The sequence below is a fragment of the Lupinus angustifolius genome, chromosome LG06, assembly GCF_001865875.1.
Source record: "Lupinus angustifolius cultivar Tanjil chromosome LG06, LupAngTanjil_v1.0, whole genome shotgun sequence".
Taxonomy (NCBI): domain Eukaryota; kingdom Viridiplantae; phylum Streptophyta; class Magnoliopsida; order Fabales; family Fabaceae; genus Lupinus; species Lupinus angustifolius.
In genome coordinates, this window is record NC_032014.1 from 28666485 (window position 1) to 28808700 (window position 142216).

The 142216-nt window shown below is 33.5% G+C and overlaps 16 protein-coding genes and 1 long non-coding RNA gene across 20 annotated transcripts in view; 8 read left to right on the plus strand and 9 right to left on the minus strand.

Moving 5' to 3' along the window:
* On the plus strand, positions 9065-20453 carry LOC109350695 (sialyltransferase-like protein 1). Its single transcript, XM_019591957.1, has 11 exons — positions 9065-9297; positions 9391-9467; positions 10569-10655; positions 10745-10822; positions 10910-11001; positions 11123-11324; positions 11629-11719; positions 18572-18630; positions 18766-18914; positions 19341-19422; positions 19505-20453. Exons 1-11 carry the CDS (start codon positions 9168-9170, stop codon positions 19889-19891), a joined length of 1434 nt encoding a protein of 477 aa, XP_019447502.1. The 5' UTR covers positions 9065-9167; the 3' UTR covers positions 19892-20453.
* Positions 23966-25921, plus strand: LOC109350696 (sialyltransferase-like protein 1). The gene is made up of 4 exons (XM_019591958.1): positions 23966-24098; positions 24234-24382; positions 24809-24890; positions 24973-25921. Exons 2-4 carry the CDS (start codon positions 24300-24302, stop codon positions 25357-25359), a joined length of 552 nt encoding a protein of 183 aa, XP_019447503.1. The 5' UTR covers positions 23966-24098; positions 24234-24299; the 3' UTR covers positions 25360-25921.
* On the minus strand, positions 27597-32548 carry LOC109350697 (uncharacterized protein At2g24330). The gene is made up of 5 exons (XM_019591959.1): positions 32126-32548; positions 31190-31334; positions 30293-30402; positions 28397-28814; positions 27597-28066 (listed from the first exon to the last, which is right to left on the minus strand). The coding sequence occupies exons 1-5, from the start codon at positions 32378-32380 to the stop codon at positions 27813-27815; spliced, it is 1182 nt and encodes a 393-aa protein (XP_019447504.1). The 5' UTR covers positions 32381-32548; the 3' UTR covers positions 27597-27812.
* LOC109350698 (putative RNA methyltransferase At5g10620) lies at positions 36012-38936 on the minus strand. Its single transcript, XM_019591960.1, has 7 exons — positions 38856-38936; positions 38724-38755; positions 38250-38392; positions 37786-37852; positions 37248-37325; positions 36773-36918; positions 36012-36184 (listed from the first exon to the last, which is right to left on the minus strand). The coding sequence occupies exons 1-7, from the start codon at positions 38908-38910 to the stop codon at positions 36145-36147; spliced, it is 561 nt and encodes a 186-aa protein (XP_019447505.1). The 5' UTR covers positions 38911-38936; the 3' UTR covers positions 36012-36144.
* On the plus strand, positions 41135-47259 carry LOC109350699. The gene is made up of 11 exons (XM_019591961.1): positions 41135-41247; positions 41453-41924; positions 43447-43545; positions 44069-44169; positions 44273-44344; positions 44480-44570; positions 45383-45463; positions 46443-46505; positions 46597-46719; positions 46824-46862; positions 46953-47259. Exons 2-11 carry the CDS (start codon positions 41523-41525, stop codon positions 47079-47081), a joined length of 1200 nt encoding a protein of 399 aa, XP_019447506.1. The 5' UTR covers positions 41135-41247; positions 41453-41522; the 3' UTR covers positions 47082-47259.
* On the minus strand, positions 45565-46403 carry LOC109350701. Its single transcript, XR_002108122.1, has 2 exons — positions 46157-46403; positions 45565-46078 (listed from the first exon to the last, which is right to left on the minus strand). It is a non-coding gene; the product is annotated as an uncharacterized LOC109350701 (long non-coding RNA).
* On the minus strand, positions 51148-53398 carry LOC109350582. Its single transcript, XM_019591805.1, has 5 exons — positions 53087-53398; positions 52655-52912; positions 51926-52498; positions 51520-51811; positions 51148-51272 (listed from the first exon to the last, which is right to left on the minus strand). The coding sequence occupies exons 1-5, from the start codon at positions 53396-53398 to the stop codon at positions 51148-51150; spliced, it is 1560 nt and encodes a 519-aa protein (XP_019447350.1).
* LOC109350702 lies at positions 60957-63433 on the plus strand. The gene is made up of 4 exons (XM_019591962.1): positions 60957-61228; positions 61945-62041; positions 62486-62551; positions 63015-63433. Exons 1-4 carry the CDS (start codon positions 61011-61013, stop codon positions 63102-63104), a joined length of 471 nt encoding a protein of 156 aa, XP_019447507.1. The 5' UTR covers positions 60957-61010; the 3' UTR covers positions 63105-63433.
* LOC109350703 (replication protein A 32 kDa subunit A-like) lies at positions 68346-72393 on the minus strand. The gene is made up of 10 exons (XM_019591963.1): positions 72225-72393; positions 72023-72133; positions 70882-70979; positions 70701-70742; positions 70526-70603; positions 69311-69386; positions 68993-69085; positions 68839-68918; positions 68679-68747; positions 68346-68590 (listed from the first exon to the last, which is right to left on the minus strand). The coding sequence occupies exons 1-10, from the start codon at positions 72327-72329 to the stop codon at positions 68515-68517; spliced, it is 828 nt and encodes a 275-aa protein (XP_019447508.1). The 5' UTR covers positions 72330-72393; the 3' UTR covers positions 68346-68514.
* Positions 78413-86056, plus strand: LOC109350704 (uncharacterized aarF domain-containing protein kinase At4g31390, chloroplastic). The gene is made up of 14 exons (XM_019591965.1): positions 78413-78812; positions 79799-80005; positions 80092-80181; positions 80283-80429; positions 81048-81212; positions 81335-81475; positions 81580-81759; positions 83403-83598; positions 84327-84454; positions 84551-84622; positions 85165-85277; positions 85352-85499; positions 85583-85652; positions 85752-86056. The coding sequence occupies exons 1-14, from the start codon at positions 78516-78518 to the stop codon at positions 85814-85816; spliced, it is 2019 nt and encodes a 672-aa protein (XP_019447510.1). The 5' UTR covers positions 78413-78515; the 3' UTR covers positions 85817-86056.
* On the minus strand, positions 87726-91227 carry LOC109350705 (cytoplasmic 60S subunit biogenesis factor REI1 homolog 2-like). 3 transcript variants are annotated; one of them, XM_019591966.1, is made up of 5 exons: positions 91072-91227; positions 89439-90020; positions 89180-89349; positions 88828-89060; positions 87726-88157 (listed from the first exon to the last, which is right to left on the minus strand). In XM_019591966.1, exons 1-5 carry the CDS (start codon positions 91174-91176, stop codon positions 87931-87933), a joined length of 1317 nt encoding a protein of 438 aa, XP_019447511.1. In that variant the 5' UTR covers positions 91177-91227; the 3' UTR covers positions 87726-87930. The 3 variants fall into 3 exon arrangements, with proteins under 3 accessions (XP_019447511.1, XP_019447513.1, XP_019447512.1); XM_019591968.1 differs by having other exon boundaries at positions 87726-88084; positions 88842-89060; positions 91072-91226; XM_019591967.1 differs by having other exon boundaries at positions 87726-88090; positions 88842-89060; positions 91072-91224.
* Positions 105763-114337, plus strand: LOC109350706 (plasma membrane ATPase 4-like). The gene is made up of 16 exons (XM_019591969.1): positions 105763-105897; positions 108388-108507; positions 108856-109092; positions 109630-110391; positions 110687-110809; positions 110897-111001; positions 111092-111236; positions 111324-111488; positions 111698-111936; positions 112026-112058; positions 112162-112243; positions 112331-112491; positions 112578-112751; positions 112860-113042; positions 113193-113374; positions 113965-114337. The coding sequence occupies exons 1-16, from the start codon at positions 105850-105852 to the stop codon at positions 114059-114061; spliced, it is 2856 nt and encodes a 951-aa protein (XP_019447514.1). The 5' UTR covers positions 105763-105849; the 3' UTR covers positions 114062-114337.
* Positions 114968-119108, plus strand: LOC109350584 (plasma membrane ATPase 4-like). The gene is made up of 13 exons (XM_019591806.1): positions 114968-115162; positions 115458-115580; positions 115668-115772; positions 115863-116007; positions 116095-116259; positions 116469-116707; positions 116797-116829; positions 116933-117014; positions 117102-117262; positions 117349-117522; positions 117631-117813; positions 117964-118145; positions 118736-119108. Exons 1-13 carry the CDS (start codon positions 114968-114970, stop codon positions 118830-118832), a joined length of 1884 nt encoding a protein of 627 aa, XP_019447351.1. The 3' UTR covers positions 118833-119108.
* LOC109350711 (peroxidase 45-like) lies at positions 119451-121723 on the minus strand. The gene is made up of 5 exons (XM_019591974.1): positions 121444-121723; positions 121147-121344; positions 120361-120526; positions 119552-119984; positions 119451-119509 (listed from the first exon to the last, which is right to left on the minus strand). The coding sequence occupies exons 1-4, from the start codon at positions 121666-121668 to the stop codon at positions 119578-119580; spliced, it is 996 nt and encodes a 331-aa protein (XP_019447519.1). The 5' UTR covers positions 121669-121723; the 3' UTR covers positions 119451-119509; positions 119552-119577.
* LOC109350710 lies at positions 129020-131485 on the minus strand. The gene has a single exon (XM_019591973.1). The coding sequence runs from the start codon at positions 130785-130787 to the stop codon at positions 129525-129527; it is 1263 nt and encodes a 420-aa protein (XP_019447518.1). The 5' UTR covers positions 130788-131485; the 3' UTR covers positions 129020-129524.
* LOC109350707 (U-box domain-containing protein 35-like) overlaps positions 133189-142216 on the plus strand; it is a 17277-nt gene continuing 8249 nt past the window's right edge. The window contains exon 1 of the mRNA XM_019591970.1: positions 133189-133200. The gene's annotated coding sequence lies outside the window, so the exon portion shown is untranslated. The remainder of the gene's footprint in view (positions 133201-142216) is intronic.
* The window catches only part of LOC109350708 (pentatricopeptide repeat-containing protein At5g10690), an 8421-nt gene continuing 300 nt past the window's right edge, over positions 134096-142216 (minus strand). For both annotated transcript variants that reach the window (XM_019591972.1, XM_019591971.1), the window contains 12 exons: positions 142165-142216; positions 141133-141318; positions 140699-140831; positions 139189-139286; positions 138887-139048; positions 138723-138791; positions 138147-138282; positions 137375-137607; positions 136500-136577; positions 135956-136024; positions 135478-135654; positions 134096-134384 (listed from right to left, as the gene is read on the minus strand). The exon at positions 142165-142216 is cut by the window's right edge. In XM_019591972.1, coding sequence (XP_019447517.1) covers positions 134133-134384; positions 135478-135654; positions 135956-136024; positions 136500-136577; positions 137375-137607; positions 138147-138282; positions 138723-138791; positions 138887-139048; positions 139189-139286; positions 140699-140831; positions 141133-141318; positions 142165-142216 — 1645 coding nt within the window. In that variant the 3' untranslated portion in view covers positions 134096-134132. The remainder of the gene's footprint in view (positions 134385-135477; positions 135655-135955; positions 136025-136499; positions 136578-137374; positions 137608-138146; positions 138283-138722; positions 138792-138886; positions 139049-139188; positions 139287-140698; positions 140832-141132; positions 141319-142164) is intronic.

Sequence of the window (142216 nt, forward strand, 5' to 3'; positions counted from 1 at the left end):
CACTACATCTGGTACAAGGCACATCTCAAATGCATTTTTTACATCAGGGAAGCTTGTGCCATCAATGGCCCTTAGTCTCTCTTTTATAAGTTTCAGATCTGCCTTCTCTTGGCTTGAGGATTCGTTTGGGGTACCCCCGTTTATCTTAGCTTCAGCTTGGTGGCTTGTGGTCTTGTTTTTATGAGGAAGATCATGAGTAGGATCTTCGTCTTCCTCATCGTCGTCTTCCTCATCTGATTGTTGTTCCTCTTGACCATCAGTTTTTGACCATCAGTTGTGTCTTCATACCTTATCATAACACCCTTATGACGGTTGGCCCCAGTAACTGTCTTGGGACCCACCTTTTGTGTGGATTGTGAAGGTTTAGCGCCTGACACAGTGGCATCTCCTTCTGAGCTTCGAGCATTTTGCATATCCTGGATGATTTTCATCATCTGACTTATTTGCGCTTTCATTTCGGCAAGCTCAGACCGGTTGTCAATGCTACTGGATTCTTGGTCTACCATCAGCTTGGACTGTAGTCTGGTGTGGTAAGGATGCTTATGAGCAATGTTTATATGATACCTGGGTGAGAAATTTTTTTATTTTATTTAAGTGAACAAAAATGATGCATGCAAGAACAAAAAATTTAAATTCCTTTTCGTATAGAGGATCGATATAGCAAGACATTTTAACCCGCATTCTATCGACCATGAGGCGTGCCCCTATTGTCTCATTTTTGTGTTGACGTCAATTTTAGAATGAAACTTCAAGTTTCTAACCTCGATTGCATCTTTGTTCATTCTCTTGTTAGAGGTTGTTAGCATTAAACGTTTTTCCCTACATTTGGTGATTTGAGGGCGTACCCAACAAAGTCGCATGCAGTTGATGACAACCATTAGAGAAAACATATAGTTTTAGACCAAGGTTGTATCTAAATAGAAGACGTTTTAAACATTTTTGGAGATAACATTTATTTGTAAATGAGAGTCAATTTTGCATTTGCACACATAGATATAAAGAATTGCGAAAACAAGATCTCTTATTAATACTTCAAGCAAATGATTACAATTCGTTTATTGTTTATTCTCCTATTCCTTATTTCTAAAATTCTTTTGTAGCCTTAACCCGCCATTTCTTAAGTTGTCGAGCTATTCCCCCACAAGCTTCAAAAAATGCCTTCATTTGTGGAAGAAGCTCTGTTTCCGGGTACATTGTCATCTCTTGTCTAGCTTCGTAGAACAACTTCAACCAATCATCAGAAAAATCACCGAGACCATCAACTAATTGTCTGCATCTCCCTTGCCATTTGTTTATCTCCCATTGACTTTCTTCGAGTACTCCATTCCAATTATATGACCAATTTTCCTGGTTGGCCACTAATTCATCATATGCAGTTCTGAGTTTTTGAAGTTGTTCTGATAGCTGACTTGCTTCTGTTAATGCATCATAGCAGGCTTTCTCTGAAGCTTCGAGGCTTGCTTTGAGGTTATCTTCTTTCTGTTATTCTTCACCCAATATCAACTGATAGTTTTTGACAATAGACCACACTTGCCTTTCACTATGTCTTATCTTCTCCATTTCAAGTTCTAGAGACTTTGCTTTGGCTTGAGCCTTGTGTGTGGCATGACTTTGTGCTTTCAACTGATCGATATGGTCAGCTATCTCTGCATCTTTCTCTTTTACTGTCCGAATTAGGCGAACCTTTCCTGACTGAGAGCACATTTCAGCATAGTCCATTTTAAGGCTTGTTTGATCCTTCTTCATATTGGTGATGATTTTATTGAGTTTTTCAAGACCCAGATTATCCTTGTCATGTGTGTCTCTAGCTTCTTCTAGCTTCGCCTCTAAGAGCTTGATCTGATCCTTCAACAACTCGTTCTCAGATGGACCAGAGGGTTTCTGTGGTTGGGCAATTGGTGGGACAGGCTGACCATTTCGCCTTCCACTACGCCATAACTTATATTCATCGGTGTAAAAGACCTGATGTTCTCCCAACTCATTTGGCCCACAAAGACGAATCCTTTTTAGAGCATTTCTGATTGAGTCCAATTTTTCTTTGGTGGCCTTCTCGCTTTTGTAGCATATGGAGAATCCCTGTAGTTGTTCGGGTCGTACCGGTGTCATTCCCCATTTGAGCTGACCAAGTATCAGAGTTGGGGTGAAGGAAATGCATCCTCGAGGTCCCATTAATATCATATTTGGGTACTCCCCACAAGAATACATGATTACTGAGTGTCTCTCATAGAAGCGAGTCTTTGTACCAAAGTTCCTAGAAGTAACCTCGTTAAACAACCTTTTCCAGTCCAACAACTGCATTGGTTTCACCATAATATTTCTGAACCTCAAGAGGGGATGTCTACTCCAATCCGGATACTGATGGTGTTTGAATCTGGTGATCATCCACACATACAATAATTGAGTACAACATCGGATCTTGAAATGACCTTTTTCATGACACCTTTGGAACGATAGCAGGGTCTCTGCCACGATTGCTGGGACTGGGTTGGCTCCAAACGACCTGAACTTCGTGAACACATCAATGGCCGCATGATCAATCATGTCATGGAAAAATGGGAACAAGATCATGTCATAGACTGCCAATGCGAATGCTGGTTTGAACAACTCCCATTTTCCTTGCTCCACTGTTTGACTGATATGTTTCTTCAAAAATTTCCATCTGAGCCCAAAGGACATCCCCTGTTTGATGATGTTAGTCGAACTCGGGCGTACCCCAATGAGCCTCTCTATCAAGTCTTCTGTAACATTCTGAGCCTCAGTGAATAAATAGACTTTCTCTCTATCTCGTACCTGAATGTCCAGCAGAACCTCATATTCTTCGATCGTAGGTGATGCATCTAAGTTAGGAAACTCAAATACTCTCAGAGTCGGACTCCAATACTGAACCATAGCACCCATAGCTTTCAGTGTATCTGCATCAACAGTGATAAGGAGTAGATCAATCAGCCTTCCATACTCTTTGTTGAACTGATTCTGAATTTCTTGAGGGATCTTGGGAATCAACTCTATCAAGAAGCTCACATATATTCCTTGTACCTCAGCTTTTACTCCCTTTTTCACCAATAAATTACTGCTTTGACCCATAATAAGAGAATCAGCCTCCATGTCTCACTATACTGCGGATATCTTTTCTGAAAAGGAATATGTTTATTAAGGATGATAAAACAATGTTACTTGAATGCATGAACATAATGATTTGTGATGTATGATATGTAATGAGATATAAAATGAAAATGTTTGATATAGAATAATGAAATATAAAAAAAGTACAATCCAATTTTGTTGATATAAAAATGTCCCGAGGGTATTTGGGTCCATAGGGGGTAAGTTATAAATCATGTTTAATAAAAAAAATCACTAACATATTTAAAATAATTTGGAATGATGGAAATCACGTTTCATAGTGTACATTGATGCAACTGGAAAGTGGATTAAGGTTTGCTTCTTGTGTCCTATGTAAGGTATACTTAGAAGGTTTTTTTTTCTTCTGAAAGTTGCAACCCTATGGTGGAATGCTAGGTCTTGACTAAAGTGGACTCGATAAAGCTCTAGATTTCTAAAGGTCACCAGACTGCATCCAATCTTAAAAAGAATGGAAACCATATATCATGAGCTAGTTACGAGAAGAGACTAGCTCCCCAAGCGGCCAACTCATGATATATGGGAACAATCTGGGTGGTTCATCATGCCAATACCCGATGTGACACAAGGTCACTTACTAGCAAAGCAGATGTTCCCCTATCTTAATCTTAATCTCTAACACCCGGTTGTAGGGCGTGTGCAACTCAAGTGTAAGTGTGTGAGGAAACACATAGACCATAAAATAAATCCACCCCCCAAAAACTGCAAAAGAAATAGATGAGTACGTTCAAGATAATTAATTGACTTGAAAAATAAATAAATAAAGATGCATACACAAGTTTGCACAAACAAAGAAGGCATAAGGCTATAAAACAAACATGCAAAAAGTGGTATTGGGCCTGACCCTCTTAAAAAAAAATAGTCCCCAGCAGAGTCGCCAGATGTCGCGCCCCGATTTTCAGTTACGCGACCTCTTAGAGTCGCCACTACATTTAATGGTTAAAAATGTAGAAAAATCTTTAAAGCCCAATCACATTGGGCTTTTGGATTTTTGATATCCAGGTTCGGGAGTCGATTACGAATTGGGGAAGGTATTAGCACCTCGTTCGCCCGTAATAAAACGGTACCCTAACTAATTGCATACATTGAATACCCTTAATTTATTTAAATTAAATTGTTTAAAGAAATTATTTTTTATTTGTGTCTGACAAGTTCGTATTGCTCCTACGTATCCCCGGTGCAATAGGGAAATCAAGACTACGTAATTCTTAAAAAATTTAATTTGGTTTGATTAAAAGATTTAGAAATTGGTTTGGATTTAATTGAAGTGGAAATAATAGACAAAGGTTCAACATTGATTGCTTACCCTCTTCCCATTTCAATAGATAGCAGACGCAGTACAAGTGACCGCGACCGGTTCTCGGCTCGAAGCGAAGAGAAAGATGCAATATGAGTTGTAACATCGCTATTGAATCCTAAAACAATTAAAACTTGTTATTATTTTTATAAAGTAAAGCTTAGAAATTTGTTTGAATTTAATTGAAATGGAATTATTAGATGAAGAATCAACATTGATTGTTTACCCTCTTTCCATTTCGATAGATAGCAGAAGCAGTACAAGTGACCGCTACTGATTCTCGACTCGAAGTGAGAAGAAAGATACAATACGAGTTTTAACCCCACTATTAAATCCCAAAAAATACTTAAAACCCCGTTGTTTTTTTACTTTTAAATGACTAACATATTTTTAAAGATAGAGAATTAATAAATGAAGAGTCGACATGGGTCATTAACCATCTTCTCACCTTGATAAATAACATGAGCAGTACAAATGACCACAACCGATACTTGGTTCAACGTAAGAAGTAAGATATGACACGAGCCGTAACCTCATTATTACCTTCTCATGAAAATACTTTTATTTATTAAAAAGGACAAAACTTTTAGTTTAAAATATATTGTTATTAAATTCATTGATACTACATTTATGTGATTAATAAGCAAACATTATCTTAAGTTGAGGTAATATCATTTTATAAATATAGCAAAACAAACAACAATCAAAATATAATAAATGAAAAGTAAATGAATATAAAGAATAAATAGAAATATTATTATTATTATTATTATTATTATTATTATTATTATTATTATTATTATTATTATTATTATTATTATTATTAGTATGGCACGTGAATAAAGGGGATTGGGTTTTTTTTTTTATCAGATTGGGGATTTTGGGGACATTAGGGTAGAGAGGTGGTTCTCTCCTCCATTTGAGCTGCCACCTCTCTTGTTGATGGAGGACGGTATTTCTGGCTAAGCATTGAAACGACTCTGGCGGCGCGAGTGGCAGAAGGAGTTGAACCGTTCACGGTATTAGCTAAGGGTTCGTGAACTCGGGTCCACCCGACTGTGAAGAGATGCGTCGCGCCTAGGTTGCGATTTGGCAGTGGCGGTGGTGCCGTTCATGACATCGGCGTTGATAGGAGCACGCGTTTCTGTTCCAACACGACTTGTCGGCGAAGATGGAGTTTCCGTAATTCCAGCGGCGACGGGAAGAGGGTGAATCTTTGAACCACCTCATCTCCTTCTTCTTCTCCGGCCAACTTACTGGTACGACATGATTTCCGACCTCACATGCTGATTTCGCAGTGGTTAGGGGTTCTGGAATAGGTTAACTCTTCTGTTTTCTTTTACATCTTCTCCGGTTGACACTCCGGCATGATTTCCGGCTTCACACCTTGATTTCGCGGTTGTGGGGTGTTGGGACAGGTTAACATTTTTATGTTTTCTTTTAGGTTCATGGTTTACCGAATAGGGACATTGATAGATGATTGATTGTGGTTTTAATTGATGAGTTAAGGAAATGAACTCTATTACCGAGTTAATCTACTGTTTGATGATTCAATATTACATATGTTTTGTTATTAGAAAGAAAGTGATTCTGGTTTAGGTGTTAGTATGATGTGAATGAATTCAATTTATGCGTTGTTTTCTGTTTGTTCAAGCGAGATAGCATAAATGTTCACGAGTTTCCAGTGTTATAACATATAAATCAATGACATAAGAATATGTATGAATGTGTTTTTGTTTAGTGCAAGTATTATCAATGTCACTGACATATACATTGTAATGTTGTATGAGAATTATTATGAATAGCAGAAACTAAACGAATTACTTTTGCTTGCAAACAGTGATGACCTTTAGTGTTTTAGATGAAAGTATATACATGTATATTTCAGTATTTAAACATGAAGAAAGTATGATGGTTGCACAATAAAAATATGTGTATGGATATTTGAATGCTAAAACAAAATAGAGAAAATAGATAGAAGGACGCTAACCTTTCAAAAAACTATTTAATTACTATCCCTTTTTCAGCTAGTGTACCTCTTTTCTATCCTGCCTTTTTTATCCTGTCTTTATCACTGTTATCTCTCTCTGGTTTTTTTTCTTGTTTCCTTCGTGAACCTCCCTCTTTTTTTAAGTGTTGTTAGTTTTTATCTGAACACCTTCTTTCTCTTTCACATTTGGGTTCATGGTTTACCAAAAAACTAGAAACCTCTCTTCCTAAAAACTGGGTAACCACCCCCACTTTCACAAAGTGGTTCCACCCCTTTAGGCATTATCCCCATTCAAAAATCCATTTATTGTTTTAATATAAATTTTTTATTTTTATTTTCGATTCAATATTTATATAAATAATTATAATAAAAATCAGTTTGTTATTTTATTTTTATTATATATTTCACATTTTCGAATTAAATATTAATATATATAATTAAAATTAAAATCAGTTTAAGGGTATTAATAAAAATGACTCTTATTGCAAAAAAACAAACCTATAATGTTAATATATGTATATGATTAGTGTGATGAGTTGATAATTAAACTTAAATGCCAAAATTCTTCACAAAATAACTCATAGATATACATTGGAGTTTATTTTAAATGTTGAACATTAGACCGGACAAAAGTGGGTATTCACAAGTTTATATACAATTTTTCTCTCCATATATGTTCCTTCCCCCAACACCCATTGGCAAAGCCACCTGTAATTGTATTTGTTTAGTTTTAAAAATATTTTTATAAAAAATAGTTAAATATGACACATGTGTAATTTTATTGGCTGGAGAAGACAATTTATCTCCTTGTACTAGGAGATACATTATTCTCAAAATTATATCTATGTAACTCAATTTATATACCTTTACAATAACTTAACCCTTATAAATTACACCACCAATTCTTTATTTGTTTATCAAAAAATAAAACTTATGTTTATGTTGGTGAGATGGAGAAGAAAACAAAGAAGATGAATTTGAGACAAAAAAATATAAGATCATTTGAGCCAAAGGAAATTAGAAAAAGTTTAATATTTATGCATGTAATTTTTTTTCCACAATCAATATATTCAATGTATTATTATCTATACTATTAATAAAGGGAAAACACAAAATAACCACCCATCATGGTGTAATTTGTGTTTTCCTATTTTGCCCTCAATATCTTTTTATTTTTACCAAAAAATCATATAATATTATTTTCTTATTTATCCTTATTATATTCTTATTTTAAAAGTGTATTTAAAAAATTGAATATTAGACCAATTAAATAAATTCAACCGTAAATTTAGCGCAAAAAATTATATTTAAATTTATAAAATACAAATTATACATTACAAACAATAGGAAAACGAGTTGACAGACACGACAGTGCATGTCAACACGCTAGTACTAATAATAACAAAATAGTATATATCATGATATCATGAAATAAGTTATTTGTTTTTGTTCTTTCACTAAAATGTAGCTAACTTATTAATATATTATTGATGAACACGACCCAACTTATCTCTTATGATCATATACTTAATTCTCAATAATAAGTAAGGGGACCATTAATTACTCATTAATGTATATTACATTATAATTATAATTTCTAATATCCTGTTTCTCGTGTTTATAATGGATATGATGTATTGATAATATAGAAAAGTATTGCACATATAATAAATAATAATTAACATTAAGTTCATAATAGTAATTATTATAATATTTCAATTACTTTTACTAGACATTTTAATGGTGTTAAATAAAAATGATCACGATAACCAATTATCTAAATTTTAGAAGTTATTTGGAGGAAAAGAAAACTTATATAAAAAGTTAAAATTTATAACTTACTTAATAATCAAAAGTAACTTATGTGAAATATAAAAAGTTAAATTTTATTTATCTTTGTCGATTACACAACTTATATTTTTCTCACCAACTTTCTAATTTCAAAAACTTCTTTGTCAATTTTTTTTATATTGATTCTGAGTGAAGAATGAAATTAAAAACGAAGTCCAAATCCTAATCTATTGTAATAGCTTGTCACTATTGAAAAAACTGAATCCAATTCATTTCAGTTTCCTTGTGATTCAAGTTTTGCATATTTTTTTCTTCCTTTCATCTCATTTCATTTACTTCTTCTTTTCTACTTTTCATTTGAACTCAAAGTTTTTACACAATCTTTTGATATAATAAATGGTATTTCCTTACATTAGGTTATGGAACTAAGAGTTTGTTTGATTTCTGCAAATGTTTTTTATTTCCATTTCATGTTTACATTTAAAAACAATTTTTTTCCTTTACATATTTTCGTTTCCTAAAAATATGGTTATTACTATTATTTTCAAAATCATACACTCTAAATTTTACAAACCATGAAAATTATGGTTGCAAATAATTCAATTATAAATTTTAATCACAAGTAAACAAGTCAATAATTTTATAAGATATATTCATATTTAATATTTGTGTTTTCTTTTCCAATAGATTTTAGGTCAATAATATATTGAATACTATTAATTATTGGACTTGAAATCCAGTAGGGTCTAAAATCACCGGCTAAACTGATTAAATCAATAATAAACCCGGTTCTGCTTTGATGCCCGGTCCAGCTTTAATAATATGACTCTGATTGGAACAAAAAAAGAAGTTTAAAAAACGACGTCGTTTTCGAGTTCCTGTCGTGAAGATTTTTCAGTGATGTTCTTCAAGCCTTGAGATCTTGTTGTGTGTAGAAACGACGTCGCAATGAGACAGCAGAAGAAGCAGTTACTATCATCTCTCAACAGTAATCGACGACCAACGATTCTTTATTTGGTTTTCGCCGTTTCGTTTTTCTCTCTCTTCCTTTTCGCAATCCAATCTTCTTTCTTCTCAGGTAATAATAATCATCATAATCATAATCACTCACTCTTCAATTCAATTTCAATTTCAATTTTCCCTCATTTTATATCATAATTTTCATTTCCAGGGTCATTTAATTCAAATCGCAACGCTGAATCAATTAGTATATTGTCTCATTTTCAATCCACTGTTCAGCAATGTGTGGTAACTTCCTTTTGTCCACATTCTAGTTTTTTTTTTAAATTCATTTTGCTATATATTATATTACTTGTTCATGTGGATTTAGTTATATTGGATATTTTGAGTTAGGGATTGTGGTAGTGGAGGATTTGAATTGTATTTGGATTTTAACTGTAGCCTGTATGTCTGATTTGAATCAGCTAACTTCAGAAATTGGTGGCTTTGCTAAATTAAGCAAATCTGAGCCGTTGGACGAAGATCGGGGGACTTACATTCCAAACCGTGTTTTGATTGTAATTTTCCTCCAAGTTGTTTGGTCTTCCTCCAATGGTTCAGATCTGCTAATGTTTGTGAAGTTGCCAATTTTTTAAGTCACATGATCCAAATCCATGTATGTCTAGGGTTTATGTTCATTTTCTTAAAATAAATTTAATTGAAGGATGATCTCGGCCCAATGGTAAGGTTGTTTGCCTTGTGAACGGGAACGACCTTTTTGCGTACGAGGGTAAGGATGCATATATCTACCCTCCCCATGCCCCACTAGGTGGGGAGCCTTTGTGCACTGAGTTGTCTGCCCTTTTTAGTGTTTAGATTGTTTACTGTTTTCATTTGTCTTTCTGCTTTATAATTAAAACAACGCCAAAATGTTTTCATTATTTGGTTTTGCTGTCCATTTGGTAATGGTTAAGGAATAAAGGAAAGTAAGTTTCATCGGGAAGTGGTGTATTCAATATATTAAGCAATATGTATATAGTTTCCCAAATAAAAGTTACTTTTTTTAGTTAACCATTTCCCTTGGGGTAATGGATAGGACAATCACATTTATTTTCATCTTTATAATAGATAAATGGTAGCAATGCCAGCCCACTCTTTTCATCACTCTATTATTGAAAGATTTTCATGTGAGAGATACTGAATCTTATGAGTTCATTTGTCTATTTAGTGGTTTTCACATGAAAGTAATAAAAGTTTGTTGAACAGTGCTCTGCTACTTGTTAGCATTTCTCATTATAATAAGGTGGATTTTTACAGTTATTACTTACTATATGAAAATAAGAGCAGAAAACAAACCTGAAATTGCTTTAGTATTCTGGAAAAATTTCCTGAACTTGGGATTGAAAACAGGCTAACAGGGGGCTTGGACTCACTGCACATATTATTGACCACTGCAAGTTGATCCTTAAATACCCTGAAGGCACCAACAGCACCTGGGTAAGTCGTTCTATCCTCTAACCCCTCTTCTTTAACTCAATTTCAACTAATAGCCAATGCTGACTTTTTTGCTTGTTCAACGGTTGCAGTATAATGCACAGTTTAAGAAGTTTGAGCCTTTGGAGTACAACTATGACATGTGTGAGACAATCCTATTGTGGGAACAGGTCGGTTGCCATCCTATTTAGCCCATATTTCAGTTATATTTTAAGGATGAATCTGTGCTGAATACTGACATGTTGGGTATGTTGCAGTACCGTAACATGACTACAGTGTTGACTCGAGAATATCTAGATGCTCGTACTGATGGTTGGGTAGATTATGCACCACAAAGGATAGCACAATTGTATGGATCTCAAAACCTTACTTCTGTTTGTTCATGTCATTATTGATATTATTGTGTTCTTATTGTTTAACATGAGTATCTTGTTATAAGACATGTCTAATTACACTTGCTCTTCTTTTAGGGGGACCAAAAAGTGCTATAATAAGACTCTTTGTGAAGAGCACCTCAATATATTATTACCAGCAAAACCCCCCTTTCGTCCACGGCAGTTTCGTACTTGTGCTGTTGTTGGAAATTCTGGAGATCTCCTGAAGACAGAATTTGGGAAAGAAATTGATAGTCATGATGCTGTTTTTCGAGACAATGAGGCCCCAGTTAATGAGGTAGTTACCTGTTGATCATAAATTATAAAACAGTTTCTCAATGACCATCTTTATTATTTTTTCGTACAAAAACTTGGCTTTCCACTCTTGGTATCCATTTATATCATACCAGTATAGATGAAACTGGTTACCCGGTACCCGCTACTGCAATGTACAATCACTATTCTTTTTATTAATGTACAAGACGCAATAGAGTGATCACGGGCATAAAGTTAGTTAGTTTTACTGCTTTTAATTGAGGAACTGATCTACTTATCAAAAATATATTTTCAAATACTTACTTTGTTTCTTTATGAATTTGTAGAAATATGTGAAGTATGTTGGTCTTAAGAGGGATTTCCGTCTAGTTGTAAGGGGCGCTGCTCGTAACATGGTCCCTATTCTAAATGGGTCTGGTAAGTTATGATTATTGAAAATGTTTCAATAGAAATAGCAACCTTAAATTGAAAATTTTGGGTCACATTAGTTAAATTGAGAATCTATTCACAATCACTTACATTTACATATAGCTAGGCTATTAAATATAACCCCTTTTTTCTGTGTCCTGAATTGTCTATCCTCATCTTTTGTTACTGAAACATTTATTGATAACTGTGTACCTTTGCATAGTTTTCTTGCAACATCCTTGATGCCTTTTTTATTTTGTTGACCTTTTTAGTTGTCCTATGTGAATGAAACAAAAAAAATGCATTATTACACAATGTCCATCTAGATTCTTTTAAACTTTGTATAGCCTCAATGTTATTGTATATGTAACTAATTTTTGTGAATGTTTGGAAATAAAACCAAGTTGATCAAAAATTCAAAATTGTCACTGGACTGAATATGTCAACATTGAAAATGTTGTATAGTCATTTTCAACAATTCCGAAAATGAAGCCCTTGTTTCCTGAAATATGAAATGGAAATAATCTTCCAAACATGTTTCCGTCCTTAATTTCTGTTTTTATTGAAAATGAAAACAGAAATTAGCCAAACCAAACAGGTCCTAAAAGAAATATGTGTATTCATTTACGGTTTATCCCAAAACCACATGGGTTACGTCCGGTCCTTAGCTCCTTATTGAGATTTTCCCAATGTCATACATAGTATAGCTTAAACGACCAATATGTCTGTTAACACTGGTTCAGATTAGGTAAGAAGAACAACAACAGAGATTTGAAAGATACCTCAAGGATCAGGAAACCCTAGATCCCAATTTTATTTGATTATGAGAGAAAGATTACAATGAGAGAGAAGAATGATTACAGAGAGAATTCCCCACCGATTTCCCTGAAATCAGTTACACAATTCACTAATTTCTCCAAAAGTGAGTCTAACAACTCCTAACTTTCTATTTATACTTTTCCTAACTAACTACCTTTTGGAAAGGTAGTTATTTTCTGTTATTGCCTTGCTGGCGTCTCACATAAACCTTCGTAATAGGAGGTTTATTCCCCATCCTTATTCTATCAATACTCCCCCCCCCCCCAAAAGTGCCACCTTGTCCTCAAGGGGAAAGTGTGAAAAAGTTTCTTTGAGCTGAGCAGCCTCTTCCCAAAAATTGTCACATGTAGGTAGCTTGACCCATTGCACCAAGACTTCCAATTTACCCCCAACTCCCTCTATGCCTTGCAAGATGGCAGCTGGATTAACCTGTAACTCATTCTTCAGAAAGCATAGGAGGAAGTGGCTGAGATTGTTGCACTGGTTTCAGTGATTTCTTCAATAATGACACATGGAACACAAGATGAATCCTAGCATGACTAGGAAGTTCCAACCTATAAGCCACTGAACCAATTTTTTCTAAAATCTGATAAGGGCTATAGAACTTTCTATTAGCCAAGGGTTTCAATTTGTAAGGTTGGAGTTTCAAAAACACCCATTCTCCTACCTCAAATTCAACCTTTCTTCTATGCTTATCAGCTTGAGCCTTCATTATGTCATGGGCCTTTAACAAGTTCTGTTGTAATTCCTGCAGTACTAAATCCCGGGATTGAAGCAATTGATTCACTTCCTCTACCTTAGAGGTAAAAGTACACCCCTTGATCAAGGTGGGTAGATCTCTTCCATACAATGCTTTGAGTGGAGTCATGCCAGCAGACCCATTATAAGTAGTGTTAAACCAAAATTCTGCCCATGAAAGCCACTCGACCCACTGCTTTGGTTTAGGCCCTACAAAACACCTCAGATAGGTTTCTAAACTTCTGTTCACTACCTCCATTTGACCATCTGTCTGAGGATGGTAAGTAGTGCTATACTTCAATATAGTCCCAGCCAACTTGAACAATTCCTGCCAAAATTTACTGAGAAAAATCTGGCCCTTGTCTGAAATTATAGTTGTTGGAAAGCCACGCAATCGAACCACCTCCTTCACAAACAGGGTTGCTACATCTTTAGCATTAAAAGGATGGCCAAGTGGATAGAAATGAGCATATTTAGTGAGCCTATCCACTACCACAAATATGGTATCCTTCCCCTTAGATTTAGGTAGACCAGAGATAAAATCCCTAGAAATATCTTGCCATACCTGAGTAGGAATTGACAAAGGTTGCAAGAGGCCACCAGGGGCCAAAGTGGAGTATTTCTGTCTCTGGCAAACATCACAAGCCTCCATTCACATAGCTTCTCATGCCCTCCCAATAGAAAAAACTAGAGACTCTCTTGTATGTTCTAAAAAAACCAGAGTGTCCCCCAACCATACTATCATGGCATTCAACAAGAATCAGGGGAATCCTATTGGAAGACTTGGGTAACACCAACTTTCCTTTATACAACAGCCTTCCTGCTTGAAACTGAAACTCAGGATGAGAAGTAGGCTCACAAATTAGATCTTGTATGATCTTTTGCCATTTAGGTTCCTGTTGAACCTCTTGAAACCAATCCTCTGCATCTTCCAGATTAATGACAGACACAACAACATACATAGCTTTCCTAGAAAGTGCATATGCAACTGTATTCTCTTTTCCAGGCTTGAATTGTATTTCAAAATCTAGTCCAATGAGCTTGACTGCCCACTTAAATTATTCCGCACTGAAAAGCCTTTGGTCTGTGAGGAATTTGAGGCTTCTTTGGTCTGTTCTGAGAACAAAATGCCTCCCCATCAAGTAATGCTTCCATTTATGTATAGCTTGTACAACTGCCATGAGTTCTCTCTCATAAACTGACTTTAATTGTACTCTGAGTGAGAGTCCCTTACTCCAAAAAGCCAAGGATCTACCCTCCTGCATCAATATTGCCCCCAATCCCTTACTGGAAGCATCTGTCTCAATCACAAAGGTCTTAGAGAAGTCAGGGACTGCCAATAGAGGCAGGTTGATCATGGTAGATTTCAAGGTCTGGAAAGCTATTGATGCTTCCTCTCCCCACACAAAGCTGTCCTTTTTTAGCAACTCAGTCAAAGGTTTGGCTATCCTACCATACCCTTGTACAAATCTCCTATAGTACCAGCGAGCCCTAGGAAACCTCTTAAACTTTTCAGATCTTTAGGAACTGGCCAAGTACTCATGGTAGCTATCTTGGATTGATCTGCTGCCACTCCTGAACCAGAGATGATGTGACCTAAGTACTCCAAACTAGGTCTAGCAAAACAACACTTCTTTTTGTTGACCTTTAAAGAATTTGAGCTCAACACTTCCAACACTTGTCTCAAATGCCTCTGATGTGCAGTATCACCATTGCTATAGACCAAGATGTCATCAAAGAAAACCAATGCAAATTGTCTCAGAAAAGGCCTCAATACCTCATTCATCAGAGGCTGAAAAGTAGAAGGGGCATTAGTCAACCCAAAGGGCATGATAACAAACTCATAGTGCCCCTCATGTGTCCTAAAAGCTGTCCTTTCAATGTCATTTTCCTTCATCCTTATTTGGTGGTAACCCGACTTCAAATCCAGTTTAGTGAACACAGTTGCCCCTCCAATCTCATCTAGGAGTTCTTCTATTATAGGAATGAGAAATTTGTTGGGAATTGTGACCTTGTTCAAGGCTCTATAGTCAACACAGAACCTCCAATCACCATCTTTCTTCTTGACCAATATAATTGGACTAGAATAGGGACTAATGCTATGCCTTATCACCCCTGACTCCAACATTTCTCCCACTAACCTCTCTATCTCTGTTTTCTGATAGTGAGGGTACTTATATGGCCTCAAATTTGGAATGATAGCTCCCTCTGTTAAGTGAATTGCATGGTCATGCCTTCTAATAGGGGGTAGTTCTTTAGGATCAACAAACAACTCCTCAAGTTTTGCCAACAAACTGATAATAGGGCCTGAATGAGCAGTGTGAGCAACCTCTTCTCCTTGAAAATGTTCACATTGAATCAGCAAGCCTTCTCCTTCTTCCTTCAAAACTTGCATTAGTGCCCCATAGGGAAGTTCTGTTCTTGCCAAGGCTGGATTCCCAAAAATTTTGATCAACTCATTTCCCTTCTTCACAGTGAGTTCCAGCCTCCCAAAATCATCCTTCACCTCCCCCAATCCTGCCAACCAATCCAACCCTAATACCATGTCAACCCCCTTGAGAGTAAATAGATAGAAATCCTGTACCTCATAGAACTGTTGTAACTGGAATTTCAATTGCTCACACTTCCCCTTACATTTCACCCTATGACCATCCCCTACTTCCACCCAATAAGGAGGGGTATCCAACACCTTTAACTGCAAACTTTCCACCATTTCAGTAGCAATGAAATTGTGGGAAGCTCCACAATCTATCAATATAATCACTGCCTTCCCAGCTACCCAGCCTTCCACCTTCTAAGATCTAGTAGTAGTAAAACCAGTGATGGAACATAAAGATAAATGCAAGGACTTAAAGGATGGCAATTGATCCTCCCCTTCTTCATTCTCCTCCTCCTCTTCTTCTAAGAGTATCATTCGAAAGTGCTTGTTTTTACATCTGTGTTCCTTGTTGTAGGGTTCATCACACCTAAAACATAAGCCTTTCTCCATTTTCTCCCTTATTTCTGCACTAGTCAAATGTTTGAACTCACCTGCTTTATTCTTTACACTCTCCTCAGTGTGACTTGGTCCAGAACTTCTCAGTGAGTTGCTACTATTGAAATTTTCCCATCTCCTATCATTATTAGGCCTGGATTCCACTGTAATAGTCTTAGTATAGGGGCTACTTCTGGACACTCCATTACCTTTAGTAGTGTAACTAGGATTAGCCTTTTTATTTATCAACATATTCTTTTGTTCAATTAACAACACCTTTTGTATAATATCTGACAAGGAATGCAATTCATATAACTTTACCTCTGCCTGCAGCTCCTCCTTTAGACCATTCAGAAAGATTCCTCTGACAAACTCTTGGTCTATGGACCTCAACGCTCCAACGTATTTTTCAAAGTCCTCCACATACTCCTCTACTACTCCTATCTGTTTAAGAGACAACAATTGCTCAAACGGATTCTGAACCATGGAAGGTTGGAACCTACGCACCACAACAATCTTGAATCCTTCCCAAGTCGGATTTGGATTACATTTTTCCCACCAATGGAACCAACTCAATGCTTTCCCTTCCAACGCCATGACTGTAGCTTGCATTTTCTCTTCTTCTGTCACCTCTTTCAACAAGAAATAGCGTTCTAAACGATGTGTCCAGCCAAACGCATCTTCTCTCATGAAGATTGGGATTTCTAATTTGCGTCATTTTTCTCTTCGATTCGTTTCTTCACTTCGTTCTCCCCAACTTCCCATGCCTTCTCGGAAAGGACTATTCTGATTACGATTTTGACCTAACTTCGCCATTAGTTCCGCAATTTGATCCCCATGTTTTTTCGCTAACGCTTCCGCAAACTCCAATCTAGCTCTCAGCTCTTCACGTCCTTGTTCCCAGTCTTCTTTGGATCTAGCCATGCTTCTCGTCTTCATACGCAGCACCGCGGATAGCGTGAATTTCAGGCACCAGAATTGGTGCTCTGATACCAGTGTTAACACTGGTTCAGATTAGGTAAGAAGAAGAAGAACAGAGATTTGAAAGATACCTCAAGGATCAGGAAACCCTAGATCCCAATTTTATTTGATTATGAGAGAAAGATTACAATGAGAGAGAAGAATGATTACAGAGAGAATTCCCCACTGATTTCCCTGAAATCAGTTACACAATTCACTAATTTCTCCAAAAGTGAGTCTAACAACTCCTAACTTTCTATTTATACTTTTCCTAACTAACTACCTTTTGGAAAGGTAGTTATTTTCTGTTATTGCCTTGTTGGCGCCTCACATAATCGTAATAGGAGGTTTATTCCTCATCCTTATTCTATCAATGTCTAATCTATTTTACAAATATTCTTTGGTATGGTTGTCATGCGCGTTAGTTTATGTAAACTTATGGTTTGTGGAGCCTTTCTGAATTTGACTTGTAAACTCAGCTCATATTCTGAGTTTATGTACTTGAACAATAATATTTTAAAAGAGTACCTTAATACCCAAACATAATTTATTACTGTATCTACACCATTCCAATTCCATGACAAATCAAATATAGGTTTTATAAGTATCACATTACAAACTAAAAACACATAAATGAGGAAATCATAATAGTGGAAAAAATAAATAATAAACCAAGCAAAAATTTGCTCAACATAGTAAAAACAACAAAATCTACTATCAGTGTACATTGTGTTTTTAAAGCAGTGCCTATTAAACCCAAAAACTATGCAGTCGTCCTACATAACACAGATCTCAAAATCAAAATATTTGATGCTACCATTGATTGGATTCAGACGGTTGGCAACTCATTAAAGATGAGCGCGTTGTCTCAATTGCAAAAGACAAGTTTTTGAAAATTATTTGCTGGGGGATACAATTTACCCAATAAATCAGTTTGGCCAGACATTATCAACCCTATCTACTTGAACTCGTGTTAGAAGTTAGATTTTTTCCAGATAAAGATATGATTTCTTGCTTTATGGTTGACTAAATTGGATTTGGAAGAATAGCATATAAATTGCAATGATTGTAAAATTTTATAATTATTCTATTAGCAAGTAATCAATAACTAAATTTAAGTAATAATGAAAATTGTTATTGTGATATAAGTTAGATTCTTTTAATTATATTGATGAATATATTAAAATTTTACCACAGTTGCGAGAATAACTGCCCAGCTTATATTTATTGGGATTGACTTGTAGGCAGTTATTCAAGACCTAGGAATTGGAAATTTAGAACTTCACTTCACATATTTTAATCCTGTTTTTTTCCTATGTGTAATTCAAGAAATGCGTAAGTTGAGAATTGAAGTGTTTGTTCTTTTGCAGATAATGAGGTGCTCATAATCAAAAGTGTAACTCATAGAGAAATCAATGCAGTTATAAAGGTGATAATGTGTTCTTTGTTAGCTACTTATTTGATGCTTTTTGGTATATAAAGTATAAACACATTATAGGTGGTAGCAAATAGATACTTACTTGAATCAATTTATACACACTCTTCTTGGCTACTTTTTATGCAGACTATTCCAAATCCAGTATATCTCTTCCAAGGTATAGTACTACGTCGAGGTGCCAAAGGAACTGGGATGAAATCTATTGAGTTAGCACTCTCCATGTGTGACATTGTTGATATGTATGGTTTCACAGTTGATCCAGGATACACTGAATGGTGAGTTTCTCTATTTCTATTTTTGTCTGATTAAATAAGGACAAACCATAAGTAAAGTTCTCGGATTTGACTCCTCTAGTGTAGAGGCACACTTTAAATTGCAATTGTAACCATTATTGAAAAATCAAATGTTGTGATTATGATAATCACATGCACGTATAATAAGTTATGGAGTTGTTATAATCTCAACCTTAGTTAGTGGGTACATGACTCATTCGGGTACACAGTTTGTCACTTTTTATGTATTTATTACAAGACTTTCTTTAATAGGAGCTCGGTATGTGAGATGTGGTATGTAGGGTAAATGAGAGAACCCGGTAGCTATGATCTGAATCATTGATTTTTGGATCAATTGTTATACTTTCTCACTTTATCCTCTAAAGTGCACACCTCACTTATCCTTTTATCATTGCTTTTTACTTGTAGGACAAGGTACTTCTCTGCTCCTAGGAAGGGACACAATCCACTTCAAGGAAGAGCATATTATCAACTTCTTGAATGCCTTGGGGTATTTATATTGATTATAAATTTCTACATAAAACATACTTTTGTGTTTTTTAAATGTTTTTTACATTAGGTTTGATTGTCAGGTAATCAGGATTCATTCGCCCATGAGATCTGCTAGGAAGCAAGACTGGTCAGATGTGCCAAGTAGAGAAATGATAAGCCAAGCACATGCAGCAGCTTTGCGGCTGAAGAAGAGTCAGTCGGCTAGTGATATAGGGCAGTTTGGCAATTGTAAGGTGTGGGGCAATGTGGAACCAGGCAAAAGTGGACCTGTCTCTGGATCGTCGGACATGAGTGATATCAGGAAGCTCTCAAATTATAGTAAATGGGAAGTCATGCCTTTTAATAGTTTGAGGAAAGAAGCACAGGATCACTATATGCAGATGCAAGGAGTCACTTTATATAAAATGGATGGCAATAAATTGGATGATCTAGTGTGTGTGAGGCATTCCTTAAAATCTGAGGTGTAATGATTTCCTGTCTATTGTTACTCTCTAATCATACCCAAGTGTATTCTAAATGGAATCTGGGATGAAGTTTGCTTCTAAGGGCTGCTGCCACAGCTCCTAAACAGTTCCTTTGTTTCAACAAATATTGCAAGCTACCCGAGCAAGCAAAGAATCTCAACTCTATCGACGAAAAGTGAGTCTATGCACAATTTCATTGAACCAGATAATTTATACTCCAAGGTTATTCATAGTAGGGATCAAGAAATCACAAGAGTTTCAACTAAAGAAATTTGCTGTGCCTCAATTTTCCAGGTTTGAAACCGACCGTGCTTAGTCAATAGTATGTAGATGTTTTTTATCTATTAGAATGTATTAATTAGTTGATGAAGTATCTTTAGAAAACACGTCTTTCATGGGATGAGAACAACACTAAAAACAGAAAAGTGATGATCAATTGTTTTGTAAACCAGTCTTCATATTGTATTTTTCGTTATTTTGTAGCTAAGCTTTTTTGCCTTTTGGAATTCTGTCATACTACTGCTTCATATCTGGGTTTCTTGCATGATACTTGTTGCTTTACTTATTTTGCTGAACTTACCTATTCATCTTATTCTGGACTAGTAATTGAGCTTTAAGGCCTTAAGCACACTAAAACTTTATCTAGGCTTAAATGCTCCTTGTTGAGTTTGGAGTATCCATTGCTATGGGGTAAAGTTGTAGTTTTTCTTGGGTAAAATGACAACTTTATCCTTTATCATTTGTCATCATCCTCAACCTTCAAAACGCCACGGAACACCACCATCAACTTTGTCGACTGCCGCTGCAGTCAACACATCCACCATCCATCCAGATTGAGAAAATCCATATGTCCCTCACACTCGCACTGCAATGCTCTGCCCCCGCCACTATGCCATGGCCATCCGGTGTAGAATGAAAAAACACGAGTGCATATAGAACCACCGGCAACTTAAATGATATTGGAAATTTGGAATAGCCTATGTCTTAGATTTTTTGCAAGTAAAAGAAAATCCCATGGAGATTGATACCGTGTTAGGATATTCATCTTAAACTTAAATGATATTGAATTCGGTTTAGTTTTATAAAGTCCAAAAAGTAATTAAAGAATAGATACATAATCACAGGATCTTACATACTAACTTACCAATTACTGTCGCCTGCAGTATTTCCCTGACCTTTTCTTTTGATTAACAAAGTTGGTAAAAATTAAGAAAGAAAAATATAAATGGTACTTGTAGTTATGAATTTCAACTTTTATTTCTCAATTTTATCAAGATTGAAGCACAAAATTAACTAGAACAAATGTTCAATGGACACAATTAATACTAGTAATTAGATTGTATTAAAGTAACTTTAGCAATTATTGTCTCTCTAAACCAATTTACCCTGGAATGAGGGTGCAATTACAATTATATTTGCTAAGTAAAGTTTAAAAACATTATAGACAACTCAGCAAAGCCTCTTACCTTTGTCATTTATTATTTTGATTAACAATAATTGTAGTATTGGTTGTACATTAGGATAGAGCATTTATTATTTTGCTATAAAACTTTCCACCATTTCAGTAGCAATGAAATTGTGGGAAGCTCCACAATCTATCAATATAATCACTGCCTTCCCAGCTACCCAGCCTTCCACCTTCTAAGATCTAGTAGTAGTAAAACCAGTGATGGAACATAAAGATAAATGCAAGGACTTAAAGGATGGCAATTGATCCTCCCCTTCTTCATTCTCCTCCTCCTCTTCTTCTAAGAGTATCATTCGAAAGTGCTTGTTTTTACATCTGTGTTCCTTGTTGTAGGGTTCATCACACCTAAAACATAAGCCTTTCTCCATTTTCTCCCTTATTTCTGCACTAGTCAAATGTTTGAACTCACCTGCTTTATTCTTTACACTCTCCTCAGTGTGACTTGGTCCAGAACTTCTCAGTGAGTTGCTACTATTGAAATTTTCCCATCTCCTATCATTATTAGGCCTGGATTCCACTGTAATAGTCTTAGTATAGGGGCTACTTCTGGACACTCCATTACCTTTAGTAGTGTAACTAGGATTAGCCTTTTTATTTATCAACATATTCTTTTGTTCAATTAACAACACCTTTTGTATAATATCTGACAAGGAATGCAATTCATATAACTTTACCTCTGCCTGCAGCTCCTCCTTTAGACCATTCAGAAAGATTCCTCTGACAAACTCTTGGTCTATGGACCTCAACGCTCCAACGTATTTTTCAAAGTCCTCCACATACTCCTCTACTACTCCTATCTGTTTAAGAGACAACAATTGCTCAAACGGATTCTGAACCATGGAAGGTTGGAACCTACGCACCACAACAATCTTGAATCCTTCCCAAGTCGGATTTGGATTACATTTTTCCCACCAATGGAACCAACTCAATGCTTTCCCTTCCAACGCCATGACTGTAGCTTGCATTTTCTCTTCTTCTGTCACCTCTTTCAACAAGAAATAGCGTTCTAAACGATGTGTCCAGCCAAACGCATCTTCTCTCATGAAGATTGGGATTTCTAATTTGCGTCATTTTTCTCTTCGATTCGTTTCTTCACTTCGTTCTCCCCAACTTCCCATGCCTTCTCGGAAAGGACTATTCTGATTACGATTTTGACCTAACTTCGCCATTAGTTCCGCAATTTGATCCCCATGTTTTTTCGCTAACGCTTCCGCAAACTCCAATCTAGCTCTCAGCTCTTCACGTCCTTGTTCCCAGTCTTCTTTGGATCTAGCCATGCTTCTCGTCTTCATACGCAGCACCGCGGATAGCGTGAATTTCAGGCACCAGAATTGGTGCTCTGATACCAGTGTTAACACTGGTTCAGATTAGGTAAGAAGAAGAAGAACAGAGATTTGAAAGATACCTCAAGGATCAGGAAACCCTAGATCCCAATTTTATTTGATTATGAGAGAAAGATTACAATGAGAGAGAAGAATGATTACAGAGAGAATTCCCCACTGATTTCCCTGAAATCAGTTACACAATTCACTAATTTCTCCAAAAGTGAGTCTAACAACTCCTAACTTTCTATTTATACTTTTCCTAACTAACTACCTTTTGGAAAGGTAGTTATTTTCTGTTATTGCCTTGTTGGCGCCTCACATAATCGTAATAGGAGGTTTATTCCTCATCCTTATTCTATCAATGTCTAATCTATTTTACAAATATTCTTTGGTATGGTTGTCATGCGCGTTAGTTTATGTAAACTTATGGTTTGTGGAGCCTTTCTGAATTTGACTTGTAAACTCAGCTCATATTCTGAGTTTATGTACTTGAACAATAATATTTTAAAAGAGTACCTTAATACCCAAACATAATTTATTACTGTATCTACACCATTCCAATTCCATGACAAATCAAATATAGGTTTTATAAGTATCACATTACAAACTAAAAACACATAAATGAGGAAATCATAATAGTGGAAAAAATAAATAATAAACCAAGCAAAAATTTGCTCAACATAGTAAAAACAACAAAATCTACTATCAGTGTACATTGTGTTTTTAAAGCAGTGCCTATTAAACCCAAAAACTATGCAGTCGTCCTACATAACACAGATCTCAAAATCAAAATATTTGATGCTACCATTGATTGGATTCAGACGGTTGGCAACTCATTAAAGATGAGCGCGTTGTCTCAATTGCAAAAGACAAGTTTTTGAAAATTATTTGCTGGGGGATACAATTTACCCAATAAATCAGTTTGGCCAGACATTATCAACCCTATCTACTTGAACTCGTGTTAGAAGTTAGATTTTTTCCAGATAAAGATATGATTTCTTGCTTTATGGTTGACTAAATTGGATTTGGAAGAATAGCATATAAATTGCAATGATTGTAAAATTTTATAATTATTCTATTAGCAAGTAATCAATAACTAAATTTAAGTAATAATGAAAATTGTTATTGTGATATAAGTTAGATTCTTTTAATTATATTGATGAATATATTAAAATTTTACCACAGTTGCGAGAATAACTGCCCAGCTTATATTTATTGGGATTGACTTGTAGGCAGTTATTCAAGACCTAGGAATTGGAAATTTAGAACTTCACTTCACATATTTTAATCCTGTTTTTTTCCTATGTGTAATTCAAGAAATGCGTAAGTTGAGAATTGAAGTGTTTGTTCTTTTGCAGATAATGAGGTGCTCATAATCAAAAGTGTAACTCATAGAGAAATCAATGCAGTTATAAAGGTGATAATGTGTTCTTTGTTAGCTACTTATTTGATGCTTTTTGGTATATAAAGTATAAACACATTATAGGTGGTAGCAAATAGATACTTACTTGAATCAATTTATACACACTCTTCTTGGCTACTTTTTATGCAGACTATTCCAAATCCAGTATATCTCTTCCAAGGTATAGTACTACGTCGAGGTGCCAAAGGAACTGGGATGAAATCTATTGAGTTAGCACTCTCCATGTGTGACATTGTTGATATGTATGGTTTCACAGTTGATCCAGGATACACTGAATGGTGAGTTTCTCTATTTCTATTTTTGTCTGATTAAATAAGGACAAACCATAAGTAAAGTTCTCGGATTTGACTCCTCTAGTGTAGAGGCACACTTTAAATTGCAATTGTAACCATTATTGAAAAATCAAATGTTGTGATTATGATAATCACATGCACGTATAATAAGTTATGGAGTTGTTATAATCTCAACCTTAGTTAGTGGGTACATGACTCATTCGGGTACACAGTTTGTCACTTTTTATGTATTTATTACAAGACTTTCTTTAATAGGAGCTCGGTATGTGAGATGTGGTATGTAGGGTAAATGAGAGAACCCGGTAGCTATGATCTGAATCATTGATTTTTGGATCAATTGTTATACTTTCTCACTTTATCCTCTAAAGTGCACACCTCACTTATCCTTTTATCATTGCTTTTTACTTGTAGGACAAGGTACTTCTCTGCTCCTAGGAAGGGACACAATCCACTTCAAGGAAGAGCATATTATCAACTTCTTGAATGCCTTGGGGTATTTATATTGATTATAAATTTCTACATAAAACATACTTTTGTGTTTTTTAAATGTTTTTTACATTAGGTTTGATTGTCAGGTAATCAGGATTCATTCGCCCATGAGATCTGCTAGGAAGCAAGACTGGTCAGATGTGCCAAGTAGAGAAATGATAAGCCAAGCACATGCAGCAGCTTTGCGGCTGAAGAAGAGTCAGTCGGCTAGTGATATAGGGCAGTTTGGCAATTGTAAGGTGTGGGGCAATGTGGAACCAGGCAAAAGTGGACCTGTCTCTGGATCGTCGGACATGAGTGATATCAGGAAGCTCTCAAATTATAGTAAATGGGAAGTCATGCCTTTTAATAGTTTGAGGAAAGAAGCACAGGATCACTATATGCAGATGCAAGGAGTCACTTTATATAAAATGGATGGCAATAAATTGGATGATCTAGTGTGTGTGAGGCATTCCTTAAAATCTGAGGTGTAATGATTTCCTGTCTATTGTTACTCTCTAATCATACCCAAGTGTATTCTAAATGGAATCTGGGATGAAGTTTGCTTCTAAGGGCTGCTGCCACAGCTCCTAAACAGTTCCTTTGTTTCAACAAATATTGCAAGCTACCCGAGCAAGCAAAGAATCTCAACTCTATCGACGAAAAGTGAGTCTATGCACAATTTCATTGAACCAGATAATTTATACTCCAAGGTTATTCATAGTAGGGATCAAGAAATCACAAGAGTTTCAACTAAAGAAATTTGCTGTGCCTCAATTTTCCAGGTTTGAAACCGACCGTGCTTAGTCAATAGTATGTAGATGTTTTTTATCTATTAGAATGTATTAATTAGTTGATGAAGTATCTTTAGAAAACACGTCTTTCATGGGATGAGAACAACACTAAAAACAGAAAAGTGATGATCAATTGTTTTGTAAACCAGTCTTCATATTGTATTTTTCGTTATTTTGTAGCTAAGCTTTTTTGCCTTTTGGAATTCTGTCATACTACTGCTTCATATCTGGGTTTCTTGCATGATACTTGTTGCTTTACTTATTTTGCTGAACTTACCTATTCATCTTATTCTGGACTAGTAATTGAGCTTTAAGGCCTTAAGCACACTAAAACTTTATCTAGGCTTAAATGCTCCTTGTTGAGTTTGGAGTATCCATTGCTATGGGGTAAAGTTGTAGTTTTTCTTGGGTAAAATGACAACTTTATCCTTTATCATTTGTCATCATCCTCAACCTTCAAAACGCCACGGAACACCACCATCAACTTTGTCGACTGCCGCTGCAGTCAACACATCCACCATCCATCCAGATTGAGAAAATCCATATGTCCCTCACACTCGCACTGCAATGCTCTGCCCCCGCCACTATGCCATGGCCATCCGGTGTAGAATGAAAAAACACGAGTGCATATAGAACCACCGGCAACTTAAATGATATTGGAAATTTGGAATAGCCTATGTCTTAGATTTTTTGCAAGTAAAAGAAAATCCCATGGAGATTGATACCGTGTTAGGATATTCATCTTAAACTTAAATGATATTGAATTCGGTTTAGTTTTATAAAGTCCAAAAAGTAATTAAAGAATAGATACATAATCACAGGATCTTACATACTAACTTACCAATTACTGTCGCCTGCAGTATTTCCCTGACCTTTTCTTTTGATTAACAAAGTTGGTAAAAATTAAGAAAGAAAAATATAAATGGTACTTGTAGTTATGAATTTCAACTTTTATTTCTCAATTTTATCAAGATTGAAGCACAAAATTAACTAGAACAAATGTTCAATGGACACAATTAATACTAGTAATTAGATTGTATTAAAGTAACTTTAGCAATTATTGTCTCTCTAAACCAATTTACCCTGGAATGAGGGTGCAATTACAATTATATTTGCTAAGTAAAGTTTAAAAACATTATAGACAACTCAGCAAAGCCTCTTACCTTTGTCATTTATTATTTTGATTAACAATAATTGTAGTATTGGTTGTACATTAGGATAGAGCATTTATTATTTTGCTATAAATGTAACAATAATACACAAAGGATTTGGAAACCTTGCTTATTTTTTATTGCATTTGGGCAGTGATGCAGAGGCGCTACTTCTTTGGAAACTATATTAGGGCAATACAAAACATTGCTTCTAAGCAACAACCTAACATTAACATTGTTGATCTATATCATAAAAAATTAACAAATTTTTATGTCGATTGACAATTGTCTAACATAACCTTCATTTTTATCCGATTTAGGATCAATTATGTATAACATCAAGCATATAAACAAGTTTTCAGTTAGCAGGGGATATTTTATCAATAACTTTACTTGAAAGGATCAAATTGATTTAAAGTAAAACCAAAATAAAAGATCAAAATGAACATTCGAAATAAGATAAAAAAGATGAGTCAATATATAATATCCAACCCAGTAAGTCTGTAGGATAGATGTAAGTAGTCTTGCCTTGACAAATGAAGGGATCGTTTTTAAAATTTAAACTCATGAACTTCATATTACAAAACAAACAACCTTACTGTTTTGTTAAGACTCGGCTTCGCAGCTGATATACATATATTTAACTAAGGCATTGTTGATAGCCTGCTACTGCTTGTATTTTGCCTCTCAACTTCTGAGAGCCCCTTGAAGTTGAAGTGAGTATCAGCCAATGCCTCTCAACATTCTGAAATAAGATATAGGACAAAAGGTCCTAAAACAAGACTGCCAAAATATTTAAAAGTGCCCTAACTCAAACAAGACAATGTAATCTATGTATGGAAATCACAAGATTCAAAGTAATATATCAACACTCTTCCTATTACAAATTCAACCAAGGAAACCAATTGAAAAGTGAGTCTCCTTATAATTGGGTCAGTGTCCTAAAACAAGGGACTAGACATGTATTCTAAACAGCCAATCCCAAGTGAGTCAGTTTGTCTTTTAACTAGCATTCTCCACCAAATTAGTGCTTTCAGATACTTCCTCAACCTCAGGGCTAGTATTTATGGAACTATTGCTTTTGATTATGCTGTCAACTGCAGAAGCAGTAGCATCTTTAACTACCTCGCCGACATCTTTATTTGGCAAATTAAGACCAGAGATACTTCGCTCGTCCGACTGCTTTGGTTTGTTCAGGGCGTGACAATGTGGGCAGTAGTAAGTCGTAAATGGGAAATCCTCCTTCCGGGATAGACCTGAAGAGAAGAAACAAGTAGATAAAAACACTCAGCCTGTCACTATATTCATCAATGAAAATTCGTCATTACATCATCTCACATACATATATTGTGGTCATCAAATATCAATCAATGACCGCAATTGCTACCACAATATTGTGTTTTAAAAGTCTAAAAAACCAAATCATTCTACAATAGCAGTAAACACAACATAGCGGCTGCATCGATCACATTTTCCTGCAACTAAGCTAAATACGGCATAATAGCAACTGCAATTTAAAACAATGATAAGCACTGCGGTATTTGCAAAAGGACAAGAGCCTAAAACATCAAACAGAATCCACTTACCATTATGCATGTGGCAGTTACCACAGATGAGCGCATATGATAGCGTTGGATCCTCACCCACAAGCAATGCAGCAATTCGAGCAATCCATCCTCCGCCATTTGCTGTTGAGCTTTGAGGTTGGTGATGTTCGACAGCTAGTCTATCAGAAGTCTGAGTTTGATCAATTCCCCTAGAACCAACTAATTGTTTATCAGAATGATTTGGGGTAGTCATCCCAGGACTAGTGGATCTAGACTGCACTTGTTTACGATTTCGAAGTCTGTTAGACTGCACAAGTTCGACATCATCGCTCTTCCCTGTTGGAGCACCAGGCTTTGATTCATCGCCAAGGTACACTTTCAAACCTGAATCAGCACCCAACTTGGATGCCAGAACAGATGCAGCAGCTGCCTTTGCTGTCGGGTCTGTGTCATATCTCTGTGTAGATCACAAGCTAAGTATTATAATACATAATAATATGAAAGCAGTTGCAAATATATACCACATGGGTTGTGTTTAGATAATACACTCCAAAGCACAGGACTATAGTAGGTACTAAAGAAACTTGCATTCAAGTTCTAGAAATGGTCATGGACTTGATCCATTTTCTCCCCTAAGGCAAAAGTTCTAAACATTGACTAACATAATGGACATCCTCGTATAATTCATTCTTCCAAAACAAAAGAATTGACTAAGAATGTCAAGCACAATAGGTTTCAGTTTATTTCGGTATGAGTCTGAATGTAAATAATGCAACGACTTGACAGAATATGAGGCAAAATAGAATTTGACAGTACAAAATAATATTTATTCAGACAAAATACCCTTCTTCACACTATTAAATAACATATATGATAATTACTTTAGTCTCAACCAAAAGTTACAGACATGAAAACCAAAAACTTATAAGTTGAATAAATATATGCTGAAAAAATAAAATGAAGATAACTTTTACTAACCGAACTGTAGAAAGAAAATAAACGAGGGAATTGGGCAAGTGACTTGAAGAATGTTATTCAGATGGCAAGAAAAACAATATGAAAATGAACAATTATAGAGAAAGTGGATGGTGTTTGTTATTCTAACTATAATTTTTATAATTGTGAGCTTCTGGATATATCTTATTTCAATTATTAAATTTTAGACACTTGTGTTTTATTACTCTAGTTTTAAATACCCCTTCAGGACCAACAAGATGTTGGTCTAGTGGTGTAAGGCCTTGCTAGATCCCAAGATAACCAAAAAGTCAAGAGTTTGATTCCTAGGAGGGACAGTCACGCAGGGATTAGTTCTTTATCCAAAAGGTGAGGGGATACCTTTGGTAGTACCAAAAAAAAACCCTTCGGGTGCTTGTTTTCTTTAATGCCCCTGCCTACTATTTTGAACTTGGTATCTATGGTAGTGGTGCCATTCGCGCATTGGTTGCCGAACCGCAGAAGTCATGGTGGCTGCCACAGAAGGCTTCATATTGGATCCAGTACGGAGGCCAATTCTTTTCCTTATCAGGTGTTTTCAAGTGCTGGGAAGCGATTATAATGGGATCAAATGTTTAACCGGATTTGACTACACTATTAGATTAAGTAGATGCACTAAACACCTACAAAATCATAACAGTTTTTACTTATACAAGACGCAAAACACAGACTTGAGATGCTGATACTAGGGAACATGAACAGACCAATACAACCCCAAATATATTTTGACAGCCCAAACAACATGGGACAAATGTGGTCCCCAAGAGGCAGCTCGGTTGGTAGAGCTACGGGGCATAAGTGTGAGCACTTGGGTTGATACCCGGATAACAGTACAATTTTCCCTCTCCCCTCTCCCTGTCAAATAACTTTGCCTATCAACAAGAAACATGGAACAAATGTGATATTGAAAGCCACATTACAAGCTTTGCTTCAAATAATCACCTGAATGAGTTGTTGAGTAGTGTAATAATTTGTCTTCTCTTTGAGCTCATTAATTTTTGCCTGCCTCTCAGCTCTAAGCTTTTCAAGAATTTTCTGGTCCCTTCGATCGCCTATAAAATCACACATAATATTTAAAAATCAATTAATATTTTGCATTTGCCATATCAAATTTTAAACACAAGCTTCTGGTCTAAAAACTGCATCATTAAGTTGGAATTCGTTTTTACAAACAGCAGAGTTCTGAAGATATCTTTTATAACTTATGATTGATGGTACCGAATTTCTTTAACTGAACTGAATCTCATATGCTTCTCCTTCAAGCACAATTTTCTCTATACAGAAGTTTCATTCATGGTATTTGTGCAAGATTGCTTCTAATAAATGTAAAGACCTTAAGATCAGGAATTTTTATCTGCATATACTGCAACTCCGCAAGACTAAACCGATGCTATCAATTTGATGCATATAGAAAATTCTTTCATAAAAAGCATTTATCTATAGCATACTAAACTACAGACTTTCCACAGCCACTATGTTATTGAAGGCATTTAATTGGTGTGAGAAGTTTGTTTGGATTTTTTTTGCAGAAAAACTCAGATATGATTTTTCCATGCTAACTCATCAGGGAAAAATCAAGAATAATGGCAGAAATTCTAATGAAAGTGATGAAATCAGGACCCATTCCAATTGTAAACTATATCATGAAAGGAGCACTTAAACTATCAATGATATCAAATTTAAGAACAATGGGAACACAAATACAATCTAAGGTTCTACTCGCCTACAAATGCAGATGTAAACAAGCTTAGTAACAGTATAACAGACATAATTAATATATGGTACTCTGATTTGTAAAACAAAAAACAAGTAATAAAATCATATCCCTATGACACTTACACATCCCTATGAAGCTGACAAATGTTGTATAAGCAGCAGTTGATAAGGCAGGCAAAAGAAACATCGGTAAAACCCGGATTGCCCTCATTTTCCAATTCATATCCATTGTTCTAGTCATCATAAAAGCATAACCTACAGCAATGACCTGAAAGTTGAAACCATCTTGAGCAAAAAGACCTTGTTCATTTTATAACAGAGACAGCAGCAAAAAATCTCACAGTAGGATACTAAGAATTTGTTAGTGAAGAATTTTAAAATTTAATTCCTCTGAGTATTTACCATTGCAAACGAACACTGAAAAGCTAAGAAGCCTGTATACTTGATACGACATGGATATGGGAAATTTTTTGAAATTTAAAATTCGATACGATTTAGATAGGTTAACACAAATAAAGTATATATAAAGATGCAAAATTTCAAGCCCATATTCTAAGAATCATACACATGTAGGTGCCAGATTCATGTATGACGCCAACATTTTCTTTATTTGGAGTGTCTCGCTCATAGTTACATAATTCTCTCATTTATCCTATGTATCACATACCGAATTCACGTATCGCGTACTAAGTATTGGGCTCGTCACACAAAAGGTTAAAAAGTGATTAAGTTCATACCCAAGTGAACCACATAGACATACCCATACCAAGCAACTATGGTATGACTCTATGCTTTAAATTGCAGTATGCAGCCGCAATTACAACAGCAATGTTGCAGTTTCGGAAGTCTCCGCAACATTATCACAATGGCAATTGCATCTGCATACCGCATTCACTTTCCGGAATCTAAAACACTGAATTACTTCATAGAAAGGAAATTATGTACAGTAAACAAAAAAAACAGCATGTTTAAAAGGATTCATAATTCAACAACATGAAATACAAATACAACATAGAATGAAAACCTAAAAAATGCATGAATTCATAATAATTCAAGTACCTCAAATAGAACAGAAAATGCAATAAGTTGCTTTGATGTTCTTCTCCAAGAAAACTCCCTCCTTTTGATTCTACCCATAACAACACCTTCTTCTTTTGAAATATATTCCAATCTCTTCTCAAAATCATTTCTTCTTGACCTAAATATTCCATTCCAAATTCTATAAATAATCCCTTTCTTTCCCTTATTCTCATTACTTGTTCTACTCAATTTCTCTTTGTTTTCACCATCCTCAACTACTTTCTCTTCACCCATATCCAATTCCTCTAATAACAACAATAATTTCAGTTCATAACAGAATCAGTAACTACACTATTACAAAAAATTAGGGCAATAAACAATTCTAAACTTCAATCATAAATTTTTACTCTAATAAAGGTTCAAAGTGTGTAATTAAAAATATTTCTACCTTACTATTCACAAAAACAAAAAAACTTATATATTTTGAAATTGATTCGAGTCATGTAAACAGAAAAAAAATGGAAAAAAATATAAGCACTAATATATATGAGTTTTATGCATGTTTTATCATCATTCACTTGTCAAAAAGTAATAGATATGAATGAATGATGAATAATATATTGACTATATATAAATATTTATATAAAAAATAAAATTGAAATAAAAAAGACACGAGTAAGGAACTAACTTTGTGAAAAAAATTATTTTCTCTTGATAAGTTTTTGTTGTTGAAATAAGCAGTGGGAAAGGGAAGTCATAATAAAGGGTTTCAAAAATCTCAAATATTTCCATATTATAGAATACTAATATTTTTATTACTTATTACTTTTCTTATTTCTTTATGTTGAATGTTTTTACTATATGTTTTTTTAGTTTCCAAAAAAATTATTAATTAGGAGCAATAATAAATGAGAGTAAGGTGATTACTTTTAGCAATATATCTATAATTAAGTTTAAAATATTTAATAAATAGAATACTTTGATGCCACTCTAAAAAAAATAAGAGAAAAATATGTATGTATTAATATTATAAATATTTTTACTATTTATTTACATAGTACACATCTTTATATTATTTAATAATAAATGATGTATTGATTTTACATAAATTATTAGAGAAAAGATGAATGTATTGATAATGTATGAATTTTACACAGTGTTACTATATCATTCACTATTTATCTTTAATTATTATTGACTCTTAAAAAATATAAATAAATAATAAATGATATAATAATTATACATAAATCTTTATTAAAAGTGTATAAATATTACAATATTATTATATTATGTTGCATAAATAAATTGTTTTTGGAATGGAAAACAAATATGTGAAACTTTCCTGTTATCATTAATGATGAGTATGGTAGTAACATGTCAAGAACATGAAGGTGGGTTAGACTTTAATGTTGCATAGTTGAAGAGAAGAAAATAAAATAAAATAAGAGGAGCCAAATAAGGGTGATAGAGAGTGAAAATATATGATAAATATAGTCGATTTTCATATTGTTTGATTGTATCAAAAAAGAAAATAAATATGTGATTTTTCTCCTCCACTTTTTCCTTCCTATTTTCTCCTCCACTTTTTCCTTCCTATTTTCTCCTCACATCGAAGGAGTAAGAAATTTTCACGGCCCCACTCCATTTTCATTACCTTTCTTTAAACTCTTCCCTAAAACAAAAGAGAGAAATATATTATTTATCTTCAACTTCTTTCATCTTATCTTTCAGGTTATATGTTAAAGTTTAAATATTAAAATAGGACGGAAAAAAATATATGTATCGACAATATATGAATTTTACACATTATTATTATGTTACACATCATTCATATTTAATCATTATTAATTATTCAAACAAGTAAACCAACCTGATAAATGATTTAATAATTGTGTATAAATTTTTATTTTAACAGTGTATAAATATTAAGGTCGTAAAATATTCTCATTAATTACTATGATATGATATCTTTTCCATTGGTCTTTTTTTAGCCTCACGGCTAAACAAAATTAGAAATAATATAAAGGAATCTTAATTTTCATTTTCTAACCCATTTTAATCTACCATTTTCCAATGATAGCTTTTTTGACCGGGAGAGTAAGAAATAAAAGTTCATGAGATTAGAACTTTTTAACTGAAATATTCACACTTTATTTCTAATAAGAAAATTATATCTTGAATTTCTTAAGTAATACTTTAGGACAACGATTACTAAAAATTATAGTAAAGCATCACTTTCATCCTTGATTTTGCATTTGTCCACCACTTGTAACAAATATTATTGAAACTATATGTTAATATGAACACAAATAAAAGCTATATATATATATATATATATATATAAAATATTATTGGAATATATAAAATTTATTGTTAATGATAATGATAAATTTAATTTTAAAAAATAATAAGAATATAATGTGATGTGAAAAGTATAAAATTCAAGTAAGAATAAATTATGATAAGATAAAATTACACCCTTTAGCTACCAAATCCTATCATATACCAAATTATTACATTATATAGAAAAATTGAGCCTAGTGATGGCAAATGAACAATGCTCGCAAGTCCATAATTTTAGTATTAGAGGTAAGATATTAAATTTTAAATTATTTGTTCGTTTTCCTGTCCTGTTTATTCACTATTCTCACAAGCATTCCTATTGATTTTTTACTTTTTTATTTTCTTTCTTTCAACTTCTTTATTTAATTTGTTTTTATAATTTCTTAATTTTTTATTATTTATTAATGCTCACAGACAGCTCTATAGTCCGTTTTAAAACCGACATAACATACGAATTTGTCCAAAACCCACAAATGGGCATGTCTACATCAACTTTTGATTTATGTACATTTTGTGTACACATACTAAACAAGTAGATAGTCCATTTTGCCATCACTATTCAGCATGATAATAATGCCACTATTCAAAACTTGGTACCAACAAAGAAATAAAGTAATAAGTAATTTTAAAAAGTTCACAAAAAATGGTTTTTGTTTAGCTTTGTCCACACACTTTCTTAGTTCACAAGTATTACACAAATCTAGGCACCAAAATAATATTGTGGACTTCCTTGCTAATGTAGATTTTGATGAACAAAGCTCTCACTTCAAGAGTATGTCAATTAAAACTCTCCCTTTTATGTTGAGTTACAATATTCCACACCTTTTATTTATATATATATATATATATATATATGAACTAATCTCTTTCATGATATATGATTGATTTAAAAAATAGACGTCTACAACATTACTCATGTAAGTAAAGAGACAGTTTTCAGGATTTGAACTCGTGACTTTATAGTCACTAAGCAACAACCTTAATGTTGTGGATGGTATGTGATTCACTCGGTCAACCAATGCGAATTTCAAAGGTTAAACTTTGGCCTTTGACCTTATGCATGTGAATCCAAACCAATTACTTGTAGGTCTATACCATGGAGACTAAGAACATTTAACATAACATGTTAATCTGATTGAAACCATTTAGGACTTGAACTCACTCAATGGAAAATGAATTGATGAATGTTTCTACATACAAGTCATAAGCACAATCCAATTTTTCCAATATGAGACAAATGGTTCCAGAAGCTTCAAATTTAATACTAAAAAATACAAATTACATGGATAATATTGTTAGCATTCTGCCAAATATGCTGTGCCAATTTGACACTAAACAAATGTTACTTCATATGTACAGTGAATTAATCTAGTTGAGATAATCATAACAACACATCTCAATCATTCATTCACTCCAAAATTGTTGGAAGGGTCATTTGGGGTGTGATATGAAAACAACCCAAGTCTCATATAGGAGGGTGGAAATTTGGCACGGCAGCCATATTGTGGTTGATAGTCTGTTTGTACATTTTTGGGCAATGTCACGAAAAGTCTTAAAGAGAACAATCTGATCGTGACTAAACTAGTAATACATCTTCGGTGTCATAATTAATTGTTGCAAGCCGTTTACAGCAAAAATTCAAAAGATGCAAGGGTCCAAAGGAAAATTGGATAGATAACATAATAATGAAAAATAAACAAAATGAGATAGGATATTTAGTGATGGTACTTTTGTCCCCTTAAAATTGTCCATGACCTACAAATTAGAGATTTAAGAGTGTGTTATGCCACTTACACTTAAATGATACTACCATATAAGAGAACCTGTTCAGCAGCAATTAAGAATGTATTTTGTTTTGTCCAGTCATTACATGGAAAATAACATCCAATGTAATTTCGGTTTTGAACATTTGTACAAGTGAAAAGTAAGTTTGATTGTATCAAATACTGGTTCGTCGTAGTAGAAGTCGACTGTGACCAGGGGTTCAAATCCTAAAGTCGTCACTATGGAGAGGGTTTTGCCTAATTCTCGGCCTAAAACCGTGTGATCAATGGTAAAAAGATCAGAATAAACAGGTTAAGTTCCATCATGGTTGGGTTTAGGGACCATTTGAAATTGTTTTTCATGCAAAAGGCCTAAATGGTTTGGATGTAAAGAATTTCTTTTAATTGAAAAGGTTAAAACTTCAGGTTAAGGGAAAACTGAAAAGCAGCTGGGATTTAAGCCTTTTCTTCGGAAGCCGGGAGTTAGTTTCTCTAAAGCTCCAAAGAAAGAAAGAAACTTTTTCAAATGTAAAGGCAAAGAGAAAGAAATCAGAACAATGGGAGATTAGAATATTGTTACCTGTAAAGCTGTTCCATGAGCACAAGTAATGCTATTTGATGATTTAAGACCAGTGAAGATAACTTGATTGATAAGTTAGCACGTTCCCTTAATTTTCTTCCATGACCATAGGGTCCACCGATACAGAAATATAATCTTGAAGCACCCTATGAGAAAGCAGAAATCAGTAAGATTGATTGTTTTTTAACAAAAAAACTTTATGACAGGTATCATGATTTGAAAAAAAAGACAATAGAGATGTAAAATATGAATGAACAGCACAAGAGAATGGAAATGGAAATTGATGTGATTTTTCCGATCTAAAGAAAACGTAAATACAAAGTAATTCTTAGGACAAAAATCGTATGACATGATAACGTTTGTGTGTGCCATCCCACAGAACAGCACATACCAATAAGCACTCTCAATACTCAAATGTATATGCATGAAGAATTTCCGTTGATCGAAAAGGAGATCATTTAGAAGATGTTCTTACAGTATTTCCAGCATCTCCAACCAACTCTGCCATTTGCTCAGATCCTATGTCTTGTCCATGTTCATCCAACATCACAACCTATAAATAAGTTCAAGTACTAAGTGAAACACTTAATTAGGTAGGAAAGAAAAAGAAAGGTCAACTCTTGCAGATAAAACAGAAAACTATAAATCTGTAACTATCACATTATATCTTGAAAAATATGAGTTCGAAATAGACAAGTAGTTACTGCTCCTAAGCAAGGACTTAAAGTGGATGCCGGAAAGGGAAAGGTATTACAATGTGTGCCAAATTCAAAACGATGACAACCAAAGTAATTAAAAGATATAACATGCAAGTGCAACAAGATCTTCATGGTTTAAATAGACTAATAGAACGAGTGTGTTGTGTGTTGAATTATAAGTGTGTAGTCCGTAAGTGCTGTGGTGTTCCTAAAAAGAATGTGCAAGACGAATTGAAGAGCTGTAAACAAGCAGTAGTATGAACAATGAAGCAAATCCTTTATTCTAACAAAGACAATAAAATTATTTGTTATTACCCAATCATCAGACCTGATAAGGTTCATCACAGCACTGTCTTCGTCATCAACCTGAGCCCTTTGGTCACTACATTGTAAACAAATGATCAACCATTTTTATCAGACAACGAAAAAATGCCATTTCTTGTGTACAGCTGTGCAGAGGGTGACCCTCGGCACAACAGTAAGGTTATTTGCCTTGTGACCTGGAGGTTATGGAGTACAAATCCTGAAAACACCCTCTTCACTTAGGATGTAAGGCTATATACGTCTACCCTCCTCAGACCTAATTCGGTGAGAGTCTCGTGCATTGGGCCACCCTTTTTTATGTATACACATGTGTGCCATTGGATAGATAACAATTGACAAGTTCCAGTGTGCATACAATACATATATCCGAATTGCATTACATGCAAAACAGAAATTCAAACTAGTTATTCAAAGTTCAACAAAATGGAAATTCTAAGAGAACATAGTGAATTCACCGCGCATTTCTAGGGTTGGACCGAATTTGAACATCCTCAACGGCACAATAATACTTGAGCTTTTCAACATAGTCATCAACAATGAGTTGCAATCCTTGTGATCGCTTCTTCCCCACCGATACAATACGTATCGGAACTGCTCTCTACACAAACTCAAATAATTAAAAATGTGTCACTATGGTGGCAATAACAAGGGCATGTTTGGTAAACAACTTAACCAAAAACTTACTCAAAAAGTGCTTTTTTACACATAAGCTAAAATTAACTTTTTTCAGAATGTCATACATACACTATATTTATGAGCCTATTTTCACAAGTTATTCTCCTAAACCCCCAATAAGCTATTCCAAACACTCTCTTACACAAGCATTTGATTTTTTTTATTAACTTTTCATAAATGGGTCATCTTGAAAAACAAAAAAGTTGATTTCTTTAGCTTGAAATGAAAAAAATTCTGAGGTGAGAAATGATTACCACTGATTGACCAACATACTTGCATTTTTTACCTGAAAAATTGAAACATAAGCAGATGAATTAAGAGAAACAGTGTGTGGAAATTTGAATAATGTAATGCAAATAATTAGTGGTTATGAATAGAATAATAACCTTGAGCAGAATTGGAATTAAAAGTAGCAGAAATATAGATTGATGTTGTGGCCATGAAGAAAGAAAGAGTGAAGCAATGAAAACAACAAAAGACAGAAGATGAAAACAGGATTATTGGACTGGACCAGAAACATAGGCCCATAAAAAAGTGACCCGTTAAAGGGTTCAAAGCAATCTCATGTCTAGGCAGAATAACCAATCATGACACATAGAGTAACATAAATATTACTACCTATTAGTAATTAGAGGATATATTTTGAAAGACTTTGGTTAGAGATCACTAATATAGTGATATAGTTATTGAATAACTAAATTGTGTACAAGTAGAAGGGAATAGAGTATCTCGTTATATAACGAGATAAATTATCTTCTCCGGCAATGAAAATTATATGTGTATGTATGTATTTTATTAATATTAGTGTTGAAAAATGAATAAATAATGTAATAAATATTTTTATTTACATATTAATAGAATGTGTTATTTGCTTGTAAATAATATTTTAGAAGTATAAATAAAGATGATAATTGTGTGTTTGACTTTACACAATAACTTTTTTCATAAAAAATAATTCATTTTCATAATAAAATTGTAACTTTAAATGAAAATGATTGATTTGACCAGTATAATTCCATATTTGGTATAAGTATTCTATCGTACTAGTGACACCGACTAATCAATTATTTAAGAAAAACATACTAAAATAACTTCGAGGTGAAAAAAATATGATACTTTTGACTTATTTATACTTATGTTTATCAATTATAAGTTTATGATGTCACAAAATCTTAATTATTTAGTTAAGTTTTAAACTTATTTGTGCGTTTTTGTTATATTAAAGTGTAAACCTGTATTGTTTGTTCATTTTTCAACTTATTTGTTACATTTTATGGTAGCAAAACCTATACCATGAACGATGATACCTTTTCATTTTAAATGAATAAATCTATTAAAATTTTATAGAGATCAAATGCATGTTCACATGTGGACATTTACTAATTTTTTCTTATTTTAAAAGATGTGAGTATTATTGATTTTATCTTGATATGTAAGACAAAATATTTAATCTTAGAGGCTAAATTATTGATTTGTTGTTGATCCTGATTTTACCATACCCTAACCTTACTATTAAGTGTAAAGTGTAAGAATAGAGAAAGATTTTTTTGGGTGTAATTCCCTTGAATTGGGAATGCTTATAAAAAATCAAGAAGAAATTATTGAAAAATCCATTATCTAGCTTGGGATAAAATTTTGGGAATGCAAAATGAATGTTTAAATTAAAAATCCTTCAATTTTTCATACAAATATTTTCTAACTATTTTTTTTTTCATTTCTCTATCCAATATCACACTTTAAAGCATTCAATAATTGTCATTAACATAGAAATATATTTGAGTAAAAACAAGTAGTTTATAAAGGAAATATAATGAAGTATACTCTTAATAAAAAAAACATACAAGGTCTCCACTCTCCAAGATGTAGAAGAGAATAGAAAATTGATAGTGTGTTGTGGGACATGACAAAACATGATATTGATGTGAATGACGTGGCATCAACTAAACCAAACCCATATATATTGTAAACAAATATATATTATTTCAAATTTTATCACGCACTAATAAAAATGAAAGAAAAAAATAGAAAGTTTAAGTTTTTTAATTAACATGATATATTTTTTATTTGTACGTTATAGATATCCGATCTCTATTCTTATAATGTCACCCTTCGCTGCTATTGTTAATCGAGTGGCCTTACATCTTTATAAAAAAACATTAATATAAATATTAGGCTAAATTACATTAACATTTATAAGATTCGGTTTAATTACATTCAGTATTATTAAAGGTATCCCTCCGAATAAGGAATGAAGATCTTCTGTCTCGATTGGTGTCCTCAACAACGTCCCAGACCGATCAAAATATACTATTTTATTGACAGGAAAAATTATAAAAATATAAAATAATATTTTTATATTACTTGGTGTTATTCCATTGGATATGGACATAGAGACAAAGTTTCTCTTGGGACATAGAACCATATTCTCAACGAGTGTCGCTCCTAGGAATCAAAATTTTAACCTCAATCCTAAGAATATAATGAGATCTTACACTACTAGATGAACACATTGTTGATGTTTAATTACATTTATCTCCTTACTATTTAAAACATTATATGGGAACCCTATATGTATGAATAAATTATGACTTATTTATATAGATTTAAAAAAAAAGATGAATACTATATATAGTTTTAATAAAATGATATGTGTAATTTACTTCCTAGATATTATGATATTAATAATCTTCCTCTTTTCATTGATCATTTTGGTATCATTATCTATTATTGTGGGGGCACACTAGATTAGATTAGATCCCCTACTGCACTGAATCACAGGTATTCAATTCACATTCATAATCACTATGATTTTCCTTCATTCATTCAATTACATTATGACACTATCAACCGTAGATCCAAAATCACTTTTTTTTTAATCTATGTTCATAGATCTTGCTGTTTTAGACAGAGGGTAATATCTGAATTATGTTATAATTAAGTACTTATTTTGGCTTTTGTTGTCTTTTTCTATGTACAATGACAGTGAAACATGATTTGCATATGAAGTGTTTGATAGATGAATGAAGAAGCTGGTTGAGTTATCTTGAACTCAAATGAAGAAAGAACTTGCATGGCCACAATTCATAACAAATTTTCTGATCATGGTTGTTGGATCAAGAAACAGATCACAATTAAAGAGACCAACTTGGATTATTCTTTTCATTTTTATAGTCTGCATTTTCCTCATTGCTGTTTATATCTATCCACCACAAAGCACTTCAATGTGTTCTTTATTTTCATCTCAAGGTTGTGGTAGTAGTAGTATTAGTACTACATTTGATCTCCTTACACCGGATTTTTCTCGGCCGTTAAATGAACAAGAGATTCAATCTCGGATTGTTATCAACGAAATTCTTAAGTTCTATCCTGTCCAGTCCAAGATCCCTAAAATTGCTTTTCTGTTTTTGACTCCGGGTTCGTTGCCTTTTGAGAAGCTCTGGCACATGTTCTTTCAGGTATGACATTCTGATACAAATAAGAGTGTCTGCTAAGTAATTACTTACATTGTCATTGTATAAATTGTAGAATAGTAGTGTGTAATATTCTGTGGTTGAATGTTGAATGAAATTGAGGCAAAAGAACATTTGATAGAAGTAGGATGCTCATTCCTTATAGTCAAGGAAAGAAAACCCCCCATATGAACCAATTTCAACAAGATAATACTATTTTTCCAGCCGAGTTACATTCGCCATCTAAGGCCTATTTATCAGCTTAAGTTCACTAAGGAACCACCGATTTAACAATTCTAACTAATTACATTTTGCATCACTTTCGTACTGCTTAAGCTTTGTTTTTGTATCTTCTTTTAGAAGTATAGATTCTTTTTTTCTTCATGTTTTCCTTTTTTCTTGTTCATAATTTTATTCCACAACTTGTATCTTTGGGTTCTTCACTGAAGAGTCTTCTTCAGATATGGCTAAAACATTTATCTCAAAGGCACTAGTTTGAGTCATTTCATTCTGTTTCAATTTTAGACTTATAGCTATTAGTTTGTTGCTTTCGGAATTGGACAAGTAGTGATCTATGAGACTGTGGAATATGTTATAGGACTCTTTCACTATATCTATTGTTATCTACAAAGCTATGAATATATAAGAAAGACAAGAACCTTCAACATATTAGAGTATGTGTTAGTGGGCAAGTCTCTATGTTTTTGAAATGGCTGATAGAATCTGACTGTACTTCGAGTCATCGACCGATGGAGATTCATTTGGATTCTAATTGAAAAGGCAATATAGGGGAATGACCAATTTCCACTATGAATAAGAAGCAAAAGTCGGTAGATAGCTTTCAAACCATTTATTTGATTAGCATTTGGAAAAGTAGGCAACATTTCATTATCAGGGAGTAAGAGTTTGTGACTTTTAATGTACCTCTATCTGCAAAGTCAATGATTTCTCATTTCATCGAGGAAGGTTGGTGATTCAAGTTTACACTCTATTCGCAACCGAGTTACTGTGTTGCAGTGTTTATCATCCTGAAGCATTGTGCTGTATTTGGTTTTAAGAGTGCCAGAAGGATGGGCAAAGATATATGGAAATATATGTCATTTTGTCACAATTATATTTGACGAAAATAGAAGTGTGTTGATATAACAATTTTGATGAATATACTTGTTTAGTTGACTTTAACATAAATAGAAGATTTAACTCTAATTTCAGTCTCTTTTTTAACTTAGTGAAGAATAAAGTCTAAATTTAATCTAGTCATGGTAGCATGAACTCAATTTTGATTTTTAAGATATGTGTCATGAGAATTTCGGTATAGGATGATGTGTCCCACCTCTGGAAAACTAGCTAATGGAATATATGTTTTCAATTTTCTAGCAAATGTATATTCTTTCTCAAAGTGAATTGTAAACATGAAAAATGAATCAAGGACATGGTCTGAATTTGAGTACGCCACAAGTGTCGTCATTTACAAAACTTTTGCTTTGGATCACCCTACATATTTGACTCTACTTATAACAAAATGCAGGGCCATGAGGGAAAATTCTCTGTTTATGTACATGCATCGAAGGAAAAACCAGTACATGTCAGCCACTATTTTGCTGGCAGAGACATTCACAGTGAACCGGTACGTGGTATAGCACATATTTCAATATATTTAAGTTCTATATATATGGTAGTTCCAAGTTCCACTATAATGTTCTGAACATATGGTCTCATTGCTTTATCTTGTAACTTCATATGATCAAATTTACTGTCAAAGCACTCTCATAGGTTAACAGTGTAGCTCTCAATTTTTTGGAGGTTGTATAGGGGGTAAATCATTTTGTGAATTTATCCCTACTGAAGTAACATGTGCGCATTAAACTTAAGCGTGAGCGGAAAAAATAATTGTGGCATGCTATAAGGTTCCCTGTATTGTCAAAGAATACGATTTATGATAAAACATTATGGCATTGTCCGATCCATGTAGCCGACTCAACCTAGTGGGATTAAGGCCTAGTCCTTGATGTTTAGATCTTGTTTAGGCAAGTGATAATATGTAAAACCCTTGGTCTAAAACTTAAGCAAGCCTTTCACAGAACATACTCTTGAACAGCCACGTCTCGCCTTGAGTTTCTTAGTACTAACTGGTTTTCAATTTGTTTCAGGTAGAATGGGGGAGAATTTCTATGGTTGAGGCAGAAAGAAGACTTTTGGCAAGTGCACTTTTAGACTCTGATAATGAACATTTTGTCTTGCTGTCTGAAAGGTATTTTTCTTCTCCGGTTCCTGTTTCTGCTGCTCAGTCATATGCTTGGATTATGCGATTCAATTGAGCAAATCAGTACATTATATCTTCAATTCTGTTTCAGTTGTATACCGGTGCGCCGCTTCGATTTTGTGTACAACTACCTGTTATTAACAAATGTCAGCTTTATTGACAGGTAAGAAATTACAACATAACCTTCTAGAGTTTTCCTTCATCGTAGATCCTTTGTTGCAGATTTGTTGGATGCAACTTTGGGCTAATATGTCTCTAATTTTTCATCTCACCTTAAACATTTTTCATAAAAAAACAGCTATGTGGATCCTGGTCCTCATGGAAATGGCAGGTATATAGAGCATATGTTACCTGAAGTGGAAAAGAAGGATTTCCGAAAGGGTTCACAGGTATAAAACTCTAGGGGTGTTGATATCTACCTATACCAGAAATTTTGAGTATCCACTAAATTTCAGTGTTTCATCAAGTTAACTCTTGATTTTTCCTATTTCTTTCACTTAAAGTAGCTTGGCTAATTTGGTTTAAAAGAAACTTTCCTCCTTTGTATTCTAGCAGCTTTGAAAACATCATTATGAATGGACAGAGATCACCTGTCCCAAATCGTGTCCCATTTCCTGTCCCGGACTAATCAAAATGTTACTTTTGTGTTTTTTAAAATTTTCTTATATTCATGTGACAATATTTGATTGGCCTAAGACATGGAATAGGACATGGTTTGGGACAAGTGATCTATGTCCATTATAAAGAGGGTCTTCTCATCTTTATAGCATAAAATATGTCCTTAGGAATCTAATTACATACCAATCATCCAACTTTGTTGTCCTTTCTATTATCAGCCAATCATTGTGAAAACAGGAAAATCACTAGCTCATTTCTTTGACCATGTCATCAATTCTTTTTGTGATACAGTGCCAATTTTTTTTGCATAATCTAATAGTTGTTATTGAACAATATAACTGTCATCCAGTTATTTCAAGTGGTTGAATTTCATTCTTAATTAGTGAGACTTTCAGTTGGCAGATTTTTTCAGCTGACTTTTAGAATGTTCTTTTTTTCTGGCATTCATCTCCTCTCTAAAATGCAGAACCACCATCACTATTACATTCAAGATTTGTATTAAACATGGCTTTTATATTACAAATGTAGAAACATAGGAAATCAATAGTACATGCAGCTGATATGGATCTTGTTTGTAATGCAGTGGTTAACAATGAAGAGACAACATGCAATTATAATCATGGCAGACAGTCTCTATTTTAGAAAATTCAAGTATTATTGCAGGGTACTATCTACTTCTGCTTTTTATTTGCTAAGTGGATATATTATTTGATCCAATCCAGATTTTTCCTACTATCTATGTGTATAATGTTAGTGTTTTTTTTTGTAGTACTAAGGGTATCCTCTCATCCTATGGGTAAGGAACTAATCCCTTTCGGGGTGTGTGGTTGTCTCTCCCAACAAGTGTCGTTCCTAGGAATCGAACCCTTGACCTTTTAGTCTTTATAGGAATCTAGCGGGGCCTTATACTACTAGACAAACACATTGTTGGTGGTGTAGGTAAATGTCTATATTGGTTAATGAAAATAGGAGGTGATTTATGGACTACTCTAATTCATTATTTAAATTCAATTTTTTTGACACCTTTCCTTCCTGAACTATATTTGTACTTATTGCTAAACTCTTCATTTAACATGTTAGAGCATGATATGACAAGTTCATTTTGAAGTTATTCTCATTCTTCTTTGGCTATGAAGAAATGAATATATTAAAATATGATAGATAGTAATCATTTGATATTCTGGTTCATTACCAGTATTGTACTTGCTGCAGCTTGTATTTGCTCAATAAATTTCTAATGGTAGCATTTCGGGTGTGTTTGGTTCAGATTGAAAAAAATCTGATTACCAGATTATAAGATAATCTTAATGTCCAAAAGTTCATCTTAAAAAATCCAGTGTTTTTTCCACTCAAAAACAGCTATAGCAATTAAACTTATGTTGTTGCCAAAACCTTCCTCCTATGCCGATTATCGTTTTGGAATAGCGAAAACTGTTTTTCGTCAAAAATAATCTGAACTAAGTATGACTGCCAGTTGATCTTGCACAAAAGCATCACTGGATGACTATGTTTCTTTCATTCTTTCCGAATTTGGCATTGATACTGTTCGTTGTTAATACTATTTTTAGTTGTTGTTGAAGAATGGAATCTGTTAAGGTATCTTGACTGACAACATTATACTGTTAATGTTTTAAACTTTCCAGCCAAATATGGAAGGCAACCGCAACTGCTATGCCGACGAGCATTACTTGCCAACCATTTTTACTGTCAGTACACCAATCCGGCCTCCTTTAAATTGCAATAATAGCCTTGTATCTCTCATTTTTTTCCCTACTAACTCACTTGATGTTTGTTTAGATGCTCGATCCAGGTGGAATCGCGAACTGGTCCGTAACATATGTCGATTGGTCTGAGAGAAAATGGCATCCGAAGTCATTCAGGGCTAGTGACATTACTTACCAACTCATAAAAAAGATAGCAGTATGTGACAAATTTTGCTCTCTTTTCCCTTGTGTTGTTTGTGTTCTTTATGTTGAATTCATCAAAGGGTTTTTCTTCCAATGACATGATTTCATTCACTGCAGTACATTGATGAAAGCCTACATTTTATTAGTGATGCAAAGGTATTAAATTTCATCCATCTAATTTACTTTCAAAGTTAGTCCATATTGTTTTGTATCTGTTAAAGGAATTCATTTTCATATGCCATGCAGAGATCACTGGAGATTACGCCGTGCGCGTTGAATGGTTTTAAACGATCTTGTTATCTATTCGCCAGAAAGTTTTACCCCGAAACTCAGGATAAGTTGATGAAACTTTTCTCTAATTCAACAATATTCTAAAGTATTTGTTTCATAACCATCATCATCATTCTTTGGTGAATCAAGAACACCATGTGATACCAAGAATCACTATCTTGCACATAATGTTTTGTTTAGAAATGCGATTCAATGAAAAACTATATAAAATTCCTAGGAAGACAAAGAAGCTGATACAGTCAAATACTGTATTCTTGGCAGGGGTTTCACCAAACTACTATGTTTATCTATAAAACAACTTAGATCTCTGTTATCAAATTCTTACTGCAGTGTAAGAGTTTGATTGGATAATTTGATGTTCCTATTTTACTTCTTTATCTCTTTTGTTTAAATATTTGAAACATCATACATTGTCATGAAAGATGACAAGTCTAGGTATCCTTGAGAGAGAAGAGATTTATTTCAAACATATATACCATAGAATCTATTCCATACATAATCTTTTTCTACTAGTTTTGATCCTCAAACTTTTTCGATTATACAGTTTTTTTGTATATCAAAGATATCCCTCATCTATGAGTAAAGAATTAATATTTTTTAAGGTGCATGTTGCTTCTCATGATAAGTGTTGTTCTCAGTAATCGAACATTTGACATCTTGATTCTTCTGAGAATCTAACTAGATCTTACGGTACAAGACCAAGGCCTTATGGATTTTTATTATACAATTTTAGTCTCTTAATCAATTTTTGTCTTGAAAACAAACTAAATAATGCAAGCAACCGATCTAGCCTTATCACTCACCTTTCACTACTTTTTTTTTGGGAAAAACTTAATGAAAAGACTCAAGTTGCATAATAGAAAAAAACTTTGAGAGCCAATATTGGAGAAGAAAGCTATCACATTTTACGTATTTTACACATTTAACACATGTTGAATTGTTTTTCAACATGTGATTATTAATTTGTTAGCTAGTTAGTTTACACTATAAATAAGTCTTTTCATGCCTTGATAATTAAATAAGAAAAATTCACAATATTCATTTTACGTTTTCGCAATATTTTCGCATTATGGTATCAGAGCATTCGTTCTGAAGGTTTTGGTTACCGTTGCGCATTCTCTAAAATTATTATCTTCCTCTTCCAAAATTAAACAAAGAATCATCGTCAATACAACCAAATTGGAGCAACCAAGCTGTGGAAGCTGGAAGAAAGGCAAGAAGGAGCAACCAAGCTATGGAAGCTAGAAAGGGCTCTGTTGAATTTTGCTGGAACAAAGATATACAATTGTTGAAGAAGCTTTCAAGAATTTAATACTGGAATAGTGACACAACCACCACTTTCAAGTACCATTCTCTCACTCAAAGACAAACCATTTTTTTATCTTGGAGGACAATCCAGGTGAATCTTGTTCCACTCCTATGTCCCAAGATTACCAACAATGAATCTTTACCTTCTCGAACGAGTTTGAAAGAACCATAATAACTCATCAAGATCAACAACAACAAGATCAACAACAACAACAACAAGATCAACAACAAAATCAACAAGATCCACAACAACAAGATCAAGTGATTGAGAAAATCCAATCACGTTAGGATCGAGATTCCGATCCATTACATTGTCATAATATCAAATCGAATTATCAAGTTGAAGTCAATTGACATTTAGCCTTCAGCTTGAGGGGACTATTGGAGAAGAAAGCTATCACATTTTATGCATTTTACACATTTAACACATGTTGAATTACACTATAAATAAAGTTTTTCATACCTTATAATTCAATAAGAAAATTTCACAATATTCATTTTACGCTTTCGCAATAGTCAAAATTGCTATTTCGTACAAATAAATTTAAAAAGGATGCCAAGGGATAATTTCCCATAACAATGACTAAAACTTGTTCCTATTCCGACAAGTGAACAAAAATTGGGTAAGTGGTAGAGAAAAAGGGAAAGCAAATGTTGTATTTATTAGGATTGTATTTTTTGCATCTCCGAAGTTAGTACAGGAACCGCATATTAGTTTGTTTGGAAGCGAATTGTTTTATAGTCGTTGGATGAAAAAAATTGGTTACCAATTATCATTTTGTGCATCTTTTAGAAGTCGTGGTAACATCATGCGACTTCAGTATAGAAGTCGTGATGGAGTAATTCAACTTCTGTAGTATAGAAGTCGTTATGACACATAAAGACTTTTGAATGGAAGTTGTGAAGGCACATAACGACTTCTAAATGGAAGTCGTTAGGGGTGTTCAAATCCAGACCGGTCCAAAACAAAAACCGCAAACCGATCCAAAGTAGACCGAAAACGCAAAAACCGAATCTATTTGGATCGTACTGGATTTATTTTTTAAGGACCGATCGGTCCGGTCCGGTCTTCGGTTTCACGTCTAGGATCCAGACTGATCCAGGCCAGACCGATATTGTTAAGTGTATCTCCTAATTTTTACAAAAGTATTCGAGATAGGCAGTGACACTACAGAATCCCTAATTCCTCATTCCTAAATCCCTAATTCCTCCATTGTGATGAGGAAAAGTAAGATGTCAGTGAAAATAATTTTTCCTCATTCCTCGAGAATCACTAGATAGATGTTGAATGTTCACTAAAGAATCCTTAATTTTGTTGTTTTTTTTTTGTTGTTGCGTTGTTTTTTTTATTGATTGGATCAGGAAATTGTTAAAAATGATTGGATCATTAGACTATATTGATGTTTCTAATCTTACTACTAAAAGAATCAAACTTTTCTTCATTATTCTGGTTGCTTCCTTGTTGGTGTTGTAGGCTGAAATAGAAGGGATTTGTATGTTAATATCTAAAAACAAGACCGATCCAAACCGGACCGAATCCGCATATAATATTTGGACCGGATTGGATCAGACTTCTTAATATAAATGGACCGGACCGGACCGCATACTAATTATATTTTTGGATCGGCTGATTTTTTGCTTAAAACCCGATCCAAATGGACTGCGAACACCCCTAGAAGTCGTGATGATGTAATATAACTTCTGGCCAGTATTGAAGTCGTGATGGCACATAACTTCTGAATGGAAGTCATGATGGTGTATACAACTTCTAGTTTGTATAGAAGTCGTGATGACATATCATGACTTCTGGATGGCCTATAACGACTTCCGATGAGTATAGAAGTCGTTCTATGTCAACCTGACTTCCCACAAAAGTTGTATTTTGGTATAATGGCTTCTGAACTGTGACGAAATGTCTTACAGAATTCGTAATTTGTTATCGCGGCTTCTAAATTGTAACTAAAGATCTTACAGAAGTCGTACTTTAGTATCATGACTTCTAAATAATAACGGTAGTCAGTCATAATTTTGATGGATGAGATTATCAACTATTCAATCCAATGGCTAAAAGAACAGTTCGCGAGTTAGTAGCCACCTTTTGGATAACTATCACTCAACCTAAGTTGCACTTTATGAAATTAGAAATTCCTTACTTGAGCGATGTATTATTCAAATAACTATGTTTATTAAACTTTTAACTTAAACATATATTTTTAAATCAATTACAATAAATAACATATGCATAGTGACATATTTTATGGGAAATTATTCAAATTCCCCACACCTAGATATTTCATGTTTTAGATTCTGACATATCCCACTCAAGAATATGTGAGAATATTGTTTATTGACTTAGTGATTTGTGAAAATTCCTTGAAGATATCCATTATAGCTTCTATTTACCCTAACTCAGCCTTGCTACCAACAATTAAATCATCTGCATAACTAAGACCTGTAATGTTTAGCTTTTTGCCCTCTGGGTGATACTTTATTATTTTTTGCAATTCTTTTTTTTTTGGTATAATGAAGGTATCCATTCGAGTAATGAATTAATTATTTTCGAGATATGTGATTGTCATTCCCAACAAGTGTTGCTCCCACGGATTGAACTTTTAACATTTTAATCAAATTTTTTTATAAGCAAATGTATTAAAAACGGGCACAAGGGGTGTCAACCCGATTACAACTTACAATAAAGTTCAATACAAGTATAAGGATTGATACACCATTGAGCAAATGTGTGGAAGACGATCCTATATTTTTTGAGAGCCACACCCAAGATCTAATTTGGATCAAATCCATAATATGAATAAGACTAACATTTTTCTCTCTAAAAATAACATCATTCCTCATACTCCAAATGGACTACATAACAGAAAACTACAACATTCTCCATAAAATTTCCCTTTACTAATTTTACAGAGAGAATCATGAACCTGAAGTGCTTCCACAATCGAATTCGACACACTATATTGTAGATGAAGCCAAGAATAAAAATCAGTCCACACATTGGTGACAAAGGAACAAGATAAGAACAGGTGCTCAATATGTTCATCATGCATAAGACATAGTACGCATTTCAAATCATCCGCCCCAATAATATTTCTCTTATGAAGCTGTATTCTAGTAGTTATCCTTCCTTTAAGAATTTTCCACATTAAACAACAAACTTTTGAAGGTGCACAATTAATCCAACATAAATGAAGGATATTACCTGGCTCCATTGCAGCTAAATTCAATTGTGCCAAGTAAGCAGTTCTCACCACATAGAAACCTGATTTATCAAGATTCCATCTCCATTGATGGCCAACACCAACTGTGCAAGAATGATTCCGAATAAGAACATAAAGGCTTCTCACAAGATCTTCCTCCCAATCAAAAAGACGTCTCCTCGAATGAATGTGCCAAGACCACTCCTCATTTGTCCAAGCCCCACAATCTGCCACCTTAGCATCCTTCTCCAAAGCAAGCATATGCAATCTCGGGAAAGTATCTGTAAGCTTTTGCTGACCAAACCAAACATCCTGCCAAAATCTAGTATGTAATCCATCTCCAATTTCCTTTCAGATATTAGCCTCTAACCAAATAGATCTATCACCCAAGGGCGATCCAATTTTAACCAAATCCCTCCACCACCTCGATGTCGAAGGAATGGTGTTAACCTTCTTCGGAGCCTTGAGCAAAGATAACATGTATATATGCATATTTGTGAGCATCGAATTAATAAGCACCACTCTTCTATCAAACGAAATATGTTTGCATTTCCAACCAGCCAATCTAGAAGCCACTTTCTCAATAACATTTTGCCATGTCGAGTATCTACTTGGATTAGCTCCTACTGGAATTCCAAGGTAGAGAAAGGGAATAGAACCAATTTTACAAGACAAAAAAGTAGCTGCAGCAGAAAGAAGATAATGTGCTACATTAATGCCAATCAAAGAACTTTTATTGAAATTGACCTTCAACCCAGAAATCATCTCAAAACATCTGAGGATACTCTTCACACACCAAATGTTATTCTCTTTCAGAGTACAAACCAGAATGGTATCATCCACAAACTGAAGGTCGGTAATCTCCACACCAAATCTTCCCACTTTGTACCCCTCAAATAGCCCGCTAGATCTAGCTTTTCTTACCAGGCCCGCAAAACTTTCCGCCACCAGAAGGAAAAGAAAAGGTGTCATAGGATCACCCTATATGATACCTTTAGACACCGAAAATTGCTCTAAAGGAGAACCATTAACTAGAACTGACTTCGACATTGAAACCAAACAAGCGTTAATCCACATCCTCCATCTACTAGAAAAAACAAATCAACCAAGCATATAATCAAGGAATTCCCAACTAACAGAATCATACGCCTTTTCAAAGCCCACCTTGAATAGAAGACAACCACCCATATCCTTCTTTGCTGAGTGAATAACCTCGTTAATCACCACTGTTGTAGCAAGAATATTACGATCCTGGAGAAAAGCGGATTGGGAAGCAGAAATTAAAGAGCTCACTACTTTCTTCAATCTTCCTGCCAAAATTTTAGCAATTATCTTGTACAACGAACCCACTAGAGTGATCGGTCTGAAATCTTGAATCTTGCTGGGATTCTTGATCTTCGGAATCAAAGCAATAAAATAAGAATTCAACCCCTTCGGAAGCTTACCACTCTCGTGGAAATCATTCACAAAACAACCCAAATCATTTTTGAGAAGATCCCAAAATTCCTTGTAAAACTTTAAGTTGAAACCATCTGGGCCCGGACACTTTTCACTAGCACAATTTCACACTGCATCTTTTAACTCCTCCTCTGAAAAGGCCACATCCAACTCGAAAATTTGGGATTCCGAAAGAGTAGAGAAATCCACACCATCAATTGTAGGATTGGATCTTTGATCACAATGAAACAAAGATTTAAAATAGTTAGTGACCCCTTCAGAAATTTCCTTCTCTTCAGCGCACCACACCCCCTCAATCCAAACCCCTTGTATTTGATTCCTTTTGCGCCTATTGTTAATACAAGCATGAAAATAACTAGTATTAGCATCACCCTCCTTTAGCCACATGTTTCTAGATTTCTGCAACAGAAGACTCCCCTTCATGTTAGCAACACTCCACTACTCTGCAAGAAGTTTCTTCTGCAACAAAATCTGATCCATCTCCAAGTCAGCTAGTTCACCATCACAATCAATGCTAAGAATAGCCTTAGAAATATCAGCCAATTTGTTATCCAAGCAACCAAAATAATCTCTATTCCAAGCTTTCAACTTCAACTTCAAACATTTCAACTTCTCTTTAACAACAAAAGCAGGCCAACCCGTTATCTGAGTCTCCATCCAAGCTCTCTTAACCACATCCATGAAATCAGGGTGCTTAAACCAACAATTATTAAATTTGAACGGGATAGGAGTTCTAGACTTCTTTCTATAATTCAGCACAATAGGACAATGATTAGAAAAATATTTATTAAAAGCCCACTGGGTTACTTCTGGCCAAAGAAGAAGCCAATCTGGAGATAAAAGAAATTTGTCAAGTCTACTCATAACTCCCCCTCCTGGTTAGTACCAAGTGAAGCTTCTTCCGATCAAAGGAAGATCCAACAACTCCACCTCTCTAATCCATTCATTAAAGAGATACATCTCTCTTCTACAACTCACACTTGCTCCGCCTCTTCGCTCAGAAGCACTATAAACAGCATTGAAATCGCCAAAGAAACACCAAAGACCATCTGATAAATCATGCTTCTTCAGCACACTCAACTCCTCCCAAAGCACTCTTTTTTGGGTCAGGTTGTAAGGGGAATAAATATTAACAATAGAACAAGTAACTTGTTCCGGAAGCCTCATGCATTGGATGATAAGAAAACCAACTCCCTTATAAGTACTCAATCTTGAAAACTTAGATTTATCCCAAATGCTCAAGATCTCACCCGCTCGGCCGATGGATGGAATAAAATCTCACTCACACTTAGAATTACCCCAAAACCCGTAACAACATTTTGGATCACAATTCTCCCATTTTGTTTCTTGAATACCCAAAAAATGAATATCATTACTACCTACTAGGCTTTTTAACAATCTTCTTTTAAGCCTACTCCCCAACCCCCTAACATTCATAGATGCACAATTCATGGATCACCCCCCTGTTTCCTTTCGATTGGCATTAACAAAGCCAACCTTATCTCTGATCTCCAACATTCTAATTTTGTCCAACATGACATTTTCATCACCATTAAAAGTCACATCTATCTTCTTACCTGTTTCCCAAAACATTTCCACCACCAAGTCCTCCTCTTTGAAATGAAGGAGGTTTGCATTTCTAACTTGAGAATCACTAATGGAATTTATAATAGTTGGGTCCAATTCCTCCTCCTCAAGATTCATCACTGCATAATTTAGATTATTATTCACACATTGAACTTCACTTAGTTTGCTCCATTTGTCTTCTACTAGTTTTTTTATAACTTTTTTCTTTTGTCTACCCACCTTCTTAATACTTTTATTTGCATCTTTACACCCTTTGCTCAACATAGAAAGAGATTAAGGGAGTGGAATAAATGGTTTTTCTACCTTTGTGAAGTTTAGAAACATTTACCTCCCCCAAAGCATTTCCAAGAACTTCACTTGAATTTGGAGCCACATCATGTTTCTTATTAGGTTTTGATGAAAACCCCTTTTCAAGCCCTCCAGTTTTTCTCTTCAAATAAATAATGGGGTTGTCCAATGTTTGACTAGTGCAATTCTCCATGCTAGTTGCCACGCTGGATTGAAAGGCATTAAATGAATTGTCAATAGATTTGTCATTTTTACTATGGCTAGCCGTGTGAATAAAGGAATTGTTAGCCTTATCATTTTTAATCATGCATTCCGTATGGGCTTCAGGTTGAAGGCCCATCTTACAGTTTGAAATAAGTAAAGTATGGTTCTCATTAACTATTGGAGCACCGAGTCAGTTCTGAACCGTAGGCCCAACATCAAATACAAAACTCCCATCCTCCTTAGCCTCATTCAAAGCTAAACACATCCTTCTTCTTCTACCATAGGAAAAGCCTCTTGTAAAAGCACTGGTCAAGTTTGTCCTTTCCCAACATCAGTGTCATTTCTTACTTTAAGGTTATTACTCAACAAAACACTTTCCTTTCTCTGCATTGTAGCCCTTTCCATTCCCAGGAAAAAACGGTCATCCCCTTCCTTCATAGTGTCAAATCGCAATGTTTGAGGAGATATGTCACCATCATCTCTCTCCTTGCCAGCTTTTTTAGCCTCGTGGGCCCTAGTTAGATGGATGCCTACGTCATCATCTTCATCCTCTGAACCAACCTCTTCTCCTCATCCTAAGTTCACCTCCGGCAAAGACTCACCGTCCTCTGAATCCACTGAGTCGGAATCACCATCCCTGTCATCAATCCTTGATGTGTTCAACCCATTTGAATCATCAAATGCATGGTCTATTTCCACCACTCTAATATCCCACAAGAACTCCCCCACCTTAACTTTGAGAACTGAATCGATTCTACTCTGGAATTCGGTTTCCAGAAGGACAAAGTTTACATCAATTCTATCCACACGCTTTGTTCCTTCACTCACCTTAATGAATTGACCAACAGAGCCTACAATCAGCTTGAAGAACTCCTCTAACCAAGCTTGCACATGTATTCCAGAGCATCTCACCCACGCCACCCTCTCCTTGACTAATTCTCCAGGTGACCATCTTCTAATCTCTTTAAACAGAGATTTGCACCAAGCATAGTCTTGAAACTTTGTCCCTTCTACTCCTTTAAGGAGTACTAGCTTGCTTCCCATATGAATGACTTGAATAGAGAGTAGACCTTGAGAAGCCAACATTCTAGTAACATCTTTTCCATCCTCACAGTTTCTAAGTTCTCCCACAAACATTCCATAGCACTTTGACAAAGGTTCCTCACAAACGTTAAATTTCAGCCCTGTCCAATTTGAAATATCCATCGATGACCCTACCCCCCTGCCATTTAGGAGAATATCCTTCCAGGAGGCTCCCCTTTGAACACTGGTATGGATCTCTGTTATATGTTGTTTATGCCTGAATTTTAGATTAGATTGGTTGATGTTCTTCTCCGAATTCAACTTAGTTAAAGGCCTCCCATCTCTGCTGAACTTAGGTTTGTTAATAACAATTTTAAAATTTCCTATCCAAACATTAGATAAGGATTTTTCCAGCTTCCCATCCTCATCTTGTTGTTTGAATCTGACAAAGCCAAAACGGTTGCCCCTCTTATCTCTTTTCAAAGGAATGATCACTTCACCTACATTCCCCCATTTTGAAAAAATAGCCCACATATCTCCTATACCATGATTGTTTGGTATGTTGGTGAAGAAGAAAGTGATGCTATTTTTTTTGTAGAGACTTGAAATACCTATTTGGTTTGCCAAGAGTAGCTTTCCCTTTCTGACTGATTTCCACTCTGTTAGCCCTGCCTTGTCGCCTCCAAGTCCTCTCCCGTGAGGATCCTCACAAACGTTAAATTTCACTCCTCTCGCTCTCAGCTCTCATTGTTTTAACATTTTAATCATTCCAAGGATCCAATAAGCTTTATAATACAAATTAACGCTTTGTTGATATTTTTTGTAATTCTAGTTTGGATTAACCTAGTGAGAAATTCCAGAGCTAGAACAAAGAGTAAGGATGAAATTGGATCTCCTTGACTTTGTCCTCTAGTGCCTTGAAAGTATCATCCATTAATTGTTATAGTAAATGAGGTAGAGCTAACACACCCCAATATCCTTTGTGTAAACTTATGAGGAAAATCACAACTAGTCACCATTTATTGAATTAAGTCCTACTCTAGGGTGTCACAAACTTTCCTCAAATCAACATACTTCCGGGAGAACATAATATTATTAGTTATTGACTCACTAGAAAGGTAGTAAGAAGCTTGTAGTTTTGTAAGTAGATTATTAAATTGGAACTATTTAATAAAGTTAGTTTTGTGTCTAGCTGAAATTTTAAATATAACTAAAAAACAAATATAATATTTATTATTTAGTTATTTATTAAGTAAATAATTATTAATTAGAGAAATTAAGTACATAGGTAATTTAAAATTAAAATTTTAAATCTTTCATTTTAATTGTTTATTTATAATCGGTTATGCGATATTTTATTTATTTGGAGATAAGGTGGAACAACAAAAATAATAAGATTTTTAATTAGGGGTAACTATTATAATTTTTAAAGTTTTGAAAAATAAAATTGGTAAGCAGATTGTTGAAAGTTGCTTTCACTTTCTAATCGTTATTTCGAATAGCTTTTTCAAAAGTAGCTTTCAAACTCTTATTTTTTTAAAAGTTATAAGCTCTTTTCAATTGTTGCTTATTGAATGACTATATTAACTTATTGACTAAGTCAAAAACTACAAGCTATTTGAAAATGTATAGGCTCGAATTTGTGATCATATCTAACTACAAAAGCCATATGTTAAAAAATGAGTATTCATCCGATATTGGTACTTATATTTGTTGAAAACATAAAACTTGTATAAAGGTGTGTTATATGTCAACTATTCTCTTTGGGTTAGTGTCCCAAAGCTTCCTCTACCAAATTAATGAGAAACTAATATATTAAGGCACAACAAAGACAAGTCTAAGTTAGCTCGAGACAAAAATAATAATATAACATTGTAAATTTACACCATCATCATCGTCATTTTATATAACAAAGAAATGATATATAAAATGTGATGAAGAGTTGTATTTCCCTTGAAAAGAAAAAAGACAAAAACAATGAAGGACCTAAAATCCAATGGTTGTTATTCTACTCAAATAATAAGATAGAAAATGAGCATATGGTGTGCACGAGACATGGAAGGTTTGTCAATTATATCTTTAAATATTGACTAGATTAACTTTTTATCATAAATTCGCCCCTTTTATGTATGAAATATGACTCTAACATCAAACAACTTCAGGTTTAAAGAGATCTTTGCCTCAAAAAAATGATTCAATTGATAGGGATTGATATGATACTTAAGAGATTGACGAGAGTCTAATATTTCTTCTTAGAACGTATTAAGTTGACCATATAAGAAGGACCACCACTCTATATTATTTCTTAATAATAGTCCACGATCAAGCAAATTGGTTGAATCTCATAAAACCATTCATAGAAGTTCATTAATATCTTATTTTTATAAAACAAATCAACTTCATATCTTAAATAGTTGATATCACTTTTACTTCTATTGTAACAACAGATTTCATTCTTGTGTAGAAAGTTAGATTAGGTTGAACTATAGTTACCTCAAAGTAAGAATGACAACGGGGCGGATCAGAGTCGGGTTTATGCTTACCCAACCCGAAACCCGAAATTCAAAACCCAAACTTAACAGGATTGAAATTAACAATATCATCCACGAGCTCGTCGGATTTCGAGTAACTCGAACCCGACAGAAAACCGAAAAAATAACACTACTAATCAACTACGATTTTGATTTGAGTTCTAGTATAGAGAATTCTATGCTGATTTGAAAATGAGTTCTTAGAAGTTATTGAGAGATAATCGAAAATTTCAAGAGAGAGAAAGAGAATATCGGTAGCAATTGAGTGGAGTGAGAAGGAAATAGATGCCAGAAGCGCGAGAAAAGAATAGGTGGAATAAGGGGTAAAACAATTGAGAAAAGCCTTGTGTATTTTTAGTGCATCTATCTATCTATACTATATATAAAGCCAAAACATGGTGTAACTTCTACCATGATGTAATTTTCACTTCCGAATTTGCACTTCACATTATTTAATTTTTGTAAAAAACCATATAATCCTAATTAATCACCACCAACATATCAATTAACCACGTCGCTCACCTTAAACTAAATATTATCATAAACACACAAAAATTATAATATAAAGTACATCGAATACAAAAAATATATTCTAATCATAAAAAGTGAAATATATAAAAATTAAATACGTAGTACCATAAAATATTGATCGGCAGACATAAAGTGCATATACACACTAGTATTGTATAAAGGCAAAACTTGAAATAACTATCACCATTGTGTAATTTTACTTTCCTATTTTGCCCATAACACTTTTTAATTTCTACAAAAAAACTATATAATCATATATAACTACCACTAACATATTAACATTCTCTTTCACCTTAAGTTGAACATTATAATAAAATAAAAATTATAAGTATAGTACACCCAATAAAAATGCAATATAAATACATTCAATACAAAATAGATATTCTAAATCTCCAAAATAAAATACATAAAACTTGAATACTTGACATTATAAAATTAGAATATGGGTTTGGAGACACGAAGTGTCTGTCACCACTAGTATTATACATAAAGTCAAAACATAGTGTAACTTCCATTATTGTATAATTTTTACTTCCTATTTCGCTCTTAACATTATTTAATTTTAAAAAAAACATATAACCTTAACTAACCACCACCAACCTATTAGTTAATCATATCTCTTACCTTAAGGTGAATATTATCATAAATACAAAAAATTTATAATATAGTATACAAAATACAATAAATATATTCTAATTCTAAAAAAAATGAAATATATAAAAATTGAATACATAGTAATACATGCAATATTGACGGCAGTAGTAATAATAAGGAAATTGGTGATTTCTTTAACTAAATTGTTTATATTATGTACCAAATGGGCACTAGTAGGAAGTGGAGTTGGGGTAAGAGAAATAATGGTGCAACATATATGCTCTTGAGAAATACATTTTTGTCCCACTTTATAAGGAACACATTTGTTTTCTTACTTTATGTATCATTATCTCCTAGCACAGGGGTGACACAAAGGAGTGAGACAACAAATGTGTACCTTACTTCATGTGTCATCACCTTGTGATTGATTGAAAAAAATGTATTTAAGTTAAAATTTAACTTTTAAGTATTTTTCTGACCATCCATATGAAGTGACACTCATTATGGGACAACATATATGCTCCCGAGAAATAATGAGCAAGAAGTGGAGTTGTTAGAAGATATTTATTGATTTGAACGAGTTAGGGACGGGTTCGAGATAGGGTATCACATGTACCAAAACCAAAAATTGAAATGAGGTAAAACCTGGACTAGAATCCAATAACAACGTGTTTACTCATTAAATTCGGGTTGAGTTTGAACGAGTACTCACAAGTTTGATTTTCATTAACATGTTTACCTCAAAAGTTTCATGTGTCTATTCTTGAAAGTTACCATTGTTTGTTGCCATGTAGAATAAAAATAAAGTATTCATGACAATATGAGAGATTCACTTACTTCAAGAGTAAGTTTTCTAAATTTATTCAACATTTTAACCATCAATTATATGGACATCTAATGGTTTAGATATACTCATTAATTCAAACCATTTAATTTTTATAAAATTGATGGATATAATGATTAGTGAGTTTAAAAAACTTACTCTTGCAGTAAGTGAATCTCTCCCTTATACGACAATATATTATTTTCTGAACATTGGATTGGATTCTTGATTTCTTTTTGTCTAAAGGAAAAAACCCTTTGGTCTAAATCAAAACCCTCTCTCTCTTCAATGTAATTTCTACCATTAATTCAAAACCCTCTCTCTCTCTTCAATGTAATCTCCACCGTTAATTCAAAATCTGATGCCCGCGAAAACCAAAAGGACACATATAGACACAAACACACACAACTACACTCTTCTCTTTCATTTCCAGCTCTTCAACGTTTTTACCAAAATGCCACCAATCAAACGCAAGCAACCTCACCCTTCCACGTTGCTGCCGCCGAGAATCACTCGTGCGGCGGCGAAGCGAGCTACCACTGCCACCGCCGCCGAAGCCTCAGAACCTGCTCCGAAGAAAACCAAAGCGACGAAGCAGAAGAAGGAGAAGGAGAAGGAAGAAGAGAAAGATGACAATGCTTCTTCTAAGACCACGATTATCATTGAGCATTGGTATTCTATTTTCTCTTAACCTTACATCAAAATGAACAAACGAAAAATGGAATTGATGTTCAAGAATCTATGTTTTATTTTTGGTATAGTGATTTTTATAGTACAGTTTTCATGTAGAATAGTTTGTTTTGTTAGCTTTATTCTTTACTTTGGTACCAAACTGAACATTTGTAATAAAAATTTGTGCAAAAATAAAGTAAAAATGTGTATTTAGTTTATGTGTAGGTTTTGAATATAGATAAGTTGTGGTTTGGTGTTTGACATGATTTTTAAGTTGTGGTTATTGTTGCAATTATGTTGCATTTATTGATGTGGTTGTGGAGATCCAAAAACATTGATATTGCCACTTAATTATGGTTGTGAACTATGGTTTAAACTCAAAGGGATGGGCATGAGAAGCTTAACTTGTTACTTTTCATGATGAAATTTTTTTCTATTTCGTTTTATTTAGTACTTACTTGTTATTCTTGAATGTTTAAACATTGTTTGTGAATTGATTTTTGGAGGAAATGGAAATTTGAAGAACTTTTTTCAAGTGTATTTTATGGTTCTTAAGCCTTCCTTTTTAATACATTTCCATTCAAAAATCAACTAGCAAACACTAAATGTTGGTAATAAGCATTTGCAGTTGTTGGTACTTGGTCCATTTGCTATGCTTAATTGTCATAATTATTTTTTCCCTTATGTGTTTTAACTGCTTTTTTGCTTTGTTTTAGTAAGCAATGCAATTCATTCAAGACAAGAGCCAATCAGGTCAAAGAAGGTCTAGAGAAGAGTGCTTCTGGAGTCACAGTGATACTGAATCCCAAAAATGTATGCCAAGAGAACTAGTGATTATCTATTGTTTTTCACTGAACTTGGAAGTTTATGAAGGATATGATCATTCTGAGATCTGTTTTTTAATATGAAAATGGTGCATTTCGTTTGAGAATCTTACTATCCATATGAGAATTGAAATGTAAATTTTTTTTTAAGCAAAGGACCAAAGGTGATAAATGTATGAAGGTCAATTCCCTTTGGCATTTTGGTTGAGACTGACTTAGGAAAGTTGCCTGATGTGAAATTGGGTTGTTTAATTTACCAATTACTAGTGTTTTTTTGTGCATTTATAGTTTAGGACCATTTGTATTTCTTTTGAACAATGTGAATGATTATTAAGCTTCAAATGATATATTATTTGACTAGTCTTTGTTGTCTAATTTTTAATATTTTTACAGATTGATTGGTCTGACTTTTTGACCTTTGTTTTATGAATAGCCAAGAAAGGGTTGCTTTGAAATACGGGAAGAAGAGGAAGGTGGCAAAAAGTTCATTAGCCTCTTGGTAACTCCCCTGTTCCACTGTTTTATAACATGAATTAATGGAAATTGTGATGTTAAATTGTTGATTATCATACAATTATTCACTTTCGATATTATGTTTGGGATTTGTTTTTAACTATTGACCCCAATATCATTAAAAGGGATGGCCCAATGTACGAGGGGTGATAGATGTACGCAACCTAATCCTCATAAATAGAGAAGTTCAACCCGTGACCTCATGATTATTAAACAATTTTACCGTTGTGCCAAACTTGCCCTCTATTGACCTTAATATCATTCCATTTGTTGATGATTTGAGTTGCTATAATAGGGATTTGTTTTTAATTGTTGACCTCAATATTATTATTTTTTAATTTCATGATATCTTTCATTACCCAAAAAAGACAAAAACCTCTGCTTTCTTTTATACCTTACACCTATATTAAAGCATGTATTTTTTACAATCAATTGTTTTTTTGTGTCAGAACATGAAGCGTCCATTTACACCAATGAAGAATCTAGACATGGAGAAGGTCATCTCTGATATTGTTGATGAGATATCATCCAGAGGTTGAATTCAGTTGTTCAGCAAGTCTTTTTTGGCATGACATGAAGTGAAGGTAGATAAGTTCTACTGGTAGAGATTTTACAATGAAAGCAGTTTCTATAGTTTCTTAAATAGTTGTCTTTGTGATAGCTTGATATGGCACTTGAGAGCTGATAATTGGAACAACCATTTTGAATATGTCAATTCTCTTGGATAAGTACCAGTAGATTTTGTTTTACTATAGATTCAGGTTTCATTGGTGCATATTCAGATGAAATTACCAGATATATTGTCTGCACTAAACTGTTTTTCTTAAGAATGCTGATATTTCTATGAAAATTTGTTTTTATTGTGTTATGCATAATGCATTGCCTTAAGTTGAATGTTTATAGCACAATTGTTCTACATTAACTACTATGGGTTGCTCGCATGTTTGTATAAAGACTCAATTGTGTGAGTGGCTCATTGTATCCTTAGGCTTTGTTTGGGAGTTAGGAGGGAAAGGGGAAGAGAGGGATCAAAGGTTTAGAAAGGGGCAGGAAGGGAAGGGAAAATGAAGGAAATTATCTCCCTTGTTTGGGAGTATGAAATTTAGATGAGAGGGAGTAAACTAATGATAATGTAAGAATATTTTGTTTATTTTTCCTTAAAAATGTAATTAACAATGAGAAATGGACAATAATGTGTAATTATATATTATTACTAAATATATTTAGCTATTTTGATATTTTATCTCCAAAAAATCTCAAATTGGGAAACTTTCAAAATAGACACATAGAGAGGGTTTGAGAAACCTCCAAAATCTTTCTCTCTCCTTGATCCAACTCCCAAACAAGGAGAATCCTTTTCAAAACCATCCATTCCCTTCCCTTCCAAAACTCTACTCTAAAACAAGGCCTTAGGCTTTGTTTAGGAGTTATGAGGGGAGGGGAAAGAGAGGGATCAAAGGGTTAGGAAGGGGAGAGAGAGAAGAGAATATGAAGGAAATCTTCTCCCTCATTTGTGAGTATGAAATTTAGATGAGAGAGTAAACTAATGATAATGTAAGAATATTTTTTTTATTTTTCCTTTAGGCTTTGTTTGGGAGTTATGAGGGAAAGGAAATGAGAGGGATGAGAGGGTAAAGAGGGGGGAGGAAAGGAAGGAGAAGGGAGAACAAATCCAACTAAAACCCTCCCTTGTTTGGGAGTGTGGAATTGAGATGGGAGGGGATGGAGGATTAATGTAATACAAAAATACTATTTTACTCATCCTCTCCCTTTAAAAAATCAATAGTATGTTATGTATTATATGTTATAGAATAATATTAGTAAGGGTTGTTAAGTAATTTGACTTATTTTCCTCCCAAAACACCCCAATTTGGGGGAACTATGTATTTTGACATTTGAAGGGTTTGAGGGGGTTTGAAAAATCCTTCAAAACCCTCCCCTCTCTTCCACTAAACTCCCAAACAAGGGAATCCCTCTCGTAAACCCTCCCCTTCCTTCCCTCCCCCTCCAAAATGGTACTCCCAAACACACCCTTAGGCTTTGTTTGGGTGTTAGGACGGAAAAGGAATGAGAGTGATCAAAGGGTTAGGAAAGAGGAGGAAGGGAAGGGAAAATGAAGGAAATTCTCTCTCTTGTTTGGAGTATGAAATTTAGATGAAGGAGAATAAACTAATGATAATGTAAGAATAATTTTTTATTTTCTCTTAAAAATGTAATTAACAATTGAAAATGGATAATTATATATTATTACTAAACATATTTAGCTATTTTGACATTTTATTTCCAAAATACTCCAAATTGGGGAAACTTTAAAAATAGACATATTGAGGGTTTTGAAGGGTTTGAGAAACTCTCCAAAACCTTCCCCTCTCCTTGATCCAACTCCCAAATAAAGGGAAGGTTTTATATAATATTACTAAAATTATATAATATTACTAAGATTATTTATCTATTTGACATTTTATATCCAAAAAACCCCAGAGTGGGGAACCTTAAAAATACACATAGAGGGTTTGAGAATCTTTCCAAAACCTTCTCATCTCCTTCGTTCAACTCCCAAACAAAGTGGAGGCTTTCCAAAACCATCCCTTCCATTCCCCTCCAAAACTCTACTCCACCTTAAACTATACCAACAATCAATTGAAAATTGAGGGAAAAGTCTGACAAGAGGTTAAAAGTTAACCCCTTAAGTAGACACCTTTTTTGAACATCTGCTTGTTCAGCTCATCTTGTTTCCTTTTGGGCCTTTCAAGAGCTTCTTTATTTGCTTGTACCATTATTATCAACTACTTAAATAACATGTCATGCTTAGCCTTCATAATGCTAGGAACATTTTGACGCAAGCAATGTTGTTAAATAGCTGTCATGGCGGATGGTGGTTGCTTTTACTAGCCAATCGCCGTTAACTATTTCAAAAAATCCACCATATGGCCTTCCTTGTCATTTACATGGAAGTGACACTATGATAGTATGACAATGGAAGCGCCATGGCGGAAAAGGCGGAACTCAAGTTAAATGGGTTTTTTTCTGGTTTGTTGAAATAAATAGCGGGTCAAACCAAGTTTTAGGTCCAAATTTGGGTTAAATTTTTTTTATTTTCAGAGAAACTCTCCCCTTTCTACCTTTTCTATAGTCTATGACCAACTTATGCCTTTGTCATCATCTGTTGTCGTTATTGCTCTCGTTGTCTGCCATCACCTAGGGGTGAGCGTAAGACAGGTTGAGACGGGTTAAACATGTCTCTCATCCGTCCCTAAAGATTGATTGTGTCAATTTTTGAACCCAAACTCGTCTCTAATTAGGATGGGATACGTAAGGGACAGATCCAAAATAAGACGGGTCAAGATAGGGATGAATCCGAGTTGAAAAATAACAAAATGACAAACATAATTTTTTTCTCAAATCTTTAAGCATGCACAATCAAAATTATCACAATATGAATACAAACTCAACTAAAATCTGCATCTCACGTACATCAGTATATAAACTACAAAACGCAGATTGCATCACTCAAACTAAAAACTATCACATTCACGTGACTGAAAATTATAGAAGATATTAAAAATTTCTGAACAATTTAAACTGTCAAGTGTCAATATAAGCTGAAATGTTCTTGTATATGATAAGTGGTGTGGATATGTTGTGTGGGCTCGTAAGTATTTGAGTTGTGTGGGCTCGTAAGTATTTGAGTTGTGTGGGTTGAACATAATGAGTATTGATATGTGCTTATTTAACTATTTTTGATATATAACTATAAGATACGGGTCGAGTGACCAGGATATATACCCAAATCGGGTTTGTCCCTTTTAATAGGGTCTGTCATTTTTTATTTAGTTGGACGGGTCAGACCCATCCCTAAATCATCAGATTGAGATAGGTCTACGAGTTGGGATGTGTCTTGCTCACCCCTATCGTCACCTCCCTATCGTTGTCTCTTCATTTTCGCTTTTCTTTTTCTCAACTGTAATATTATTTTATTTTAAAACTAATCCTCTAAAAAAATTATTAAATCGATATTATTGTTCCCTATAATATAGTTAGTAAACTACATAACTTCTATTCTGTCATTTTTTAAGTGAATTTTCTAAAATGCAGTTTTTTTATCAACTGTAACTTATTTTTTTCTCAACTACAATTTATATTTGTTTACTGGATTGAAGTTTATATTTTTTTATATGGTTGGCAATTTAGTTTTTTGGGTTGTAGTTTATGTTTTTCCTATTGTGTTATATTATTTATTTATTTTTTATCGAACGCTGATTATGTCTACTATTTGCCAGTAATGTCATGATGGTTGAATTTTGGCGATCACCATCAACAACACTGAACACAAGCCATTGTGGACCCTTGCAATATGGAGTCACAAAGAATCATCGTCCACGATACTCTTTCCTTGTTTAGGGTTTAGAGTGAAAAACCAAATAAGTGAAGTTGATATTGGAACTTAACCAAAAACCTTAAGATATTAAGTCTATGGGTGTTAGCACATGTACTTCAACTTATCCATTCTTTTCCAATGTATGATATCTTTTGCCCATTTATTATCCACACTAGGAATCCCATAACCTTTCTAATTAGAATTTATTGATAAGACTATGAAATATCCAATGTACAAAACCCTAAATTTTGATGAAAATTACACATTAATGATTTAACTAAATATGTTAAGGCTACCTGAAGAAAGACATGATGAACTTGGAAGAGTCGCATCTCAAAGTATTCAAGTGTTTGTGGAAGTCGAGCTATGTATGAAAGTTCTCACTTGTTTGTGCCTTTGTGGACTAGCATGTGCAAGTGTGTGTGAAATCTTCTTGAGGAAACACTTTAATGTATTGTCAACTTCCAAGAATATATGTAATGGATCTTAAATGCTAAAGACTATTAGTAAAGATCATTGAAAATTTCACTCAAAAGTTATTGATCTAAAACTAAAAAAACTTGAGCATGAAACATAAGCAATAGAAGTATAGAACATAACATTAACTCTTCATTCCTTCTAGATTTACTGTACAGTCATTTGAAGGAATCATTAAACGTCTTTCGTGCTTAAATTTGTATCCATTCAATGAGCGATAAAGAAAGACTATCATTGTAAAACCAATCCTAATTACTCGAAAGGACTTGTTGACTTGTTTGAGCCTAAAGAGACTAGGTTGAAAATATTACTTACTCTGCAAGAGACTATATTAACTTGTTAAAATAGGTAATCTAATAAATAATAGTGAAATCTTGATGGTATTAATGACTAGACATAGCCTGGGTTTGGGTGGGCCCGAATAAAATTTGTATCATTATTTATCAACCTGATTACTATCTTCTTTGTCTAACAAAAAAAAAAGAATACTTTCTATCTAGTGTTCAAACTTATTTTCAAACTTATTTTCATCACCACTCTACTTGGAACTTTGTATCACAAATGCATGAATCATGGTTACTGAATCCAAAACAATTGAGGCAAGGATAACAGCTATGCTTTGACCCAGCTCAGATCTTAGTGTGGAATCCTACAAAGAATAAGAGGTCTGAAAACAGCAGAACCATAGTGAACTCCAACATTATGAATAGGAAAATGGAAAACCATGGATAATATATGTCAATCCTAATTCACACTTTATCAGTATATCACTTGTATGCTTTTTTATACTAACTGTAAAAAAATATGTATCCAAAAATAGATTTCTGTAAAACCTTAAAAGTGCTTAATTTTGGTGTAAAATGGGCAAGACATTCTTGACTTGTGACAAAACAAAAACCATCAAGAAATTCAAAAGCAGATAACGCACACCAAAAAAAAGTAGATAACATATAATAGATTCATTCATCCAGAAACATAATATCTACATATAAGCCTATATAAATCAAAAGACAAACACCAATAGCATCAATGATTCAGGGTCATAATATCCAGCTCAATCCTCAGCTATATTCCATGCATGACTGGAAATATTATCAAGCTTGCTTGTAATGGAAATCATCTATGGTGGAGTATACTAAACCATCATCTCCGAGAGTTTTCAGCGACAACCTGGCATCAAAAACAGATTTGAGTTACGCAATAAGCAAATGCAATACATTCCTCACACAAGACAAATGAATATGAAAAGAGAGATGACATGATCTTGTCCGATGGAAGCTTCAGTTCTCGAGATAGTTCATCGACATGTATTCCACGTTCATCTGACCTGAAATTTAAAACCAATATTGAAATCTTTCAGCATCACAACTCATGTAAAGGAACAAATATGAATATAAATTTTAAAATGTAAAACTCACATGTCCGAATGCTGCTGCAGATAGTCAATAACCAGTTTATCACAATCTTTGAGTCCATCCACACCATATTGTGCATATGCCTGTGGTGAGGAAATTATATTATCAATCCCATCAAATTAAACTACTATAGCAACTAGCATATCAGATCACATACTGGAATTGATGATGGTGCCGGAGATACATTTGATGCATTCTTGACAGGAGTGTTGAAAGATGAGTCAGGATGTGCAGGAGTGATTCCTTCAACCTATAATCCCATAAAACAGTGCAAGAAAAGGCATTATATTATATATTAATCACGCAGGCCAACTTTAGTCAAGCACAATAGTTGAGTACATTTAGCAATTTGGTCAAAAGTTTTGATAATCCTATAAATAGATTATACACAATTCTCAAATTTACACTTTTTACAAGTTCCTGATATAATTATACTTTGACAGAAAATAGTCTGGAGATACGAATATTATGTCACCTTTAGTTTGGTGCGGAGGTGGTTATGAATGCAGTCAATGAAGTGAAAAGATATCTCATCAAAATTCGTTACAGGCCTGTGAAACACAACAAATATGAAACAAACAAAGATAAAACTAGTCAATTTTGCCAAATTCCCAAATACTTTCATTTACCTAAATTAAATAAATCTACATTGATTGTAGTTCATATTTAAATCCATCAAACAGATAAATCACTGATATTCCCCTAAAGGGACAATACTATTCAGGAAAAGTTTGGAAATCCAAATGCTATATCCACAAAGGTAGCTAGTAGCCTAGAATACTCAATATAGCTATCTGGCAAATCAGTAATGAAATTTGTCAGTCTCTAACCATCAATCTTTTTTTATTATTCATTCTCAACATAATCCCAGAAATAAAATGGAACAAGACCAAAAAATCATGTGCATATTAATTCCATGTTAGTATTTAAGAACAATGTCTTAATAGTATATAAATCTTAGCTCAGTTAACTTCAAAGTTAATCTAATGTTTTTGTAAAGGCATTCATTTGACGGTGCATGCTAAATAATTTAAAAAATCATCAACAATGCCAAAATCAAAATCACATATTATGTGAGAACAGCAAATTCCACAATCCCCTGTTCAATTCATTCATACACTGAATGAAGAGCGGTGAAAAGGAAATTCAGAAAAACTTCTTGAAAGATCTACACAACTTCAATAATGGCCAAAAAGAACAGACACATTCATAACCAGGAGAGACTTGGTTAGACCAACTTGCAGAGATATTCATCACTCTAATGCATCCCAAGCTCAACGGGGCAAGACCCCTAAACATCTTAAGCAAGTCATGATTCTTGGAACTACTAAATATAATCACTAATCAGTGTTATTTTTTTCCATAAATTTTAATGGTTCAAAGCCTTGGGTTGAAATGTTTTAGGATCTTTCCTCTCAGCCATCAGGTACTGTAAGTTGTTGGGCAAGTCTTAGGGCTTTGGAACTACTAATCTCAGACTCCTCATCCCCCATTTTCAATTTTCTCATAAAGCCTTTAATTAGGCTGTGAATGCCTTCAATTATCTCACCTGACCTTGTCATAATTAAGTGTACCATATAGAAAATTCAAGAGAGAAACTTACATTTTGCAAGAAAAAAACATTCCACTGAACTAAAAGCAAATAAACAATCATGACATAATTATAAGATATAGGGCTTAGCAGACATGCCTGACAGAAAAGGCAACAAGTTGCCTTACACCTTGAAAGCTTTTCAAATGCCCATAAACACGAACATACATACCATCTCTGTGAATGAATAAGTTGAGAAGGCAAGAAACATAATTAACACCAACTCATATATTAACAATCATTAGCAATTTAGCATCTATAGTTAAGAACTTACTGTATTTCTTCCATTTCCTTCGAGTCAAATGCCTCATTGACCCTAATTACACAATAAAAAAGAAATTCATTCTACATTCTAGTTCTATCCAATAATAGAAATAATGATCCAGAAGCCAGCAAGGGACAGGCACATATATATTGATATTTTATTTAAAATGGCAATAAAATGCATGAAGTACCATCTTCGGCATTTAATACGCCCAGTTCCATCATCTAAAACAAAATTAACATCAGTGTTTCTCTCAGCTTTCTCAAACACCATTCCAACCAAGGTTACCTGAATCAAAAATATAAAATTAATGTTAAAGTGGATAAACTATAACCAAACAGATTTTTCTAAAATTTCAAAGCTAAGCAGCTTGGCAGTACAACTCTTGTTTAAATAAAAGTTAAATCATTCCAAGATCATAAAAACTTAAAAAAGGGCAGCAGCCAATGTTTTAGTGGAGCACATAAATAAAAAAATTAAGTATGTTTTACTCTCTAAAAAGAAAACAATTTTGATTGTGACCCTCAAAAACAAAATTTGGCTTGCATCCACCACAAAAAGTAGGAGTGAAAACGAAATGAACCAAGTCGAAGCAAAGATCGGCTCGATTCAACTCCATAATGATTTGCTCAACTAAGAACTCAACTTGAGTTTGAAACAAACTATATTTTCAGCTCGAGTTTGGCACGATTGAAGTTCGTGAACTATTCAATTCAACTTGTAAGCCTGAATTCATTTGGTGCATCAAAAGTTCATGAAATGTTTAATTCAACTCATCAAGTCAATTGATTTGGTTCATTAGCTTGAATGATGATTATTTATTTAATATATAAAATTAAGATTTTCTATATGTATATATGACATATATATAATCGAGTAAGCTCATAAATCTAACGAGTAGAACTCTACTTGGCTCAAGTTCGACTCGTTTATTTAACGAGCTTATATTTTAGCTCAAGTTCAACTCGTTTGGTTAATGAACAAAGTTTATTGAACAAAAGAACAAGTCAAGTTTCAAACAAATGTTTAGTTGGTATGGTTCATTGCTAGGACATTAGTGACTTCAGTCCCAAAAGTTAAATCCCCTATGTTTCTAGTCCCTATAATAAAGCTCAACCTTTTGTTTTCAGTTCAGACATACACCACGAGTCCTCTATGTAATGTTGATGTGACCATGTAATAATGTCTCAACAAATAGGTATCTCAAAGTTTAAGATATAAAACCAACTAATTTTCTTTAGTAGTGCAAAATCAAAATTACCCTACTTTATAGGGACTAAAATCGAATTTAAAATAAAAATAAGTTAAAGGGAATAAAGAGGTAGTGTTACATTATTGAGATCTACACCATTGATAACAAAGCTTGATTTTTCATCACCGGAATGAGAAGCTTCACTTATCTGCTTCACCGTCACCGGAACCAAACCCTGAGTTTCACGGCTCTATACAATGACCAATCCAAACACACACAAATATAATCAAAATCACTTCTTCAATGAAAAAATAGAAAGGAATAAGAGAAAGAAACGTTACTCTGGGGTGAGCAGGGGATGAATCGTTGAATTGAGTAGAGTTAGAGGAAACGAATCCGCCACCGGAGAAGCCGGTGGTGGAATCGAATTGAGAGGCGGAGAACATCGTCGGAACCCTAGAGTGAGAAAGAAGAGAGATAATGAAAATGAAAATGAAAATGAGAACATGGACCTTTTATATTCTTTCCCGCCAATAATCCCTCGCTTTTTTCCCGCCTTATCGGGTTTCAAATTTTATCACCACTTATTCTCTCATTTCCTATAAATTATGTTTTATTTTTTTATTGATATTTCAACCGAATCATCGGCTCTACTATCATTTGCGGAATCCGATCGTAATTGAGAAGTCTCTAATCACTAAAGGAGCACAATATTATTTTCATCAATTTCATTTATTTTGACACGTCTAGTTAGGTTGATGTACCACTTACCTTTTTTATTTCTTTTTGTTTTGTTTAGCTTAAAAAAAAGGAGAAGATGAAAGATGGAAGAAAAATCATCAATAAATAAAAATAGAGAAACATAAAAAAATGGGTTATCAGAGTTTTGAAAGAGTTAATTGTTTCATAATATATATATATATATATATATATATATATATAATTATACCTTTTAAACAAATTTAAAAAATTAAAATAAAAACAGTATTGGGTCCTAGTGCCACCCAAGGGTACAATCGCGTGCATGTGAGGAGGACCCGATTAGACCCTATGTGCTCTCTCAGTATATTTCGATAATGATCGGGTCCGAATAGGGTCGGATCTCATCGGGTTTATGACTGAATTTGGGTTCAAAAATTAGACTCCATCAATATTTAGTGTGAGATAAGGACCAAACATATCATGTCCCAACTCGTCCTATTATCACCTATTCATCATATTTGTATGTGTCTTTATTCAAATATGTATAAAGTAATAACATTTTTTAGTCGAAAATATTATTGATTATCTAAATCTTTATCATATATACATGATTAAATAATATATATATATATATATATATTCAATTTAGATATCAAATTACATCTATACTATTAATAAAGGGAAAACACAAAATAACCACTATCATGGTGTAATTTGTGTTTTCCAATTTTGCCCTCAATATCTTTTTATTTCTACCAAAAAACCATATAATATTATTTTCTTATTTTATCCTTATTATCTTCTTATTTTAAAAGTGTATTTAAAAAATTGAATATTAGACCAATTGAATAAATTCAACCGTAAATTTAGCGCAAAAAATTATATTTGAATTTATAAAATACAAACTATACATTACAAACGATAGGAAAGCGGGTTGACAGACACGATAGTGTATGTCAACACGCTAGTATTTATAATAATAAATAATATTGAGAACATTTTATATAAAATGAGTATGTATAATATTTAGTCAGATCTATGGTCGGATCGGGTTTAAAAGATGACCCATTAAATATTTAGGATTTGGGTTAGCTTCGGGTCTAGAGGTATATCCGGATTCAAAAATTGACTCAACCAATAGTTAGGATTGGATAGGGACAATTTTAACCCGTCCCAACTCTGCTGATGTTCACCCCTAAATACTAGTACCATTTATCTTAGAGGTTTATGTAATATCTTACAGTTGGTAAGGGTAATTTTGTTTTTTCATTTCTGAAATTTGTATCTATTATCAATCTACTTTAGTCACAACTTTGATGATAAATATCTTCGCACTTTTTCTTCTTTCTTCTCTAATTCACAACCAATACAAATTTGCAAACTCCAATAGTTTTTTTTCTTGTAAAGCATGACAATTCCAACTTAATTTTAATTATTGTTTGAACTTAATTTTATCCCATCTTAATCTCAGGTTATATTATTATCAAATGTTATATATATTAGAGTTTTTTTTGTTCTTTGCACTGAATACAATCCTGTCTGAGTTGGGATTCACATGTATGCGCGTTTGACTGAATAATTATGCATAACTGATTTTTTGCAATTATTTAAAATTGTATTAAGCATAACTCATTTCATGTGATTATTTAAAAATAAATTTAAACTAAAAATAGATGTATTTCAAATAATAAACTTCAATTAAAATGTTAATGCATCTCTAATCAGAATTATCACACATATGGTTAACTATGGATAAAAAAATCACAAGAGATTCTTGGCCAAAATTGTTTGTGATTATACATGCAGATAATCTGAAGTTTGCTACATGAAGATAATAATCAATATCTAAGATAAACAAAGCAACCCTATTTGTTAAAGTTTCTAACACATAAAAAAATAGTTCTCTTAATTATCTAAAAGTCAAAGAAATTTCGAGAAGCTAGTGGCAGGAAAGATTGAAGAATTATTTTCACAAACTTTTCAACTATGAACATAATTCTTTGTTTTGTGATAGATATATTATACTAAAGTTACTCCTCAACAATGCTCACTTTTAGGATCAACCGCACTTTTAACATTATCTCTATGAGCACTATAGAATTATCACTCAAGGGCGCAAGCTCGGGCACTCATATATGTGATACATATAACAATGCTTCATCTATTAAGTAGTGTTATATTATATGTATGACACATATAACAACACTAACTACATAAAGCGTTGTTGTATATTGTACTTATAACAACGCTCATATGTTGTTTTATTTTAAATTATATTTTTGGTAAAAAGATTTATATTTAAGTGAAAAATTAAAGTTGGATATTTGTACTTAATTATGTTTTATAATTATTATCATCATTTTTCTTCTTCTTTTGATTGTCTAAAATAACACAAATTATTACTGGAAGCGTGCACACAAATGTATGAGTTGTTTGTAATTTTTTAAATATTTTCTGAAATACTGAGTACTTGCAAATCCGCTGGGTACCTAAGGACTTGTGGGTATCAGACTCGACATGTACTTATATGGGTCATAGTTCCAAGATGGCTTAATGTAGCGAGTCCCAGTAGTACACTACTCAACCCGAGTCTGACTCACTATTATCCCCTATTGGTGTCAATATTTTGAAATGACTTTTTCTAAAACCTTGTGACTAATCTACATGATGTGTTAAGTGTTATTGTGTGTGTCATGCTTAATCTATGTAATATTTTATTTTTATTGTTCCATGCTAACTCGATTGCTCTTAAAAATGTAAGGAACAATTTAAGGATTTAATTTAAAATTTTAGTCAACAACGTGTCTAAGCTTTTCAAAGTATGTTTGGGAAAGAAAGATATGGAAGAGTTACCACACCTACTATTTTGAAAACAAAGGAAGAAATGAAAAATTGAGAAAATCAAGTGTTAAATGATAAAGTTGAAGAGATGAGACAAAATATAAGCATGAAATGTTATCAATGGAGCAAAAATTTCAAAATTTTGTTGGTTATTGTCATAAATCCAGACAATTGAGGAATAGATGTAGAGACAGTAGGAGTGATATTATCAACTACAGATACTTCTATAGTGGCTGATGTTCCAAATAATGATAAGGTGATTTCTTATTTATTATTTGGCAAAAGAATATAATCTTTTTTAGGAGCAGTGGTTAGTTTTAATGTAATTGTGTATTAATATTTTTGTAGATACTACTATATGCTTGACTTATTGTTTTTTATTCATTTGTTTGTAACAAAATCAATTGGAAGACAACTTATCCTATAAAGATGGGGATGCATATGTATAATTGGTGTTGATGATTGACATATATCAAGATCTTATATTTTAGATTATAATTATATATTTTGGTAAATAACAATAAATCTAAAATACTATCTTTTAATAAATGATACATAATTGTATGACTCTTTAACTTTTATATACATTAAATGCTTTTATTGTATGTGACAGTTGACATTAATAAAAGAGAAAAAGATGTATGTATTGACAGTGTATGAGTTTTATATAATGTCATTACATTATCCACCATTGATACTTAATTATTGTTGATTTATCAAAAAAGTAATTAAAATGAATAACAGATGTTAGGGCGAATATGCATAAATTTTTACACGGTCAGTGTATAGATTTTACACTCTTAATAAAATGTATGATAAAAGACAACAAAATTGTTCTTAAATAGTTGAGTAAATAAATATTATGTTTTGTATATGATCACGAACATTGATCACACTTATAAAATCGTACTAAATGACCAACACAACATTTTTCATTTTGTTGCCTATAGGGACTATGGCAACCGAGCACGATTATAAAGTAGTACGAAATGACTAAAGATTATGGTTTTCAACTTTTTATATTAATAATGACTTTAAACAATTGCTTTTAACAATATTGAAACCCATTGTCTATATTATTTATTAGGACAACACTTTTAGAAAACCATTGCTACAAGCCAAAAAAACCATGGACTAAATAAAAGATAATATCCCAAATTAACACATAAAACCGTTGCTTATGATAAGGAGAACAATTGTTTTCTTAAATTTGACAACAATTTCAAGTGGATGTTCTAAAAAAAAATGTTGTACTAACTAAACTCACAAATATACTCCTAAAGTAATCATCTAGCTCTCATTCAATATGCTAACAAGAAGGATCAACATGTATGGAAGAATTGAAATTCTGTCCCGGAATGTAAGAGAAATGATAAATTTATGATTTTTTAAATTATTTAATTTTACAAATATGGGACTTAAAAAATTATTTATATATATGGGCCACGTGGAAATATTTCTACATGGTAGTGGATCCTCTCATATTATAGATGATTTAAACCCATGATAAAAAGGGAACATATCTATTATTTCACTTTTTAATTTTATATTATTTATATACCATTAACTCTGATTGATTGAAAAAATATTCAAGTTAAAATTATATTTTTTTTTATCAACCACACCTTCTGACACAAAATAGTGGGACAACAGACGTAGTTCCTCGTGAAAATAGTCCATATGAATGATTTGCTCCAAAGGGGAGAAAGTAAGTAGTCAATCTAATACTAAATGAATGTAATATCTATGTATTGTTAATGTCAAAATTTATATAGTCATTACACTATCCCTATTAATTTATATTATTTTTTGACGAATCGATAATGATTAAATATCAATGGTAGATAATGGAGTAAGAGTTTATAAATCTCATTCACCCTTTTCTCATCCCAGATATATCAAAATGAAACATTGTTATATTTATTTGTATTGTTAGTATAATGATTGTACACAACCAATACACTATCGACTATTTATTTGCATTACTTATATTTAAAAGTAAATATAAATGATGAATATATTTTAACGCTAAATAATATGATGACAATGTAAAAAACTCTTATATAATTAATATAGATATATTGAATATGAAATACAATAGATACTCCTATGCAAACTATATGACAAATATGAGTTTGGATAGTTCTTTATGGGTGAACTATGCTTTTACCTAAAGATTATAGGAAGATGGTTCTGCCTAGAGATTTTATTTTAATGTAGTTTGTCCATGAATACCCAAAAAATCTATATGACATAGCAAGCAACATATTCAACCTATCTAATTTCCATAATTGGATCTACCTAATAACTCCATCAATTTCAATCAATGCATTCAAATTTTAATTATAATAAAACAAAACCATGTCTAAATATCTTTTATGTTACTAAAGTCACCAAAAGAAATCATTATTATAAGAAGAAATAAAAAATGATAAGACATTTTTATCATTTTATTTATAATAAGATGATATTAAAAAAGAGTGTAATATATTTGGTGTAAAGATACTACACAGTTAATACATTATTCACCTTCCATTTAAATTAATTTTATTGAATAGTTAATAAATATTAAAAATAAATGATGAATTGTAATTTTTTACACTGTTAATATATACATTTATTTTCTTAAAAAAAACTATCATCTCCTATATTGAAAAGTATCATTATTCATCCTAATAATCTCAATTCTATAAAATCACCAAAATCACAATTTTTTAGTCTTAAATTGGAAAATAATAAAGAAGAGTTTGATAATTAGAATCCATCGGTGTGGGGCGTATACACGTGCAGAAGAAAAGGACAACATGTAAAGCAGATCATCTATCCCAAATGTTGTCTTAGTATATGTCTGAATCCAATTAGAGTGTTTCTTTTATTAATTTTAATTTTTTATTTTATTCATATGTTAATTTTGGTTTGAGACATAAAATAACACACTAGTAAAGGAAAAGATGATCCCATCCATGTAAAGCATTCCGATTCGAAACACTTCATCTTCATGTGGTTCTCATTTCTCTCTCTTCATCACCCTTCATCAATTTCATACCCCATCTTCACAAAATCCACACTTTCATTTTCAATTTCATCAAATGAATTCAATCACCATTCTTAACTCCTTATACACTCTCCCTCTCACAAAATCTCACCCCAATTATCATTCATTTCAACCACCACTTCTTCTTACTACTAAGGGTGGTGGTGGTGGTGGTGGTGGAGGAACTAAGTTACGTGTTAGTTTGGGTTCTTCAAACGATGCCGTTTCAAGCAATAGCAAAGATGGGTTGTTTTTGTTGCAACTTAACAAAGCTTCATCTAATAGTGCTATGGAGCAGCTTGATATAGAGCGTGGTGTATGCATCCCTTTTCGCAAATACTCTCCTCAAGCTGTATGATTCGTTTCACTTTTCCCATTTTTTTTATTATCATTATTTATTCATTTTTGAATTTACAATACAATATTGTTATTGGGTTTTGAGTTACGAGACTTATGGTCTATTTGCGAGTTGGGTTTTGGAGAGGGAAATAAAAAGACTTCAGCGCCATGAAATACACATGTGGTTTGTCTGTAACTGAATTCAAACACTGCGTGTGTATGAGTCTACCACTTATTGGGTGGGATAGTAGATGTATGCAGCCTTAAAAGGCTATCCCTTTTGTATTCATTTCGGAAATTACAAATATAATAGTGTCATTAAGTTGTCTATGTGACATAAATTGTAAGCAATAGTGTCATTGATGTTTGGCTTAATTATACTTTACTGCATCAGGGGGAAGTTCGGGTATCTTACGTTGTAGAAAAGATTATAGAATTGTGCCTTAAGTGGATTAGATATGTGTGGAGGAGGCTGTTAGAAGCCCTAGTAAGGTGAGTAAATTAAATGGGGGTTAATTCAATTTCTAGAGATAGAGGGAGGCCAAGAAAAATCATAGGTGAAACAATTAGGAAAGATTTAGAGATCAGTGTTTTATCAATGAGCATGATTTATGATAAAACATTATGGCGTCGTTCGGTCTATGTAGCCAACCCCACCTACACCATGTTTCGCACAACTAGCTTAGAAGCCAATTAAAAACTTATAAACTAACCAGAACTTATTAAGCTAGTTAATTGAAGATTAGTTGACAAGGGGCTTGACATATGAGAGTGAAGAAGTTCACATAGTTTGTTTTAAATTGTACTTTATTGTATGCTGTAAATATGCAGAACATGCTAGTATGACATGAATGTAGTTTTCAATGAAAACCTTGGTCATTGTTCCTCACCATGGGAGGGTAGTGAACTAAGCAAATTTGTTTCAATCTTCTGAATGATTATTTGTAGCATGAAGCAACTTATGTTTGACTACTTTTTCTTTTTTTTGTGGGTTATTAGGTAAGGAATAAGGTATTAGAATCAAGAGGGGGTGTTTTATCACTCATGTCACGGGGAGTGGAGATAGTTTGGAAGCTGGGCTTTTACTGGTCTACCTTGACATATGATTTCCTAGTTGGAAGGGATGAAGAGGTTGTTCCATATCGAGCTCGACAGCTGAGGAACCTCTTGTGTGATCTGGGGCCTTCCTTTATTAAAGCTGGTCAGGTGTGTTGTTGTTTTGTCATATACTCTGCCAATCAATTGTCAGGTTCGTGTTTTTCGGTTGATAATAATTTTTCTTTCTTTGACAGGTCCTTGCAAACAGGCCAGATATCATTAGAGAAGATTATATGAATGAACTATGCATTCTTCAAGATGATGTTCCTTCATTTCCCAATGAAGTAAAACTCATTACTAAGTGTCAACTTTTTTTAATTGACTAAATTTTCACACCATAATTACCTGGATCTTATAACTGATGTATGGCTTAAATATGTTCCAGATTGCCTTCAGTATCATAGAGGAGGAACTAGGCCAGCCCCTTGAAGCTGTTTTCAGCAAAATCTCATCAGAGACAATAGCAGCTGCCAGTTTGGGCCAAGTTTACCGGGCTACTTTACGCTCCACTGGCGATGATGTTGCTATCAAGGTTTGATTCAGCTCAACTTGTATTATTGTATTATAGTTTCGTTTTCATTTCCAAACACATCGCTGGTTACATTATATTAAGAAGTTCTGGCATGGCATCAATATATACTGTTGTCCCCATAGAGTGATTAGCTTACAGATTTTAGACAGCCTGCATAACTATTTGAATTTTCTTTTGCAGCCTGAGCCATTGAGTTTACGTTAATAATATATTATGTCCTGGTGTGACCTGGATCTCTTGCTAAGAGCATTATGTTTGTAGTTCTAAGACACTGAAGTTTTACATGTCAGTTTTTCTGTTGCGATGGTTCATTGATATATGCTTGTTCATACTGATCCAAAGCAGTTGCTTTCCTGCTACTTCATTTCTTTAAAAAGAAAATCTGTTTATAGTTATCAGTATACAAATATTTACCTTTCCCTCCCTTCTAGTACTATGCACTTTGATTTTCCTTTATTATCATTGGCAAATACTTCTTTAACTTATGAACTACTTCTGTAGTTTTTCTGCTTGTGAAGTGATGTATATGTGTTGCTAAAATATAAACATGGAGAGATAAACAAAGTTTTGGAACAAGGTTAAATCCACTTTTAATGACATACTTTGTTGTACTTGCAGGTTCAGAGGCCTGGGATAGAACCCTTAATATATCGAGATCTCTTATTATTCCGCACATTGGCTTCATTCTTGAATGGCATTAGTATACAGAAATTGGGGTGTAACGCTGAGTTGATTGTTGATGAATTTGGTGAAAAGCTTTTGGAAGAGCTCGATTATACCCTGGTAATATGCAAAACAGCCTCTTGAATGTCATAGTAGTATAATGTTTGCTTTGAACTCACAGATTATCCAATAAGAGTATATTTGTTTAAAAACATGTACCGACTTGTCTATCTTTATTTCAGGAAGCCCGTAACCTCGAAGACTTTCTTGAGAATTTTAAGAATGATCCCACCGTCAAAATTCCTCTGGTTTATAATCAACTTTCTGGTCCACGTGTCTTAGTAATGGAATGGATTGATGGTATTAGGTGCACCAATCCGAAGGTTTGTTTAAATAGATTGGTGATGCTGTTACTATATACTGTATTGTCAAGCAACATGGTTTGTTGTGTTGTCGTGATTTAATAATTGTCATTCTTGTGATTCAGGCCATCAAAGAAGCTGGCATTGATTTAGATGGATTTCTAACTATTGGTGTGAGTGCCGCTCTAAGGCAATTGTTGGAATTTGGATTATTTCATGGAGACCCTCACCCTGGAAATATTTTTGCCATGCGTGATGGACGAATTGCATATGTGGACTTTGGCAATGTTGCTGTTCTTAGTCAGGTACTTCTTCATATGATGACCATGAAGGGAAAATTTGTGTGCTTCTCTCTCTCTCTCTTTCTCTCGCCACCAGTAATTGTGTCTCTTTCTATAAGATAATGACATATGATTATGATGACATTTTGAGTTGTGTTTACCCATCAGACAATTGTGGAGTTAAGTTTAGCAGAAATAGGAGTATGAACGTATTCTTTATTCATTCGTCTCAAGGAACATTTGGATTGCATTTTTTACCTAAAATTATCATACATGTTACTTAAGGATTTAGCTCCTCTAAAGTACGGGGTGCACTTAGAGAGTAAAGTGCACACTCATGGTCAATGACTGAGAGATCATTGTTTATGATTATAAAGAATATGTGTGCAAACATTAAGCCGTTGATTTAGGTAATAAATGTGCCCTTTAACCTCTAGAGGAGCCGGATCCGTTTGTTAAAACCCATGTATTGCACTATACATATTGTGTTATTATTGTAATGATAACTTATATCCATGTTTGATGTGAGAGAAGAATATCAAATGGCTGAATATGGAGCTGCTCTGATAATCATGTTAATATACTTTCCCTGTGATGTCAGTACTTTTCCCCATAAATAATCACCAAACATATCTTTTTGAATATTTTTCCCTTTTTCTTTCCATGTTTAAACATATACTGTATTATTTCACTCCATATAATAATTTAACATCATATGCTATATCATCTAGTCTCTATGGCTTTACATTGGATTTTATTACCATAAAAGCTATGAGGATTAAGGGTCCAATGGGCATATGATTTTGACTTAGCTTCAGGCTTTTAGTTTAAACTTTAAAGTCTAACTCGAGTGTTTGCTAGATAATTGACTTATTATATGTCTGTAAAATAATGAATGACTCTCAAACTTTATCGTTGTCAATTTTGAATCCTTCTCTTTGAAGTAAAAAAAAATTCATGAGTCAGTCCTACAGTGTGTTATCCAATAAAATTGGTATTCTTTCTCGATTTTCATTTCTTCTATAAATGGTTTTATTAAATACAGCAAAAGATGAAAGTTCAAATGGGGTACACATTGTTGGGGAGTAAGTCCCACACCGTCTGACTCATTATTTCAGGAATAGTTTAAATACCTGTTAGATTAATCCTCTCATTGCCAATTGGTTGAGATGAAACTTTAACATGTTATCAGAGTTAGAGCCGAACTTCTCTTCAGTTATCCTAGGTCAATGTTGCAATAAGAAGTAAAGTGAACAAGTTTATCTCATAAAATCAAAATAGGTAATAATTTCTGCTAGTATTTACTATCATGTTATGTATGGGGCAAATTATATGGTTGGTTTTGTCTCGAAAGTCCCCCGAAACCAAAAAAAGTGAAGCAAACTGAAGATCCCTTGCTAGCAACATCCTGAATGTTTACCAAATCCAACTGTGTGAAGTTACCCTTGGTGTCTGACATTGTAGTGCATAATGTTCATTGATCCCTCACTGTGAATATTCTAAACTTTAGCCACATATTAAGATCTATGATATAAATGTGAAAATACTTTGCTTATATGGACTGCTTCCATTTTAATTTAGAGTATAACATTTTCTTACGTAAGCTCTTCAGAGTGTAGAGTATGTTTTTTTGTGGCTGACATGTTGATCTGCTTCCATTTCTGCAGCAAAATAAACAGATTTTAATTGATGCTGTAGTCCATGCTGTAAATGAGGACTATGCTGAGATGGCTAACGATTTCACCAGATTAGGCTTCCTGACACCTGGGACTGATGTCACTCCAATAATTCCTGCTTTAGAAGCAATTTGGCAGAATTCTGCTGGAAAAGGACTGTCGGATTTTAATTTTCGAAGTGTCACTGGTAGGCACTTTCCCTTCATTAATTAATATAAATGGCCATAGCTATGTCACTATCTGATCTCAAATCTGATATTTCCTGAAACAACCCTTCTAATTTTTTATTGTTTTTATCTTGTTATTTTGGAGGACATAAAGAAACAAATTACTATGCATATTGTTGATTCTGAAAGGACAAAGTCCAAAAATGTTAAAATGATTTAGTTACAGAGCCATTCCTGATGGGTTTTGTGACTGTTCTTCTATCATACCTTAAGCCCATGTTATTCTTCGGTGGTATTGTATGGATGGGGTCATATATTGTATTGAGACAAAATCTTTTTCTGTATACAGGGATCAAATCTATAATGGTTTACTTTAATGTTTCACATTCATGATAATGTAGGAATGTTCTGTTTCTGTTGTTGTGTTCATTGTAACTTGATTGTAATGGTTTATGTCCTTAAAGGTCTGTTTGCGAGTTGTATTTTGGAGGGGAAAGAATGAAAATGGAAGGCTTCTGAGCCATCTCAACAATGTATTTGATAGCTCTCAAACCTTCCTCTTTCCTTTCTTTCCATCCAAAATTCAACTTGCAAACATACTCTAACTGAACGAGGCAATGAAACATCTATATCGTTGTTTCAAACCATTTCTTTTCCTCATTTTAGGTACAGAAAGGGGGGAAGGGGCCTTTTTATCCTACACATTTTCATACATCCACAACTGATATTTTGATAAAAATAACTGCAGGGAAGTTTAACCAGTTGGTTTACAATTATCCCATTCGTATTCCAGAAAGGTTTTCGCTTGTAATCCGTTCTTTACTGACTCAAGAAGGCATCTGTTTTACTCTGGAACCCGACTTCAAATTTCTTGAGGTAAAAGCATCCATTTGTCCAGATTTCATTTTCATAACTGTCCATTTTATCATACCTTATTTGTTAGTATAATATTAACACCAATATGTCAAATAGGTTGCCTATCCATATGTGGCTAAACGACTGCTAACAGACCCAAATCCCGCTTTACGTGAACGCCTCATACAGGTCAGTAATGCTGTTAAAATGCATCAGCTTTTATTTATATGATTTTTGTTCTGTATAAACCTGTTCCTAACTTACAATCCTCAAGTTCAAAGAGGGCGATTCTTGGCGATCTTTATTTAAACACATCTTAAGTCAGATCACCACGAGAAAGCAGCCACTTTTGGGTTGTTAAGTACAAACACATGTATTATATTGCAACCGAAGCAATAAAATCTCCCTTTTGTCATCTCTTTATTTAACATGTTAAATATGTGGTGCACAATTTCCGTCAGATATGCTAGAAGCTTGATTTTCAGGAAACATCATTCCATTTTCTGTTTCCTTTACATCAGAGCACTGAATCCAAGCAGCCCTTTTTTTTGTACTAGTTATCTTTGACTATAGTGGAATTTTCAGTGAAGTGCATAAAGGATATCTTAATAATCAATTAGTCTGCAGAACTTTTGTGATTCTTCCTTAAGAGATGTTGAATCCAGATTCAGCCATACTTGGTAATAAACATATATTGCTCCTCCTTTGATGTAATTTACTGCTTGTTTTAGGTTCTATTCAAAGACGGTCTTTTCCAGTGGAAACGGCTTGAAAACCTTATTGTTCTTGCAAAGGAAAATGTGGCCAAGATGAGCAGCAATCCAGCGTTGCAAGTGCAAAACATGTCGGTATTTAATTTTATTAAAGCAGCATTGCTTTTTTGTCTGTGTTTTATTCACCCGAGGCTCGATTGTACAGGAAAAGCCAAAAAGACTTGAAAGTTGAAAGAAAATTGGACCTCACAGACACCATCAAAGATGGAGCTCGCCTTTTCCTAGTTGATGAAGGAATACGAAGACAGCTTCTTCTTGCTTTGACCGAGGACTCAAAGCTTCACATTGAAGAGGTTTGTCCTAATGATATGACCCTTTCCCCTCTCTTAATGCCCATAGTCTTATGCGGGAAATTTATGACTCGTGTTCGCTGCAGCTTGTCGATGTTTACAGGTTGGTCGAAGATCAGATAGATATACCCTCAGTGGCAGTAGAAGTAGTTCGAGGTAAATCATTTTAAAACGCTGAATTTACAATGTCCAACTGTTATCTACCATTGAAAATCTACATAAGCCAAATCGAATATTTTGTTGTTGTTGTTGTAGATTTTCCGACGGTTATTCGGGACGCCCTACTTTCATGGAGTGAGTCAGTCTTGTCTGATAGATAGGTAAATGTTTGGAATACATGCATAGAAAATACAGATATATTGTTTCATTCGAATGAGTATACTCCTACACAAATGTCCTATATTTTTTTCTTTTTATAGCAGAAGGTTTATTATATGAAGTCTTAAATGACTAACAATACTTTTGTAACTAAAGGAAATAAAAACTACATTTGTGTAAGAAACATTTGAGTATTTTGCTCAAGTAAATATCAAGTTGTAATCTTCTTGAGTTTCCTTTGATGTAATTTCTAACTCATGTTTAGTTATTTTTCAACTTTTGTTGCTGCCCATTGATGACTTATGTATTTGTGAAATTGGTCATAACATGTTATAGTGAAATTTGTACTTGTATGTTGTCTCCAATACCTAAATATTTATAACTACATACTTTCATGTTATTTTCACCTTTATCATATAAAATTTCTGGATTTGTCATTACTCATTAGGATATATGTATCATGTTACCTCCATTGATTTTCTTGGTACTATCAAAGATATTTTCTCATCTTTTTCGGCAAAGAATTAATCCATTTTGGGGTTTGTGGCTACTCCTTCTAATAAGTATCACTCATAGGAATCGAACTCTTGATATTTCTGAGGAATGTTACCTTAGAAAATTCGAATGACTATTAATGTGTATTTTTTAGTACATTATAAGTGGTGATTATTATGTCAGTATTTGTGCTTGGTTTCCTACTTTATTTGATAGGAAGGGAAATTGTTTTTATAATATTCTCTGAAGAGAGAAGTCACAAATAGAATGTGAGATCAAGAGTTTTAGTAAGTCTCATAATTTTATATTGCATCAGACATGGGTTAGGAGAAATTGATCATGTTTTTCCTAAAATAATTTGATTAAGAATATCATTGTAAAGCATTTTAGAAACGACTATAATCCTATGAAAATCATTTCTAAAAACTCCAAACCTTTATAAAACCTGAGCCAGATGCCAAACCGGAAGAGGTCCCCGTATTAGGTAAAATGTAAAACTTTATATAATTAATAATTATGTATAATTATATTGAAGTAACACATATTCATCATTTTTTTGGACCGGAGTAAAACAAAATATTAAAACAATGTTCTATTTTTTTAATTTTTAAGTGAATTCGGTTTACTTCTCGATTAATCTGGTTTAACCAAATTTAACACAGTCTAGCCGGAATTTCCCCGGTTCAAAACGGTCAAACCCTAATTTGGTTAAGACTGCAAATAATAGCTATTTTCAAGTCCAGTCAACAAATAGACCAATTAAACCGTCCGATCCGGTTCTCACATTACTGATAAAACCATAATAAAATCTTGAATTAATATTCAATTTAGTGCTATCTACTTGTATGAGAGATGCTAGTTTATGTAATGAGCCATATAAGCACCAAACATAATTAGAAAACAATTCACTAGCCACTTAAGTTGTCAACTCGATGATGGAACAAGGCTAAGGCTTACTTAAGTGTTAATCTTTAATTTGAATTCCTTACAAAATTTGTTATGAACCAACGAACCAAACCGAATCGACCAATTCTATTTGTATGAAAAAAAATCTCACAAGAAACCGGATCAAAATCAATGTGGTTGGCAAATTGATTATAGCCAATAATTGTACAGAATTATAATTAGAATTCTCCATCATCTCATCTGCTAGAACATATAGTAGCACAACTTATAAAATAACAAGTGTATACCCATGTTGATAGTGTGATACTATCAATAAAAGGGCTGCTCGATACACAAATCTCCAACCAAGTGGGTCTGAGGAGAGTAAAGGTCAACTTCACTTTCGCAAGCGAAGAGATCGATTCCACGATTTGAATCCAAGACCTCCAAAGGTTACAAGGCAAACAACCTTACCGTATTGAAGCCACTGATTCCATCAAACCAAAAAAAGAAGTAAACTGTGCACCACAGTGGAAAAGTAGCATGCAATGCAATTAAAACACAAACAAATAGTGCCATTGGGTTATCCCCAACAAATTTGTGGATGCTTGGAGAACAAGAAATCTATATTTGCTTCATGAAAGAAGCATTATTATATCTTTAAAACTATTACAAAACACCACTTAATTTCATACAGAGTATAGTAGTGCAGCAATATGAAGTGATGAAGGAGAGACTAATAGGTGCAATTCTTTGGCAGGTTCCTAATGACATTACTCTTCATCCCTATCTTGCTCCTCATAATCTCCACACCTACCTTGTTCATCTCCTTCAGAACTTTCATCCTCAACATCTGCTCCCTTGATTGGACTGTGGCCAAACCCATGCTTCTGTACCTGAACATAAAAGAAATAAAGATCAATATCACCTTGTGACATGCTAAGAAGCCGAGATACTTGGTACGACACGGGTACGATATAACACGGATGCAGGATTTGTTTTTGCAATTAAATACATGATTTGATCTCGATACGTTGACATAAGTTTATTATATACACAAAAACAAAACATACTTTAGATAGATGATTCATGTTTTTAAAGGCATTGATGATTTCTCACGGTTAATGTCTCATTATACAAAGCAATGAGGATCAAAGGTAAGGTTGTTGCTTAGTAACCATGAAGTCACAGGTTCAAATCCTAAAAACATCCTCTCCACTTACGGGGTAAGGCAGTGTACATCTACCCTCCCCAGACCCAATTAAGCAGGAGCCTCGTGCACTGGGCAGCCCTTTTATATAACAATGAGGATCACAATATACCAAAATAAAATACTTCTGATCATAACAAAAAGATCATAATTTATGCTTTCCCATTCAAACGAAAGCATTTCTAATACAGTTCAAAAGAATGGCTCTATGCAGTAGTTTACAATTCAAAAGCATCATGACTAAACAATGATCTAATGCTATGCCTCGGGGTAATGTATTGCATATAGTGGTGATAAACACATTTAAAAACAGATCAAACAGTATCTTGAGTTGTATCAGAGCTGTATCAAAGTTGATTGATTTGCTACTCTGATATGCCAGATGTTCACCCTCGGTATTACATAGGAGATAGAGCATAAGGTTAAAAAGGGCAAACCTTGAAGCCAATGCGGCGGTGATGGCTACATCGTTTGCAGGAGATGGCCGAGGTTTCTGATGATAATAACGCAAAAATTCACGGGAACCAAATGTTCTAGTTGATACTCTATCATCAGTTCTCCTTGTGATTATGAGCTCAGACCCAGCACTACCAAGTTCAACATCATTAGCAGCATCACCTGATGCAACCAGTTGCTTGCCTTGTTCATCCACGTAACTGAACAAATATTAACAACATCGGAAATTAGATATGTATCAAGAGGCCTTACCAATCTTATAGGGATATTTAAAAAAGGAGTAGAAATTCAGAAAGAAATAAGTAGGAACCAAAATAACCTGCTGCTGTAATCATAGAATTCTTCCAACTCTACTTCCTCCTCGTCATCGTCATCACCATAATGCACCTTACAGTGACCTTTTGCTGCCATATGTTTCCTTACTGCTTCTAAACTGCTGAAAGGATAACATCTATCGTTGCAGTAAAGACAAATGTAGTCCTTTTTGACCTAAAGAAGGAAAAAACTTTGATGAAACCAGGATTAAATGATTTGTTTTCGTTGTTGAGGAGAGGTGGTGTTTTAACACAGCGTTATACCTTAAGGCCAAGATAAGTGAGAAGGCCTTTTGGATCCTTCAAATACTCAACATCCGGAATGAAGAATCCATGATGCTTGTGCATGTGAACCATGCAGCTTTCTATTGTCTTGTGCTCTTGATCACACATAAAGCAACATGACGGATCCAACTCCTCAAAACTATCATCATTATCTTCATCCATATCAGCATTGTCAGCATGTTCGTTCACATTCAAATCAGTCAACGACTTCGAAGCAACATTCACCAAATCCTCCTCGGGATCAACTTCCTCCCAATCATCTTCACTTTCTTCTTCATGTTCGGAGTTATCCACCATCTCCCTTCTAGGTGGAGGCCTATTCAAAACACGTTGAATAGGCTTGATTATGGCCTTCTCATCTGAATTACTTTCTTCGGATGCTCGCAACATATGACCACGGGATTTAAGATGCTCAGCATGAGCCTTAGAACTTTTATACCCCTTCCCACAAAGGCCGCAGCTATAGAGCATAGGAGTTTCACTCGATTTATCTTTCTCTTGAGCAATTGCAGATTGTCTAGCCAGATATAGTGCTTCTGTCACCCCAGGAACCCCAGCCACCTGTTTTACAGATAATTAAAGGAAAATTGCAACTGATTTTAAAATTTCCTAAGATAAATCAAGTTCATCACACAAGATAATCACCAAATCCTCCACTTTCGCAACAAAAAACTACCTCGAGAATATTGTCAACAATAACAGTTTAGAACATAAAATCCTCATCCCTCTGCTGACAACAGTTCCGAACAATATAAAACCACGCTAAACACTATGCTGTCAACAATACCAAGTGAACATGTTTATAATTTTTTGTTACATAAAAAGATTAGGAGAATGAGAGTTTAACCCGTTCCGAGATCAGAACATGTCTTAGGCCTCAACATGGATTCAAAATGGTACTTATGAACTACTAATTAAGAGGCCATAAAGACCAACAGTTAACCCTCATTGGAAACCAAATTCATACTTTCTCACCATCCACACAACTCAACAAAAAATTTGCCCCCAAAAAAGACATGACAGTTAAAGATGTATGGAACAAATGAACTAACAATCATAACATTCAATATACAAAATAACAATCCTAACAGGAAAAAAAATGTAACTATTAAGCAGAAAAAAACAAAGTGAAAAATGGTTAGGTCAATTTTCAGCACATAATTAATGAAATATAAGGGGAAAATAAGACAGTATATCAAACTAAACCCTCAAATCAGTATTGAAGTTCTTAAAAGTTTTTTTGTCACCAACTAACCCCTTGCTTAGTCCCAAAAATAACCAAATTAGTCACAAAAAACCTTCAATTTAAAATCTTTCATGAATTTACTTGGTTACATCATAATCTTAAAATTGATAAAAACCTGATTTTTCCTTAGTCCCATGACATACATATTCACAAAATTTTCACTTTTTCCCTAAAAAAAAGAGACCCGGTTCATGATGCTCCACCTACTGGGATTTGAGGAGAGTAGATGTACGCAACTACATCGAATACATAAAATCATAACTAAATTTATATAAATAGACAAAATAAACCTTAATCCAATTCCTAATATTGAGCATCACTTAACAAGAATTAATTCAGAAAAAATATTTAAAAAATGGAAGGTACCTTGCGCTTGAGATTGTAGCGATGCCACTCTGATTTATAATGTTCCTTTTGCTCAAATTCATCATTCAATTCTTTGTTGCAAGCATTGCATCTTAACCCACACATTTTCTTATCTATTTTTTTTTGCTTATTATTACAAATTGAACAATGAAACAGAGATTTATATATAAATAAAAAAAACAAAATCAGATGAAAAGGTTGATGTCGTTTGGTTTGTTTTTATGTCGGCATAGCGAAACGGTGGAGAGAACCTATTTCATATTACAATATAATTCTCCACTTTTTTTGGCAAATAAAATGAGGAAACTTCCACCCATACAAGTTTAGGAATAACAGAATCTACTGTAAGTTTCGGTTATTTCAACTTTGTTAGGTGGTATACTTTCGTAATATATCAAGTTATCAAGAGTTAATTGGAATTTGGAAGCTATAAATAATACTTAGGTATTTCAAATATATATATGTTGTTCTAATTGATACTTAATACATTTTCAATACAACTTAGTTCATTCTTCTTGATAACACACATTTCTCTCAAACATAATTTCTCTCAAACATACTTTCTTTTCATTTTTTCTCTATTTTCTGCTATTACACAGTGTGTATATTGTTTCTCTTTTGCTTGCTGTTTGGTGCATTGCTTATGCATATGAGAGTGAAATTGGTTTAACAAGCTAGATTATTAGAATGATAAAAATGTGAAGAGTTCAATTTCTATAAGTGATATTTGTTATAATGGACATACATTCTAAAAGAGATTATTTCCTTACCAAAAGGTGACCTTAATAATACAAAAAAATTCTAATTTTATGTTTGCGGTAAAAGTTCACTATTTGTTGTGTGAGTTAATTATTTTTTTTGGTTTCCACAAGTATCCTCGTACCAGAGGCAATCTTGTCCGAGCTGAGAACATTCATAGGTATGTGAGGCTAACTCTCCTAACGCGTATTTTTTTCATCCACAAAACTTGAACGACATTACTTAAAAGGAATCAAACATGTACCACTTGAACTAACACAAATTAAATTAATTAGAATCGGGAAATAAAATATAAAGACATTTGATTAAAAATAATAGCAACTATGAGGAATAGTTAATGAAGGAATTACCCAAAAATAAAGATAGGATATGGACTAGGTCTACATTGGAATTTGTGGATATGACCATCATCACCCTTACACTCCTTAGAACTAAACTAGGATGAGGGATTTGAAAGATAAATTAAAGAATGAGAAAAACGAGAAATAAGGTAAGAACCATTCCTTTAAATTATATTTTGTAATTATACTTGTAGTCATAATATTGTGGTTTTGGAAATCTCAGTAATAACATCACAATCACAAATGTGGTCACAATGCAACATAACTACAATCACATTGCAATTTATAACATCATAAGGGATTTATAGGGGAAATCACATTGCAAACTTTGGACTCATCATATAGCATTATAGCAATCTTAGTATAGAGATTATATATATATATTATCAAATGGAGGATGTGGAAACTTCAATTTGCATCATACAAAATTACTCATGAAAGACTATAGTATTTTTTACTATACCTTCATAGAATAAACAAAATTTAATATATACAATTAAAAGTAAAGAAGTAGAATTCAAAGAAGTTATATATGTTCACTCACTATCACTACTACAAGCTATATATACAATATTTCCTCTTTAGAAACCCACCTAGATTTTCACTATTCTGTAAAGTATATGTTTCATACAGATAAATAGTTTTTTTTTTATGATTGTTCTCTCAACTCACAAATATGACACTAAATGAGTTGAGAATTCTTTAGGAACTACTCTTTTAAGTGATTATTGAACATTTGTTTACGTTATGGAAGTTGAATCTAAGAGCAATTTTGATGCTAGAATAGTACTTGTGAAATTTGAAACTTTTATGTAAAAGTCTTAACCAAAACTAGAAACAGAAAAGATATATGTATGTACTCAATATATTTAAGCTCATATTTAATTATTATTAACTATTCAAAAAAAAGTAATTCAAATAAATAATATACATAATAAATGTGTATAAATCTTTATACTGATATTATACTGATCTATAAAACATTATTAGTGTGAAAAGTGTTGTATGAATATGGATATGATTCCCATCATGATTCAAGATTGATTGGCTTTAGTTTGATGAAGTCATGCTCAAATATTACATAATTGATCACATTTTATTTCTTATGAAAATGTGGCCACATTGCAAAATCAATCATTAGGATTAGTAACCTATTGATGGTAGTTATTTGTTTTGGGCTTAGATATCTATAACAACAATCACTACAAAATGGGTCATAACACTTTTGGTCCATAATGTGAGACATTATAGTAAATACCTATTTTATCCTTTAAAACTATTTTAATATACTAATTTTCTCCATAAAAAATTAAAAAATCTAAAAGGTCACCAAAAATATATGTTCACCAATTTGATTCTTTTAGCATTTTTTTATGACCAACAATAATGACTATTTTGACTCATAATCATAATCTATTAATACTAATTTAGATTTTTACGAAGACCAAATTGATAAGTTGCATTTGTTTTCTTTCATTTTTTGTTTATGGTACCAAATAGACTACATAATTCTTTGAAAGAGTAAATATCATTATAATTGATTTTACCTTTATCAATAAAACATTTTTTTTAATACACAAGGAGCATGACCGAGTCATTGTACAATACAAAATATTAATGAAGTAAAATATTATTATTATTATGATAAAATTCATTCTGAGTATATAATTAAAAAATTATATATTTATTTCAATGTGAAATTTGAAAGAATGAGTGAACATGATTCAACCTAATGACTTGTTTTTACTTAAAGCAATTGGTATTGTTAGATTTGTCTATCACACCATTATCAATTGTTGGAAGATCTTCATCCATAAGATATAACATTTTTTCATGGACTAAGTGAAAAAAACAGATAAGTAGGTTTGACACCATATCTTGGCCCAAAATCTTAATGTATTAGATCTATGAGTCCATCCACTTATATGTTCTTTAACTCATTCATTTTTGTCCAACGTGAGACTTCTTCATTCACACTTGAAATACCCAATGTCTCCCCCTCAAGTGTGAGTTCTCTTTCGAGTATTGGATACACTAGAGCTCAACTCTCTATCTACTTGCACTGTCGTTGGCTTATACTTTCATCAACTGAACATGCTACCTTGACCTTGTTAGATATTTATGGAACGGCAAGCGCATCGTATTGTCCAAGTAATAAAGCCCGACAAGATATCGGGATATCGGGCTCAAGGAGACGGTTGGATTTACACTAATTCCTACAATAATGAATTGAATATATATTTACAAGACTTGGTTTATGAAATTTTGTAATTAGTTTTGAAAAATCATAAATCGAACTAAAAAGATTTAAAATAAGTTGAGATCCAAATGCATCGTTCTTTCCCATTGACATCCAATGATTCAATTCCAAGTAACTTATGAAGTTACTGATTCAGATGCACATTTTATTCAAATCATTCACATAAATTCTTTGAGTGTAAAATCCTTAAATAATCACTCAAACACCAATTCCTTGGATATTTGACCGATTAACTAGCATTAATTTCCATGTGAAAGCAATTCATACATCATTGTCCATTCCTAGAGTAATGATGTATGAAGGAAAATGATCAAGATTCGGTATCAAGTTTAACTTTTCAATTAAACTTGAACTCAAGAACAAGAACTTAGTAGCAAAGTAAATTCAAGCATTAAGAACGGGATAAACTTCCCAAAATTAAATAACAATTACAATAGAATCGAATCCAATAGTACAAAGGTTAGAAGATTAAATTTCAAAACTCACAACGAGAACTATTCACTCATTCTCGCTATTACAATGCGCGAATCATGAGATTATACAAGGAAATATGAATTAGAATCGTTCCCACGAATTCTATCCTAATCTCCACTGTGTTTCTCTCAATTTTCTTTCAAGAATGCTCCAGAAAGTGCTTTGATACCTCTCCCCTGATGTCCGGAACTGCCTGTATCATGTTCCAACTACTAGTCTCTCGCTCAAGCTAGAGATTCTCGCTTGAGCGAGAGAAGATGTCATTCCCACACCTGAACACCTCGCCTGTGCGAGGTTCCCTTGCTTGGGCGAGGGAGAAACATTGGCTAGAGGATTCCTGACCCCCAATTGTAGCCTGGGCGATAGTCCCTTGTTTGGGCAAGGGACAACAATGTTTTTTTGATGATTTTCTTCTAAATTGTGGCTTGGGCGACGATTCCCTCGCTTGGACGATGCTTGTACTGTTTAGAAACTTCATTCTTCTCCTTTTTTTGTCATTTGTTCATCATTTCCTAACATACAAACAACACAATTAAATTCGTAAACAATACAAGATTAACTAAGTTATCGGGAATTGTACACAATTATAGCATAAATACGCACTAAGTGCCCCAAAAGTCATATACATTTCATTAATAATTTGACACTTAATAGACCTCTCGTCAGGAAGACTTTCGATATAACGGTCCCTCATGGATCTACCGACCACTTGTCGCTTCCATACTCCGTTAAGTCATTGAACCATTGGCTCTGATACCATTTGTTGGGAGATCTTCATCCATATGATATAACATTCTTCCATGGGCTAAGTGAAAGAAGCACATAAGTAGGTTTGACACCACATCTTGACCCAAAACCTTAAGGTATTAGGTCTATGAGTCCATCCACTTGTATGCTCTTTAACACATCCATTTTTGCCCGATGTGAGACTTCTTCATTCACACTTGAAATACCCAACATCTCCCTCTCAAGTGTGAGTTCCCATTCGAGTATTGGATACACTAGAGATCAACTCTCTATCTACTTGCACTATCGTTGCTTATCCTTTCATCAACGGAACACGCTGCCTTGACTTTTCGTCAGGAAGACTTTCGACACAAGGGTCCTCATGGATCTACCGACCACTTGTCGCTTCAATACTCCGTTAAGCTATCAAACCATTGGCTCTAATACTACTTGTTGGGAGATCTTCATCCATAGGATATAACATGGCTAAGTGAAAGAAGCATAAAAGTATGCTTGACACCACATCTTGACCCAAAACCTTAAGGTATTAGGTCTTTAGATCCATCCACTTATATGCTCTTTAATTCATCCGTTTTTGCCCAATATAAGACTTCTTTATTCACACTTGAAATACCCAATATCAATAATTAAAACCGGTAAAGGATAAGCCTTAGCTTATATGTCTCACATACACCTCTACGAGATCTTGAAACTCATGTGTAACTAGCTTCAAGTTTACTTAAGTAATGAATATTCTTTAACTAGTGGAAACTTTTGGTGTCATAAAAAAGATATTCTTAATCGTGACTCTATTCTTATCTTGTTGCATCTTAATTAGACCCAAACATATTTGGATCTAAAAAAACTCGAATTTAAACCTAAAAATTAACATTTAAGATCGACTAATTTGCCTAAAAGTAATATAATATTAAAGTTAGATAGAGAGATAAAATAGGGAATCTTTGCCCATAAAGAGAGGAATGTTAAACCATCATAAAAGTCATTCTTGTAATCCTATTAGGTAAGGAAGAAGAGCAGGACTACAAACTACAAACTACAAACTACAAACTATGTATTTAATTAATATTTCACTATATGTACTTGCAATCAACACTGTGAAAATGACACTGCCACAATTTGGATAACGAGTTTAATTTATGTGGCACACAAAAAAGTGAAATATTAATTTAAGAAAGGTTATATATACCTAAATATTAATTAAAAAATATGGTCACACAAAATGGGATAAACAACCACTATGTCAGAGTTGTAGTTCAACAACATTTATTTTATATGTATAACAACATTAACATGAAATTGCTATGAAGTAGATTATCATATTATTGTGTTTATTAATATGAAACTGCAAAAATATTAAACATTAAGTTTTGTTAATTTTTTTTTGTGTGTTTATTAAGATTTTTTAATTTGTTTATTGTGTTTATTAATATGAAACTGCAAAAATATTAAAGAAAATAATCATTCAAATAAATAACAAAATAAAAAAAAATTAACATCTAAAATAATTGTTCATTTTTCATTCAAAGAGACAAAATACATTATAATGAACTAAATGATTTGGTAGATTATAATGATCTGAATGAAGAAAATCAATGAACTAAATAATCTCCGGATTAAATCTTCATCTCACACAAATCTTGTATAATTGACACTTTCCTTATGAAATCTGAGACTTTTTGAAAATCAAAAGATGTTAAAGACCTTCTTGACAAGATTTCAATGGGGAAATTAATGACCTAAATGAATGAAGAAAATCAATGAACTAAATATTTTATAAATTAATTGTTCATCTCACACAAATATTGTATAACAGTCACTTTAATTTCCTTCTGAAATCTTGCTTTGATATATTACAATGAAGGGAATAAATGAACGAAAAGATTTGATAGATGAATGAACTAAATAATCTATAGATTAAATCTTCATCTAACACAAATCCTGTATAACAATCAAATTCCTTCTAAATTCTGAGTCCTTTTGCCAGATCAAAGATGTTAAAGACCTCTTTGACATGATTCTGAAACAAAAACACAACTTTAGTACTTTTAAGTTGAAATTTTATGTTTGTTATCTTCATGAACATACTCCTATAGAAACACATATTGTTACTGATGAAGTAGAACATGAAGTGAACCACAATATTTATAGATGAACAACCATTAATATTTCAACAAATGAAGAGACGCATAACCACTCAATCATTAATATTTCAACAAACGAAAAGACGCATAATCACTCAACCATTAATATTTCAATAAATGAAGAGACACATAACTACTCAACCATTAATATCTCTTACACTTAAAAAGTCGTATAAAATCAACAGTGCATAATTAAGAAAATATTGCTACTATGTCATCTTCAACATCGTTTTCTTATTTATGTGCTATAAAACTTATTAACATTACAACGCTTTCTATCAAATAAGTTGGTAAACATAACTCATTAAGTTAGCTCTAACATTACTTATGTTCAACATGACTGTTGAAGAATGCACTATTGAAGAATGCACTATTGAATTTGCGCTAACATTACTATAGCACCAAACACTTACCCCATACAAAAAGTGATAAATTTGGATACATATCTATAATTTTCTATCATGATATGTGAATGTGAGGTTGTGTGGCTTATGGACTACTTTCACAATAATAGTGGTGGTCTTCACATGCATATGCATAGGACATACATTTGTATGTCCTTTTCCTTTGTTGGATATATAAAGGGAATGATTTACGTGTGAACAATATACTATTATATGTAAGAAATGAGTACAATTAATATGGATTATTGGATCTTATTTAAATGATTATAATTAAAAAATATATGCACATGACTATCATGTAACCAATAGCTAACTTTTAATCTTAATAACACATTATTGATTGTAAAACCCAAATTTATTGTTTTCACTGTTGTTAACTTCAGAAATCTCTTATATATATTTCATATTATGTAATCATTTAAATAAGAGGAAATTACATTGACACCACATGAGTTTTAGTGAAATTACACACATTACCCCTCACTTTTTTACACATACACAAACCTCCCCTGATTTTTATACTTTCATTACACTGACCACCGCATAAGAAATAAGTGTAATCTTTTTAACAAAAAAATGTGATAAATGCAATTAAGTTAAACAAAACATGATATATTGTGGAAACAAGTCTAAAAGATTATACTTATTTCTTATGCAGAGGTGGCCAATGTATCGAAAGTATAAAAACTATGAGAGATTTGTATAGGTGTAAAAAAGTGAAAGATATTTTGTGTAATTTCACTAAAATTCACAGGGTATCAATGTAATATGACAATAGGATGACCTTTGATAGGATGTACACTTCATTTTTTTCTTTACAATCATTTCCCACTATCAGAACAAAATACCAAGTAAAAAACACTAGTATAATAAAAGTAATGTTCATAAATGATAGATGATACTAACTATATAAATAACTATTAAACTCATATTAAATCATCACTTTATATAAATTAGTTGTTTGTTTGTTACAAGTATTTTTTAGTAAGTTATATACCATTACAATTTTTTATTGTATCAACTTTTATACATTATTTATATTTTTTATTATCAATCACTTTAATTACTTTATTTACTTATTTGCTTCCTCTTACATAAACAATTTTCATTTCAAAGAATTATTTTAATCTATAGTTATACATATGACACATGTCTAATTGTCTACGACACTGCACATGCATGCGAGTAAATCTCAGTTCTATCTTTCGAAATTAATATAATAAATGTTGATCGGTTATAGAAAGAAAGGATTGATGTATCTTTAATTTATCTTGCATGAAGGAAAAAAATTATATAAATAAATTTGATATAAATAAATTTTAGATCTAACTTATCAATTTGTGAGTTATTTTCTCATGCGACCTTAACCATGTATATTTGAGCATAATATCATTTTTAAGTGTTAATCAAGGGTATCCACTAGTGGAAAATTGATCCAATAACTAATTCTTCTAAAACAATAAAAAATTATAAAGTGGATTCTATTTTTAATGACAAAACATTTTCCATACTAAAAGAAATCATTTATGCATTGTAGCTTAGGAATATAAATAACACAGATATAGGTTTTGAGAAGCCAAAATGGTCCACATCTTATTAATGGTTCTGGCTGTTTGTATATAATTGTGATGGTTCCTGTGACAACCTAACATGAAACTTTATGCACGAGAATCCTCTCCTTTCTCTTTCTACTTGTATCTTCTGCATCATGTATCATAGTTATCGGGTATCTAGTATCGGTTTCGGTGTATAGTACTCGTTCTATTCAGTTCGTCAATTTTTACATTATCATTATTATCGGACTTATTTATGATAAATCCTATTCTTGGTATATGGTATGTGGAATTCGGTACATAAAACGTATGTTAAATAACTGAATATGAAAAATTGGCCAAACTAATTTTGAGGGCAATTTTCAGAATACAATATATGGTCTTGGGGGTCAAATGTTTTTCACTTTAGGTTGTGAAAACTGTTATTTTTCTCGTGTATTGTGCTAATCTATCTTGTGATTACACCAACTTTACCACAAAAATTTTCTTTTTTGCTTTCGTGAGAGGAAAATCCTACCACTCTCGTGATAAATCATTGTCACGTACTTGACACCACGAGTCATAAAAATTAGTTCATGTCGACCGGTTCAACCGATAAACTAGTACCAATATTAATACTTTACAATAATTATATCAGTCATGCAATCATATTGGTTAAAACCGATTACACCGGTCGGTTTTCAATTGAACCATATCGATTAATGTTAACATTAATGGAAATAAAAAATAATATTGGTTTTTCATTAATTTCTCAACATTAATGTTAATATATTATATATGTATATCTAACTTTACCGGTATGCGATTTAAGTAGTGAACCATCGATTGAACCGCTATACCACTATACCATATCCTGATCGATTTAATGACCGGTACAATATTAATTACATCATATATAAAACATTATTGAAAAAACTTCATTTGTTTTTTAAGGGTATAATGTCCTTAATTCATTAAATCCTCATCATTTAAAAGTGCATTATAGGCATTAAGATATTATATACATATATTTTACATTTAAAAGTTTGGCTTTAATGCACTTTTCTCTCATATTTTATGATTTGTGTAGTTTGAGTGCATTTCTTATTTGTGACTTTTAGTTCTCAAACTTTCCGAGTTGCATACTTTTGTTTATCTATATATCCTCTATTATTTAAGCCATAGAACTTACTTATGCATCTTATAGTTAATTGTCGTGACATGCTAATAAAGTCTATGTTTTGGTAGGTCCTAATGTTGAGTGCTAATTTGTGTATTATTAAGTCCTTCATCATTCATCAATGTATTAGTGTTGATTTTATGCAAATATGAAATCTTACATTGGATATGAGCGATAACTGAACGAGTTTATAAGTGGAATATGCATATGAAATCATTGTTTTAAGGTTTTGGTTGAAGATGTATTGTCCACTTATAATTTTACGCTCTTTCCATGCCATGATATATAACAATGAAACTCTCTAGTCGGATCCGACAATCATAATTGTTGTCGTAGTATTTTGATTTCTAGAAATACTTTAGGACAACAGATCCTGATCCATATATAAGACCCTAGTGCGCAATGTAGAATTGATTTGCCAAATTTGTCCTTCAATTTATAGGAGCTTTTGGCTTCTATCTTAAGAAGAGGCACATGAATTGTCAAGTTAATTTCTAAGGTAATATGACAATTTATGTGATGTGTTTATAAAAATATATTTTGACTATTTAGTAATCTATGCAAATAGAATCATCAACAAAAACTTTATTAATTAAGAGATAAAAATATTAGGAGAACAAGTAGTACTCCTATCTAATGAATCCTTATAATTAACAAAGAGAAAGACAAGTTGACGAATGTCTCATCCAGTCAACATAAAAATAAGAGAAAAAATGAAAACGAGTAATAATAAGGTTCTAGGAATACAGAAAAATAAACTCCATCATCTCATCGTGTATTTAAACCCTAAGTTCTCAAAAATACTAATTGAATATATCTAATTGTCAAGTTAATAGATATAAACTTGATGACATTCATGAATCTATTTTGTACCTAAAACACAGAACAAGGAAAATACCTAAGAGTACAATTATATCGGCAATGTTTGTGTCAGAAGAAAATAATAGAGTCTAGTACTTAATTTAGACCTTTTAACTCTCACTTTCTAAAAACTGTTACTTTGTTACTTTGATTCATTAAGTTAATTGTTTTTTTTTCATTTTGGTTTTTTAATTTGGTCTCTAAAATTTATTTGCATTTATATTATCACGTTAAAGTATTCCATTATACTAATTTAAATAAATATTTTTTCCACATATGGCATCATCTTCAATCATCATGTGGATTGAGGAGAGAGAGAAAATTATGTATTTTTAGTACTTTCGACATAAGTGGATGGATTCACTTACTCTAAGAGTAAGTTTTTTAAATTTATTTTTCATCCTAACCATCAATTTTAGAAAATACAATAGTTTGAATTAATGAATAAATCTAAATTATTACATATTCATTAAATTGATGACTGAAATGAAGAATAAATTTAAAAAACTTACTGTAAGTCAACCTTAACCGAATATTCTAATAATTATAGGTAAAAACTGAACTCACACATATCAATAATCTTAAGGTATAAAAGTGGGGAAAAAGCTATCAAAGTGAAAAACTATTAGCTTAATTGGGCAAAACAACATATATGCCATAATTATATTACCAAATAAATACCATGAAGAAATTATGTTACATATAGAATTCATGTATTTCTTTTCTAAATTCACTTTTTATATATTAAATTTACTCTTCATATGAAGAATACTTCAAGATTTGAATTAGTGACATTACCAGTAATATTTTATGGAATCGCAATCCATTTACATTATGATCAATCACATATGAATAACCATTTTTGTCTTATAAACTTTTTGTTGTTATTTTCTACCTTTGTAGTTTAATATTTAATGTGCTCTAGTGAGTCATTTGCTTTATATAGACAAGAAAAATAAGTGAATTTTTTTTAATAGTTCACCTATTCAAGAAATATATACAACTCTGTTTGAATCTATCCATGATTGTATGTATTCTATAATTGAATTAGGTAGTGAGACCCTACCCTTTATAATGTTTTATACTATTATAAAGTGAAGCAAATAATTGATAAGTTATAAATGAATAATATAATGGGAAGGTACAATATATGTACTTGCATTTGCATATTCTATACAGAAGAATAACCGTGTGAGCTAAAAATTTATCAATAAAATGTTAAAAGTTCTTGAGCTAAAAATCAATGAACACTAACTTTTTATTTGAGTTTGATTAGCTATGGAATAATACATTGATGCATGTTGATTTAGTTATATAGCAATTATTTGATGAATTGTAATTGCATGTGTTTAAACTTTGGGTATTCTTTTGTTTTGTAATGGTTACAAATTGTATTTTACCTTCTAAAGTAACTTTTCACATTTTGCAATTTCATTTCAGTTATAGTACATAATTAATTAGTAACATGAAAGTATTACTTTTTTATTAAGGAAGGTTAAATTATGTGTTATTATATAAATATAATGGTATATTTATAAGTTGATCTTTAATTTTAACCTATATATGCACCAACTGCATAGGACAAACTAAATAAAAAATACATTTATTTGTTTGCTATCTTATGCACCTCCAAAATTGTTATAAGATATAGAATAAAATGTAAATTAGATCCTCCAAAATCGTTATAATTTTAATATTATAGAGACTTATTTTGTGATCATTTTATTTGAAAGACTATCTTCATGATTATTAGATATATTAGATATACTCTCCAAGCCTAATAATGGAGTAAGAATATATAATGTCAATAGAAAAGAAAAAATAGTCTTTTTGGCACAACTAAACTAGGAGCTTATAAGCTCATTGACGAAACATAATTGTTCAGTAAGATTAGTGATAATCCTCCATCCTTATCATTTTATATGAGGCAATTTTAATATATTTTATATTATAATTATTGTTTTAACGGATAAAATTAGCTTAATTTGTTTATTTATTCACATAATCAAAGGGTAGAAATGTTCGAGGAGCGAAAGCATAAAAGAAGACAAAAGAGGAGAACGCGACAAAAAAGAGAAATGAGAGATATAAGTTGAAGAGAAATGAAGAATTTTTGTGTTTGGTGGGAAGAGAGTAAGGAAAGAGAGAAGTAAAAAATAGGTAGGACCCACAAAATATTTTTCTCTTCATGTATGAAGAGAAAGTGAGAAAACTAGTAAAATGACAAAAAAAACCTCATTTTCATTCTAAGATATTTTTGTCATTCAAAAATGTATAACTACCTTTTTCTTCTCTTTCTTTTCTCTTTATCCTATACCAAACAATACAAAAATTTATTCTATTTTTCATGTGTTTCTTTTCCTCTCCCTTTTTCTCATATGTCTCTGTTCTCTTTTTTTTTTTTACTCTTCAACCAAACAAAGCATAAACTCAAAAAAAATAAAAATAAATCATCTATTTGAATAGTGGAACACAAGCTTTGACAATTTGAAAGATGAAAGGAAATAAAATCAGCATAGAGATACTAAGTTCCCTTTATCATTGGCTCTATGGGTGGTTGCTCTTTTGGCCAAATCCCAAGGTTGAGCTTGCATAAGTCACTCCATTTGACTTATTAAACAAGAGATTTTTTTGTTTCCCATAAGTATCCTCGCACCGAAGGTAATTCTGTCTAAGCTGGGAACATCCACAGGTATGTGGAAGTAACTCTCCCAACGAACATTTTTTTCATCCCTAAGACTTATTAAATAAGGGATTATTCGTGAAACAAAGCCATTGACTTTATTTTTACTAAATAAATTTATCGTTTTGACTTATAAAACTCTTACAAATGTTGCTAGCCACATATTTCATGTAAAAAACAAATAAATTTGCAACCTTCTTGTTCTTTGAGAACAATATGAAAATGACAATTAATAGGGTATTCATGAAATTACATAATAGTACACTCATTATTTTCGGAAGAAGGTGAATTGTACACCTTCATTATTTATATAAAACTTCATAAGTCCTAGAGGGATTAAGCAAGAAGCTATAAAACATAGTAGTTGAGTGGAAATTAAGGTAAGAGATTCACATTTTTAAAGTATTTGAAGTATCATATTTTTAACTATATATACTATATTCAAATATAATAAGCTTACCAAACATTTTTTTATACTAAAACTCAATTCAACAAAGTCTTATTTTAGGAGGATATCTCATTACACCTTTCATATTATACATAATACCATCACAAAAACTTTACTTGTGAAGTCACAGTCTTAAATTTCTGAAGCTTTACTTATATTATATTTATGAGTCTTGTTTTAGAGGGAGAGAAGAAAGAAATAACTTCGAAAAAAATCTTGAGAGTTGGGGGAAAGAGATAAAAAATGTTTTGAAGGTTTTTTTTTGGAGGTCTCTAATTTGAGGATTTTTCATCGATCCCCCAATTTGAGGGTTTTATGGAGACAAAAATATCAAATTATCAAAATATCTTTAGTAAAATTTATAATTACAGTCTTGTCCATTTCCATTGTTAATAAGATTTTTAAATAGAAAGTAAAATAATATTCATGCATTATCATTACTTTAGTTTTTTTCCGATCTAAATTTCACAGTCACATATAAATAAGAAATTTTACTTTTCTTTTTTCATTCCTGTCCTCCCTCCTTACACTTTAATTTCTCTCATTCCCTCAACTTTCAAACATAGTCCCATAATTTACTGTATTTTTTACAACAAAAAAATCAAAACCAACCTAACATCAAATAATAACATTAAATGTTGCTTTCATTTACATTTATATAACGTTTACTATTTAAATTAAATGAGGTCAATGACTCCTTAAAAAATGAACCAAGGATTTTAATTGTTGAATCACAAATATCAATCTTTCCTTGTTTTCTTCTAAAGTACATTAAATTTTGTTTTGGACTTTTGCACCTACAATTATGAGTCACTTTTGTTGAATAGCCCTTATTTAAGCATCTTTTTGTGCCATCTTCTCCTCCCATTATCCATCATCATATACATAGAGTGCAACCTAAGGTGATAGTGTTCTTTCCAACATCATCATCAAATAACAAACAACAACATGGGTGTCATTAGCCTTGAAGAGATCAAAAACGAGAATGTTGATTTGGTACCATTCTTCTTTCTTCTCCTTCCTTTATTTTCTTTTCATCCTTTTTTTTTATCATATATCTCGAAAAAACTTTTTCGTAAGTAAGACTTGACAAGCATAGTTCTGTGTATTAACAATACTTTACTTTTTATTATAATATTATTTAAATATAATTTTTTGTGCTTAATTTATGGTTGAATTTATTCAATTGGTCTAATATTCAATTTTTTTAAATACAATTTTAAAATAAGAAGATAATAAGGATAAAATAAGAAAATAATATTATATGGTTTTTTGGTAGAAATAAAAAGATATTGAGGGCAAAATAGGAAAACACAAATTACACTATGATGGGTGATTATTTTGTGTTTTCCCTTTATTAATAGTATAGATATTATTTAATTTTCTCTCTATTTATCTTTTCCCATTTTAATGACATTTCAAATACTTATATCATAAGCTTTTTTTAACAACACATAAGGTATTAATATGTGGTTTTGGAATTCTATCATCAAACTTAAGAAGATGGCTAAGACTAAAAATCATGCTATATATTTTTTATAACCAATATAAGTTTTCATATTGTCTAAATATATTATTATTTTTGTCAATAAGTGATTCTTACAAGAATCAAACTTTTTATATTTTAATTAATCTATGATACTTTTTAAATATGTTATGAGCAAAAACATTCTTCAGCTTTATTCGGTTAAGTAAGATAGAAGAAATTGTGACGTTTTAGATTATTGCAAGTAAATATGATTTATATTTTAAAATCCGTGCACTCATGTCGTAAATATTACTTTTGTTTGAGAGTAAATAATGATTGAATAAATCAACGATGAATGATTTACTAACAGTCTAAAAAACACTTACATTGTTAATATATATATTAAATTCTATGATTTATATGTTTATAGTTGTAAGTGTATTAAGGTTTATTTCAATCTCAAAAAGGTTGATGGTGTAGGGGTGAACATTTGATGTCCCAAAACAGTGTATCATTTTATGTGTCACTTATTGTGATTAGTCAGAAAAATAACTAATTATTAAAATTTTAATTCAAATATATTTTTTAATGAATCACAAACAGTGTCACATGAAGTAACACAAAAATCAAATGTGTCACATATTGTAGCTCATGATTAGTCATAATCACTGCAAAATTTTCCTGGTAATATTTCATAATGGCATTAAATTCAATTTAAAACCATACTAGGTTACTAACAGTTGCGAAAACCCAGTTAACTGCCAGAATTGTACTTGTTAGTTGTTACTACTGTATTTCTTTCTGTTAATATAATCTATCATTTATGTATATTGAGAATATAAAAAAAAACTTGCGATATATAAATTATTTTCTTTATTTAATTTCATTCATGATAATTACTTCATCCGATAATTTTATAAATAAATTTAACTTATTTTAAAAAATCAATTAATAGTGAATAAATTAGTTTGATAATAAAAGATATACAATAATTACAGTTATTATTCAACATATGATTTATACAATTTTTTTAAATTAAAAAGGAAAGGGAATATATTTAAAGCTAGTTAAGTTTACATATACTTGAAAACCACAAAAATGATTATTTTTTTGCTTATAATTGAAACAAACTTTCTTATCTATACTATTAATCTATACTTCTATACTTATTAATAAAAGGAAAACAACTAATAATAATCACCATAACACAATTTTGATATCCCAAATTTATATTTTGTAATCTCTGTTATTAATAACTATATAAACTTTCATACATTATTGTTTTCTTTTTTTTATATTAATATATTATTAATTTTTCACACATTCTCTTATTTATATATTTACTTTCTACCGAGTTCATATATTACACGTTTTACATTTAAATTGTTTTTCTTAAATAGTATAACACGAATATGATATATTTTATATCCGAAAATTAAGAATGAGTCGATCGGCACGGAGTGCCAGTCGACATGCCAGTTTATATTATTTAATGTTAGTATACACATATAATTTTTTTTGGTCAAAGTATCCATATATATGGTAATGTTTTTTTAAAGAAATTTAATGATAATGTTGTGGACCAAAAAACATGATAAACTTTTATCTCCTATATTTGACTCAGTTGGTTTATGTGGAAAATAAATGGTGTCGGTGCTTATTAATAGATTCCGTGATCAACAAAACACTAATTATTATTGTAATTGAAATTTACATAAATACAGTTATTATTCTAATAGAAATTCTACATATCTTATACATGGATCTTTTACCTTTGTTTTAGTTCGTCTTTTTCTACTTCCGATATACCTAAAAGAAACATATATTTACTTATAATGAAGCTTTTAAGTAATGGTTGTGACTTCCAAAATGTTAATATTATAAACTATTATTTCGGGTAAATATGCTACTACAATTGTACTTGTTACATGGTTTCACCAAGTTATAGTAAGATGAAGTATTTGATGATATTAAAGATTTGGAGAAATAACAAGAATTAAAACATTTGTTTCTCCTAGGAACGAATTCCAATAGAGGAAGTGTTTGAGCAGCTAAAATGTTCAAGAGCAGGACTCACATCAGAAGAAGGAGAAAACAGGCTTCAAGTTTTTGGACCAAACAAATTGGAAGAAAAAAGAGTATGTATCAATTTTCATGTTGGATTACATATCCAGATCCTCTGTCCCAAAATCATGTCCTGGTTTAATCGGCTTTCAGCAAGTAATATAAAAATGTAGCATTTTGTTTTTAAAAAATTCCTATTTGTTTATGGGATGAAGATCAACTTTGATTAGTGTGGGACATAGGAACATAAAAATTATGGGACATGTAATTCTTGTCTATGTTTATGTGTCAATTTTTAATCGGTGTGGACAAAGAATTGTGACAGGTGATTCCTCTTGGTTACATTACACCACTACTTTCACATAAATGCATGCATGCATGCAATGATATCTTTATTATCTTGTGTTGTATGAAAATAATAGGAGAGCAAGTTTTTGAAGTTCTTGGGTTTTATGTGGAATCCCTTATCATGGGTAATGGAAGCTGCTGCTATAATGGCAATTGCTTTGGCAAATGGTAGTGGAAGACCACCAGATTGGCAAGATTTTGTAGGAATCATTGCCCTATTGGTGATTAATTCTACAATCAGTTTTATTGAGGAAAACAATGCTGGTAATGCTGCTGCTGCTCTTATGGCTGGTTTAGCTCCCAAGACCAAGGTAAAAACCTACAAAATGAACCTATTTTTGAATGTTTACGTTAGGCTTATTCAAGTGCGAAGTCCCACATTGGATATGAGGGAATGAGTGAAAGAGTTTATAACTGAAAAAAACACACGAAACCATTGCATTAAGGTTTTGTTTCAAAATGTACCGTGTTATTTGTGACTCCTGTTGGAGGCTCCGCAATTATGGTCGGGTCCAACAGTTTACATGATTAATGTCACCATCTTTTAAGATGCATTTGGTGTGCAAATAGAATGTGAGGGACACAAGATATTTTGTTTTCTTAGCTTTGGTTCCATCTCTTTTGGAGGAATCATAATGTTCTACTTTTATGTCTTTTGTCTTGTTCTATTGATAAAATGCCGCAAACATAGAGCAGAAGAGTCATATGTTCTATTATATTCTGTCTTGTTTTGCATGTCATTTGTCATCTTTTTCTTGTTGATAGAATACATGGAACATAAGTAGTATCTTCTTTTCTGACATGTCTACCAAATGCGAATGTTAATCCTTGCTGACTACAAATTTTAGGTACTACGAGATGGGCGATGGAGTGAGCAAGATGCTGCAATTTTAGTACCAGGAGACATAATCAGCATTAAATTAGGAGATATCATTCCAGCTGATGCTCGTCTTCTCGAGGGTGATCCTTTGAGTGTTGACCAATCTGCTTTAACAGGAGAATCTCTTCCGGCGACGAAACATTCATCGGATGAAGTATTTTCTGGATCAACTGTTAAGAAAGGTGAGATAGAGGCAGTTGTGATTGCTACAGGTGTGCACACCTTTTTCGGTAAAGCAGCTCATCTTGTAGACAGCACTAACCAAGTTGGTCACTTTCAGAAAGTACTTACAGCAATTGGTAATTTCTGTATTTGCTCAATTGCTGTTGGAATAGTGATTGAGCTTGTAGTCATGTACCCGATACAACGCCGCAAGTACCGAGATGGAATTGACAATCTATTAGTTCTCTTGATTGGAGGAATCCCGATCGCTATGCCAACTGTTCTGTCTGTCACTATGGCTATTGGCTCTCACCGGCTGTCACAGCAGGGTGCAATTACGAAAAGAATGACAGCTATTGAGGAAATGGCAGGGATGGATGTCCTATGCAGTGACAAAACTGGAACTCTTACCCTTAATAAGTTAAGTGTTGATAGAAACTTGATTGAGGTGTTTGCTAAGGGTGTTGAGAAGGAGTATGTTATTCTTCTCGCGGCAAGGGCTTCTAGGACTGAAAATCAAGATGCCATAGATGCTGCAATAGTTGGAATGCTTGCGGACCCAAAGGAGGTAAATATGTCAAACATTTTCTTTCTCTCTCATACAATAATAACAAGGACAAGAGTCAGATATTGTTCTATAAGTACTTTTGGTGTTGTTTTCCGATAAAAGCATATCATGTTTGACAGTTCATCAATGGAAACAAAACATGTGTAATAGCCGTTACACATCTTATACTTTTATTGGAAAATAACATCACAATCACCTAATAAACAATATATAAGTTTTGTTTGAACAATAAACATATAAAATTACGAATTTGTCACGAAGAAATTTCTTCAATTTTGATGTTCTGTTTGAGCAGGCACGAGCTGGAATTCGGGAGGTGCATTTCCTTCCATTCAATCCAGTAGACAAGAGGACTGCTCTAACTTACATTGATTCTAATGGAAATTGGCATCGAGCTAGCAAAGGAGCTCCCGAGCAGGTAAAATATAGTTTGCATGGTACCATCTATCTTATGAAGTTATGATGCTTATGAAGATGATTAAGCCATGTTTCTCCAATGATTCAGATAATTGAACTTTGTAACTGCAAAGAAGATGTGAGGAAAAGAGTTCATTCAGTAATTGATAAGTTTGCTGAGCGCGGACTTCGTTCTTTAGGTGTTGCAAGACAGGTTTGCAAAGATGATGATATTGTATATATCTATTTTTCTATTGATTGAGTACCCTACTTTGATTCTGGTTTTTATGATTCCGTGTAACAGGAAGTACCGGAGAAAACAAAAGATAGTCCTGGTGCACCATGGCAATTTGTTGGTCTGCTACCACTGTTTGATCCTCCAAGGCATGACAGCGCCGAGACCATCAGAAGAGCTCTTAATCTTGGAGTGAATGTTAAGATGATTACAGGTAAGATTTGAAGCCATACTTTCTTGTAGTTCATACCTTAAACTAAAAATCTCTAGCTTTGGAAATGCCTGTCGGTCGCTCTTGTAGGTGATCAGCTTGCCATCGGAAAGGAAACAGGCCGAAGACTTGGAATGGGAACGAACATGTATCCTTCATCTTCGTTGCTCGGCCAAGACAAAGATTCTTCTATTTCGGCTCTTCCAGTTGATGAGTTGATAGAAAAGGCTGATGGATTTGCCGGAGTATTTCCTGGTAGGTCCTTTAGTTTCGTAATAATATTGAAGACCAATTATCTATTCCTTTTTTTCTTTCAACTATTTAAAAAATCCTTTACTTGTTCATGGATTCTAATGGAGTTGATCGAAACTGTTGTCTTTATCAACAGCGTTATTATGTTTCATATTGTCCAACACTTCTAAAACTTTAAATCCATTTTCTTTTTCTGTGTATGACATGGTAAGAACACAAATATGAAATCGTTAAGAGGCTTCAAGAGAGGAAGCATATATGTGGAATGACGGGAGACGGTGTGAACGATGCCCCTGCATTGAAGAAAGCAGATATTGGAATTGCTGTTGCTGATGCTACAGATGCTGCTAGAAGTGCTTCTGATATTGTCCTCACAGAACCCGGTTTAAGTGTTATTATTAGTGCAGTGCTCACTAGCAGAGCAATCTTCCAGAGAATGAAGAACTACACTGTTTGTTTCCATGCATTACTAATCTAATTGTTTGACTTTATATCAATGTTTTTAGTTATCTAATTTCAAATACTTTGATTGTTTAACAGATTTATGCCGTGTCAATCACCATTCGTATTGTGGTAAGTGCGGAAAATATTTTAATAACAAAAATGTGCAACTTTTTTTTATATAAATTATATCATTGAATCATATACTTATGTGATTTATGTTCTATTTTGGCAGTTTGGTTTCATGTTTATTGCCTTGATCTGGAAGTTTGATTTTGCACCATTCATGGTTTTGATTATTGCCATACTAAATGATGGTAAGACAGTATTTGCTTGTCCATGTTATCGACTTCGATTGTTCTGTTAAAAATTTAAATCGATTTCCTTCTCCATCACACATTTAGGTACCATTATGACAATATCCAAGGATAGAGTGAAACCATCTCCATTGCCAGATAGCTGGAAACTGAGGGAGATATTTGCTACCGGCGTTGTTCTGGGAACTTACATGGCACTCATGACAGTCGTATTTTTCTGGGCAATGAAAGATACCAACTTCTTCCCAGTAAACAATTTCTATTTGTAGTTTCTTTTTTTACGATCGATTGAAAATCGTATTAGGAACTATAAGTCCGACTTTCATTGTTTCAGGACATGTTTGGTGTGAGGACTATAAGATATAACCCTGATGAGATGATGGCAGCCTTATACCTACAAGTCAGTATTATAAGCCAAGCACTAATCTTCGTGACAAGGTCTCGAAGCTGGTCCTTTGCCGAAAGACCTGGTCTCCTCCTACTAGGTGCTTTTTTTATTGCTCAGCTGGTAAAGCTTCAACCTCTTATAAATTCTCCTATCAACAATGCATAATGTATTCTATATAGTATAAACTTTTGTAGTTGTGGTAACAGAAGTTTGTTGTGTAAATTATAGGTGGCAACTTTTATAGCAGTATATGCTAATTGGGGGTTTGCAAGAATAAAAGGAATGGGATGGGGTTGGGCTGGTGTAATCTGGCTATACAGTTTAGTGACATATGTCCCTCTCGATTTACTCAAATTCGCGATCCGCTATATTCTCAGTGGAAAAGCTTGGGATAATCTTTTGGAGAACAAGGTACTAAGATGTTTTTACTATAGACAACAGAACTTGGATGCTGCTGATATAGTACTTATTGTGCTCTTTTCCGATAAAAATATAACATGAGTAAACATCTGTTACTTACTACGAGGTCGAGTTTTGAATCATGCTCATATGTGATTATAGACTGCTTTCACTACGAAGAAAGACTACGGCAAAGAAGAGAGAGAAGCGCAATGGGCTGCTGCACAGAGAACACTTCATGGCCTTCAGCCGCCGGAAACCTCCAACCTTTTCAATGAGAAGAATAGCTATAGGGAACTTTCAGAGATTGCAGAGCAAGCAAAGAGGCGCGCTGAGGTTGCAAGGTAAGCCAATAACTATTATGACATCAAATTGGTGCTTGAAAATGTTCAAGAAGTGGTGTAATAATTAGGTTGGGGTATATATTAGGATCCAATTCTTGTCTTCAACTTGTTCTGTTAACATTTTAATTCAGTTCCTATATGTTGTTATAGTATGATTTGTTGGAGTTTAGTATAGAGACCAAATCGAAAAATGATTGTCACTACCCAACATGTAGTAACCAAAACCAAACATATATTTTTTCGCCCCTTGTCCTTTCGGAAGATACAGGAGCGGAACAATCAACATATTGATATTGTAAGACTCAAAAGATTCTTCCAATATCTCATTTCTGGGTTCCACGGAAATCATGTTCATAGGTATAGGAAGAAGCCCTGTCAAATAGAGATTTTTTCTATGGGACAATCATTTTCGCCTTTAGACCTTATAAGTGACAATCATTTTCAATTTGGTGTTGCACATTATCTCAAAATAAATGGTGAGGACCAATTATAGGGTTGAGTTAAAAACCAGTCACTGAGGGATAATGAATGAATTTTAGTATATATGATAACATGAAGTTCCTTTAACAATTTCTGAAAATGTGTTGCAGGCTTAGGGAGCTTCATACTCTGAAAGGACATGTTGAGTCAGTGGTGAAGCTGAAGGGACTTGACATTGATACAATTCAGCAACACTACACAGTTTAAGGTGCTTGAACAGAACAACAAGAACATATAATGAATGAAGAAAAGCTAAAAGATCTTAGTATTTAGGTTCTTACCAAGAGAAAAAAAATTGTAGTCTTTCTGTTAAAATTTGAGTCTATGCTAGGAGGAAAGCTACTATTCTCTTTAGATATCAAATAACATCTTTGATAGGGTTAACTGTCTTGTATTTTGTTGTTGTGGAGAATAATAGTGTTATTAAGGCCACAAGAAAAACCTCACTGTATTGTTGGTCTTGACAATAATGACCTGCTTCTCGATATTGAATTTGTTATTATTATATGGTCCGGGATCAATGGTTCCGAGATATCGAAATCGCTAATTTTAAATGATGTCATAATTTTAACATATTAATTCATGATGAATGGTTTGAATGTGCTTGAAATGGTCTTGCATCATGCAATAATTTCTCCCTCAACATCAATGCCATGAAAGTTGAGACTACGATTTTAAATTGTGGTCTGTAACTGCAATTGTAGTCGTGTTACTGCGGTTTTCGTTGTGAAAATCTCCAAAACCACAGTTTTGACTGTATCTATCGTATTTGTTCGTAATTGCGATAATGTATTATGACTGCAATTTAAAACCATGGTTGACATTCCGAAGATTATTCAGTTTCCTAAAGAAGACAGTGATCAAACAAAACCAATAATACCAAACTCTCCAACTTAGAGTTGAACCTGCTTTGCCTCTATTTTGACAAAAAGAAAACAACTGAAAGACTGATTCAGTTAACCATTGCGCAATCCCGCCTGATTTCGCCTTGTTTTCCAGTTTTGATCCCGACTCGTCCAAGCTTTGTCATGGCAATCACAAAGGACTTCTCAAATGCTGTGCTGTTTGATGCAAACAAGTTCACTATGCTTCTTGATCTTCTATCAGTAAACAATGCTTGATCAGAAGAAAGTAGTCCTTTTCCTTGTTACCCTTAATAAGTTAAGTGTTGATAGAAACTTGATTGAGGTGTTTGCTAAGGGTGTTGAGAAGGAGTATGTTATTCTTCTCGCGGCAAGGGCTTCTAGGACTGAAAATCAAGATGCCATAGATGCTGCAATAGTTGGAATGCTTGCGGACCCAAAGGAGGTAAATATGTCAAACATTTTCTTTCTCTCTCATACAATAATAACAAGGACAAGAGTCAGATATTGTTCTATAAGTACTTTTGGTGTTGTTTTCCGATAAAAGCATATCATGTTTGACAGTTCATCAATGGAAACAAAACATGTGTAATAGCCGTTACACATCTTATACTTTTATTGGAAAATAACATCACAATCACCTAATAAACAATATATAAGTTTTGTTTGAACAATAAACATATAAAATTACGAATTTGTCACGAAGAAATTTCTTCAATTTTGATGTTCTGTTTGAGCAGGCACGAGCTGGAATTCGGGAGGTGCATTTCCTTCCATTCAATCCAGTAGACAAGAGGACTGCTCTAACTTACATTGATTCTAATGGAAATTGGCATCGAGCTAGCAAAGGAGCTCCCGAGCAGGTAAAATATAGTTTGCATGGTACCATCTATCTTATGAAGTTATGATGCTTATGAAGATGATTAAGCCATGTTTCTCCAATGATTCAGATAATTGAACTTTGTAACTGCAAAGAAGATGTGAGGAAAAGAGTTCATTCAGTAATTGATAAGTTTGCTGAGCGCGGACTTCGTTCTTTAGGTGTTGCAAGACAGGTTTGCAAAGATGATGATATTGTATATATCTATTTTTCTATTGATTGAGTACCCTACTTTGATTCTGGTTTTTATGATTCCGTGTAACAGGAAGTACCGGAGAAAACAAAAGATAGTCCTGGTGCACCATGGCAATTTGTTGGTCTGCTACCACTGTTTGATCCTCCAAGGCATGACAGCGCCGAGACCATCAGAAGAGCTCTTAATCTTGGAGTGAATGTTAAGATGATTACAGGTAAGATTTGAAGCCATACTTTCTTGTAGTTCATACCTTAAACTAAAAATCTCTAGCTTTGGAAATGCCTGTCGGTCGCTCTTGTAGGTGATCAGCTTGCCATCGGAAAGGAAACAGGCCGAAGACTTGGAATGGGAACGAACATGTATCCTTCATCTTCGTTGCTCGGCCAAGACAAAGATTCTTCTATTTCGGCTCTTCCAGTTGATGAGTTGATAGAAAAGGCTGATGGATTTGCCGGAGTATTTCCTGGTAGGTCCTTTAGTTTCGTAATAATATTGAAGACCAATTATCTATTCCTTTTTTTCTTTCAACTATTTAAAAAATCCTTTACTTGTTCATGGATTCTAATGGAGTTGATCGAAACTGTTGTCTTTATCAACAGCGTTATTATGTTTCATATTGTCCAACACTTCTAAAACTTTAAATCCATTTTCTTTTTCTGTGTATGACATGGTAAGAACACAAATATGAAATCGTTAAGAGGCTTCAAGAGAGGAAGCATATATGTGGAATGACGGGAGACGGTGTGAACGATGCCCCTGCATTGAAGAAAGCAGATATTGGAATTGCTGTTGCTGATGCTACAGATGCTGCTAGAAGTGCTTCTGATATTGTCCTCACAGAACCCGGTTTAAGTGTTATTATTAGTGCAGTGCTCACTAGCAGAGCAATCTTCCAGAGAATGAAGAACTACACTGTTTGTTTCCATGCATTACTAATCTAATTGTTTGACTTTATATCAATGTTTTTAGTTATCTAATTTCAAATACTTTGATTGTTTAACAGATTTATGCCGTGTCAATCACCATTCGTATTGTGGTAAGTGCGGAAAATATTTTAATAACAAAAATGTGCAACTTTTTTTTATATAAATTATATCATTGAATCATATACTTATGTGATTTATGTTCTATTTTGGCAGTTTGGTTTCATGTTTATTGCCTTGATCTGGAAGTTTGATTTTGCACCATTCATGGTTTTGATTATTGCCATACTAAATGATGGTAAGACAGTATTTGCTTGTCCATGTTATCGACTTCGATTGTTCTGTTAAAAATTTAAATCGATTTCCTTCTCCATCACACATTTAGGTACCATTATGACAATATCCAAGGATAGAGTGAAACCATCTCCATTGCCAGATAGCTGGAAACTGAGGGAGATATTTGCTACCGGCGTTGTTCTGGGAACTTACATGGCACTCATGACAGTCGTATTTTTCTGGGCAATGAAAGATACCAACTTCTTCCCAGTAAACAATTTCTATTTGTAGTTTCTTTTTTTACGATCGATTGAAAATCGTATTAGGAACTATAAGTCCGACTTTCATTGTTTCAGGACATGTTTGGTGTGAGGACTATAAGATATAACCCTGATGAGATGATGGCAGCCTTATACCTACAAGTCAGTATTATAAGCCAAGCACTAATCTTCGTGACAAGGTCTCGAAGCTGGTCCTTTGCCGAAAGACCTGGTCTCCTCCTACTAGGTGCTTTTTTTATTGCTCAGCTGGTAAAGCTTCAACCTCTTATAAATTCTCCTATCAACAATGCATAATGTATTCTATATAGTATAAACTTTTGTAGTTGTGGTAACAGAAGTTTGTTGTGTAAATTATAGGTGGCAACTTTTATAGCAGTATATGCTAATTGGGGGTTTGCAAGAATAAAAGGAATGGGATGGGGTTGGGCTGGTGTAATCTGGCTATACAGTTTAGTGACATATGTCCCTCTCGATTTACTCAAATTCGCGATCCGCTATATTCTCAGTGGAAAAGCTTGGGATAATCTTTTGGAGAACAAGGTACTAAGATGTTTTTACTATAGACAACAGAACTTGGATGCTGCTGATATAGTACTTATTGTGCTCTTTTCCGATAAAAATATAACATGAGTAAACATCTGTTACTTACTACGAGGTCGAGTTTTGAATCATGCTCATATGTGATTATAGACTGCTTTCACTACGAAGAAAGACTACGGCAAAGAAGAGAGAGAAGCGCAATGGGCTGCTGCACAGAGAACACTTCATGGCCTTCAGCCGCCGGAAACCTCCAACCTTTTCAATGAGAAGAATAGCTATAGGGAACTTTCAGAGATTGCAGAGCAAGCAAAGAGGCGCGCTGAGGTTGCAAGGTAAGCCAATAACTATTATGACATCAAATTGGTGCTTGAAAATGTTCAAGAAGTGGTGTAATAATTAGGTTGGGGTATATATTAGGATCCAATTCTTGTCTTCAACTTGTTCTGTTAACATTTTAATTCAGTTCCTATATGTTGTTATAGTATGATTTGTTGGAGTTTAGTATAGAGACCAAATCGAAAAATGATTGTCACTACCCAACATGTAGTAACCAAAACCAAACATATATTTTTTCGCCCCTTGTCCTTTCGGAAGATACAGGAGCGGAACAATCAACATATTGATATTGTAAGACTCAAAAGATTCTTCCAATATCTCATTTCTGGGTTCCACGGAAATCATGTTCATAGGTATAGGAAGAAGCCCTGTCAAATAGAGATTTTTTCTATGGGACAATCATTTTCGCCTTTAGACCTTATAAGTGACAATCATTTTCAATTTGGTGTTGCACATTATCTCAAAATAAATGGTGAGGACCAATTATAGGGTTGAGTTAAAAACCAGTCACTGAGGGATAATGAATGAATTTTAGTATATATGATAACATGAAGTTCCTTTAACAATTTCTGAAAATGTGTTGCAGGCTTAGGGAGCTTCATACTCTGAAAGGACATGTTGAGTCAGTGGTGAAGCTGAAGGGACTTGACATTGATACAATTCAGCAACACTACACAGTTTAAGGTGCTTGAACAGAACAACAAGAACATATAATGAATGAAGAAAAGCTAAAAGATCTTAGTATTTAGGTTCTTACCAAGAGAAAAAAAATTGTAGTCTTTCTGTTAAAATTTGAGTCTATGCTAGGAGGAAAGCTACTATTCTCTTTAGATATCAAATAACATCTTTGATAGGGTTAACTGTCTTGTATTTTGTTGTTGTGGAGAATAATAGTGTTATTAAGGCCACAAGAAAAACCTCACTGTATTGTTGGTCTTGACAATAATGACCTGCTTCTCGATATTGAATTTGTTATTATTATATGGTCCGGGATCAATGGTTCCGAGATATCGAAATCGCTAATTTTAAATGATGTCATAATTTTAACATATTAATTCATGATGAATGGTTTGAATGTGCTTGAAATGGTCTTGCATCATGCAATAATTTCTCCCTCAACATCAATGCCATGAAAGTTGAGACTACGATTTTAAATTGTGGTCTGTAACTGCAATTGTAGTCGTGTTACTGCGGTTTTCGTTGTGAAAATCTCCAAAACCACAGTTTTGACTGTATCTATCGTATTTGTTCGTAATTGCGATAATGTATTATGACTGCAATTTAAAACCATGGTTGACATTCCGAAGATTATTCAGTTTCCTAAAGAAGACAGTGATCAAACAAAACCAATAATACCAAACTCTCCAACTTAGAGTTGAACCTGCTTTGCCTCTATTTTGACAAAAAGAAAACAACTGAAAGACTGATTCAGTTAACCATTGCGCAATCCCGCCTGATTTCGCCTTGTTTTCCAGTTTTGATCCCGACTCGTCCAAGCTTTGTCATGGCAATCACAAAGGACTTCTCAAATGCTGTGCTGTTTGATGCAAACAAGTTCACTATGCTTCTTGATCTTCTATCAGTAAACAATGCTTGATCAGAAGAAAGTAGTCCTTTTCCTTGTTGGATATTCTTGTAGTAATTGTTATCAAATACATTATTTGTAACTGGATCCATGTCAATGACCATTCTAGGATCTACATTTTTCGGACACTCTTGCTGGATTTGTTTTGCATATGCCAGGTTAAGTGTTGGATCAATCCTGTTCCTGCTTCTGAAGTTGTAAATTCGTTTCGAGAATTGGCTGCAGTGAGAAAACCCAATTGTATGTGCTCCTGCATCAACCATTTCAATTTAGATTATAATTTCTGGACAAAGGAAACCAAATGGATATCATATTTCGGTACTGTTTGATTCGCAGACAGAACAATTCTGTTCTGTTTTCTTTGGTTCCACGACTTTCGGTCGAACCAAAATGTTCATAGTTTTTACCATGATATGTGTTGGACTCGACCGTGACCGAGGAGTCTCATATCCAATATGAGATTTGACACTTGAACATACCCAACAGTATATTCTATTTATAGAATACACCAAACACGACAAACTCCATATGTTTTGTTTCGTCTTGTTTATCGAACACTACCCGCAATACCGAGTCTCAGACTCTCATGCAGGTTATAAGTATCTTGCACATTATGAATGAAATACCTGATAGAGCAACTAAATCCACTAGGTTGAGGCCATGTGAAGCAAACATTTGAATGAGCTTTGATAGTGTGAATTGAGGATGAGGTAGATGATTATTAACACTAGCTTTTGTAGAGATTCTTCCATCTAGCCTTCCCAACTCTACTGCATAAGATGGTCCTCCTGTCTGAAACAAAAACTGAGTGTTCATGTTCTATTCTGATAAATTGTTCAAGGAATTACAATATTAAAGTTCTTTCTCTTCCAAGAAATGGGACTAGTTGTCCAATATCAGCGATGTTTTAAATTGCAGTCCACAATATAACAATAAAACCGGTAACCCAATGCACGAGACCAAATGGTGGAGTCTAATGAGAGTATATGTATGTAGCTTTAGAAATCTACGTAGTCGGATTTGAAACCTTGCCATTCAGATCTAAAGGCAACAACCTCGCCGTTGCGGCTATGATGTAGTTGTGGAACCTTCTAAAATTGCAAATATGATCACAACATTGCGATTTTAGTAACGGGTTTGGAGATGGTATATGTAAGCAGCAACCTCACCTTTACACGAAGAAAATCATTATCGAGAATTTGAACCATTAACCTCCATGTTTTAGTAATATTGTAATTTTAGTAGCTTCCACAACCACATCAGAACTGCAATTGCTATCATATTGACCACATTTTCTCGCAATCCTTTGCAATCAGTAAAGATATTTTAACCGTAACCGCAATTTAAAACCATAAAATCTAGAAAAAAACATAATTTTGTTTACTCAATGCAAGAGGGTTATCTTGATTTACCAATGCTATGACATCCCTAGCAGCCATTGCCAAAATATCAGCACATGAAACCTTATTTGTGCATCCAGCTACACTATCAACTGCAGCTTTTGCTCTAATCACAGTGTCAAATCCATCACCAGCTAGTGATAGATTTATAGGATTATCCTTCTCTGTAGTACCATTTCTTGAAACTAGTATCACAGAAGCATCACATCCCTATATACAAAAACATTAAGATAAGGTATTAATATATGCATGCAAAGTTTACCATATAATTCATAACTATATAACTTATATATGTATATATATTCTGACCCTGACAAAACAATCATGGAAGAAAAGCCTTAGTGTAGAAGGTGCTGTAACAAATGTGTGCTGAAATTTCTTCTCAACTGCAGAACGTACAATTGATGCAACATGTGGACATGTGTTTATGTAATGATCAACATGAAGTTGAGCATTACAAGAAGTGGATATGAACTGCAGAAAAAGAAGAAGAAAAAGGGTAGCAATGAAAATGAAACTATGATGGTAACTCATTTTCTTCTTGCACTGTTTCCAGTGTCTCAACAATTATTATTACCCTTATTGTTAAATAGTGTAACAATGCTAACAATACATTTTTTTTAATATGTATTTTATAAGAATCCTATTGTTTTTTATGTATGAGTTTCCACATTTTTAAGAATATAATGTATTGTAAGTACTTTGGATTATAGATTAGAAAACTGATATTAATATTCTAATCTGTGTATTTACATTCTAATCTATTTATTCATATCATTGATACATATCATAAATATTGTTTAAAGTTTTATATTGATGTTGATTATTTAACATAATTTTCATTTTTCATTTGGGTTTTAGACCACATATGGATAAGTTTTTCTAGATTATCTAATGTGTTTATTACGGGTGCGTATTAGTTGTCTCATAATTTATGTGATTGTGTATATCATCAACTCTATTTGATTGGAAAAAAATGTATTTAAGTTAAAAATTTAATAATTAAATATTTTCTGACTAATAATCATAATTAATAATACACGTAGTACATAAATTGTGTGTCAGAAGATGAATATACATTTATAACACCAGATTGAACCTATGCCATATAATTGATCAAATTTACATAAGAGTTAAGAGTATGGTAAATTGGGGTGAATGAAACTATGTGCTTTTTTGAAAAAGTGATTTTGTATTTTATGGTTAAGAATGATAGTGGGTTAAATTTGGTGGAAATGGAAGAAGAAAAACTATGTGCTTTTTTTGAAAAAGTGATTTTGTATTTTATGAATAGCTGACAAAGCACTCACTCACACAGTGTAATGCAGACATTAATTAATTAGTGTGAAGACGTTGCGGTGGAAGCACTTGCCACGTCACTATTCAAAGTGCATATTAAATTTCTCACAAAGGTAGTGTGGTCCCACACAGAGTATAGTGTGCACTCTATTTTTTACTTATTAAGGCTCAAACTTTATATTTTTATAGAAAAAAGATATAGTTTAAGTTTGTTTTGTTAGAAAAAGGGTTGTTCGAGTGGAGTAATTTGTTGGATCAGATTGCAACCGTATAATATCCGATTCTTAGGGAGTTTCATCGTTGTTGGAGTCAGACAGAAAGTTTAATATAATTGCGAGCGGAGAACATCTGATTATCGGAGAGTTTTATTATTATCAAAGAATGGGAAGTGTCATGAATAAAACATCATATTTTGAACCAAAACTTTTAGATAATATTTCTATAAGTCTTTTTCAACTTATAAACTCTTTTACTCTTTCTCGAATAACGTTGTTTAAAATAATAAGGCATGCATACATTAGATTCTTATATATGTATTATCCCTCTACCCATGTTGTTTATTTACTTCCCACTAATGCATCCAACCATAGTGGTGGGTTTGCAAAACTTTTTTCATTATTCATTTCTCATATGATAGCCAATTTGATTAAAACTACTTAAAGATATTTGCATCACAGGGTGCTTTTACTAATTCATAAAGTATGAAAAATGAATGGAAGAATGACACGTTATAGTAAAACGTGTCCTTGTTCACACACCCCTAGATAAGACACCTACACACACATTTTGTTCATCATGTCTATATACATCTCTTCAAACCTAACCTTATAAATTACAAGTTCATTATTTTAAGATTTAATTCGAGATGCTTTATACATGATTATAAAATAAAAAGTCCAAACCGGTACTCAAATATAGTAATGTGAGTCAAAATATTTTCTATAAGGAGTCATAAAAATATTAATATAGACAAGTTTTACCCATATTAAATTTTTGGGTTTTTCAATTTTTCAAAAATTAAATCAATATATCCAAAAAAATTTGAAGGACTAAAATAGCCCTTTACTCTAAAATAAAATAATAATGCCCCTTTTAACTTACCTAAGTTGATTAAGCTGATTATAATCATGATATGACCTTTTCAAGCAACTAAGATTATGGTACTCATTTACTAATAAATTCCATACGTGACGTATCGTTAAGTTAAGTGTTATTGTGAAATGACTCATATATCTAGATAACAATAATACGAGTTATGGGCTTAGGCTGATGTAAAAGGGTTGTGATAGAGGGCTATTATATTGATGTTATGTAAACCTAATGTAACAAGGAGAAGAATAGTAAAACACTAATCATTATTCTCTAATAATATATAGTGGTAGCCGCTCAACGCTCTCGGGGATGTAGGCACAATTGGAGAACCTCGTTACCAAATCTCTTGTGTTATTCTCTTGTCTCTATATTCTTTACTATTTGATTGTTCGCTTGTTCCCAACAATTGATATCAGATGACTCTTAACCTAGGTGCCAAATTCGAGGTGGGGAAGTTCGATGGAACTGGTAATTTTGGATTGTGGCAAAGGAAGGTTAAGAATGTGTTGGCTCAACAAGGTCTATCAAAGGTGCTGCGTGAGAATAAACCAAAGGGTATAAATCAACTGGATTGGGAAGAGTTGAAGGAGAAGGTTGTGAGAACCATACGACTCTGTCTATCAGATGAGATGATGTATCATGTTATTGATTTGAAATAGAGACTCTATGGCCTGAAGATGTAGGAAGGTGCTGATTTGCAACAACATCTCAACAATTTTAATCAAGTGATCGATGACTTGCAGAAACTTGATGTGAAAGTTGATGATGAGGACAAAGCAATAATATTATTGTGTTCTTGAAAAAATTCCTATGAACACTTGGTGACAACATTGACGTACGAGAAAGACTCAATCAAACTGGATGAGATCACATCTGCACTTTTGTCCCACACTTAAAGAAGACAGAATGTAAGTGAAGGGTCTCAGGGTGATGGTCTGTATGTGAAAGGAAGCCAAGCACGTGGGAGGAGACAAGGCAGAGGAGGTCCTACCAAAGAGAAAAGACCAAATTCCAGGGGCAGAACACCAGTAGAGTGCTATAAGTGCAAACAGACTGGGCATTACAAAAAGGATTGTCCCAATGAATGGAGTCCTAGCAAGCTGGTGGGGAAAGATAGAGTATCTATATTTGCAAATATTGCACAGAAAGATGACTCTGGTTATAATAATGAAGTTGATCTACTATATGTATCATCAAATCATAGTACAGATGAGTGGATACTTGACACGGGTTGTTCCCACCACATGACGCCAAACAGAGAATGGTTCACCACATACATGGCATACAATTTTGGTTTCGTGTATCTTGGAAATAATAAAGTATGTGAAATTATTGGTATAGGAGAATTCAGAATTGTGATGGATGATGGTGTAGTGAAAACGTTATGTAAGGTTAGGCACATAACAGATTTGAAGAAGAATTTGGTTTCTTTGGGGACATTGCAGACCAAAGGATTTAGCTATAGAGCTGATGGAGAAAGTAATATTCTTCGAGTATGCAAAAGTGCTCTGACTGTGATGAAGGGTAAAAGAACTACAAGGAACACTTACAAGTTGTTAGGGAGAACCGTTGTAGGTGGAGTTGCTGGAGTGACTGAAGAGATCTCAGTAGATTCAGACCATGGTGCTACAAAATTATGGCACATGCGTTTGGGACACATGAGTGTGCGTGGCATGACAGAACTATGCAAAAGAGGATTGTTGAGGGGAGTCAGCAAATGCAAGCTAGATTTGTGCAAGTATTGTGTGCTTGAGAAACATATACGAGTTAGTTTCAAGGCTGGCCAACACAGGACTCGAGGCATTCTAGATTATGTCCACGCTGATGTATGGGGACCCACTCAGGAACCATCCCTAGGAGGTTCTAGGTATTTTGTTACCTTTGTTGATGACTTTTCTTGTAAGGTCTGGGTATATTTTCTGAAGCATAAGTCAGAAGTCTTTGCCAAGTTCAAGGTTTGGAAGGCAGAGGTAGAGAACCAGACTGGTAGGAAAATCAACTACATGAGGTTAGATAATGGTACGGAGTACAAAAACTCACAGTTTCAGAAATTCTGTGAGGAACATGGCATTCAGAGACACTTTTCAGTGAATAAGAATCCTCAATAGAATGATGTTGCAGAGAAGATGAATAGAACTCTTACAGAGAGGGCCAGATGTATGAGACTAAATGCTGGACTTTCCAAAGGATTTTTAGCAGAGGCACTTAGTATGACATATTATGTCATCAATAGATCACCACGGGCTTCATTGAATGGTAAAGTTGTAGAAGAAGTATGGACAGGTAACCCAGTCAATTATAATACGTTACACATATTTGGTTGTCCTGCTTATGTACATGTACCCAATGATGAATGATCTAAACTTGATCCAAAGTCAAAGAGGTGTATCTTCATTGGATATACCAAAGGTGTGAAGGGGTTCAAGTTCTGGGATCCATTTTCCAGAAAGGTAGTGTTGAGCAGAGATGCAGTGTTTGATGAAGATTTCATGATGAAACAGTCAGTTTTGACAGAGGTGCCCGAATAAAGACAAGGAACCATGTACTAGTTCAAGTCAAGAACATGATGATTCTCAGGCAGAGAGTTCAGGCGTGCAGGAGTATCTACTTGCTAGAGACAGGGATAGACGCCCTATTAAACCTCCAGAGAGATATGGCTTTGGGGATATGGCTTCAGTTGCTTTCCATACCAGTTCAGGAGATCCATGTAGATTTCAAGAGGCTATAAACAGCCAAGAGAAATAACAATGGATGAGTGTCATGATGGAGGAGATGGAGTCTTTACAGAAGAACCAAACTTGGGAACTTGTTCCATTGCCCCAGACAAGCGTGCAAGTGGGTGTACAAGAGGAAGCCAACAGTATCAGAAAAAGAAGGGGAAAAGCTCAAGGCTCGTCTTGTAGCAAAAGGGTATTCACAGTAGAAGAGGATCGACTACAATGAGATTTTCTCCCTAGTGGTGAGACACACTTCTATCAGGGCAGTGCTTGCCTTGGTAGCCAACCGGGATATGCACTTAGAACAGATGGATGTGAAGACTGCCTTTCTCCATGGTGAATTAGAGGAGAAAATTTACATGACACAACCAGAGGGGTTCAGTGCAGCTGGACAGAGTCACTTGGTTTGCAAGTTGAAGAAGTCTCTATATGGGTTGAAGCAGTCTCCCAGACAGTGGTACAAGCGGTTTGACACTTATATGTTGAAGCTTGGTTATAAGCGTTGTGAGTATGATTGCTGTGTTTATGTGAGAAGCCTTGACGATGGTTCGTTTATTTTTCTGTTACTTTATGTTGATGATATGTTGATTGCTGCTAATCATTTGAGTGATATCAATGAGCTGAAAGTCATGCTAGGTAAGGAGTTTGACATGAAAGATTTAGGGGCTGCTAGGAAGATTCTTGGGATGGAGATTCACAGGGATAGGGGAGCTAGAAAACTATGGCTCTTCCAGCAAAGCTATGTTGAAAAGATCTTAGAGAGATTTGATATGAGCAATGCTAAAGTAGTGAGCACTCCATTGGCAAATCACTTCAAGTTTTCCCTAGATCAGTGTCCAAAGACAGACGAAGAGAAGAAATACATGTCAAAAGTTCCATATGCTAGTGTAGTGGGTTGCTTGATATATGCTATGTTTTGTACTAGACCGGACTTGACACAAGCAGTTAGTCAAATATGCAAGTACATGTCGAAACCAGGGAAGCAACCTTGGGAAGCAGTCAAATGGATTTTCAGATATTTGAAGGGGACTACAGGTCTCGGTATCATGTTTGGCAGCCAACAGAGTAAGCCTTCAGTTATTGGTTATGTTGATTCGGACTATGCAGGAGACTTGGATGATAGAAGGTCCACAACGGGGTTTGTCTTCACCCTTGCAGGTGGACCAATTATGTGGAGATCATCAGTTCAGTCTGTTGTTGCTATGTCCACAACTGAAGCAGAGTACATGGCAGCTGGTGAAGCTTCTAAAGAAGCCCTGTGGCTTATGGGGCTAGTAAATGAGTTAGGCATTGAGCAAGGTGGAGTTTCGCTGCATTGTGACAGTCAGAGTGCTATCTTCTTGGCAAAGAATCAGGTGTAGTGTATCATGCTAGGACCAAACATATTGATATGAGATTTCACAAGATCAGAGAGTTGGTAGCTTGTGGGCAGATACTATTGCAGAAGATTCACACTTCAGAAAATGCAGCTGATATGTTAACCAAACCGGTTACCGTGGACAAGTTCAGGCACTGTCTAAGCTTGTGGAACATTCATTGATGTTAGACTATGGAGCGCCCCCAACACAATGGCGGAAGATGGAGATTGATGATATTCGCACAGGTGGAGATTGTTGTGTAATGACTCATATCTCTATATAACAGCAATACAAGTTATGAGTTTGAGCTAATGTAAAGGGGTTGGGGTAGAGGGCTATATATATTGACGTTATGTAAACCTAATGTAACAAGGAGAAGAATAGTAAAACACTAATCCTTATTCTCTAATAATATATAGTGATAGCCGCTCAACGCTCCCGGGGACATAAGCACAATTGGCCGAACTTCATTACCAAATCTCATGTGGTATTCTCTTGTGGTATTCTCTTGTCTCTATACTCTTTACTATTTGATTGTTCGCTTATTCCCAATAAGTGTATTAAAGGGCCTTTTTTTATAAACCCTTTATACAATGCATAATTTTGTAGTGTAAGATTCTGTAAAGTCCTATTTTGCAATACAATGTGGAAACCAACTATCCATACATAAAGAGGTAGTCCTAAAGAGTCTTTATGTTATATGACTTATTGTCTTTTATTTTGGTTTAGGCTTTATATAAAATTGACCAAAATTCTCCCTCAAGGAGTAAACTCAGAGCATGTCAAACTTTTTACCTTATCTATGATATTTTCATTTGCTTCAGGTTTACATTGTTTTCAACAATCCTTCAAAATAATGCCCATTGGGTTAAGAAAACTCTTTCCTTTACTATGAAATCCTAGAATATATTTATGAGATGGATTTTAAAGGAGAATGGAAAAAAATGGAAGGCTTCAAAATCGTCTCACAAATATATTTTATAATTCCTGAAATCTTCCTTTTATTACCCTCCAAAAATCAACTCACAACTAAATATTTAGAATTATTTTTATTGTCTAATGAATAGATGGATTAGAAAATATCTTACACAAAAAATTCTTAGTCTTCATAGATAAGATTATTCATGCAGTATCTGCTTTCATTTCCAGAAGTAGTAAAATTCCTTATAACAGTTGCCACAAGTTATAAAACTAATGAAATGCTAAATAGATAAGATTCCACAATATTCATTCACAAATAGAAAGGTTTATGTGTATTAAATTGATCCAGTATATGTCAAAATTTAATAATCTAACATAATTAGAGAAATTCATTTACTGTCACCAAAATTAGTTTGCATTGAAAGAGTTAAATAAGAGAACTATATGATAAAAAAAACTAAACAATAGAGTGAAAAACTACTGCAGGTATTGGTGAAATTTGGTTGCATGGAAAACTAATATCTCACTAGATGTTAATGTGTTATTGATATTGAATTTAATCAATCCTCATATTCTAAAAATACATACAGAACAACTCTCTCCTCTTCTTATACATGTGTTCCTTGATCCAAGCTACAAAGGATGTCCCTGCAAAACTGATTTTCCTTTCTCATTGGCTTATACATGAGCCAACATCAGTGATAAAAGTACAACATTGCAACCGATCCCGGGCTTGATTTGACAGTACCACTGGTCGCCGATAAAAGAACATTTGATGCATCCTAGCCCTGAAAATAGTAGAGAGAAAATGTTTTGAAGCTCAAAACCAGTATGTGATCCTGGGAGGGCTAGAAGCTCAACATTTGGGGGTCGTGAAATCTGGTTCATCCTGGTAATAGGAACAGAACTAAGTGCGCCGATGATAAAGAACCGTTGCCTAGCCATCAGAACCAGAAGAAATAGACCCAAATTTTGCTTACGAAGAAAAGTCTTCATAGACGTTTTATTCCTCAAAGGATTGCAAGGAAATTTTTTCTAAGTGTAATGGCCAATCTTCTCCAAGTTGCTGTGGATTTAGCTCCATGGCAACTTTAAAATCATGCAAAGATATTGAGCACAGTGGTCTGCGTTCATGCTCAGATTCTTCCGGCTCAACTGCACTCTGCCCATGTAAATGATTATTCGGCCACATGCCATCGACGACCTTACCCTGAATCTGCTGTTTTGAGAAAGGGGGCTTCCTCGGCTCAATTGTAGATCTAGCTCCCACTAAATCAACAGAAGACCTGATCAACCGTTTCAAGTACACATCCAACACAACATTCAACATATTCGCACATTCCATAGAAACACCTCCAAGACCCTGTACTGTGGCAATCTGCTCCATGCGGCTTCTCAATGTAACAGTATCAGACAACCTACCACAGTCACAACAACTAACATAATCACTACTACTCAATGGCATTGCTTTGTGGGCCCCACCCACACTTGCGGAGCAGTATGGGATCCCCAGTGGTGCTATCAGGGGACTTTTAGAGAAACTGAGGTGGTTTAACTGCTCCACCGCTTCACCATTTTCGATAATCGATGTTTCGGTTGGCTCTTCAACATACACTCTTGGTCTTTCTGCAGGCCTCTGGATAGCATTCCCCAATTCATTCTCATGCAGTTGCTCAGCTACTGGTTGGAGATGCTGTATTGGTCTCTGATAATCACATGGTTCAAGAGTTCCATTCTCCATGTCAATCTTACTACCACTACTGTCTTCTGTAGGTGTGGATTGATGAGTAATCGAATCAACTTTCCCATTGGGTCCAAGAAGGCTTGGTCTATCTTTAACCTTCCGATCACGAATTCCTGACCTTGCCTTACGCGGGGAGACCGGCAAAACCCCGTTTGACCAAACAGGAACATTTTGATTGTGGAAGTTAACACTCTGTTCATGTCCATCTTCTCTACAAGGAGATGTGTTAGTAACGCGTCCTCCTGATTTCAGAGGACATGACGGCTGAACTAGTGGTGGTGGTGGGGTCTTGGCTTGGCAGACATTCTTCAAAACTGACCTTATAAAATGATTGTGTAACAGAAGGTTCTCCCTTCCAAGTACCCGATAACATGACTTGACAAATTCAGTCTTGCTCATCCTCTGACTCAGAAACCGGTTCACATAATAAAAGTACTGTTTCGCCTTATCCGGTCCAAGCTTCTTTACAATATGTGCTTTTAATTCATCCAAATCAATTCTTGAGCTCCGCCGCGGTTGCATTTCTCAACAGACCAATTCGTATACCGCCCAACAAATCAATCAAAAACTCACCCCAGTTCTAACCTCAAACCACAGTTATCTTCATCCAAAAAACCAAAAAACTCCCCCTCCCTCATATCATTAGTTAATTAAATCCAAAATCAAACTACCACAAACTCTGCATAAGTTCAAAAGTTACAATTTTTAACCTGAATATTGCTACCCTTATCCCCCAATTTCATTCACCAAGTCACCCTAAGCAATGCAAAGCCAAAAATCTCAACTTCACAACACATAAACCCTAGAAATAAAAGTCACCAAATTCAATTAACCGGATTCTATAAAGCAAATCAAAACCCTAATTTTGAATCACCAAACCCTTGCACCATTGTGAAAACCCTTATTGTTTCGAGAAATTGAAGCTTCAAATCCCGAAGAGATTACTGAGTTGGACAAAATTGAACAGAAAAAAGAGCGAAAGATTTGAAATTGCGATTGGAATGATGAGCAAAAGACCAAAGCTTTGATTGAAGTTGGGTTTATTATGCATTGAATAAAGCTCTAACCTTTAGCGTAGTTAACGAATTTGCGTAGAAATATTGAACCTCAACGACACTTTCAGCTTCCGAATCTTCGAAGCTTCGACTATGGCTATGTGTTTTCTCTGTTTCTCTCTCCTTTCCTTTTTTTCTTTTTCTATTTTTTATTTATTTTTTATATTTTCATCTTAGTGTTCCTCTTCTATTTATTTTACCATTATTGGGTGGATCGATTTTATAAATTTAAATATATTATAGTAGTTCATTATAAATCACTTTTATTGATAAATCATAAAATTTTAAATAATTTATAATGATGTACTTATGATTTTTTTTACCTCTTTATATCTATTAATAAAGGTCAGGATTTTTTTTATTTCTTTTTTGTAATTTGGCTAATAATTAGATTTAGTAAGATTTCTTTAAATATACATATCATTGACTAAAGTAAAAAAGATTCAATTATCAAACACTAATGGCATTTCACATAAATTCATGTAAACAAAAACTGCATAGCATTTAATCAAGTAGGACAATTACTGAACTAAATCAACACTTGACATTTATTTAAAACTCAATTCATTATTTAGTTTGAAAAAATTGGTTTTTAAAACAAACAAGTAGAATTTGACCCAAAAAATAAGCTCAATAAATAAATAAGTTAAACTTGAGATAAGTATGGTTTGACTCGTTGGATTCACAAGATGACTCGATTATAAGTATAATATATATATATATATATATATATATACACGTGTAGAGAATATTTAATTATATATATAATAAATAATCATCATTTGAGCTAACAAATTGAATCAATCGAGCTACTTAGTTAAACCAAATAGTTCAAAAACTCTTGACACAACGAATCGAGCCGATAGGTCGAACCAAACAGTTTGTGAACTTCAATCAAGAATTTGAGCTAGAAATATGGCTCATTTCAAACTTGAGTCGAATTCATAGCCAAACAAATCCTTATCTAACTAAATTGTGTTGAATTCTAGTTCAACTCGGTTCAACTTATCTTTCGTCTTTATAATTGACTAATACAATACTCACCCTTGAGAATGGACCTAGGACCCTAAGCCTTGTTTGGAGTGTGGGTTTGGAGGGGAAGGGAAAGAAAGGAAATGGATAGCTTTGGAAAGCTTTCCCCTTGTTTGGGAGTTGGATCAAGAAGAGGGGAAGGTTTTGGAGAATTTCTCAAACCCTCCAAAACCCTTCATGTGTCTATTTTTAAAATTCCCCAATTTGGAGTTTTTTGGAGATAAAATGTCAAAATAGCTAAATATGTTTAGTGAAAATATATAATTATATGTTATTGTCCATTTCTCATTGTTAATTACATTTTTAAGGAAAAATATAAAAGAAATATTCTTACATTATCATTAGTTTACTCTCCTTCATCTAAATTTCATACTCTCAAACAAGGGAGAGGATTTCATTCCTTCTCCCTTCCATTCCTCCCCCTTCCTAATCCTTCACACTGAAGCTCCCTTTTAATACTTCAAGTCACACTTAAATTAAATATTCATCTTCTAAGATTTTAAAATAGTTGAGTTGAAATGATTATTCTAAGATTTTAAAATAGTTGAGTTGAAATGATTAAACACGTGAGTTGATTTTAAAGGGATAATAGTTATTTTTTACTCATTTTTGTAATTTCACATAAGTTGGGAATCCTTTTAAACTCATATGGCTACTCTAAAATTATATCTTTCATATCTTCTATTTGAAAAACTCATACCTAGTTCTCACCATCATAAGTTCATAACTAATGATTTCGCCTAGCTATAACTTACCAAAATATTATTCAAACAAAATCAGACAATTTTTATGTGTAAATCATGGTTGCTTTCATCATATTTATTCTTTTTTACATAGAAATTATTAAAGTAGATTTTTCACTTATCAATGAAGTCTTTTTCTATATATATTTTAATGATTGAACCTCTAAAGTAATGCTTAAGAAACTTAGTTATCTACCAATTTGTTGTAACTTTAGGTAATCTAGATAATATTTAGTTGATACTTCATGTTCTTATTTGTCCATCTTTTTTTAACTATTCATTTTATATATTCTGTTTAGAAATTGACAATTATTTTTTAACTTTTCCTTCATTTCATATTCTATAGTTGTAGAAGTAAATGCAGTTAAACACATCACAAACACTATAAAAAAACATAAGGATATGATACTTTTATTCTTTAAATATAATTATAAGACATTTTTATCATTCATTATACATATAAAAGCAAGAACTTGTCTCTCCATTACGGGGACGATCATAGTTCAAGTAAACTAAATATTGAGAGAAAAAACCAATAAATTCAGTGCAATGCATCATGATCAATTCTTTTCTTGAGGGGTGTTTTTTTTTGTAATGGTTATATATATATTCTTTATGGTGTTTATCAACGATATCCCATCATCTTATAATAAAGAATTATTCTATTCGAGTTGATGATTGTTCATTCTAACAAGTATTACCCTCAAGCTTTAAGGATCAAACATTACTTTTTGATCATGTTCAATATCTAAAAAGCTAACATTCCTCACACCACTGAGGAATATTATATAGACATATATAATATTTAACCAGAGTTTACTGCATACAAGAACTCTTATCACAAATCAGATGCAGCCATACAAAAAACAATCAAATGCCAGTTCCACACTTCCAATTACTAAGCAGTGTATTAATTTACATCTTTAAGGAATAACTCATTTTCATCATTTTTAACAATATACTCATGTATTCTTTTTAAATCAATATCACAAAAAAACAAAAAACCACATTTTGTTAAAGCTAAACAGATTATATTATTATCTTCCATGGAGAGAAATGTGTGTCCCTTTTGATTCAGATACAGGTGTGATAAGCCTATTCAATTGTTCTGATGTAAAAACTCCAACTGCTCTAGAACTGTATGAAGTAGCATATGAGTCAGTGTATTTTACAATGATAACCATTGGGTACCTCTTCTCCAACATTAAATCAACTACATGACCAATAGATGTTGAAATTGTAACACAAGGAGGAGGGCTTCTCATCATTGTTGAAAGTGATGCATCCAGCTGCATAACAAAATTCATTCCATAAACACAAAGTTTGAGGCATGAACAGAAATTGAAATCCAATGAATGGAACATGTAGATAATTCAATTTGTAATTTTGTATTGATGTCTATGTTTTGTGTCTGTGATCTCAAACATGTCAAAAAAATGTGGATGATATTGAAATAGCACAATCAAAGGATGATATTGCTATCCCCAGAAATAACATTTTGGAAGAAACTAACTTAAACCAGTCGGTACTATGAATCCAAATGTTAAACTAGTACCACATCAGGGCAAGCCCATTCAAATCAAAGCCGATATTGAAAACACATCAGGAAATTAAATTATCTCATAATAACTATGTTTGATATATCCTTTGCCTTTCATGTTATTAGTCAATTGCTAAACTCTCCAAGTAAGAGTCATTGGAATTAGGTGGTTTGGATCTTCAGATGTGTCAAGGGTTGTCCCAGAGAGGAGTCGATGTATGAAAGCATGTGTAATAGCATTGATGTATGAAAGCATGTGTAATAGCGTTGATGTATGAAAACATGTATAATATCATTGATGTATGAAAACATGTGTAATATCATTGATGTATGAAAACATGTGTAATATCGTTGACGTAACTCAACACAGGCAAAAACCCGATAAATATAAAAACAACCATGTCTATCCATGTACATGGATAAGTTATTTCCCTATGAAACAGAGACAACTCTCTTTATTGAGGTGTACTACACCAACACATGTCAAACACCCTTCCCCAAGTATCCAATAAAAAATCATATTTTGTCAGCTCGAACACCTAGCTGACATTATTTATAGCGTTGTATCCTATATTGACATTGTCCTTGTATGGGTGTCCATACTCAATCTAATGTCTGATGTCTGCGTTAAAGACCGTGCTTCATAATGAAACTGAGGAAGTAAATGTAATGCCCCGAGAAAGATAAAGTAGAATAAGTTTCACACAATCCTATTAGGTTCACTCTATGTCAATTACCTGGTAGTAAGTTCATCAATTGAAGCATGTAGAGGGTTTGTAGAATACATTATTTAATGAAATGGTAATCTCACAAAGTAGATGTTCCAAGATAACTAAAAATACCTGATTGCAGTCTTCACGGTGCAAGATCCCAATACAGCTGCCCCACTCATCTACAATTGGAACAACTGCATCATTAATGAAACGGGTAACCACTTTCTCCAGCTTTATGGTACCTTGTAGTGGCTGTGTTGCTTCAAATGGTATCATGAAACTCTCAACCGGTTCAGAAGGTGAAACCTAAACCAAGGGGTTACAAATTAGACAACATGCAAGTTCTCCAAGTAGAAACTACCTAAAATAAAACATAACAAATCAACCAGTCACTTAAAGGCGAAAGACAAGACAATATGTGTGTGAACAGATTATACATTCATTTGCTTTAAGTATGAAAACCAGTAAAAAATTTAGGTTTTAGAGGAACCCCAAGAACTTAAAACACACAGCCTTAGATGCATGTACAAACAAGTAAACCATATTTGTTATTTAGTGTAACTCAATGTAACCTTGTGAAAAAACAATGCCAATGAAACATAAGTACCTGAGGAAGTAAGTAAGGACTGAATACAGACTTTGAGAACCCCGACATGGCTTCAATACGCATAGCAACCTAAATAGCAAAAGCATGGGCAAATGGTTAAGAACCTTAATCATTTAGAAGAGAAAATACAAATCAATGATGATCAGCCTATTTAGAAGAATTTACTTCATATTATTTGGCAACTGTACTACATCTGATCTATGGAAATATTATGTTTATAATACAAACATGAAGATATACTAAAAGCTTGTGAAAAGACAGCTGCGCGAAGGAAACTTCCTTTGCATTCTTTATAAAAAGGACTAAATATATCAAATTTAAATTGTGGTTACATTGTGGAGACTCCCTAAACCACAATATTCTGGCTGCAACTATAGTTGCAGAGTGCAATTTAAAACAGTGCAATATATTGAAATACTAATTGACAAAAAAACTTAATATGATAGGAAACAGAGTAGAGATGCAAATCAATGTTAACAATGAAAAAATATAATAAAGACATCTGTTCAAAGCAATTATGTTCATGGACTACTACATTACACACCAGGCCTCCACGAGTTGTCCATGATATGCCCTTCCATCTTGAAATAATACCGGTAAGAGTTTTAATAGCAACATCAACCTGGCAAAGGAACAAAGATGCTGAAAATGTCAAAAACATGTAATTTATTAAACTTCCCAGTGCCAATCAAAATGTTCATAACTACAAATAAAGGAAATTAAGTGAAAGATCTTTTTCCCCAAAAAAGAGTGATAATTGAAGACAGCATGCAACCAATTTAAACAAGTAGGCATATCAATTCAAACAACCAACAAGTAGGCATAATTACAAGGACTATCAATTAGGCTATCCCGATCCATTGAATCAATACATTTTAGCAGCCTACTTAGCATGTTAGTCTATTGCAGACTAAACATGCAATCAGGCCAAGCCAGGACAACAGAAGAATTAGAATTTAAACTGAGTTAGGCCCAATGAAATTGAGGACCAGAAACAAAAAAGACTAGACCTAATATTTGCTGTCACATGGGAGTCCGCAGATTTCATTAGCTACATTCGTAACGAGCTTCATGCATTTGATTGATATGCTCGAGATGGAGAAGTGTTGAGAGTGCAGCTGTCACGTCGTCTGAATTTCTATATTGTAGTTTATCATTTTTACTGATGTGGCTTTATAGTTGTACTCTTATACTACTCACTTGTACTACACGCTGTGACTTTGTACCTAGCTTCTTAAGCAAATAATAAACAGATCTAAGGAAATAGGCATTCATGTATTCACACATGATAAAGTTTTTCTGATACATGCTTCCTCGTTACACAACAAGGTTAAAAAAACCTATCTGACAGGGTCCAACAAAGGTAGTGACAGAAGAAAAGACTAGGTTTTTTTATAAATAAAAATAAAAAAGGCGCACCTGGCCTGCATTTAGTGCTGCTTCCATGAGAAGGTGATCGGCTTCTTCTTGGGCAACTGGTAAGATAGTTCCTGCAGAATCTGGCCAAATCCGCTTATACAAATTTTTAACTAGATCATAATCCCCTCCAAAAGCAAAGGCACGCATCATGGAAAGATAGAGGTGAGGCTTTGGCCTTAATTCTGGTCTCCAACCAGACAGCTTCAGTATTTCTCCAAATATACACAGAGCACCTAAATTCCCAAAGATGACTCAATTAGGACAGGAATGAGAGGGGCGAAGAATACTCAATATCTACCCGAACTATACGGCAGAAAGCATTAGCAGTTGAAATAAGTCCATCAAGCCGGACTGGCTGACATGTTCCAAATATCAAGAGAAGCAGTAGTTTTTTATCCTGTTTTTAAGTTTAGTAGTTCGCCTTTGTGACACATACATACGGTAAAGGGCACGACTCCAATTTTTATGTTGCCTTATGCTTCCGTTTGACTTTTTCTTTATATGAAATAAGCCTTCAGCATCCATTACCATAAGTTACAAAAACAATTATCACCTCTCACTAGAAAATTGCTGAATAAGAACAGATTATCATTAACAACAAAATACACATCAGAAGTTGAACAAAATGTGACCCTTCAATCCAATAGACCATGAGAACCCTTTAATACCAGTATTAGCACTCCTCGGGAATATCTTATTCAAGCTATCATTCGTCTATATATTATTTATCTTCTAACAAACTAAACGAACTTTAAATCAAACAACAGCACACCCATAAATGCGCCACATTTCAGTAAAGCATCAACTATTGCAGTGTAAGCAGTTCTATCAATGTACAACTCATGACATGATTTCATTTCCAGCACTATTTTCAGAACTGAAGTGAGATCCTTTGCCTGCCCAAAACCCTGCAATCAAGAGAGAGAAACTGAGAGAGATGCCACTGGAGAACCATACTAAACTAACAATAGAATTAATAATAGAGGCCAAGACTAAATTTGGTAAAAATAAATGTTCAAAGCATATCAATTAACCAACAAGGCGTTGGTCTAGTGGTGTAAGGCCCAGCTAGATCCCCAAGATGACCAAAAGGTCAAGGGTTCGTTTCCTGGGAGCGACAGTTGTTGGGAGGGGCAGCCACACACCCCGAAAGAGATTAGTTCCTTACCCAAAAGGTGAGGAGATAACCTTGGTAGTACCAAAAAAAGCATATCGGCTAAATATGACTACATGAGCATTAATGTCACATTTAAATAAAACTGGAAGTGACTGAAATTAGTGAATATAACTGCAGCACTAACCATACAAAACTTAATGAAGATAAAGTGAAAACTTTCAGAAATCTCACCTTGAGCAATGTCGTATATGTGACAATATCTGGAACCAGATCATCATTAATGGATTTCTGTGCTTCTCCCTATTAAAATAAAAGGTTGTTGAAATTTCAAAAAGCTCCATATTTCTCAAAAACCACATAAACATTGCATTAAATTACAAATGCATCCTTGCTACCTTCATTTCCTCAAAAAATTGCATTGCAGTATCCAACTTTCCACTCTTGACGCATGCTAAAATTAGTGTATTATATGTGAGCCTGTCAGGCACTATTCCTTCATGTAGTATTTCATTGAGCATGTTTATTGCAGTTTGCGGGAAGCCTGAGTTTATATACCCCTAAATTCAAAACAAAGCAAAAAAAGTGCTCAATGTTTAAAACTGTAAAGAGTTACGGCTATGATTAGCTATCCAGGTACTTTAACATGCTTCTCATAATGAAACTTTCTCCCCTACAAGAGCATGGATCAGAGCAAAACCTTCATTAGTAAGTTGTATACTGAGATTGAAAAATTGCCATCTTCACGAAGGACAAAACCATAACGTGCAAGGAGGCCATTTGCACGACGCAAGTCTCCTGCACTATAACATTGCAAGTAAATCACCAGTCAACATGAAGCTTTAATTATTTCGTGATAGACTCAGACCAAAACAAACATGCAGCTTAAAAACCAACAACATTTCAATCAAGCATGAACATCTTATATATTTGGCACATACAGATGAAAGTGTGTGCGTGAAACTTATACTGAAATATGAGGCCGGTTAGCCGGTATGGCTTGAGTACCTGAAATCATTAGTGGTTTCAAATACAAAAATTTGTATCTCCGCCTTAGGGTTTGGGAAAGTAAGGGATGATTCGTTATAATAAAAAATTGGATCTCCTCTATTTGTTTTGAACAATGTCCAAAGGTAATGGTAACATTTTGGATTCTCTAATCTTGGCCTTAAATAGGTCGAATCATAGGGCCCATGTTGGGTGCACTAGCCTATTCCCACCCTTACCAACAAACCCAAACCTTTAAATCTACTAAACAATATTTTTACTTAAAATCTTATTATAATTACAATATAATGATATAAATAATATATTTGACAATAAATAATTATATTAATATATTTAGTTAAATAGGTCATCTTTTCAAGCTTAAAAGACTATTTCCATTGCCTATGGCCTGTCTATTTAGCTAAATAGGCTTTTAGAAAAGATTGTGCCTCACTTGAGTCTTTCATAGTCCGGTATTGAGAAGGCCAAATGTGGGCTAGGTCGAAAGCCCTTGTAGCAAAGCCTAGCATATTCTCACTCATAGGTACAATACAACATAGCCATGGTGCCACATATAAAATTAGTATAAAAATAACATTAAAAAAACAAATCTTTAAATAAGAGAGAATCAATGTTTTAAAATGAAGTACTATGTCATATTGGTCCTCCAAAAATACAATGTCTACCACGTCAGTCCTCCAAAGAAAATGACAACCAAATAAGTCCCTAAAAATTTAAAATGGTCAGCATGCAGTGTAAAATTAAGTCCCTGTAAGAACCAATGTGATAGCCATTTTAAACTATGACTAATAATTTTGTGATCATTTTGTTTGTAGGACTAACTTCATGGCCAGTAAATAACTGGAGAACTAATTTGATTTTTACTCTTTAAAATAGCATGAATATTTGTAAACGCGATAGATGTTATCAATTTCACTTATGGTATTCTCATTTGCATTGATATAGACATTAACAAAATAAAAGTAAAAAGATGTAGAATGCAGGTAGCAATAATCCAAAGTATTCAAACTGCCATGAAATGTTCAACAATAATTGTCTGACACAGTCACAGATGAATAAGGCAAATAGCAGATTGATTAGATAATAACAACAAATCTAGATAGAATCGATACTAATAACCAGTTATCCCTAAGCAACATGTGTCTATAATTCTTGTAAGTCACAGTTGGATGTTACATGTGAAACCGAACTGACAGACTCACCAGCGTCAATTAAGGCATTTAGAAGACCAAAGATCAATCCAGCTGACAGCTTTGGACTTCCTGTGGCCATACCATTTTCCACAGATTCAAGCAATTGAAAAGCTTCATCGATTCTTCGTGCCTCACCTAACCCCTTCATGCAACATTTGAAATATAATTTCAATCTTGCTCATAAAGAAAAGAGCAAACAGCACGAAAATCCTCCTAACCATGAAAATCTGTCATCTATCATGGTTAGGACTTCAGGTGGGTTTGTACCGAGAAAACAATTAGAGTAAATTACACAAATTACTCTTTAATTATAATCTTAGCTTAAAAACACTGCATCCTGAACTTCCTTTTAAAAATGGAGTCAAAACCCCTGGTCTTCCACTTTTTAATAGTATAAACTATAATGAAGAAGAAAAAGGAATTATAGAAAAAGCTTCTGGTACCTTCAAAAGTGTGGCATAGGTAACAGTATCAACACCACAACCCTGGTGTGGGCTTTTCATCTCATCAAATATCTTAATTGCTAAGTCAATGTCACTGCAACGAACACAAGCCTCCATCACTGCGTTCATCACTATTGTGTTCACCTTCCCATAATCTCTCTTTGCATCCTCAACCTCTTCCAATATCTATACCAACATATAAAAAATAAATAAACTCAACTTTTCCTATATGAACATTCTTTTAATTTATTAAGGTAATGTTTGCGACTTGGTTTTTGAAGGCCAACGAATGGAAAGAAAAGTCTTAAAAGCCATAAAATACAACTACATTTATAAGATGTCTATCAAACTTCCATTCTCCATTCTTGAGCCTCTGAAACCCAACCCGCAAATGAAACGAGGTTCAATTTGTGAGTTGAGTTTTGGAGGGAGGAAGGCCGAGGAAAGGATTCAGTAATGACTCTGAATCCTTCTCTTTGTCTTCCTTCCCTCAAAAGGTCAAGGCTCTACCCATTGTTTTCAATTGTGGACCGCAATATTGCGGTTACGGTGATTGTCAAAATCATATTACACTGCAATTGTGGTACACTAGATCACAATGGTATGGTCGTGTGGAGTCGAACGCAACTGCATGAGGTCACATAGGACCGCATAAGCCCACATAAGACCGCATCAATTTCAAAAATATTTTTTTAAATCAAAAATAATTTCGCACCACAACGAAAGCAACCACATCGATTATAATTGCGGCTACAATCACAAATTAAAACACTAGCTCTACCTAGAAGATAAATGTAGGCAACCTTCCTCATGAAAGATTATTATATTTTTAGCGATTAATCACATTTGGTCACTAAGCAGCAATCTCATCACAGTTCGAGCTCAACCTCATTTTATTATTTAATTTATTATCTATTAATAATTATTTGATGTGTGTCTCAACACAACGATAAGGTTATCGAAAAGAAGACTGTGTGCATCTATCCTCCCTCGATAAACGAGCCGCCTTTTTATTTAATAGTAATGAATTACCTGACGAAGCTGTTTGCGGCGCGTGAGTTGAACGATACGAGAGGTGAGACGC

What these genes read in the sequence shown, in the direction of transcription:
- LOC109350702 (XM_019591962.1), top strand. Translation starts at nt 61,011, where the DNA reads ATGCCACCAATCAAACGCAAGCAACCTCACCCTTCCACGTTGCTGCCG. An exon ending in ACGATTATCATTGAGCATTG is followed by an intron (nt 61,229 to 61,944) that starts GTATTCTATTTT and finishes GCTTTGTTTTAG; the next exon opens with TAAGCAATGCAATTCATTCA. An exon ending in TGATACTGAATCCCAAAAAT is followed by an intron (nt 62,042 to 62,485) that starts GTATGCCAAGAG and finishes TTTTATGAATAG; the next exon opens with CCAAGAAAGGGTTGCTTTGA.
- LOC109350706 (XM_019591969.1), top strand. Translation starts at nt 105,850, where the DNA reads ATGGGTGTCATTAGCCTTGAAGAGATCAAAAACGAGAATGTTGATTTG. An exon ending in AAAACGAGAATGTTGATTTG is followed by an intron (nt 105,898 to 108,387) that starts GTACCATTCTTC and finishes TGTTTCTCCTAG; the next exon opens with GAACGAATTCCAATAGAGGA. An exon ending in GAATGTTAAGATGATTACAG is followed by an intron (nt 111,237 to 111,323) that starts GTAAGATTTGAA and finishes TCGCTCTTGTAG; the next exon opens with GTGATCAGCTTGCCATCGGA.
- LOC109350703 (XM_019591963.1), bottom strand. Translation starts at nt 72,329, where the DNA reads ATGTTCTCCGCCTCTCAATTCGATTCCACCACCGGCTTCTCCGGTGGC. An exon ending in CATCCCCTGCTCACCCCAGA is followed by an intron (nt 72,134 to 72,224) that starts GTAACGTTTCTT and finishes GTCATTGTATAG; the next exon opens with AGCCGTGAAACTCAGGGTTT. An exon ending in CTTCCATCGGACAAGATCAT is followed by an intron (nt 68,591 to 68,678) that starts GTCATCTCTCTT and finishes TTTTGATGCCAG; the next exon opens with GTTGTCGCTGAAAACTCTCG.
- LOC109350705 (XM_019591966.1), bottom strand. Translation starts at nt 91,176, where the DNA reads ATGTGTGGGTTAAGATGCAATGCTTGCAACAAAGAATTGAATGATGAA. An exon ending in GCTACAATCTCAAGCGCAAG is followed by an intron (nt 90,021 to 91,071) that starts GTACCTTCCATT and finishes TCTGTAAAACAG; the next exon opens with GTGGCTGGGGTTCCTGGGGT. An exon ending in TTCTATGATTACAGCAGCAG is followed by an intron (nt 89,061 to 89,179) that starts GTTATTTTGGTT and finishes ATATTTGTTCAG; the next exon opens with TTACGTGGATGAACAAGGCA.
- LOC109350582 (XM_019591805.1), bottom strand. Translation starts at nt 53,398, where the DNA reads ATGAAGGGGAGTCTTCTGTTGCAGAAATCTAGAAACATGTGGCTAAAG. An exon ending in AGGAGGAGTTAAAAGATGCA is followed by an intron (nt 52,913 to 53,086) that starts GTGTGAAATTGT and finishes TTGATTCCGAAG; the next exon opens with ATCAAGAATCCCAGCAAGAT. An exon ending in TTTAGCTGCAATGGAGCCAG is followed by an intron (nt 51,273 to 51,519) that starts GTAATATCCTTC and finishes TCTACAATATAG; the next exon opens with TGTGTCGAATTCGATTGTGG.
- LOC109350584 (XM_019591806.1), top strand. Translation starts at nt 114,968, where the DNA reads ATGCTTGATCAGAAGAAAGTAGTCCTTTTCCTTGTTACCCTTAATAAG. An exon ending in AGAGAATGAAGAACTACACT is followed by an intron (nt 116,708 to 116,796) that starts GTTTGTTTCCAT and finishes ATTGTTTAACAG; the next exon opens with ATTTATGCCGTGTCAATCAC. An exon ending in AGGCGCGCTGAGGTTGCAAG is followed by an intron (nt 118,146 to 118,735) that starts GTAAGCCAATAA and finishes AATGTGTTGCAG; the next exon opens with GCTTAGGGAGCTTCATACTC.
- LOC109350697 (XM_019591959.1), bottom strand. Translation starts at nt 32,380, where the DNA reads ATGGGTGAAGAGAAAGTAGTTGAGGATGGTGAAAACAAAGAGAAATTG. An exon ending in CTACTCAACAACTCATTCAG is followed by an intron (nt 28,815 to 30,292) that starts GTGATTATTTGA and finishes TGATCTACACAG; the next exon opens with AGATATGACACAGACCCGAC. An exon ending in TAACTGCCACATGCATAATG is followed by an intron (nt 28,067 to 28,396) that starts GTAAGTGGATTC and finishes TCTTCTCTTCAG; the next exon opens with GTCTATCCCGGAAGGAGGAT.
- LOC109350710 (XM_019591973.1), bottom strand. Translation starts at nt 130,787, where the DNA reads ATGCAACCGCGGCGGAGCTCAAGAATTGATTTGGATGAATTAAAAGCA.
- LOC109350698 (XM_019591960.1), bottom strand. Translation starts at nt 38,910, where the DNA reads ATGGCCACAACATCAATCTATATTTCTGCTACTTTTAATTCCAATTCT. An exon ending in TTGGAGATGCTGGAAATACT is followed by an intron (nt 36,919 to 37,247) that starts GTAAGAACATCT and finishes GCTTTCTCATAG; the next exon opens with GGTGCTTCAAGATTATATTT. An exon ending in CTCATGGAACAGCTTTACAG is followed by an intron (nt 36,185 to 36,772) that starts GTAACAATATTC and finishes TCTAATTTGTAG; the next exon opens with GTCATGGACAATTTTAAGGG.
- LOC109350696 (XM_019591958.1), top strand. Translation starts at nt 24,300, where the DNA reads ATGAAATCTATTGAGTTAGCACTCTCCATGTGTGACATTGTTGATATG. An exon ending in GATCCAGGATACACTGAATG is followed by an intron (nt 24,383 to 24,808) that starts GTGAGTTTCTCT and finishes TTTTACTTGTAG; the next exon opens with GACAAGGTACTTCTCTGCTC. An exon ending in AACTTCTTGAATGCCTTGGG is followed by an intron (nt 24,891 to 24,972) that starts GTATTTATATTG and finishes TTTGATTGTCAG; the next exon opens with GTAATCAGGATTCATTCGCC.
- LOC109350711 (XM_019591974.1), bottom strand. Translation starts at nt 121,668, where the DNA reads ATGAGTTACCATCATAGTTTCATTTTCATTGCTACCCTTTTTCTTCTT. An exon ending in CTAGGGATGTCATAGCATTG is followed by an intron (nt 120,527 to 121,146) that starts GTAAATCAAGAT and finishes TTTTTGTTTCAG; the next exon opens with ACAGGAGGACCATCTTATGC. An exon ending in GGATTTAGTTGCTCTATCAG is followed by an intron (nt 119,985 to 120,360) that starts GTATTTCATTCA and finishes TGGTTGATGCAG; the next exon opens with GAGCACATACAATTGGGTTT.
- LOC109350695 (XM_019591957.1), top strand. Translation starts at nt 9,168, where the DNA reads ATGAGACAGCAGAAGAAGCAGTTACTATCATCTCTCAACAGTAATCGA. An exon ending in CCCTATTCTAAATGGGTCTG is followed by an intron (nt 11,720 to 18,571) that starts GTAAGTTATGAT and finishes GTTCTTTTGCAG; the next exon opens with ATAATGAGGTGCTCATAATC. An exon ending in GATCCAGGATACACTGAATG is followed by an intron (nt 18,915 to 19,340) that starts GTGAGTTTCTCT and finishes TTTTACTTGTAG; the next exon opens with GACAAGGTACTTCTCTGCTC.
- LOC109350699 (XM_019591961.1), top strand. Translation starts at nt 41,523, where the DNA reads ATGAAGAAAGAACTTGCATGGCCACAATTCATAACAAATTTTCTGATC. An exon ending in TCTGGCACATGTTCTTTCAG is followed by an intron (nt 41,925 to 43,446) that starts GTATGACATTCT and finishes AACAAAATGCAG; the next exon opens with GGCCATGAGGGAAAATTCTC. An exon ending in ATTTCCGAAAGGGTTCACAG is followed by an intron (nt 44,571 to 45,382) that starts GTATAAAACTCT and finishes TTTGTAATGCAG; the next exon opens with TGGTTAACAATGAAGAGACA.
- LOC109350704 (XM_019591965.1), top strand. Translation starts at nt 78,516, where the DNA reads ATGAATTCAATCACCATTCTTAACTCCTTATACACTCTCCCTCTCACA. An exon ending in TACGTGAACGCCTCATACAG is followed by an intron (nt 84,623 to 85,164) that starts GTCAGTAATGCT and finishes TGCTTGTTTTAG; the next exon opens with GTTCTATTCAAAGACGGTCT. An exon ending in GCGTTGCAAGTGCAAAACAT is followed by an intron (nt 85,278 to 85,351) that starts GTCGGTATTTAA and finishes TCGATTGTACAG; the next exon opens with GAAAAGCCAAAAAGACTTGA.